The sequence below is a fragment of the Cavia porcellus genome, unplaced genomic scaffold, assembly GCF_034190915.1.
Source record: "Cavia porcellus strain 051 isolate PalLab524CR breed Dunkin Hartley unplaced genomic scaffold, mCavPor4.1 scaffold_5, whole genome shotgun sequence".
In the NCBI taxonomy this organism is placed as follows: Eukaryota; Metazoa; Chordata; class Mammalia; order Rodentia; family Caviidae; genus Cavia; species Cavia porcellus.
In genome coordinates, this window is record NW_026947488.1 from 5125941 (window position 1) to 5267785 (window position 141845).

The following is a 141845-nucleotide window of genomic DNA, read 5'->3' on the forward strand; positions in this document are numbered from 1 at the left end:
CTCAATATTATTTCAACTAAGAGGTCTAAGTCTTTGAGCAGGAGAAGCAGAGTGGGGCTACTCTGGAGAGCGGACTTGCTTGTCCAGGCTTTTCGCTGTGTTATTGTGGTTCATGGGACGTCACTGCCCGATGATGCAGGTGAGCTTGGGTGAAAGCTGTCCGTGTGACTTCGGGTTCCACAGAGGCACTTACGAGTCAACAGATGTCATCCTGATTTGATCTTAATACGAAGCGTTACGCATTCATTATATTTGGTAATACATGCAAGGATTAAGTCAACCGTAAGCATACCACATCATCCCCCGGGCTAGGGATCGTTGCTATGGACTTTTTATTTTAAAAATGGGAAGAAAGCAAGAGTGAAAGAGAGAAAGAAAGAAAGAAAGAAAGAAAGGAAGGAAGAAAAGAAGAGAGAAAGGAAGGAAGGAAGGAAGGGCATTTGTAAGCTGTTCTGTAAAAAGGTTTTGGTGTACGTGTGTACATTATACGTATGTATTTGTTTTAGCACGTGCAGCGATGGAGCCCTGTCTCTGCCCCTTTCCTGCCTACCTTGACCTCTCTCATCACTTGTGTCTACTTCATCACACTATGGTGACTATTTTCTCTTAGCATGAAATATTCTCTCTACCACTGTTTTTTATATTGAGAGAAAACCCACATAAAACTGATCATTTTGAAGTGAACATTTCGTGGGCATCTGAGATGAGCACACACTTCCCAGATAAAGAAAATGGCAAAAATACATGAAAAAATGTTCAACGTCATAGTCATTTGAGAGATGCAAATTAAAACAACACTGAGATTCCATCTCACTCCAGAAAGAATGGCTGTCATCAAGAAAACAACCAATAACAAATGCTGGAGGGGATGTGGGGAGAAAGGAACCCTTCTCCACTGTTGGTGGGAGTGTAGACTGGTGCCACCACTGTGGAAATCAGTGTGCAGATTCCACCAAAAACTAGGATTAGAGGTCCCATGCAACCCAGCTATTCCCCTTCTGGGATCTTCACAAAAGAATTAAAAACATAGCAATGTATGTGTACCCGTGTTTACTGCAGCACAATTTGTAACAGTTAAATCTTGGGAGCAACCCAAATGCCCACCCACCAAGGAATGGATAAAAAGAATGTGTTTTTTTATATAGTGGAGTACTACTCGGCCATAAAAAGATAAGCCTCATACTTTTATAGGTAAATTGATGCAACTGGAGACCACACTCAGAAGGGAAACAGACCAGACCCAAGTGTGTAAATCTCATATTGTCTCACTAGGATAAGAATATGAAAGAGTAAACAAGATCCAAAATGTATAATAGATATTGTGAATAGGGAGGAAACTGTTCAAAAGAAAAGAAAAAACAATGGTGGGAGAAAGGACAGAGAAGGAACAGAAAAGGAGAAAATATATACAAACACAAGACAGTTAAGAGCTACACGGCTGGTTTCTCTTGGTCCACCGAGGGGAAAGCTGTGTGCCTGTAATTTTCTGGACCATGTTTCATGCCTAAATCTCGTATTCTGAACAACTACTATGACTGTAACAATATGCAGTGGCTGTTTACAACTTTTTTCTGTTATTCCTTATTTTTTTGTTTCAAATTCTTTTAAATTTAAAAAATAAAGTGTCCACGTCTGTGTCATTTAATTCATTGGCAATGTGGTATAAGCATCCCTCTGCCTAGCTCAAAAATATTTTCGTCAACCCCAGAAAGAAACTAAGTAAGCAGCCACTTCCCCTGGCAAATATTAGTTGGCTTTCTATGTCTCTGGGTCTACCAGTTCTGGGTGTTTTTAGCATGAACTATGTGGACTTTCGTGCGTGGTTTCTTTCACTTAGCATAATATTGTCAAGGTTTACCCACATTGTGACATGTATCAGGCCATGATTACTGGGTAACATTGCAGAGGATGCTTAATCTCCACTGATTTACCCGTGCCTCTCCTTCTCCGCTGCTGGTGGGTGTAGACGGGGCAACCAGTCTAAAAGTATCAATTACTGAGTTATTTCCATCTTTTGCCTGTTGTAAATTATATTGCCATGCACATTCTCAAGGCCAGTACTCATGTAAGTTCCAACTTTCAATTCTTTAGGGTAGAATTGTTAGGTTGGAGGGTGACTCTATGCTTAACTCTTGAAGACCTGCCTGTTCCCCACAGTTGCTTGGCAATTTCACATTCCCACCAACCATATATAAGGTCTCCAATTTCCCAGCTTTCAGCAACACTTATTTTCTGACTTTTTTTATTATAATCAACCACCTAGTGAGTATTAAATGGCTTCTCACCATGTGAGAACATTCACCTCCACCCCAGCCTCCCAGCCTGGATAGTGTACCAGTTTGTGGGCATGTGGTCTATCTACCTGTCGCTCTGCGATGGACATTTAAATTAATAATGTTTTGGCTTTTACATGCAATGATGTGGTGCACATCCTCAGCGCAATCTTCATGAGAATTCTTCATCTTGTTTTTAGCATGCAGCTAACCTTTTGTACCCAGGGATCTCATAGCCACAGATCCAACCAGCCTCGGATCAAAAATATTTGGATGTAACTGCATCTGAACTGAACAAATACAGATTCTGTTCTTGTCATTATTTCTTAAATGATACGGTATAACAACTATTTATATAACATTTGCATTGTACCAGGTATTACACGTAATTTACAGGTGATTTAAAGTACACAGGAGGACATGCAGAGGTCATAGGTGAATTCTATAGTATTTTATATAAATGATTTGAACATCACAGATTTTAGCATTTATTTGCTGGAGTCCTGGATCCAATCACCTATGAATACCAAGGGATGATGACTCTATCCCTGCAAGTGGATTTGTTGGACCCAAAATAAAATTAAGACTTTGGACATGTATCACCAAATTTCCTCCAAGAAATATGAATCTGATTGACATTTCCTGTCATATTTGACCTCCTTTTTGTAAGTTACACATTCCTTGCAAAACATGTAACAGCTCTAAAGATAAATTGCATGGTGCCTTAAACCCACTGGTAGGAAACTTGTACAGGTATTTGTCCTTTATGCATCTGAATTCTCCCTGTGCCATAGCATAAAACCAACAGTGTGCTTTAAAATTATCTGAGGAGTACACTTCTGTATAATATACAAAAAGCTCTCGCAGCCATTCAACTTATATAGTCAAATAGACACACTGGAGTGTTCAGATTCAGTCATCTGGGTCTTCAATTAAACCTCCACCTTGGTAGCCAGCTCGGGCAATCAGACGCACCTGGAAGGCCCGTTACACTTCTTCAGTAACAGGGTCTGCTCCTCCCTTTGCTGTATGATCATCACGGTGTTGGACTCTTTTAACTTTTCGTTAATGGGTTGACAGTTTGTGTAGATAAATTAACAAAGCCGTAAAAATCACCTCTTTGGTGCCAGTCCAGGTTGCCCTCCATGGACTCTGAAGTAAGACTGTTTGTGGAATTGATGGCCCGTGTCACTGTTTACCAAAGAAGTGTCATTTCTTACACCCTGTAGGTCCAGCATATGATTAATAATTGGAGAAACATATTCTGTGGGCAAGACAAATGCCAATTTTAATTTCCAAGTTCCTTTGTTCTTACTTCTAGGCTATTACACAGCAGCAATCCATAAAAACATAAAACTTATAATAATAATAATAGGTTTTTATTTTTGCAGAGTATGACATCAGTTGATACAACATAGACCCTGTTCTGTAGTACAAGGGCCCATAATGATTTTTCCTTTTATTCACCTCATTTAATTAGTCACAAACCAAAAGGACTCTTTTGTCTGCAGTCAATAGGCTCTTCAAGCTAGAAAATGCTTCCTGTAGAACACTTTGAGTATTTTGTGGTTCTAATGTGTTCTTGACTTAAGTCACTTTCATTAGTTGCTGATGGAGTTCCAAACCTGACTCTGTCTTAACATTTGCACAAATCAATTTTTATTAGTGATGTCTGCCCTGCATGATAAACACACTGTTCCTCCTTCATCTCCCCTTCTTTTCCTTCCTTCCCTCTCCCCCCATCCCAGGACCCTTCCCCTCCGCATAAGGCCTTGCATTTCCTATCACCTGTCTTAATTTCCCTCTTTAAATCACTTATTCTTTGAATTTCTCATATAAAAGAAACTGCAATATTTAGCCTTCTGTGTCTAATTTATCTCGGCCTTACGGTCTGATTTTTCTATAAAGGACTCAAGAGTTATCCGCCTTTCTGGCAATGCCTTATTTTGAAAAAGAAATCACTATGGCAGCCCAAAAAAGTACGCAGAGGTACATAGTCACCTGGACTGCTTAGGGGCATTAAGATAACTGACTCAAAAGCTAAATAATAAAATAAAATAAAATAAAATCTGACTCATGAAAAGGAGGAGGAAGTGGAATGTGTTTACCAGGGGAATTTTCAGCCTATGTATAAAACAGACACTCATGACCATAATGAACAAATAATTTCCTCCCCAGAAAGAAGGCTTTACCTAGTGGAGGGAAACAAAATGATTTCTAATGCATGTTCTCAGTGTACTAACTCGCTTTGGGAGCATCCGTACTTCCTAGAGGCATAACTTGCCTTCATCTCCAAATGAGAACCAAGCAGAACTAAAATTTCATAACTTTCAACTACTGGGATTTGACTAATAACTTTAGTTAATAACTGATTTCTGGTGTGTGTTCTAAAACAGCTTCCTCGTTACTTTGAAATAAAGAACAAATTTCATTCTTTAAATTTTGAACGTGTTGTTCATGTTTTTCTGTGCAGGTTCACTGGTTTTTGTTTTGTTCGTTTGTTTGGGGGGGTCCTAGGGATTAAACCCAAGGCCTTGGACTGAGCTACATCCCCAGCCCCCTCTTGTAGTTTTAAATTTTGAGTTAGAGTCTCACTGAGTCATCAAGCTTTCCAAACTGGGCTCAGGCTTGTGATCCTCCTGCCTCAGCCTTCCAGATGCTAGGACTTTTTTAATATTAAAATGTTCCTAGTATTTTGTGATGCTGATGTGAATCTGTCACTTATATTATGTGACATTTTCCCCATTTCAACTCACACAAACTAGGTAGTTTTTCAGATAAATTTATTGAAAAAAGTTTGTTTTTGAAAATGGTTTGTTCCACCTGCCTTAAAAATCCTTAAGTGACAAAATTAAAATTTCTTTTCCAACCTAGTAAACACTTCTGTTCTTTTCTTCCTTTGCCATTCCTTCTTTTTTCTCCCCTTCCCCTCCTCCTCTTCCCCTTCATCTTTTCGTCTTCCTGTCTCTGTCATCTCTGTCTCTGTCTCTCCTCCCCCTCCTCCCCCTCTCCACATAACACTGTGTAACTTGCTGGAATTCTGCACTGCGTAGTTCCCCCCCCCCCCAGATGCTACTGTAGCCAGGACCTGTGCATAGATAAACCTGCACTCAGCCAATCACATGCTCCTGCCCATGTCTTTCTAATGCTAGGGACAGATTTTAAGAAGATGCACCTAGAGCCTAGTCATTCCAGTGGCAGTGTTCAGGGCTGGCAGTGGCAGATGACACACAGGCAGGTGCCAGGGGAGGACCCACACACACCAGGTATCTGATGCTCTTCCTGCTCCTGCAGTACTGGTCGCCTTTCCAATTTATCAAGTCTTGTCACTGATACTTTGAGCTGTTGATATCTTTCCAATAAATCCCCACTCTCTTAACTTAATCAGAGTGAATTTCTGTTGTTCAGAACCCTTGATTTAGTATATACCTTGGGCTAAACTTAAAATACAAGTATTTAGTTTGTCACTAATGATATCTATTAATGGACAACAAATCCAAAATTTGAATTCATTAGATATTTGTTGAGGGACTGGATAGAGATGTCAAAATTTTTCCCCAGGGGCTCAAGATCTAGTGAAGACACCTGCACATATGATCACAGCCCAAAACCAGTTACCCAGCAGCCAACACCTGAACAGCCAATGGGGCAGGGCCATGAAAAAGGCCCTGAGACCCTCTGCAAGACCTGACGAGGTGGGGCCGGCCAGGTCACTCCAGCTTGGTCAGAAAACGTGCCATGCTCTTGTCTAGGACAGGAAGTCTAAGAAGTCACGGTGAATGCTCAAAAGAAATGCTTTCTTGTGGGCTGGGGATTTAGCTCAGCGGCATGAGCACCTGCCTTGCAAGCAGGCAGTCGTGAGTTCGATCCCTGGTACCGATAAAAATGAAAAAGACCAAAAAAAAAAAAGAAATGCTTTCTTGAAATTACAGACCAGGAATGGCTGATTCCTCCCATCTCACTTGGAATGCCCTAGAAGCTAGCGGGTGACTGCCACACAGGGGACCCCAGCACCCCACCCCACTGCTTGTCTCCCCAGCAGTACCCATCACTCTGCTCCAGGTTTCTCCAGAGCTAGGTGGGAGTCGAGGTACCAAGGCCCATGCCAAGACAAGATTCATTGTACGGGAGCTTTACTGTCCCACAGGTAGACAAAACATGACAAAAACATCACTAGTTTTGCTTTAAAGTACTTAGCTAAAGGGCTGGGCGCGGGCACAGTGATGAGAGCATGGCTTAGAATGTGCAAGACTCTAGCACACCCTGAGCACCAAAACAATAAATAAAGTAAAAATATTTAGCTGATTTATGTAAAAGATCATGGCCAGGAGCCACTGCAGATTTAATATCATCTTGCTTTGAAGTCCTACCATGCTTTTGTTCTTCTGTTTCCACTGGTTCTACTCTGTTGTGTCTTATTGGATTTTTTTTTTGTCTTATTGGATTTTAATATGTGTGATAGTATGAACAAATTTTTAAGGAAAATGAGATATTACAGTAGCCATTGTAATTTTCTGTTATTTGGTTATGAATGTTCAGTAATATTTTAATTCTCGTGAATGGTTTTATACTATTTTGTTATGTTTAATATTGTGTATGAAGGTATGCTCAACTATTTCAAAGAAAAGAGACATTATGGTAGCAATTGTTAATATCTGGTTGTCTTGTTGTGAAGTGCTGTGTTACTGGCGTCGTTCTGTTTTCATTTGCTTTGTTCTGTTCTCTTTAAAAGATCATGGCCAGGATGAGTCTAAGGTTAAGTGGACACAAGCCAATAAGTCCCTTTTTCCAGTAGCATTAACATTCTTTCCAAAGTTCCCAGAATCCCCAAAAGTTCGAGTATTCTTTTGTCATGTTTTATTGGTTGCCTCGGGTTTTACAGGCATAGATGGTTGGTTCTGGATGGTTCCAGAAACCAGCGCGAGAGCCGCTGGAGTGTTGCTAGCTGCCCTGTGCCCCAGGCCAGGACCTCGCATTTCCCTGACCACCTGGAAGCATGGTAAAAACGAAGTGACTCCTCACTGCGAATTCCCTATAGAAAGGAGGGAATAATCTCCCTCCTTACTCCGTATCTCTGGAGTAATCTGCCAATTGTTTTTTTTTTCAAGTTATGAATTTGATTTTATTTGTTGTATGATTTCCGCTTTCTCACCTATAAAATAAAAGGCTTCAAATTTTGAATTTAGGTACTGTCTTAGCTAATTTTTACTCATCGCTGAGACAAAATACCTGATGACCAAAGTTGGGAAAGGAAAGGCTTATTTCTTACAGTTTTTGGAGGTTTCGGTCCATATTCAGTTGGCTCCAGGGGAGGGTAGCATGGCGGGGCTGCAGTTTATGGCAGATGTGAACAGCAAGACCTAATCTACCGATTATTAACCATAAGTTCCATGGACCGAGAGGAGATATTCACTGTTGTCTGTTTAAAATTTTGATTATTTGGCCTCAAGAATTTATTTGCCCAGAAAACTTCACATTTTTAAAAAGTAAATTTTAAATACCTGCCTTAAAGAGATGCCCTTGATTTTAAAGAGCAGGCAAACCCAGACAACAAGGAGATATAAAGAGCAGTGGCCTCAGGGTCACAGAGATCTGTGTCCCAACCCCAGGGGCTCCACTCTGTGGCCCCAACCCCACCCCACTTCACAGACACCACAGCAGATGCTAAGAAGGGTACAGGACCCACCAGGCAATGGAGGGTCCTGGAAGCAGCCAATGCCATCCAACTCCAGACCGTGCAGCGTCCCTCCCCTCTTAGCCGTGGTCCTGGGGTCTGCCTTCATCTTGTGCTCCCATTTGGGGATGAAGGGTAAAGGGACACACTGGCACTGGACCTTGCGCCCCTGATATTTCATATGGTGCCACTAGGAAAAGACAGCCACTAGTGAGAAAGAGGGACAGCAGTCATCCTCTGACCCCTCCAACTTGGTCCTCCACTTCTGCCTAGCTCAGGAGCAGGGCTGCCCGTAGCTCAAGCCAGGACCACGCAGCCTCAATGCTGCCTTCACTCTCAGAGCAGCTCTGTATGGTTGTTCAAGCTGTGCACTCCACCACGTGTAAAGGGATGCCAGTCATACTATGGGACAACTTCCAGGAGAATGTGCAAGTGGCACAGGGACTCTAGGTCCCCCAGACAAGCTCTGGTCCAGCAGAGGAATGGTCCCTGCTGGACAGCGCACAGCTGCACGTACACTCAGGAGTGTGCGCATGCACCTGTCCTGCCCCTACAGCGTTGAGTCCCCCTTCACATCCTCAGTGGACTCTGGACCTGACCCGGCTCCCACTTTGAGGGTAGAGGGAAAAGAGGGGTCAGGGTAAAAAGTGCTGCTCTTTCCTGTCCCGGTCCAGAAAACCTTGCCAACCCCATCGCCTCCCTGGAGTCCGCTTCTCCTGCGCGCAAGAGACAGAGCTCTTCCCATCCCTCTCTTCCTAGGGCAGGTGTCCCTTCCCCGGCCGCTGCACCATCAGAGCAGAGGTGACCCGGGCTCTCTCCACCGCCCAGCCCACCTTCCCAGGTCACCAGCAGGCTGGTCTTACACCCTGTAACACTGCCATCCTCTGCTTACAAACTACCTCCCTCTTTCTCCTTCCCATGGAGGGTAAACGCCCGGAGATAGGATCACTTCATTCTCCACTGGGCACATAGTAGGCTTTCAGGAAGTACTGGGGAGAAAACCAACCAACTGTATCAGAGCATCAGAAAACTAAAAGAATCATAAATCAGCTCTTAGGAGAGCCTTGCTCCTTCCTCGGAGCTTTGTGATGCTTCCATGAACATTTTCTTTTTGTAAAAAAAATAATAACGAACAGGTGCACTTGTCTCCTAGGAAAGGTGTCTGTGATGACCGCAGAGCTGACTAATACAGACGTGGGCAGGGAATAAAAGCCACCCCGCTCGCCGCCCTCACGGAAGTCCATTAGGGCCTCGCTTCACAAAGGAGACAGAACACAAGAGCACTCAGCCTGTCCTCAGGTTCCCCTTTGAAGTTCCGGTGCTAAAGCAAAATGTCCACTCTCTACCCTGGACAAGGAAACGGAACTCTGAAGGATCTGACTGCTCACAAAGCTTTTTAAATTAGTAAGTGGAGTATTCTTGCAAGTTGGTAAGTGCAAATCAGTCTTAATTAGCGAGCATTCTATTTGTTCTGTTCTAATACCCTCTCCGGAAAAGACAACAAGGTGAAAAATCCATTGTGTGATCTCTTCAGCCTCCCTAGGTGCCAGAGGCAATGAAACAAATCCAACCATCCAGGCTTCATTCCCAGACATTCACATTTCTCATGCCCTGTTTTTAAGAAGTGCAGTATTCTTCAGCTATCCAAAATGTCTTGCATGTACTTAGAGAAGAAATGAAGCCATTTCCAAAATTACAGATGAATAAAGAGCCCTCCTTTTTTCATTTCAGCTTGACAATGGAGGCTGCATTTAAAAAGATTTTTAAAATGTAGCCCAGAGCATTCTGTTAAAGTCATGAAAGTAGTTCTCTCGGCTGGTGCAGATGGACTCAGGTCACCGAGTGCATTACCTCAGGATGGGACTGCTTGTTTAAGTGATGGACAGCTGGCCCTTCCTGATGTGCTTTGGTCAGGATAACTCTGAGTGATACATGGTTGGGTCACATTTTGTTATTGTAGGAAGTCTACTTTGAAACTCCCATGTCAGTGTTCTTATGAGTCAGCCAGGTTGGATACTTTATTTCAACAAGTGCTGTGAGTCATGTGAAATTATGTATCATTCATAAGCAGAAAACTTTTTAAATTCTGTTGTATCCCACCTACCTGTGACATTTTGATTCTCTATAGAGTGGGAAAAAAAACAGTATACATTGTAATTTGGTGTCTATTTTTCAGGTAATTGACTTAATAAGTTGAAATGAAATAGCATGCCACCCAGTTTGCATAAGAGATCTAGAATTAAGCAGAAACTTTCTGGGAACAGCAGCAAACGTTCAGCAGGGTAATTTTGAAAGTTGTTTTTCTCCTGGGTAGGAAAAGATTGTTAGGCTAACTGGCAAGTTTTTCCATCTCAGAACCACCTCGGAGTTGTCCAGAACAAAATATAAGACATCTATCCTGAATTTTAAACAAAAGCACCCATCTGGGGCCTCGCATTGGCTGAAATATGCACAATGTGTCAAAAGATGTCTTCATCTTAATGCATTGGTAGCTGCCCATGTGTGTAGTTCCACTTGTAATCAGCTTGCTTTCATCTTTTTAAAAAGACTATATCAAATCAAAAGACATCACAGGAAATACTAATAGTTGCAAATAACTTCTCAGTAAGGTCCTTGAAAAGAATTCTGTTTTTCTTTCAGTAGAATATTTCTGAGCTGATCTTTGGTCAGCCTCTACTTGTTTCTGAGAAGTAGAAGATACATACATTACTTTCATTTAATCGGTAATTACCTGCTGCCTTGTTTGTATTCAATGCCTTGTCTTTCATCACTGTTATTGCCAGTTGGTAAGATTCCTCACGTTCTTCTCGGCGCAGCTGATTAATTGCAGGGCTCTGACCTTGACCCTTTTGCCAACCTTTGGTTAGTTCCCGTTCGGAGAATTCTGTTCCCGAAGCTCATCTGTCCTTACCTTCCCCACCTCCCACCCTCCCAAAGCAGTTTCTGAACCCCTTGTGGTAATTCCACGTGCTCCACAGATTGCTGTGAAATTCAAGTCAAGTCTTGTTTTTCTTCAAGGCATTGACATAAAGCAATGCAGAAGATCAAGTCCTACGTGAGCAAAGAGAAGAAAGGCCTGAAAGTCTCAGGGCAGCCTTTTGGGAAGAAGATACTAAGTGACCGCGGAGAAATGCATCATTTCTCGTTCAGTCAAGGTACGCTTATGCAGCATCGAACAACAGAAACCGCCCAAGGAGGGCCACACGCTGACAAATGGAGAGGCCTCTGTTCTCAGGGAAGAAGGATGGGGGGCCAGGAGGCCAGGAGGCCTCCCCGTGATTAGCTGTGTGACTCCCCGTGCAGTTGGCTTTCAGTCTCTTTCACAGTGACCACGCAAAGCAAGAGCTTGGGAGCTGAGCGGGTAAATGTCAGGGTGAGGTGGGAAGGGACAGTCACGGGACTTAAGGCTTTTGGTCTACGTGACTGGGGGCAAGAGAGCGATGACAGGACAGATCACCTGGGTAAGAAGCCTGAGCACAGTACCGGGGAGGTCTGGAGCTGCTCATTTCATTAACTGACTCTCCCCACCCACGTGGTCCCCAACACCATACCACAGTCTCTGTTCTCTAAGTTCATTCTGAGATACCCCAGCCCCACTCTTCCTCCTGGCTGGGGGGCCCTTTAGTTCTCAGTACATGGAGTGAATTGGAGATTTTCTCAGATGGTAGAAAGGAGTTTATCTAGAAAATCTCCCAAAGACTTCAGAGGGAAACAGAGTGTTCACCAGCACGCAAGGTCCAGAGTCTGGGCCCCAGAGTAAAGCCACAGAAAAGAGCTGGGTGCATTGAGACTGTCTTGGTTTCTGGGGGCTGAGTACATTATACCAAATGCCACCAACAAGGTGGCTGAAAACAACAGAAATGCATCCTCTCTGAGTTCTGGAGCCGGAAGTGTCAAATCAAAGTGTTGGCAAGATTGTGCCTCCTCCAATACCTCGGGGGAGAAACTTTCTTGACTCTTGTAGCTTCTGATGTTTGTCAGGAGTCCCTGATGTTCCTTGGCTGGTGGATGCGTCACTGCAAGCTCTGCCCCCATGGTCACATGGACGCCCCCCCCCCCCCGTGTCTCAGTCTTCACGTGGCATTTCCCTTTTTACAAAGGCACCCGTCATTGGGTGACAGCCCGTCCTAATGCCTTTGTCTTAGCTTGATTTCATTTCCAAAGATCCTATTTCCAAATAAAGTCATATTCCTGGGTACAAAGGATTAGGACTTCAACGTGTCTTTTGGGAGGAGAAGGCCCACGTGTTGTGGGCACGAATCAGTCGTGACAAGTACCTTGGGGGGAAGTGTGCAGTTCAGGATCTGAAGGCTGCCTGGCAGCAGATACCGTCTTGGGGCAGCCAGGACTGGCTGGAAGGAGTCGGGCACTGCCTGCACAGCACTTGGCTTTTTGTTGTTGTTTTGATTTGCATATTTGCTTGCTTGCTTGTTTTTGTGCTGCTAAGTGCTCTACCCTCCAGCCCTGGGCACCAAATTGCAAGAGGTACCCCAAAACTTCAGGCACCAGGGTTAAATAGTATTGCAATGCCATAGGTATTTTCAACTAAAAATTAATGCTAAGAACGATGGACGCAACGTCACCATTATCCTAAAGACAAGCAGTGTTAACTCCTCCTAGCATGGAGCTGTCTATGGTGCCTGGAGGTTGAGGAGTGGTGAGACAATAGCCAGGAGGCAGGTGTCACTCCGCCTGGGCGTGGGGATGAGGGGTGAAACTGCAGAGCCAGAGGGGCACCGAGTCTCTGCATCCGGCCCTGCCTGACAGGAAGACAGGAGCCACGGTCTCCTGTTCTTCTCACGCCAGTTTCAGTATGATTTTGGTCCCTTCAAAGGACTGAGGTACCAGCTTCTGAGTATGAAAGCGATTCCTCCAGGACCTTATGCTCTCCCGAGAAGTCGGACAGCCTGGTGGATGGCTGCGGACCTTCCCTAGCTCTTCTCCGTTTGGTGGTCTCTATTTCATTCTCTTTTCCCAAAGGATGGAATTGCTCCCCCGCCCACAGGGCCTTAGAACGCTTGGAATGGCCCAGAGCAGTTCTCTGAGAATCATTACATCATCAGATGTAGTTCATTTGTTTCTAATGCTTCCTTCATAATCATAAATAAGCAATCTCTTTCAATAAACAAATACATCCTATGGGCTGGCTCTTATAGGAAGCTGACTACTATTGATAAAAATTCAGGTAAAGAATGACTTCTATGTCCAAACCCTCGATAAATACTTCTGGGGACAATCTTCACACTTTCCAGCTGTGTCTTGTCCTTCTGCCAGGCTCTCACCATGGTGAGTTCAATCAGCAATCAGCAGCGAGCGCCAGAAACTGGCACTAGAGATCAGTAAGAGAACATCGAGCGAAAGACAGCCCTGACCTCCGGGCACGGTTTGCCCGGCAGGGAACCTGAGAATTGATCTGCCCACCACGGGGCCACACATGTCCACTGAGACCCACACCAGACTCTCTCCTCTGCCTCCGGCCACCTCCTCCTTCAGGCTGCAGCTGAACTTCGGTCCCTGTGCTCCCCTGAGGCTTCCTGTCTGCTCAGAACACCGCGACACTCACGTATCTTTCTGTCCATTTAGCCTTTGACTAAGTTTTCCTCTAATCTTCACCAGCGGGCTAAACATGAATTCCATAAATTCACTGAGGTCAACGTTTATATCTCATATTTTTGTTTCATTAGCACCAGAACTAGAACTGGGCATCTGGAGGCTTCTCAGTCAATCTTTTGTTTGATTAGAAATCAGAGCTTTGGGGTGTTTTTGTTTTGGTTTTGTGTGTTTGGTAGTCTTTTTTTCTTGTGACTGCCAATCCTCTATAAACTAAATCATTGATGAGAGAATCCCAAAGCTGTACTATCAAAGTGCATCTCATCCCCTCTTCTATCTGGGTTTTCTTATCCTGTTCCAGCTTTTCTTCCACTGGGATGACTTCTATGAGTAATGCAGTCCTGTTTAAACACTTCCGGTAACTACTAGTAAACCACACGTCAGGACCATTTGTTTATTACAATGATGATTTGTTTTCATAGATCACTTTAACTGAGTCCTCCTTTGACAGCATCTTTGACTCCTTCAAAGGTTCTTAAAAAGAGCCAAAACATTTAATAGCTTCATTTTATTATCAGGAATATTAAAATGAAAATCTAAAAGTTTCCCTGAACACAGGAGAAGGTCCCACTGGGCACTTCCTCTGGTGCACGTTTTTGAAAATATTGGTGGAAAGAAAATCACATGTAACCATCCTTGTTTTATCTTTCAAAAGAAAGCCTCTCCTTAAAAATTATAATTTTTGAATAGGAGACTATGAGAAGTTGATTCAAGTAGGTGTTTAACTGACAGCCCCTGATTCATTTGTTATTGAGAAAAATAAGGTGTGTGTCACATGTGAGGATCTGGAGCGCACAGGATTCAGACTCCCTGAGAATTCTGGCCCTGGGACAGACAGGTCCTTCCCGCCGGCCTCTCCACAGGTGGTGGTGGCATTGGTTGAATGAGATCCTCTTAAAAACCCAGTGAAGGGAAAGGACACAAGCGCTTTCAGTGTCGTGTGTGTGTGTGTGTGTGTGTGTGTGTGTGTGTGTGTGTGTCTTGCACTACAGCAGAAGGAGGCAGATCAGACTGAAAGGGTTATTGTCACAAAGGGCCACCAACAAAGGGCTTACACAATGGCTGAGCCAGAAGTCCGAGGCTGGTGTGTCAGCAGGGCAGCTTCCTCCTGAGAACCACAAAGCAGGTCCCGACCAGGCCTCTCTCCTAGCTGCTGGTGCCGGGATGGCAACATTCAGCATTCTTTGATTTGCAGAAGCATCGCTCTGATCTCTGCTTTCACGTGGTATTTTACTTGCTCGTATCTGTATTTGTGTGAATCCAAATTTCTCACTTTTATAAGGATGTAATTAGATCAGGGCCCACCTTAATGACACCACCTTAATGTGACCATCTGCAAAGATCTCATTCCAAACAAGGTCGTAGTCAGAGACACTGAGCCTTAGGACTTCAATATCTTTTGCAGGGCATAGCTGTCTATGAAAACAAGCATTCTTTTATAAAACACCAGATAGTAAGTACGTTAGGCTTTGCAAGGCAGAGGGTCTCCGGCAGATTCTCCTACAAGAGAAACCACCAGACAGTATGTATTCGTGTGGCTCCATTACAATTATTTGTGAAGAGTGAAATAGAAATTTTATATAATTTTCATGTGTCACAAAGCAATAGTCTCTTTTTGGTCTTTTCCTCCCATCGAAGATTCCACATCCATCCTTACCTCACGGGCTATGGGAAGACGGGCACTGGCTGTATTTGGTCTTTGCACCATAATTGCCATGATTTGTCCACCCTGCTCGAGAGTCTCGGAGCAGATTTCTCCCTGGATTTCTGTATATTGGCTCTAAAATACATCAGTAAGAAACCAGGAGCAAGAATCTAATCTGTGTCCATTTTGTGCCCACAAAATAATTCGGAATGAGCCAGTGTGTCCTGGGGCTGCATTTATCCAGAAGGGGCATCAGTCAGGAGAAGCCTCTGACTGCTCTGAAAATTGAAACCCTGGAGACCATGTCGGAAAGCCAGGTCATAAACACCCTGCTCGAATTGGAAGAATGGGCCATCGTGTTTCACCTCAGGTAGCTGCAAATGCTCGGAGAGAGACGCATGATATCTTCCATTTGAAGACTGCTCTCAGACAGCAGCGTCTGGAGCGAACAGGAAATTGAAACAAGTGAAATGGACATCAGAAATCTTTGATGTGAAAAAAAATTGCTTGCCAGTTTGATGTACTGCATTTGAGCCTCCACTGAGAACAATAAAGGGAGAGTTTCATTTCTTCTTTGTTTACCAGGGCGAGAGAAGAGGGCGCCTTCCTGTCTGGGTTGGAAGATATTTTCCTACGTCTATGTCTGAGCTGAGGCTGAGAGGAAACCGAGGTGAAGTCAGGCAACAGCCAGCAGCTGACACCCCCAGCCCAGCCCCGTCGGACCCCGCCACCCAGGGTAATGACCGGGGAGCTGCCGACAGACAAGCCGGTCTGGACACTTAGTAGGGTTTTTAGCAAGCCTGTGTCGGTTGATCCATCTAGAGAGCTTACTGAATATTTCACTTGGATCAATATCTGGCATCACACTGGGACCAAAAATCAATTGCCAGTCTTTGAAACAGCAGTCTTTCGGTAAAAATATCTTGACTCTCAGAGTTTTGATGTTCCCAATCATTTGCCTCTTTATTTGTAGCGGATGTCAGTAATAATTTCAGGAACTCATCAGGATCCTGAACCTGCCTATCTCAGTAACGGAAAGGAAATTACATTGAGCATTTTAACATTTTTAAAATAAAAGACAGAAGTCACACACCCCTTTGGAACTGTTCAACATGGAAATAAAAATGTCTCCTAAGATTATTCTCTTTCTTGGGGAATATAACCAACAGATAGTAAAGAGTCCAGGTTTGAAGGGTGCAGCTACAAAAACCTATCAGTTAGCTTCATTCCTGAATTAGGGGCAAGACACAGGTAGCTGTTTTTACTACCTCCAGCATAAACAGTATGATAAGCCACTTGACATATTCTAATTCATTCAGAAACACTCCGTGCACTCTATCACTTCGTTCATTATTAATCACTATTTTCTTCTACATGCTAATCGTAGGGATTAGATTCTGAAACTTTTGCTTGATAACTCTAGCATCTGGGTAATCTATTCTTTTGTTGACTTTTTGGTCTTCTTGATTATCAGTCATGTTTTTTTTCTTATGATGGATAGTTGTTGCCTGAGTATTTTTTTTTTAATTTTATACCAGACATTGTGGATAATGTATTGCGGAGCTTCTGGAATATATTATCTTCTTCTAAAACATGTTTTTAAAAATTATTTCTGATTAATATTTTATAATCATGAAATGTAACTCTGTCACACAGGCAGGGTGCTTTTTATTTATTCTGAGCCAAACTGACATTTTAAGCAACTTGAAAAGCTGAAAATTTTTCATCTAATACATAGGCTTAGTTGTTCAGAATAACATGAAAAGGATGTACGGTTGTTCTTAAGACTATTTCATTTTTAGACCATTCTAAATCATTGCAACCCCAAATTGCTTCAATCCAATAGCTGCCTATTTTCATAAGTGTGCTCTTTGCTTCTGAATCACTTTAGAAGAAAGGGGGCAACGCCTGTCTTTTCTACAGTGTGACAAAGAAAGTAGCTTACCCCCGTGAAATCATGAGCCTTCGCTTGAAGATACAATTATCTTTCACATCTTGTTATCCCATTATAAATTAACTTAGCGATAATTAGGGAACTGGAGTCAGAACTTCCAGTTATGCAGTCAGATTCTTTAGCTGTCTTGTATCCACGTAATTTTCTTTAAATTCTTTAATGCAACCTGAAGTATTTTATTTTTCATCCTCCTATCACTGAGGAATCCTGGCTTAGGCTTCCTTACGTACTAATGCCAGTCTTCTGTAGATGGAACTGGATTCCATGCAACAATTTGCATTGATACAAATGCTCAGAACTGTAGCACACAGCACAAAGTGACACTGCTAACTGCCCTTCATCTGCAACTCACTTATAACATTAGGTACAGGAGGGAAAGTAACTGATGGAAAAATGTTTGCTTTCTGTATCCCTTTGTGTACGGATGCTTGATCATCGCTGACGCTTTGTTATATGAATGAAATGTACATGAAATGAACCAGGAAAAATCAAAATGTGCTTCAGTAAAACCTCCATTTCCATCTTCACATTTTATGGCCACAGTTTGATAATATACAAAAACTAACAACACCAAGTAAAACTAACCCATTTTATTAATAAACTGCTAGGTTACTTAAGAAAAATAGAATCTCTAACCTCTTGCTATTCTACCATTTCTAAAAATTAGAGCTAATTTTAAAAAGTGTTGTTTTAGAAGACTAAAACTTAAAACTGTACTTTAAAAAGCTATGTATTTAAGTATTGGCCTTGCATGGTTTTTATAAATAGAACATGTTTATCCAGCAGGTAAGTTCTATTTTTACGCTTATTATCACTAGGACGTGAATTCCTAAAATAAAGTAGAATTCCCGTGGGTGATTGTTTTTTATGTTACAGGATTGATTTTTGCACTTAAAACTACAGATGTGCTCGGACTGATTATTTAGTATTTATTAAATGTCAACCATGTGGGGCTGAGGATTTAGCTCAGCGGCATAAGCGCCTGCCTTGAGTTCGATCCCCGGTACCGATAAAAAGGAAAAAGACCAAAAAAAAAAAAAAAAAAAAATGTCAACCATGTGTCCAACTTGGGGTCTGTTCAAAGATTATTTCTGTGATGAACAATCTGTATAGACTCATTCACTAAAGAATTCAACACTTCGCATCTAGAATCCACCAACAAAAACGCCCTTGTGGGGAGGCGAGGGGAGGATATTTGGAGTTGGTATTTTCTAGCGTCCATGAAGAGAAGAAAATTAAATTAATTAAGGCGGGTGCTGACTGAGGCAGCTCAAAGCTGGAAGTCTGGGCTTATCTGAGTAAACAGCCTGGCTCTTCAAGCAAACACGAGGCAGGTGCAGCTCCGGTTTTCTTTGGGATCCACACGGACAGCGTCCACGTGAATGAGCCATGGTCCGCACCCTGGGGTGCACGATCCGCGGTTATTTCCAGAACGGTCCATCCTAGGGCCACACTGGTGACCTTCGCAAGGCCAGCACACCTGCAGCTGGGGAAGGCGCCAGGGCTCTGGGGTCCCTGATCCGCTTGGCTGTAGCTCTTGTGCAGAGCATGGTAAGCTCACCCCACTATTTTGATGACTCCCTAAATACTTGGAGCACACTGGCGTCTATTTTGAGTCACAACTTCTGCTCCCCTCGAGGTTTTTTCTTTGATGCAGCCACGGAACCCGCGTTATCCCCCGCAGGACCATTCCGATTCACAGAGGGGCGTCACTGTGTTAAAGCCTGGCTCCGGGTGGACGTGGGGACTCCTGATCTGCGCGTGTCTCCCCATTATCGCCTCCCCCACCTTCTCCCTCAGATCTTGAGGGGCCACGCCCACGCCCACGCGGGTCCTTGCTGGGTCTCGCACGCAGCCTTGTGCCCTTCTGTGTCTGCAGAGGTCAGATCTGCAGAGCCGACGCAGGAGGCCGCGGAGAAAGAAAACAGAAGCCCGTCAGCAGGCAGTTCTCCAAATAAACCACTGAGGGACGGAGGAGAAAGCTCTGCGATGCTGAGATGCCGCTGGGCCTCGGAGGCTGCGGCTGGCAGTCAGGGAGGCCGGGAGAGGAGCGCGTCCGTGTGTGTTCCATGTGGGAGGCCACCAAGGCCAGCCACGCACAGCACAGGGGCAGGGCAGGTCCTCCTCCTCCGCCGGTTCTTGGACATCTCCTTTGCTTCCAGCGCTGACAGCGGACTCCCCTCCAGTGGGGTTATCTGGGTTGCTTTGCTCATCGTGCTGGAAGGCAGCTAAAGCCACACGCACCACTCTGGCCGCGCAGGCTGGCAGTTTTGCGTGTCTATGCCATCGCTCTAAAGTCATTTTGCTCCATTGGGCCATTTGGGGGTGGGGACGGGGGCTCCTGACCTTGGGAGCCCTGAAAACAGGTCAGCCCGGGAACCCCATCTAGAGACAGACTTTGCTGCTCTGCTGCTGATGCTAACGCCTCGTGGCTGCGCAGGTAACACGGCAGTATCTTCTGAAAAATAATCCCGTCGTAATTGCACCAAATAATCCTCACGGCAGACACCAAAACTGTTTTCCCCACTTCCAACCACACGTTTTAAATGTCCTCTGACCACGCTTGGGTGAAGGTTAAGCAGTTGTGACCATCCCGAGTGGGCATTCAAAATGCTCTTTTTCTTCCAAATAGGAAGGAGACCTAAACGCTGGGGGAGGGGAGGGGAGGGGACGGCAGCCAGGAGGGTGCCAAGGGGCGCTCCGGTGTCTCATGCACGGCCACCCCTCACGATGCCGGTCATCATTCTGGAGCGCAGGTATGTACTAACAGGCCAGTTCTTAAAAGAATTTCAACACAATCACCTGCTTTTCTCTCTGCACAGCAGCATTTCTTTCTGGCTGCTGTTTTTTGGGCGTTTTTTGAGGGTTTTTGGATGGTGGGGTGCTGCTAGCTCAATATTTTCAGATCATTAAAGGGATTTTAAAAGCTCACTCCAGATTCCTCCTGCCATAATAAAAATGTTTGCATTTCACTGTTCTGTCTGAATCTGGACAGATAATTGTAGTGGTGAAATACGTGCTGTTTTTATTCTGGTTTTGTTCCCCGTGTACATTATAGCACATATTTTTCTGTGTCTTTCCTGATCCGCATAATTTTCCATTTTAAACACTGCAAGCTCTTTCCACAGAATGATTACAATACTATTGGCTTAACCACTCTTCATCTACTGGGCATTTAGGTGGCTTTGGATGGTTCATTAAAACAAATTACCCTCCTGTAAACATTTATGCAAGCATTCATCCATCCATCCAAGGGAGGCAATGTTAATTTGAGCCTGTTTTCCTATAGAAAGCACACAAAAAAGGAATACAAATGTGGACCCTGAGTGACCTCTGAATCGCCATGATAACACCAACTAATTACAACGCATTTGTGGTTTGTGGAGGCCCGAGGCATGGCTGGCCTAGGACAAGCCCATCCCTGGCCTCCGTGCTCCAGGTACAAAGTGCATGGCTGGCTAGGTTTGTCTTTCATTCCAGAATGGCCAGCCCCTAGGCCAGGGCTGGTACCTCCTGGATCCCAGAGGTAGCATGAATGAAAGAACTCACACAAATGGACACAGCGTCTGGCTTAGTTATCCCAGGAAGCCTGGAGCCAGGTAGTATTATCCTGCCTTAGGGAAGTGAAAGCTGAAGCCCTTGGACAAAGGAATAATCTACTGTGGAAACGCAGGGCTGTCCAGCCCGCATCCGTGCCACTGCATCTGCCCCTCAGCGAGCTCTCTGAGGTAGGCGTGGTAATCCCAGCCCTGCCAATGAGGAAACCATGCATCAGGGAGAAGTGAAACAATTTCCCCCCAAAGCACCCAGCTTCACAATATTCTACCTAGAATTTATAGCTCAAAATTTCTTGTTCCTAGATTATATAATGCAAGATGTAATGAACAGATACTCTGAAGAAGAAAAGACACTAAGAAACCTAGTGCTAATTCTGTAGAATTATGATATAAAATCTAGTAATACTATTATTCACGATCAGAGTGATGTTAGTCTAGTCTCTTAAATTCAATTTCAGCATATGTAAAGATAAGAACAGCTACTACAAAAAGAATGAGAGACACTATGGTAGTGTCTTAGTTACTTTTTACTCGTCGCTGAGACAAAATACCTGAAGTCCAAAGTTGGGAAAAGAAAGGTTTATTTCTTACAGTTTTTGGAGGTTTCAGTCCACACTCAGTTGGCTCCAAGGCAGGCGGGCATGGCTGAGCCGCAGTTCATGGTGGCTGCAAACAGCCAGCAGGAACCAGCAAAGAGCAAGACACACCTTCTTCCTGCCATCACATCACATCCTGGCTCCACCCCTACGTGGGTGGAGCACTGACACCATCAATCCAAGCAGGAGACAGTGAACCAATCACAGATGCACAATGCAAACTCATGAGGCCTGGGGGACACAGACATAAACCATGACAGGTAGTTATTATTGTCTTCCCCAATGTCAGATCTTGAAGACCTAAAAAGCCTTCATCATCCTGTAATCATTTGATTGGTTCTATAATATGCAGTATGTATTTAATGTGCGTGAAGATGGGGACAACTATTTGGAAGAAACTAGAGACAATTAGATAAACAGTAAAGATCTCCAGTGGACTTGCTTTGAAATCTGTATTTCTTTAAATTTTTTTTAACTGTTTTGTTCTGTTTTGATATGTTTAATCTTACCCTCTTTAAGATAAAAAACAAATGTATAGGACTGATAACCATATTACTAAGTTTTTGTTAGGTCATTGAGCAGAACTGTTGGCAGTGTCACTATTTGAATGTCACTTTACATACTTTAATTTTGTAACCTGAACAACTATTTCTAAGATAACAATATGTAACTTATCAACTGGTGATTTCTTACTGTTTATTTTTCTGTAATTCTGTATTATTTCTACCCTTTTTTATCTCCATGTATTTTTTTTTTTTGTTTCTTTCTCTTTAAATTAAAAAAAAAAGCTTAAAAAAATTTCATGTTCCCTTCCATCTCCTCTGCTTTTCCTCAAACATGAGACTAGGGGATAAAAGGCAAAAATGTCTTTATTATTCTGTTTTTATGTTGCCTACATGTGTTTCTTTTGTTTCTGTTCCACAGAAAATTTCCTCGGCCATACACACCACAGCCTGCTAGGAATTGGTATCTCCTTAAGGGCACATTTTTCTCATGTAAACAGTTTTAATGGTGCCTTGAGTTATGATACTTAGCGTTCATTTTTTGTTTGTTTGTTTCGGATTTTTGAGACAGAGTCTCACTCAACATGTAGTTCAGGATGACCTTGAACTCCCTATGTGGCCCTGGCTGGCCTTGAATTCACAGTGATTCCTGCCTCAGCCTCTTGAGTGCTGGAGATTATAGTTGCTAGGATTATTTCCAAAATTTGAAAAATATTTCCAAAAGATGAGAAGTATAAAATAAAAAGCGGCCTTTATTCTGAGAACACGGAGAGAGATGACCAGAACCCCCACCACTGGCGTCCGGAGATCTTTCCAGCAGACACGTGGCGTGGGGGCATGTAAATAGCCTCAGTTTGGGGTGGAACCTAAGGCGGGCATTAGGGATGTACTGGTAGCCCATTGGTCCTAGGTTTGGCACCATATGTAAATTTCCAGGGGCAGGAAGATGGCGGCACAGGTAACTTCCTAGGGGCAGGGGAGATAGGGGCTTCCTGCTTCCGGTTGTGGCTTTCCTGGCTACAGTGTCCTGTCTGGGCCAAAACCCTTTCAATAGTTATGTGCCACCACACCTGTCTTTCACTTTTCTTTCTTTCTTCTTTGTTTTGGATTGGAGATTGAACTTGTGACCTTCTGTTTGTCACCAGGCAGGCACTGTGCCATTGAGCTATATCCCCAGCAGCCCAGCATTTCTTTAACTAATCTGGAAACCCACAACTTTTCATGTTTATTTTTGGTTTTAAATAAATTGTGCCATCATGACTTTGGTTTTTGTTTATTGCTTCACACATTTTTCATAAATCATTTTTCAATAGTGCTCATTTTCAACTTATAAAAGTCATCTACAATCATCACTATGATACTATCTAGCCATTAAAAAGGATAAATCCGGTCATTGGCAGCAACATGGCTAAAGAATAATACGTCAAGTGAAATCAGCCAGCGCAGAAAATCTAATATTTCATGATCTCATATATGGAATGCAAAAAAAGTTGACCTCATGAAAATTGAGAGTAGAATCAGGTTTACCAGAGGCTGAAGAGAGTATTTTAGACACAGGAATGGAGAAAAGTTGATTAACAGGTGCTAAATTACTGTAAGATCAGAGCAAGAACCTCCGGCATGCACTGCACCAGAGGGGACTCTCCTTAACGACAATGCGCTGTACATTTCAAAATACTGGAAGAAAAGATTTTGGAAGTTTTCATCACAAAGAAATGAAAACACTTCATGAGGCAGTTATGTTTAACCTCATTTACATACTACATGATGTGACATATATGGAAACATCACATGCTACTCCATGTGTCAGAGAGACCATGTGTCACTACAGAAACAGGAAGTCCACCACTAGACACATCCACAACTGTGCTAAGCCAAACAGCTGGACATTTATTTCTTACTTAAACTGACACAACAGTGAACTATCACACTGCATTAATACGTATAATTCTTATGTTTTTATGTATCCATTAAATTCTATTTTAAAAATTAAATACTAAAAAATAATATCTTTTTACTTTTCACAGGTCTTTTTTTGTTTGATTGATCTGGTTTGATTCTTTGAGGTAAAGTCTCACTTTGTAATACAGTCTGTCCTTAAACCCACCATGTAGCCCAGGCTGGTCTTGAGCTCATGGCAATCCTCCTGCCTCAGCTTCCTGAGTGCTGGGATTACAGGCATGTGCCACCATGCTGAGCTTCTGTTTTACTTTTTTAATGGTTAAAAAGAGGTGGTTCTTATATTTCTTCAATCCTCAGAAATTCTGGTTATAATCAAACATTTTAGATTGAATGTACTAATTCATCTGGAGTTCAAGATAGGCTAGAGCATGGATCTAAAGTATATTTCCCAATTTCCTTGCCATGGTAGGGCTACTAAAAAGTCCACGCACACAGGGGCTACAGCACACACAGGGATGACAACACGGTGTGTGAGCCCCTCACCTCCTGCTAGAAATTTATACATCACCTGGATTGCACCCTCTACAGCATATTAAATCACCTCTCCTTTCATTACGTCTTTATGACTCTTTCTCCTAGGTTTAAATTTTACACAACATCTACCTACCTTGGGTTTTTCTATTTGCTGATTTTTTCTTCTGTTGATCCATTTTCCTACTCTTCTTGTGTCATCTATTTTTGTAGATTTATAAACTAATTCTATTTCTGGTATGATAGGTTCAAGTATTTTGGCACCTGAAGATTATACCATTTGGCAGGGGTTCTCAGAAAGAAGATATATTGACTTATAGAAAAGTCATGAAAACAAATGACCAAGCAAGTCAGGCTGGGGTTCCTAACAGGCCCCGGGAGGCTCTGCAGAGGGAGGGTCAGGACCCCAAGGCTCATTCACTCCTGGTGACACCACACTGTGGTTATCAGACAGCCCCTTCTAAAAGTGGCTTTAACCCCACACTGTGGTTATCAGACAGCTTCTTCTAAAAGTGGCTTGCCACATAAACATGAGCACGTTCTGGGTTTCTTGCCTCTCCTTCTGGAATTGGATTCCAAGTTCTTCTCATCTCAAACAAAGAATTGAACAAAAGGAGCAAAAGACAGTGGCAAAGTTTTTTTTTTTTTTTTTTTTGGCAAAGTTTATTTTTAAAATAACGGTGAAGAATGAGGGAGAAACTGGTTCTGCAGAGCAAGCATAGGCAGAAGAAAAGAGGAAAGAGTGGGCTGGGGATTTAGCTCAGTGGCATAGGTGCCTGCCTGGCAAGAGCCAGGTCGTGAGTTTGATCCCGGGTACCAAAAAAAAGAGGAAAAAGCAAGATAAAAGAATGCCCTGGAGAAAACAAGGCTGAGGAAGGCTGAGATAGTATTTGTATCTTTTTATACTGTACAAATCTTGAGGAATCCTCTAGAACTTCTACATGCAGGTCCTGAGAGGTGCTGCTGGGGTCCTACATCTCAAGCTGACCTCAGGTCTACACCATCCTATTGAAAAATCACGTGTGGGGCTTTGGGATCTATTCTGCCCTGTGTTCTGGGATTTTGTAATAACAGGTTATGCCTAATTCCCCAGCCAGCTTGACAGTCTCTAATCTCCTATGGTATTGTCACTGGCTAATGTCCACCTGTTTAATCATTTCTATCATTGTATGGCCATTTGTAAATGAATCCTATAATTATTAACCTTATGTTTCCTTGTTCTGATTAATGTCTTCTAGGAATTTTTAATTTTTTTTGTTTTAAAGAGAATTAAACCAAGCAAAACAACACAGAATAGATCCAATCAAAGCAAAACAGTGTAAGTGATATAGGATTTCAAAATAAGGTAATAGGAAATCAATACTGGCTACCATAATGCCTCTTGTCTTCAAAATAGCTGCCCATACCATCAGACACAGTAAAATCAAACAGAACAGAAGAGAACCAATAAAAACAAAACAATGAATGCATTACAGGACTTCAAAACAAGACACTAGTAAATCCAAAATGGCTACCACGATATATCTTATTATCTTTGAAATAGCTGCCTATGCCATTGGATATAATAAAATCAAATAAGGCAAAACAGAATAAAACCAAACAAAACAATGAAAATGACACAGGACTTCAAAACAAGACAATAGGGAATTGCTGGACATGGTGGCTCATGCCTGTAATCCCAGCACTCGGGAGGCTGAGGCAGGAGGATTGTTGCGAGTTCGAGACCAGCCTCGGCTGCAAAGTGAGCTCAAGGCCAGCCTGAACTGCACAGCGAGACCCTGACTCAAAAAGACAAAAAAAAAAAAAAAAAAGATAATAGGGAATTAACAACGGCTACTGCCGTCCAGAAGGAGATCCCCCATAGATGCTACACTACATATTGCTAACCTCTAAAAAGATGATCAGGCTACTGGCCTTAGGCCTGCAAAGGCAGTGAAACACCAAACACTACAAGCATTAAGTGGTATTTTATTTCAGTAGCTATTATCTCCGCCTGTGTTTCTCCAGGTCAGCTGGTGGCTTACAGGGTAGGAGGGGCACACTGGCCCTTTTGACTCCCAGCCATATACCAGGAGAGGCTGGCACCTGGTTCTCAGAATGGCCTGCAGCTGGTACTGACTGAAAGGAAAAGGTTGGCATGTGGTTGTCCCCCGAGGGGCCCATGAATGGTGCTGACTCACAAGAAGTGGCTGGCTTCTTGTTCTCTTCCCTGAGGCCCATGACTCCCTTCCAGGATTTTTAATTAGATTTGGGGAGGTTAGCACCTTCAGGAAACATTCCTTCTAGAACACAGCCTAGGGCACATGCCATCAAATCTTCCTACGTAACTTTGTGTAGTAACTTTTTCATTTTCTTTTGTCTACCCCTTACTAACTTTTTTTTACCGGGGATCAGACTCACAACCTTGTGCTTGCCAGGCACTTGTGCCACTGAGCTAAAACTCCAGCCCTGTTAACCTTGTTTCTACGGAGATTATACGCTTTCATGTCACAATTAATGAGATGCTAATTTGATACACAGGAGTACTATTGATTTTAACCATCGTTTTTCTGTATCCAGCAACTTTTAGCAGAGTATATTTATACTTTCTATCACCTGAAAATGGGCACTTTGACTTTATGAATCCAACAAATAGTCTTTTTATGTCATAATTTTTAGTTTTATTTATTAAACAAATATCCTACAATAATATTAAATTAATACAGTTTAATTTCATTTTTTTTTTCTTTTGCGGTACCAGGGATTGAACTCATAACCTCATGCTTGCCAGGCAGATATTTATGTCACTGAGCTAAATCCCTGGCCCAATTTCATTCTACTCTTAAAGAACTATGTTTAGGGTTGTTCAGTGTAATGTTTCTTTATTAAAAGAAATTATTAATACACTAAAACTATATTTCTGACCTTTTTACCAAAAAAAGTATATATATATATACTTTGTTGTTTTCTGAACTAGTTAGATATAAAGTTTATCATTAAAGGAATTGGCTCTTGCTTTTCTTTACTGTTTATTTTCTTGCTTTCTAATCTATGTTTTTTATCTTTTCATTTATTTCATAATGTCCTGTTCTTCTTAAAGGGTTTATATTGAATAATTAACTTTCTATTTTTCGTCTTAACAATAAAAACACTTAATGTTTTCATTGACTTTTTCCTCTAAGTAGTTTGATATTATTTTCTTAATTGTTCTTTTTTTAGTTCTTGCTTTTTCCACTGTCCCAGTTGATTTTTAGAAGAATATTTTTAAATATCATTGTAATTTGCAGTTATGTTTGTTTATCCTTAAGGCTTCCAGTTTCAAATGTTGGTTGTATTTTGGTCAGAATGCATCCAAGACAAGCTCTAGTAAAATGCCTTCATTTAATTTTATGTAAATGAGCAAATGATAAGACTAGTAATGTTATTTGAGTAATTCTAAAGAAACAATGTCTCACTTATACAATACAAAATTTGTCTACTTATCTGTTTTGGTCTTAATTAAAAGTATTTTAATGCTATCTTGTAACTGAATATTAGTTTCCGCTTGAAGTTTTTACATTCTTTGCTTTCTGTGTTTTGTTGCTGTGTTATTTGGTGCATATAGATTCAGTAATTATATCCTCAGTATCTACTGTATCTATCTTTGACTAATCATCCATTTATTTTATTTAATATGTTTTAATTTGTAGTAGGTCCTCTTCATTCTTATTATTATTGCTGTTTTTCTATTGAAACCTTTTTTTTGGTACCAGGGATCAAACACAACCTAGCACTTGCCAGGCAGGCGCTTATGCCACTGAGCTAAATCTCCAGCCCCAAAACTTTTTAATTTTAGATTGTTTGTGTGACTCTTAAGATATGCTACCCCTGAAAAGGACGTTTAAAAATCTTTTAGAAACTCTTTTAAGCATCTTTGTCTTTTAATGAGTGTTCCATGTGCTGTTTTCCTTTTTATTTTAGTTTTGTTCTTTTTCCTTTTACAGAAGTTTTAAACTTTTGATTAAATTTGGTATGTTATAGTACTTATTCTCATAGCTAATATTTTGCTTTGTTTTTAAATATGCTTTATAAGTGTTTGAAAGGAATTGAAAGGCAGAAAATCTGTGGTGCCAGCCATCTCATTATTTAAAGTAGCACAACATTAGGCAGTAACATTTAGATACTTCGAAGTTTCCAAACCCTCTCCTCACACAAAGGCAGCTCTTTCCTTGTTCAGGCTGTTCAGGTAGTGCTTCATTGAATTCCATAGCTGCTCATTTTCTCCCATGAAATGATGATTTTCTTTCATATGTTTTGATACTAAGGCTTCTTATTCTGGTAGAATATTTTTATCTATCTTGTTCAATTCTTAAATACATCAGTCAAATTCCTTTGTACCAGAAACACTATATGCACACTTCATTTTATTTCCTCCTCAATGTCTCTACACCACTTCTGTTTTCTGTCCTCTTTAGAATTGCAATAAATGATAGCACTTTATTCATTCTATTTCATGAAGAACTTTGAGAAAATAATGTTCTAAAAGCCAAGCTTTTCCTTTTAACACTTTAAAAACTATCCTTTCTCTATAAGTCATTATTACTCTTGTTCTAATTACAGTATTAGTGTCCACACGGGCTATTGAAATGACACCTCCATTTTGCTCTAAACTTTCCTACCTATTCTGATGGAAAATTTGTCCTCAGTAAATGATAAGCATAATTTAAACTGTTCTCCAGGCAACACCAACTCTCAAAAATGTCATAATTTTTACAATAATCATCAATAGCAATATGAAATCAAGTCTTATTAAAACATAGTTTTATAACTGGTGGCATGTTTGCTTGTGAGAAATAAAAAATGACAGGTGGTAGAGAGTGAGAAGAGGAGACAGATACTAATCAGAATGAAGGGTCATAAGATTAATAAGTAAGTGCTATTCTTTATTGATATTAGAATTTCCAGCATTGGTGCACCCCCTATGGACTGAAACCCAAATGAGACAATATGACTGCTTTAAAATACATATATTTGCTTAGGAAGAGTCTTTTTAAACTTCTTCCTAAGTAACTTTGTTGAATCTTGGTTGTAGTGTAACACCATGACAAAATTACATGGAACTAAAGCCACTCAACATCTGAAGGAAATATCTTTATTATCTAGCAAACATTCACCAACCACCAAGTAGGTACTTACACATTAAGCATCTAATAGGACAAGGGTGACCGGCACAGAGTTGTCACATCTTACATCCATTCCCCTGAGGGGACCAGACCCCTGCACAGCATCCTCACCTCTGCTGGTGCTCCTGCTTGTCCCATGTCACCATGCCAGGCACATTATCATGCCCAGCTGTCTCTCAATATTTACATGCCTCTTACCCACTATGCTCCCCAAAAAGAACATCCTCTGCTCTCTTCCCCATCAAACACCTTCTGTCCCTTCACGAATCAACTTGCAGATCATTTTTTGAGTGCTGAAGGTTTTCCCAACTTTACATTATTACAAATATCTCCTGTGATCTAGATCTTTGTCTGAATTTCTCAGTATACCAAAACAATAGATTACTGAAATGGGAATCACAAGAACAAAGAAGGAAGTTTAAGATTCTTCATAGGTCTCCAGAAAGATTATACCAATTTACACTCAGTAGGACCCTCAAAAGAACCAATTTCATGTCACACGCAAGAACTCTGAATAAGAACTATATTTTGATACTGATACTCCAAAAATGATACACTGCTTTCATTTCTACTTATCAGGTCACCAATGCAATACAGCATTTTTACATTTAGGAATTACTTGCAATTTCTCTACCAATTGTTCATGGTATTTTCATTTTGTAAGGAGTTTTAGTATTTTTAATGGTTTATGAGTTTCTATATATGAAAAAAATTAACTATCGATGCTTCATATCTGTGAAAATGTTTTTATACTTCATTTTTCTTTTAGTTGTCTTTGGTGTTTTCTGCATTTGTGTATTCTTCTAGATGGCAGTTGAATCTGTGTGAATAGACTTCTCATACTTAACTCTTTAGTTATGGTTTGTCTAGCACTTATTTTTGTTCATTTAGTTGGTTGGTTGGCTGGTTGGTTTTGCTTTTGTTGAGGCAGGGTCTCACTGTAGTTTAGGCTGGCCTTGAATTCACAACGTAGCCTAGGCTGGCCTCAAACTCACAGCAATCCTCCTGCCTCAGTCCTCCGAGTGCTAGGATTACAGGCATGTGCCATCATGCCTGGCTACCTTTTCAAAGCTTTCTTGGAAACCTTACCCTTTTTATTCTTCCAAGTGAACATTAAAATCACTCTGTCAGGTTTCCCAAAGTATCCTATGGGAATTTTGTTTGAAATTTCATTAAAGCCATGTAGGGAGACCTGACAACAGCACAACATACAATCCTCTTATCCAGATGCATGCTAAGCCTTCCCTGTATTTAAGTTTTCTGGTATGTTCTTCTGTAAAAATTACATTTCTGTCTATTTAGTTCTATAAGTCTCTTGTCAAGTATTTTTCCCTAGGCTTTTCATGCTTTGAATGGGATTTTTTCTCAATTGTTTATAAGTGATCATTGCTGCTATGAATTAAAGACATTGATTTGGTATCTATCAATGAATTTTGAATAAAATTTAAAAGATATCCTAGGAATTTTTCAAATAAATAACAAGTACCCAAGTATGACTTCAGTAGATATACAACCAGCGCTGTGTGCTGATTGTGTTTAAAATGTAAATGCCTGAATGCGCTTTTGCTGAAGGCCTGGAGGCTATTTGAAGATCTTGATGCCATCTGAAGACATAAAACACCACGGGCATTACTTCCTAATGCAGGCTTCCACTGCGTTCTCAGTGAGTAGATAAGTCAGAGACAAAAAGACTGGAGATGTGGGTTATGATCTTACTTCACTGCAACCCAAAAATTCTGCACATGTGTGTTCTAATAGCCCTGTGCCTCCTCTGCTAGGTGTCCAAAGTGTTAGAAAGAAAAGTGTCTGTGAATCTACAGTCCCATTGTGATATATGTGCCTGAAAGTTCTCAGAATCATTTCATCATTGCTCAATGTAATGCCCGATCCATAAAAGGGCATATTTTCTGGTAGAACTTACACTTCGTTTTGCAGTCCCAGCTCTCAAGGAAACTTCTTGCCTTCCCTTCTTCCCAGTGGCTACAGTGCATGCATTTGCCAGACATTTCTCTGATGAAAAATGGGAGTGGAAGGAGAAGGGCAGGTTTTGGCACATTTTGACATTAAACAAACTTGCAGCACACAAGTTAAGCAACACACAGGGGCTGGCTAGTTATTTTCTAATCAATCATTTGGACATTCCTAATAGAGCCGTGCACTGATTTACTAAAGACATACGGTAAGTGTTTTTTCTCTCAGCCTTAGGCCCAAGAAAACAGCTGTTCTCTCAAATGAAGGCCGTTTGGGCTGTGGGCACATTCTTCCCTCCAGACCTGCTCTAGGCAGCCATCTAGGGCGCAACCTTGCTTCCCTCTGGTCTCCCTGGATATGGCCTTGGGACCTGTGGAGCCATCAGGGACGCTGCTCAGATTCAAGCATCTGCTGATTCTGTGCCTGTACTTTGGGTTTATTCTGCTTTGGAAACTTTCATGTTTTACCTTGCAAGTTCAAAAGCCTGGAAATTGTCCAGTTACAACTTTCCACACTTTTGTTGACCTCCACTGATAAATAAGGGCAGGCTCTGTGGAATTCTAGGGCTCAGCCTGTCTTCTGTTATTAGCTTTATTCACCTAAATGCTTACTGGGTGGCCACTGCGCGCCTGGAACTGTGCTGGAAATGTGTGTATGCGCTGAGGACGTTATCTGTAACTGGATTTTCTCTCCACATACTGTGTCTTATCAGAACTGAGAAGACAAAACCCAGAATCCTTTCAGATCTGTGGATATCTCCAATCTGGTTTGCTTAATAGTCTTGAATCACTTTATATACCATATTGAAAAAAATCTCTTGGCAAATTTCCAACATGGTGTTAGAGCCTCTAAAGACTGCTCTTTCCACAGGTGAAGAAGTGTTCAGAAGAGTAGAAAAGACACACTTTTTGTTTGTTTTGGAGGGCAGAACAAGGACACAGACAGGAATGGATACTTTTCTGTTATCTTTTTCTAAGGGTAGTCCAACAGGAGCCAGTACCTGACCATTGCCAGAAAGGCTGGACACCAAGGGCCTGATTATCATCTTTAGTGCCAATAATCCAGATTCACCTCTCTTTCCCTACACTGAGTGGATGAACTGGAGACAATGGACAAGCCACCTTGTCCATTAGGACAAGGGAATATAGGAGGTCACCTTCCTCTTGGATAAGAACCACCTGCTGTTCCTCCCGGGGCCTCATTCAAGATCCCGTCTGCAAGGCTTTAAGCTCCTCACTGTACTCTACAGCATCAGCCCACTCTGCACTGGGACTCAGCCTCTCAAGGATCAAATCATTTCTTCTGGGAGGTCAGATCAGGCCTCACAAGTTGACTTGCAGCAGACACCTGACTTTCCTTCTACCTTTTTGGGCTTCTTTTTAGGACAGTTCTTAAAATGTACATGAACTATCACACTTCTACAGAATGGGCCTCTCTGGGAAACCATGATAAGGCAAAACATTGACTACCCCAAATTCTCTGAATAGAATCCAGCAAGTATTTATAGTGCCTTCGCTTATGCCCAGAACACTGTAACACACCCACCTTCTTACAGAATTAAAAAGGGTCACCCAGTGTTGTAATCTGGGGTGGTCAGGGGAACAATTAGAATCAGGACACAGAATTTATAATATTATTTTATGATGGTCATCCAGAGTAAAACACAAGAAAGTGCGGGAAATCTGTCCACAACACTAAAGATAAGCCAAGGGTCTGCATCCCACAGCAATGTCCTGCATGAGTCCAGGTGAAAACCTAGGGCCCATAACAATGCCTCCCAAAAGTCCATCTGGAGGTCTAGAGCCCATGAGAAGGACTCACAACAGTCTGTTTTTTGAACCCATGCTGGGAAGGCCCAAAGGTCAGCGGTGGAAGCTAGAAAGTCTATGCCAGCAGGGTAAGGAGCTGGTAGGTTGAGGGTTCTATGCTGGAGCCAAGAACCCACACTCACAACAAAGACCAGGCTGTCCTGACAAACACCACAGCCATCCTCAGCGACACAGAGGTACTGAGCTCCTCTTACGACAAGAACAGTAAAGTACACTCCAGGAAGCCAGCATGATGAGTTTGTCCTGGAGATTAAATGGCACACGTCTTCCTCTCCGGAGCCAGGATGCGATGATGCTCAATGTAAGGACCAGAGCTCCCCCAAAGTGAACTACAGCCGCTCTCACCAATAAGGTCCCCGAGCTCCTCTGATGACAATGATGGAACTCACACTGGGGAACCAAGTTGTGTGCTGTTGTCAAGTCACCCTTTGTTCCCCTTCCATCACCCGGTGACAAATGCTTAAGGCTATGAGTTGAACAAGATAGGCCTGACATCTCTTTGTGTCCACTTTCTAGTTGTAAATCGGGAATAATAGTAAAATAGGATTATTCCCTTCTTCATAAGATGTCATACTGGCAAGCGAGAAAAACAGATATTGTACACTCTAAGCTGCTTTGGAGAAAGACAAGATACTTTATTAATCCCAGAAAGCTTTCCAGGCACTCATGATTGAATGCGTTGGGTCCCAGGGGTTTGAAAGAGGTGACAGTTTGATCCTTTGAAACCTAGGCAACTGATTGCTTTTAGGGAGTAGACTATGATTGTCATTGTTCTCTCCCTGTTGAGGCCACCGGGCACTGAAATGTTACATCTAAAAGGTCATCAAGATAAAGTTGAGCAAGAATAAAGTCACACGGAAAGAGCTGTCTGAATGTCTCCCAGGGCAGGGTGCAGTTGCACACGCACATCTCCGTTGCCAAGGTCCCCTTTAGACAGGGAATTTGGAAGCAACCCCTTTCAAGGTCTAAATCTGTCTCTGGATTGGTCCATTTGCCTCCATCAAAGATAGAGAACTAAACTGCCTGCAGTCAAATGGAGGGAACTGCCAAGCACTGTGACAAGAGCCAGCCTCTGTCCCCTTTTGTAAACCTAATTATCCTTTTCACAAAGAGGATGATTCTTGGCACGTAGATGGTCACCCACTCCCCCTTGATAACATGAAAGATGTGCGGTGACCTGCGCTGTGGGCCATGGCACAGAACAGCACGTCGCTGTCTGGGTGACTTCCAATGAAAAGGTACTTAGAAGAGATCGAAAATTGCTCTGTTCTGTGTTCCTCCAAATGCTGCTTGAACCTCTGGGTCTTCACGTACTTGACAGCTGGCCATGTGTCTTCTCCCAGCTTTCCATCTCCTGATGTTATTACAGAGACCAAACAGTATCAGATAAGTTAATAGGAAACAAAGGGTCGCAAGAATGGCTTAATAATGACATTGTGTGAGGCTGTGAGTGTGTGTGTGTGTGTCTGTGTGCATTTCAGGGTGAAGTCTTTTAGCATAAAAAGAATACAAAATTTATTTTGGTAAGAACTACCTATATTGAAAGACTACTAGTAAAACAAATGAGTTCAACTTTAAGAAATTGCTATTTCTCAGGATGCGGAATTATTGGAATAACTAAAGTCCTCTCAAAAGAGATTTATTTCTCCTTACATCAGTCTACTACTAACTTGCCTAAATAGGTAGGTAAACAAAGCCCATATGGATATAAAGTTCGGGACAGTTACTTGAACTCTTCAATCACTAGAGTAACTAACTTGAACTTGACTCTAGATTGCTAAATCTCATAGTAATATGAGATTCCTACATCAGGGAGGTTCCCTTTGGAGAAATGAGCAATGGACTCCATACGTGGCCAGAGCGTGGTAGGACCCTGAGCTCCCCCACTTTCTCGTCTCTGTTTAGGAACCGGTCAAATTCTCCAGGCAGGGAAGATCAGAGAAGCATCATGAGCTCAGGGCTCAGTTTGAGTTGCACTGGTCACTGCTCTGGCTCACTCTAGGGTCACACAGACCCTGGTTCTCCAATGTGTAGGGGCTACCTGATTTCCAAAGTGAAAAAGTGAGTATCTCAGAGATTTTTCTTAAAATGGCCAGAATCTCCACCTCAACCAGACATACACACACACACACACACACACACACACACACGGCCCACTTCTTATGCCATCTGCCTTGCTGTTTCTCACTTACTTCCTGCATCTTGGTCCTAGCTCACCTTCCCATAGCATCCCATTGCATAGTTCGCGTTTTTAGTGTGAAATTGGTACCAAAAAATCCACTTAAAATCAACACCAAAATTTCATAGTACATAGTGAAAACAAATAGTGGCGCTGAGACTTTAAACTGAAAAATGAGATGCAAATGATGATAGTAAGTTCATCTATACACATACATATATATGCATATAGGTGATATACATACACTATGATATATCTACACATTGGGAGATCTATATATACACAAAAACAGATTAAAATTGTAACTCTATGCAAATTCTTATAATGTAGAGTAAGTGCTAATTTTGTCATAACTTTCTCTACCAGAATAGAAAATAACACTTCACAATATGTTTGACTTTCACAGTCCAGTGGTAGTGATGGATAGATACCCTTGCAGAAATACTCAGAGACTTGATTCATGTTTCCACGGGTCTCTCTCAAGTCCCCTTATTCAATTCAAATCATTTCTTTATGATATTCTTTTTCTATGGGGATTATCTTGCACCAGCTTTCTTTCTCAAGTGCCAGCTACCGTAGGCTTACACAAAGTCATCTGCCGCCAGATTGGTGTCTGATGGAGGAGTTCTTGAACATCTGTCTCATTAACCTGATGAAATTCTGCATCCTTTCCAAGAATCTCAGTCTCACTTTCCAATCACTGGTGATGCACATTTAGTCTTGGCCAGCCAGTGAGAAACCAGTAAACATTCAGGCTTGAGTGATGAGGAGCAGCCACGCACTAAGTTTATAAATATTTACTTCAATAGTGAGACTTTCATATGGTATTGAGCCTTACTTCCTTTTGGGGCCGCATGATAAAAAGAACTCAAAACATGAAAGATAGATAAGGCAGACTCTTCTTGCTCCAACACAGACGTTTTCACTTTGTACTTTAAACTGTAATGTAAACACACACATACTGTTTGTGCTATAATGTGTCATCGTGTAGGCTGTATAAAATTCCATTGATAATCCAGAAGCAGAAGCAGGCTTTGTACTGAGCTCTGGGGAAGGCACTTTAGATAGTGGAGTATTTGCTCAGAACCTAAAAATGTGAGTAAGACTCTTCAGAACAAATAATGCGTAAAGTGCTTTCCGGGGGCAAAGAACACCATGTTCAGAGTTCGAGGGTGTGGAGGTAGGGAGGGAAAGAGACTAACTGATACAGGAAAGGGATTCAGCAGAGTTGGTAAATGCAAGAGCTAAATTTTGAAGCCAGAGAGGTAGACTAAGCTAGGTTTTTCTTAAAACCTGTCACTCATACGCCATACTAGCAATACTGTTGACATCTGAGACCAAGAGAGCAAGATCTTCTTTGTTGCAGGGTGACTGTCACTGTCCTGAGGCCTGTAGGATCCTGAAAAGCCTTCCTGCTATGTCCCACAAGAAAACAACAGCACCTTCACCAGGGTGGCGACAGCTACCCATGTCTGCAGACACTACCCAACAACCTTGAGGGAAACACCCTTCCTCCCTCAGGCTGCTGTAGTGGACAAAGGTGCCCTGGAATAGATGATCAGGCTATTCATGCAATAAATTGATGAAGGAAGCAAAGGTAAACGTACTGAAGAGAAAGGTCACATTCTCTGAGTCAAAAAGAAATACAGAGGACTAAGAGCATATAAGCTGTCTGAAAGAGGACAGGACAGGAATTGCAAGTCCACAGTAATTCCAAGATAAAGGTCATTGCTGAGAGTTTCAGAGGAGAAGCTGGTTTAGAGTTTGAGAGTAGCTAAGTGTCAAAAAAAGCAGCTGAGCTAGGGATGTAGCTCATGGTACAGTATTTGCTTATCATGCACAAAACCCTGAATTCAACCCCCAGTACCACACAGAAAGGAGCTGATAAGTGTGCAAATCCATTTCTGGAGTGTATGAGACACATCCATTTCTGGAGTATATGAAGAGATGTCAGGGAGCTACAGGATTTACTGCTTTAAGAGTTACATATTTAGCACATTATTAGGAGGGGAAAACACATTGGGTTTCTATTGATGGTACAATAGTTATAAAGTTCCATTATGGTATATTTTAAAGAAACTGATTCTCACAATACCATTTCTCCCCTTACTAGATACACACAACAGATACTTCCGACACCAGAGGCATACCGGGTTTCCCCCAGCGCTGGGCAGTTCTCTAAAGGACCTTTCAAGGCTGATACTAAAAAATGGAGTTAAATCCCACAGATTGAAGGGTCAACTTTCAAGAGGCCCCAACTTCATATTCCAGTCTCAAGAGCCAGATTGTAAGCTGGCTTCCACTGACCAGTTGTTAACTGGGATTGTCACCATCCCCTCCTAGAATCTGATGGCCTGCTGGGATGCTTCACAGAACACAGAGAAACAAACTTTTATTATAAATGATACTGATGAACAGCCAGGTCGAAGGAGGGCCCGGGGATCCAGAACATAGAAACTTTGGTCATCGTAAAACTAGGATGCAGCAGGCTCCTGGTATGTGAATATATTGACCAACTCAAAAGCCTGTCAAATCTCCTTGCATATAAATATTCATAGAATTTAATCACTAGCTTTAGCTACCATTTTCTGAAGGGGATATGCAGGGCTAAAAGTTCCATTTTTTTAACTGTTGGGTCTTTCTGATGTCTTGCCCTACCTTGAGGCTAGATCAGCCCCATTTAAATCCCTAATGACCATAAACTCAGATGTAATGAGAAAAAGCTTCTTATAAGAAAAGAAAATCCGGGCAGGGCATTTAGCTCAGCATGCCTGGCATGAGCAAGTTCAATCCCTGGTACGCACAGAGCAGGGTGTGGTGGCTCACACCTACAATCCCAGCACTTGGGAGGCTGAGATGGGAGGATCATTGCTAGTTCGAGACTATCCTGGGCTACAAAGTGAGCTCAAGGCCAGCCTGAACTGCATAGCGAGGCCCCATAAAAGAAAATCCTATAGCATAGGAAATTCCAAGAGTTTCAGGAGCTTTGTAACAGGAACTAGGGACAAAGACAAAACACATTTTTTAAATTATAGAAGTAACTCCTTCTCTTTTGGGGATATGTTCCCAGACCCTTGATAGATGCCTGAAACCAAAGACAGTACTGAATCCTTTATATGTGCATGGCAGTACCTCAACAGCTGATATATTCTAGCAACTGAGAAGCCCACTAACAGGTAGGTAGCATATACAGCACAGATACACTGGACAAAGCAGCCATACAGGTACAAGGCAGAGTAGAGCAGGATGACAAGATTTCCACACACTACTCAGAAATGGTGCACAATTTTAAACTTATGAATTGTTTGTTTCTGGAATTTGCCATTTAATATTTTCAGAGCCAGATTGACTATGAAACTGTGAAAAGAAAAAAATACTCCTAAGTATGCCACACTGCTATTTAAAAAAAAAATCAAGCAATTATAAAACAGGCAATGCAAAAATTGTGCAAACAGTGAACGAGAGGAGTTTGGAAATTAAAAAAAAACTGGAGCACTGCTGGAGTTTGAGCCAACTTTCCCCACCAGGCCTGTCTCTGCAACGTGTGGACCAGATGTCTGGTGACCTGGGAGCAGACACAAACCTCTTGCTGTGGGCCAGATCTCAAGACAGAAGGCAAAACAAACGCAACCACAGCCTTAAGTATAATCCTTAAGGATTGAGTCTGGATCAACTTGAGAAATCAGGAGCTACCATTCCAATCCCTAGGGAAGAGTCACTGCTCTCTAAGAATGCCTGCCTTCTATGTGACTTGCTTCCCCGTTTATTCCCAATTTAATCAATTTTACCAGAGCTAATAATCTTACTGGTTGGCCATAGCTCTGTTCCCACTGTATGCTCATCTGCCTTGTGAGTTCCCAGTTTCCCCAACTTTAGACCTGCCTTACCTCATGATTTTACTTTATAAAAATCCTGAGAAAATACAGAATCTTTGGCAACACACTCGGGACCCCTTGACAGAAGCTTTCTTTCTCTCCATAAATATTTCTGCTCTTAATCTCCATTTAGAATCTCCTAAAATTCATTCTTCGATTTTAGAGAACATGCACTCGTTCTGGACATATTGTAGGTCGGGAGTTTCATTCCCCTATATCACCTGCTGACATGGGGCCCACTAACACTGATGTCTCTCTCCATGTTCCTCTGCACATACTGATCCCTGGTCCCAGTCCTGCAGCCATCTTCTCCTCTGCCGTCAAGGAAGATGCCCCATTCATCCTTTATAGAAGACTGAGCCTGCATTTTACAGTCCTAGGTCTCCTGGCTCTCAACACACAACCCTTCTTTTATGCACCCTCTAGCTATTTCTTGATTGTATTTCAGCTTCCCAGCCAGTTTCATTTGTTTGTTTGCTTGCTTGTTTTTTTTTTTTCCATTCCTGGGGATTAAATTTATAGCTCTGTACATGCTAGGTAAACACTTTACCACTGAGCCACATCCTCAGCCCCCTCAGCCAGTTTTGAAGATTTCTGTAGCGAAAGTCGTATCGGTGTTCTTCCCAGGCACAGGGCTAGGGCAGGATCCCTAACTGGAAGGGTATTGGGATAGGTGTCATTCCTTAGCCACAGACCTAAGAGCCAGTTACAAGTCAAGTTAATGACCTAATAATGATTTCTCTCTTTCTGCAAGAGGCATTGTCAGTAATACAGTGTTTGCGGATCTAAAGAATATTCATCGGCCTCCTCTATATATGGCTGAGTAGTCTCCAGTAAAGAGTGCCCATAAAGGTCTTTTAGGCAAAGAAATGATATCCTTTCCACCATGCAAAAACACAGAAGAAACACTTGGGTCCCCGACGTTCATCCTTCCATATCCTGATCCCCAACATTTCAAATGTAGTAAGTAAAATAACAAACTGACACAGTGTGTGCGTGGGAGGGATAGAATAGATATCATTTAACTTTCAAGACTTTCAAAAACAGAAATCTTGAACTGAGGGGCAGAATAACATTTTCTAAAATAAACAGAATAGGAATGCTGGATGGCAAATAGCCGCATGCGCTCCAGGAATAGCAGGAACAGGCTGTTCTGTGCTGATGGTTCCTGAACCAGTGTTTTTAACACCCAGCAACATTAACTTCGTATCTTAATCAAGGCCGAGGCACTCTCAGCAGCCCTTAAAGCATTACCTCCCAAGAAAACACTCTAAATACCCTAGGATTGAAAAAAAAATCCTAGGTACCACAAATTGCACTTAGCAACTACTCAACCATATTATTTCCTTCCTGTCTAATGTAATTTTTCTGTTTTCTCATATAAAGGATTTTGGCTACTTTAAAAAAATTATCCTCCCTCCTAAATTAACCTGGCTTTTATTTAACAATCAAAGAACGAGAGTGAAGAAGTACTTCTATAACTACCTTGTAAGTAACCAAACAAAGATTTTCCCTCATAACCATTTCCAATGTAAATTGTGCTGCTGGGAGGTACAAGGTTGTGTCTCAGAGGTGCGGAGTAGGAAGGCTGATCCTGACAGCTAAGCCTAGCAGTACACCCAGTGGACAAGCCTCATCGTTGAGTGGGAACACAGGCCATCCCAACAGATCCCTCACTTCTTAGTCATTGTCTAGTTTACGCAACAAATAATTACAGGAATCCCTGAACAAGCCTGGCATCTGCCTCGCCCTCAGAGACTTATAGTCTAAAGTTAAACCACTTAGATGGTTTCATTAATTCATTCCACAAATAATTATTTCACATCCCCCTCCCTTTTTTTTTTTTTTTTTTTTACTTTTGCCATACAGGAAGCACTGAGAATCATCGTCGGGAAAGACAGGCCACATCCTGTATTTAAGAGATTTCTTCCAGGGGGAATTAGACAAATTAACAAGATGATCTCGAGAGACAAGTATTTAAAAAATGCAACAGGATGTTGTGATGGGTGGACGAGAAGTAGGATCAGATGGTGCAGCAGGACCTAGAGACTCAGGGCTACCTTGCTGGGCCGGTAATACGACTCACTAGGTCTCTGTGTCTTGCCCCGCCCTCCCCGCGAGAGCCCCAAGATTGCAGGCAGGTGGAATGGGCCGGGCAAATGGGTCGATTAGCCCATTTGGTTGATTGTCTTCAACCCCACAGCTGCCTGAGCTGAAACAGGAAGAGGGAGCAACTGTCTGGAAGGAATTTTCAAACCCGACGCCACGGAAACTTATTTGCAGGAACTCTATAAAAACCATCCCTCCAAGGCCCGCAGGCCTCCAAATCCGCTCCCATCCCACGCAGCACAGACAACTGCGCCGCGTCGCCCAGCGCCTACGCAAAACAGCGCCTGCGCAGCACGGCGCCGGCCCGCAGGAGCGCGCTACTTAGCTCTGCGTCGGCGCACTGCGCTGCGCTCGCGCAAGGGGCGGGACTTGCCTTAGTGGCAGCGCGCAAGAGGCGGGGCTTGGTTGCGCCGCGCTAGATCCGCGCTAGCCAGGCTGGGATAGGGCGTGGGGCCGCGCGTCGGGACGTCCTCGCGCCGGGCCTTACGGCGCCTGCGCGCTGCGTTGCCGGCCGGGGTGAGGGGCGGGGCCGGAGTACCTCTGTGCCTCATTGTCCCTTATCGCCGCCCGAACATCCAGCAGGTTGCCGGCACCATGAAGATCTGGACTTCGGAGCACGTATTTGAGTAAGTTTGACACGCTCCGGGCCTAAAGTGGCGCGAGACAGAGAAGACCTCTGGGAACTTCCAGACGTCGGGCCTGGCGGGAGAGCCGAGCTTGAGCCGCGGGAGAGTGGAGGAGGCAAGGTCACGACCCCAGGGCCCGGAAGTGGTGGCCCGGGGTCTGGCGGGAGTGGGGGGAGCGGGCGTCGCGCCTGTCGGTGGAAGTCTCCAGGGACCGAGGGGACATCGCACAGCACGAGGCCCTCGACAGTTCTTAGGGCGGCTGCTTCCGGCCTGGCAGAGCCCAACTGGGATGAGGACCCACGGGTCCCAAGAGAGGCGTAGGTTGTCTCAAGAGGCCAGTTGCAGCAGCCCCCTTCTGGGTGAAATTTCTAACCCTAAACTTGAATTTCAGTTGAACTGAGGCCACGAGGGTGCGAACCCTTGATGACAGCTTGTTCACCTAAGAACACAGAACCTTGGTTTTGGAGTCCAAGGCATCGCTCTGGCTCCAAAAAGTTTGTGACCTTGGTTTCCGTTTTTTCTGAAATGGCTGTTGTGTGGGTCCGTGTTCAGTTTCGGTTATCGTGAACTTTTATTGATTTTTGTTTTATTTTGAGACAGGATCTTGCTATGTACTTCAGACTGCCCTTGAACTCACTGTAGCCCAGAGTGGTCCTCCTGCCTCAGCCTTCCCCAGTGCTGGGACTGCAGGTATGCACCAATACATCTGGCAGTTATCACGGGCCTTAGTAACAAGAGTAAACCTTAATCCAGTGGAGCATTGTAAATTATCTTCAGGATCCACAATTTCACGTACAAAAAAAAATCACAAATATAAGCAGCTCTGTTATTTTTGGCCCAAAACAAATAGTCAATAGTCAAGGTTAACTCCAGGACTCTACTGGCTGACTTCCACCAAAGTGTTTTTGGTTTTTGGTTTTTGTGGGGTTTTTTGGCCAGGGTTTTACACGTACTAGGCAAGTGTTCAACCACTGAGGCATACCCCCCAGCCCAGCTTCCACCTATGTGAATGTCACTGTTGGTGATTTATATGTGAGTCCAATTCTAAGCTCTCGGCTGTATTTGGTTCATCTTGCTGTTACCACACTGTCTGAATTATTATAGCTTTGTGGTATATTTCAGCATAGACATTTGAGTTTTAAAAAGTGTTTCAGTGGGCAGTATTAAAGGAAGTTGTCAGCCGAGTGTGGTGGTTCACACCTGTAATCCCAGCACTTGAGACACTGAGGTAGAGGATTGCAGTGAGTTTAAGGCCAGCCTGAATATACATAGGGAGTTCAAAGCCACCTGAACTACAAAGCAAGACCAAGACCGTGTCCAAAAAAAAGTCAACTTTTTTTTTTAGTGAATCAGATCCATCTTAGAGCCTACTGTTTCCTGTCACAAATAAACTATGATTTTTTTTTCTTTTAATGGTGTATGTTTGCAATACATAATAGTTAAAATTGTTCAGGGAAATTGGTATGTGTATATAACATCATTTTCAATTCCTTTACCCCCCCCCAGCCTACTCCTTTTCTCTTCCTTATCTCCCAAAATCCGTTTTTTCCTGAATTCGTTTTCAAAAAGTTTTTGTTTCCTACCATCTTTCCTTTACCTTTTTATTTCTAAATTAGATTTCTCATTAAACGAAACCATGTGATAGTTTCAGTGTCTGACTTATTTCACTTAACGTTGCGTCTCAAGGTCCATCCATTTTTCTGCAAATGATTTGTTCTCATTCTTTATGATTGAGTGTATTTTTATACTTATACACCACACACATACACACACACAGAGTCTGTCACAAAAATGTGTTCACACCTCAACAACAGAAAACGTTGTATAAATATTTTAATAATAAACTTATTGAGACATCAGGAGTTTGACACAAGTTCTCTTTGGCCTCTACAATTACAAGAGGTGCTCAAAAACAGTGGCCATTAGCTTCCAGACATTAGTATAGTGAACGGCTGCTTGGGTGACCTTGGTCAGCATTTATAATTCCTTCTCTAAAGGCCAGCAGCATAGTGGCTTTTCTTTGATATACGACATCCTCTGGGGTCACCCATCTGAGAATAATGCCACCTGTTGAAAAAAAATCATACTATCTTTTCTTTTTTTTGTCTTTTTGAGATAGGGTCTTGCTGTGCAGTTCAGGCTGGCCTTGAGCTCACTTTGTAGCCCAGGCTGATCCTCCCACGTCAGCCACCCGAGTGCTGGGATTACAGGTGTGAGCCACCACGCCCGGCTCCATACTATCTTTTTTTTTTTTTTTTTTTTTTTTTTGTCTTTTTCATTTTTATCGGTACCGGGGATCGAACTCATGACTGCCTGCTAGCAAGGCAGGTGCTTATGCCGCTGAGCTAAATCCCCAGCCCCCATACTATCTTTTCTTAAAGTTTGTATACATTTTTTGGCAGACTATATAGCTCCCACTTTCTTTCTCCCCTTGTCTACCGACGGGCATCAGGATTGTTTCCAGAGTTCAGTTAATGTGAAATGAGCTGCTATAAACGTGGGCAGGCAAAGCACGGATTGTTGTGGTGTGATGCCTTTCACTCCTTTGGGAGCATACCCAGGAGTGGTAGCTGCTCAAATGAAATTTGTATTTTAGTTTTTTCAGAAATGTCCATGCTAATTTGCATGGTGTTGTACTGGCTTCCGTTACCACTAACAGTGTGTAAAGGGTTCATTTTTCCTCCCTCATCCTCCTTCGCCAACTTTTTCCTTAATGATCGCCATTTTGACTGGGGAAAGATGAAATCTCAAAGAGCTTGCATTTCCCTAATGGCTAAAGATGATGAATGTATTTTGTTGTATTTATTGGCTCTTTGTACTTTTTGTGAGAAGTGTCTCTTCACCTCATTTGCTAATTTTTATGGTTGGGTCACTTGTTTTAGAAGGATTAGGTTTCTTTTAGGTTCTTTATATATTCCAGATATTAGTTCTGTATCAGTAGAGTCCCTGGCAAAAAATATTTTCCCGTTCTGTTGATTGTCTTTTCGTTCTGTTTCCTTTGCTGTGTAGAAGCTTTTTAATGTAGTCCCATTTGTTGATCCTTGACATTGTTTCTTGTGTTACTAGATTCTGTTGAAGAAGTCCTGGCCTCTGGTTGTAGCTTCAAGCATCTCCTTTTGGTTGATCTTCCAACAGTTTTAGAGTAGCCAGGCCTCTGATTCCTCCTAGAACTCCCTGCTCTTCCCTGACGCTCGCTCTTCGCCCAGCCTGCCCCCTCCCCTCTCCGGTTCTGCTGCCCCTTCAGCATCGCCCCCCCTTTTCCCTGTCAGTGTAAATGTTCATTGAGGTTCAGTTCTTGACCTTCCTGTCGTGCATTTCATTAGTATTTTTTCCTCTTTTTGTCACAGACCTAGCAGTTTGATGAGGCCTCTTATATCTTCATTCTATAAGATAAACACACGCCAGTGAATGTGCCCATGGGCCGGGAGGCCACCCTCGGTGGGCTTACTGTCCTGTGGTCGGACTACTCAGTTAAAGCCCCGTCTACGGACTGACATGCGGCACTAAGCACAGCCAGTCTTGCACTTGAAGCCCTTGTTGTCAGGTGCCCACCGGACACCTGGGGTGACCACCACACGTCCAGAGACTCATCACACCGAGCTGCTCTGAGGTCAGAGGCATAGTGGCCTCTCACAGATCTTCCCACTGTCGTCATCAGGATGCTCTGAAACAGTGACTGAGGCATCATTCCACATCTTATCTAGCCTTGATTTTCCAGCTCTACTTCCTCGTGAGGCCTGGCATAAAGTTGACATTCATTTGAAGCCAGTCATTCCTTCAATGCCCTGGTGGGTGTGGTGGCACCCACCTGTATTCTGAAGCACTCTGGTAGCTGAGGCAGGAGGATCATTGGAGTTCAAGGCCAACCTGGGCTGCAGAGTGAGTTCAAAGCCAGTCTGAACCACATAGTGAGACTCTGTCTTTAAAAAAAAAGCCCAGTGTGTGCTAGGCACTGTTCTTTGGACTAGCACATACCAGTAAACAACACACATAGTCCTTCTATAGAGGTCACTAAGTCCTCACCTTATCTTATAGGTGAAGAAATTGTGTAGGTTGCCTTCATTCCTCCTTGGTGGTATCTTTTTATGTCTTCTAGTGTTAGGTCTTTTTCCACATAGTTATGTTAATACAATTAAAACTAATAGCTGGAAGACTTAATCATAATATGTATCTTTTGTAATATTTGATCTAATTATGTTTCATAAAGCAGTCTTAGTCCAACCTAAATCAACAGATGTTTTCAAGTTGGCTTAGAAAACAGAGATATCCTAAAATCACAAATAATGCATAACCACCCTGAAGCTATGTGGTTATTTATTTTTTAGAGGGTACAGTGGGAAAGATAAGTACATAGAAGCCAGTTAACCATGGTATACGGATGGCTGGACAGGAAAGAGGTTCATCTGATTTTCATTTTAGATAGTTGCCTTGGTAACAATCAGAGTGCTTGGCCTGTATCATTTCAATTTGTGAAGATGGTTTAGATTTATGAAGCAGTTCCACTTATATATCTGAATTGATTATTCAATAAGACTTGAGATTAAAAACAGAATAAGGTTAATTTATGCAATATTAATGAGAAAATGAAGACATTAAAAATCATGTCACTGATTGTCCAGGGTTCTGAGAAGTTAATGGAGTTGAGGTTTTCTTTCTGTTGACAAGGTGTACTTGTCAATCTGAGTTCTCGGAAAAGTTGAAATAGATTAATGTCTGCCCTTTCACTTCTACAAAAATAAGAAATGATGCCATGTGGTTTCTGTCAGTCATTGTAGTTTGAAAATCATGTCCAGACCTCATCTGTTTCCTGTGGAATGAAGACAAGAAGCCAAGCATAGTGGCTATACCTGTAATTCCAGAAAAGCAGGACCCCAAATTTAAGCCCAGCCTGGGCAATTTAGCAGCTTAGCTAGTCCCTATCTCAAAATTCAGAAAAGGCCAGGTGTCTAACTCAAATCTGAAGGCTGTGAGTTCAGTTCCCAGTACCTCAAAGATGAGAGAAGGGAGGGAGGAAGAACAGATAAACAGTGTAGCAGGGTCAGAATCAGACTGCAGGTGGCTTAAACTGCCTGCAGTGCTAATTGTAGTTAAAAGGGCGTCTTTCGAAAAGTGTGTCTTTTGTATAAGCATCTTATTCATAGACTTGTGAAGAGCAAATATACGTCACACTGTGAATCACTCAAGCGTATGTGCTTTTTCAAGAAAATAAAAACTGCGAGTTCTCAAGTGATGTGGTATTACTACCACTTCAACCCTAGGTGATAAGTAAGTTCTTATTATTAAGACAAATTATTAGAGAATGACATACTAGGAGTACCTTAATGACATTTATTGTATTTAGTGACATTTTGAAACAAAATCACTTCTTTGATTTTGGCTATTCACTGTTATATTAATATAAAGAGAAAATTTTAATAACTAATGATACTTGGTGTCTTTTTGGTTTTTTTGTTGTTGTTGTTGTTTTGTTTTGTTTTGTTTTGTTTTGTTTGCAGTACTGGGGATTGAACTCTCGACTTTGCGTTTGCCAGGCAGGTGCTTATGCCGCTGAGCTAAATCCCCGGCCCTTGATGTCTTTTTGTAACCCCTATAACAATGTACAATGCCTACATTTTTAAGAAAATAACAGTGTCTATAAGTTCTTTCACTGTTTATAAGTTCATAAAACTGTCATCAGACAAAAGAATAATTTGTAAATTTTTTTGCTATTATTTCCAGAAGACCCTAATTTTTAAATACATGTTTATGAATTAGTGTTTCTTCTTAGAAACAATTTACATGTGAAGAGATCATTTAGAAAACTACTCTAGGTAGTTTTTTTTTTAGGCATCGGTTATTCTGTGCATAACCTGTGTTGTAGAAAATACTGAAGTTTGTACACATTAACATGTTGATCAAACTCTCAAAATCATCGAGTCATTATTTCAGAAAGGAATTTTTCCTAGGTAAACTAAGTTTCCATTGTAAAGAATAATTTGATGGCCTATAAAAATCGTTTAATTCATATGCACATTTTTAACAATGTTCGACTTGTGTTGGCAGCCACCCGTGGGAAACTGTTACCACGGCTGCAATGCAGAAATACCCAAACCCTATGAACCCGAGTGTGGTCGGAGTTGATGTGCTGGACAGACACATAGATCCCTCTGGAAAGCTGCATAGCCACAGACTTCTCAGCACGGAGTGGGGACTGCCTTCCATCGTGAAGTCCGTAAGTATTCTGCTTCTCAGAAATGGGGCTACAGTGGAGAAGTTTCTAAACCACATTCTAATTTCAAATAGGTTGTGGGAGCTGATTCCAAATGTCGTTTTGCATCAGTTCAAATTATAATAAATGAGTTACGAGGTTATAATGAATTGGAAGTATTATTACAGTCTTCATTAAGGCACTCGATAAAGCCTTCTGAAAGAAGCCAGCTAATGCTCCAAAGTTGAAAAAGAGTTGTGTTGTTTTTCCTGCCTTTTCCAGCAACTTGAAACCATTAAGACTTAGCATTACTGGTCTGATGGTGACTGCTAGGTGACAGTTGCTATGGACAGTGGTAGGTTGTGTACATCCAGTAAGGAAAATAATTCTCAGATCTGCTGTTGTCACCTTTGTGACATGGTCAGGTGTTCCTTCTTGTGCATTAGAAACATTTCTATTCAGTTATAAAGAGCTGGTTTAATAAGCAAGAAACTACATGCTGATTTATTGTAAGTAAAAAAACTGATGGAATAAGTGAATCCAGGTTTCTATAAAGCTCCACTCAGAAAACTGCACATTTTTCAACAGGAATGCACTGATGACCTCCTTTATACGGACCATGGCCTTAGATAGTGCAAACACAGAAATGAGTTCAGTCAAGAGATGAGCTTGGGAGTCACAGCACACAGAGTGACCCTGGGTGCTAGCATGTGCTCTTCCACGTGTGATAGCTGCTTTTCTTTTTAGTCTCTCTGGAGACAGAGGCTGTGGGGACTTTGCCTTGGACTGCTCTGGGTGATGCTGACAGATGTCTTGAGTTCTTCCTTTCCTAGATGCCAGATTTCTTACTTCTGTATTTCCATTTCATACTTCCTGCTCACACCTAGGTGATTTCAACATCAGAGAGACTTCCCTTTCACCATTGTCTGTTTCCTCGAATTTTTTCAAAACAGATTCTTTTGTTCCACATACTGTGCACATTTATACCTTCAAATACAATATTGATACACTTGGTTAAGAAATCCTTCTTCCCCTGGTTACTAATTCCAAATGTTTTACTTAGATTATTGGTGCAGCAAGAACCAAGACATATGTGCAAGAACATTCTGTCGTTGATCCCGTAGAAAAAATAATGGAGCTTAAATCTACTAATGTAAGTGCGGGCTTTCTTTTGTTTCAATTTTGAACTGTTTGGCTTAGTTTTTTCTCTCATCCAGCTGATACGTGATAGGTATATGTTCTTTGGTGTGAATGTAGAAAGTCATTATTCAGAAGCTGTATTTTCTTTGCTCTGTTCAACTTTTTAAGCCTCCTCACTGTAGTTAACCTGCCTCTTTCTAGGAGCTGTTGCTCAGTAAAGTTGATTTGAGATCATGTGCATAATATTATCATTGTTATTGTTATTATTACTACTACTATTATACTTTCCTTGAATTTATTTTTTAGAAAGGTAGTCATCAAATAGTGAAATTTTAAGCTATATTTGCATAGCAGTATCAGAGTAGTTTATTAGTTGGTTTTATTGTTTTGTATGTTTAAATAGTAAGACTTCAGTTCACGTGTTAATTTGAAAAATGTTTTTGTCTTTATTTCCAAAATGACAAACTTTTCCCCTCATGCTATAGATTTCATTTACAAATATGGTTTCAGTGGATGAGAGACTTATATACAAACCACATCCTCAGGACCCAGAAAAGTGAGTAAAAAGTTAACAAACGTATTTTACGAAGCATTTTTTGTTAGATTTTTTTTTTCTTTTTTAATGATAATTGGGTCATCTGAAAGTGTGGCTGTATTTTGTGCAGAACCGTTCTGACTCAGGAAGCCATCATCTCGGTGAAAGGAGTCAGCCTCAGCAGTTACCTTGAAGGGCTGATGGCGAGCACAATATCTTCAAATGCTAATAAAGTAAGTAGGCTGCTTCCTGATTATTTATTATTGCCAGGGTTCGCTTCCTGGAAGAGCTTGGCTGAATGTGTGTTTGTCCTTGTAAGCTGACTCTCAGCCACTCTGCAGAGCAAAGAAAGCAAGCATTACATGGTTGTTTGCACAGGCTCTGCAGCCCAGCACACCTGAGTTTACATGCATGCTCTAACTCTTAGCCAGCCTCTCAACCGTGGGCAATTAACTGAGCTCTCCTTGCCTCAGTTTCCATCTGTGAAGTTGAGATCACCCTCTTGCTAGGTTGGCGTGAAGTAACACGGAAAGCGTGTGGCCCAGGGCTCTGCACATAGCCAGTGCCTAATGATTTGTGACTGTGTGTTACCGTTTAGAGTGCTGCTTCTTAGTTATTTGTTGCTACCCCCACCATTGGTTCTAGACTTTTCCTCCTAACTGGCACTCCCATAAAATTATTCAGTAACTACACATAGACACACACATATGCTATAAGACATAAAAGGATAAAATTATAAGTTAGGGAAAGAGCTGCTTAATGCATTATTTTGTAGACACACGTTTAATAAAGTCATTCAGCAGTCAGATATATTCGTAGATACTTTCTTTGTGCCAGGCAGAGTGCTAGGCTAGCTGGGGGTACAGCAGGGAGCAAAACAACTGTGGAACGAAGAGGTGACGACATTCACACAGCACATCACTAGGAAATACAGGTGTGAAAGTATTTGAATGTTCACTAATTCTACCAAGTGCCAGATGGGTGGGCAGCAGGGTGGTTGTGAAGGAAGCGGTCTCCAAAAAGAGCATTCCTGCTGGAAGAATTGGGAGCGCAAAGGCCCTGGGACAGGAAACGTGAAATGTGCCTCCTCTGTTCCTCAAGGAACTGCACAGAGCACCAAAAGGGACCAGATCCTGTGCAGCCTGTACATGACTTTAAATGTAGACACTAAAAGTAAAATATGACATAAAGAGAGGTTGACCAGTCATGAAATACATAAGACACCCTGTCATTTAATTATAGATTGATTTGAGAACATCTTTTGCATACAAAATAAAAGTCAGTTTATGGATCAAGCCAGTTGTTCGAGGCACTTGATATTTGGTAAATAATAGAAAAGAGGAAGGACAAAAGTAACCTGTCCTCACAGGACTCAGCCTTGTAATGCTCCCTGTTACTTCCTGCTGTGTCATTTACTTGATACATACCTGTGTTGCCACTCAGTAACAATGACTATCGGATTTTTTTAAGGGCAGAGAAGCAATGGAATGGGTAATACATAAACTAAATGCTGAGATTGAAGAATTGGCAGCTTCAGCAAGAGGAAGCATACGGACACCAATGGCGGCGGCGGCATTTGTAGAGAAATGATAAACAGAGTTGGTACACAGTACCAGTCTCAAAGCCGACGATATATTTATTTGTTATTTTAAAAAAACAACAACTATATTTTAGGTGTTTTTTTTTTTTTTTATATAAACTGGAGTAAGGCTATGTGATTTTCATCCAAACACAAAGATACAGGGTTCTAAATCACAGGGATCATCTGATGTGAGTATGGCTTGAAATGACTAATTGCTAGGGTTCAGTATTTAAGTGAAAATGTAGTTTTTTTAAATACTTGGAAACATTGGTATTGACAGTGCATCCTCTTAAGACAGAGTGTGCAAGCTGTTCAGACACTGGGACTTCCCTGGCTGTGGACCAACCCCAGAAGAAAGCAGAGCCTCCCTTCACATACACAAATTAGCAGTGTGTGTGTGTAAGGAACTCGCTCTACAAGAAGAAACTGTAGAGTTGTAAAAGACACTCATTTGTATAAAATAACTTGCTGGGCTAGAAGCCACAGTGTTACGATTTGGTACTGAAATGGTATTTTTGGAGTGAAAACTACCACTAAAGTAATATGTGACTCCAACAGAAATATTATTTTATTGTATTAAAGAGTACTGTATCAGTTTGCCAAAAGTTTTGTGACTTAGTAAACGTATTACCTTCTTTGGATTTGTACTCTATGACATAGCACGCTGTACTGTGAGCTGGTTATGCTAACTAAAAAATAAAAGTCCTTACCTGAGTTTTGCAGCACTCTTAACACTTAAACAGAAGAGCAGCTGTTCACATCTTTCAGCATTTCACGTTTACTTATAAATTGCCATGTGTCAGAATCATGGTTTTGTAATTGCTAAGGCATGATATGTCAGGTTATTTGAATATAATTACTTTTTGAAGTAATTGTGACCACAAAACATCTTTTTACATGAGAAGCTGTACATCATTTGAAATTAGTCAAATAATGTCTTGGTCTGAAGCATAAATGCCAGGTACTTAATGTTTTAATAACATGGTGTCATGGTGGGCGGTGGGGCACTGGGGGAGAAAATGAAGTTCTTGGTGGGCAGAATGGAGTGGTCCACACTCAGCAAATTGCACTGTAGATTTTATTTATCAGAAATCCTTATTTTGGTTAACAAGGTGGCTGAGAAACAATCCAGTAAATGTATTTTGTTTAGTATTTTGTACTGGGCACTTAATCCCTAAACGGTATCTTTGATACTTGGAAGAGTTGTATACAATTTTTGTTAAAAGGTGGTTAGCTTTTGCTTTTATTTTATAGTGCTTAATACAATCAACTTTTAGTTGGGTTTCCTATGCAGACCAGTTAATACATCCACATTATAGAAACAGTACCAAACTTTTAAAATTAGTATTTTTCTACTTAAAATATTGTGTGGTTTAAGAATTCTTAGGACATTTGTAAATTATGCTAAATTCCGATAAGGTTTCTGATTTTTTTTTTTTTGTAACCAGAAATAGTTTTACAATTGAAGTACTATTTCAGCTTTAAAAAAATACTAAATGTTGAAATGTCTTCATAAAAAAAATACTAAATGTTTTAATATTTGGCAAAAAGTGACTTGTGTAATTTCTGTAAATTATACTTGTTCTAAAGAAAGGTATAATGCCTAATGATACATTATTTTTAAACCAGCGTTTATCATTAATCCCTCACTTGATTTTTTTCATTGACCTAATGATAAATCTATAAATTTTCAGTTTCCAATGTAGTTAACTACATCTATCCAACTACCTGATGATTATTCATGGCTTCCATTAAAATACAAACAAGTTCACAGCAAGTTCATTGAGGATAAACCGGAATAAAGTGTCGATTTACAGCTATTAAGCATCTCATCCTGATATTAAGATGAACTTACTGAACTTAGGAGAATTAAAGTGGCCTTTGCTAATAAAGACTGATTTAACTGTACTGTTTTTCTCGATTATAAATTCTTAGTTTTCCCCTGCGAGCGCGGGCTCCGAAGCGCCAGCCTCGCCGGCCCGCGCGGCACGGCCAGGAGCGCCAGGACGGACGGGCGCCGCCGCCGGCTTTCGCCCGAGTTCCGTGTTTGCTCGGTACTGTAACTGGAAGAGCAGAGCGAACTCCGGGTGCTGCGCAAACCTCCGCTCTCGGGACGCCTTTGTTAATGTGACCCGCACATGAAGGGCCCGGCCCAGTACGCACCCTCGCGCCTCGCTGCGGGCCTCTACCCCGGCGCCCGAAGGGCGCTGGGACGGCCAGAGGGTCGCATGCCGGGGGCCGCGGAGCCAATGGGCGGGCACGCCTGGCCGGCCCGCCGACCCCAGGATTGGCACCCGCGGCCAGGGTCTTGCGCCCCCATTGGCTCTCGGTGGCGGTGGGCTTCCACCGCCGGGAGGCAGGGGCTTGGAGGGCGGGGCAAGGGGCGGTGACTGGCGTGTCCGTAGGCCCCGCCTCTTCCGCTTCTCCGGCCTGACCTTCCTGCCGCTGGGCCTTCTGACAGACCCGACATTGCCGTTTCTCTCGATTCGGTCCGACGCGCCCCCCTCTATCGCGACATCATGGTGGCCTACTGGCGACAGGCTGGACTCAGGTAGGCCCTGGACACACCCGCATGGCCCCGTGTCTGGAGGGCGCCGCGGGGGCGGTGGGCCCCGCGTGGTCGCCTGCTGTCGCCGGCGTCCCGGTGTTCGGCGCCGCCGCCAAGATGGCGTCAGTGTGGCCAAGGCGCGCGGGCCCGGGGCCGCTTCCTGCCCGAGCCCGGGGCCCCAAATAAAGTGCACTGTGACCCGCGTGTACCCGAGGAGGGTCTGCCTCTGGGATTGTGCCTGGTTGCTAGGAAGGCGACACGGAGCCCATAACCCGGGACAGGGCCGCACGCTGTGCGTCCCGGGCCGCTGTGAGCATTCGAGGCCACCCCACGCACGTGGAGCCCTCGTCACGTTGCACGCACGCTCATGTCCAGCGCGTCCCCGTGGGCTCGGGCCAGCGGTGACCGGCGTTGGCCCCGGGGGGCGCAGGGGCGCCCTGCGAGCACCCGAGCGCGGCGCTGCCCCGGCTGGAGGCGGAGCCCCCGGGTGGCCCCCAGGCCCGGCCTTGGGGTTCCCGCCGGTCCCGTCCGAGCCTCGCGGGGCGCGCGCACCCCACCCGCCCGTGCATGTCGCGGGTGGGCAGTCAGGCTGCAGCCGCGCGGCCCGGAGGCCGCCCACCCCGAGTGGGAGCAGGCGGGAGCCACACCTGTGACTCCGGAAGCAGCACCCACCTCCTCTCCTGCCCTGTTTTCAGAAAATGGGGAACGTAATGTGGGGTTTTGTTTTTTTGTTTTTGTTTTGAGGAAAATAAGGATGCAGAGAGTCCATCACCAAACAGGAAGCAGGCTGATATTTGGATAGAGTGGAGAACCAGTTTTATTTAGAAACCTTGATTAGAAAGTATTTTAAATGGCAATCTTGTAAGACACAATCCATTATTCTCAAAAAAGCGTTTAACTTTCCAGAGAAAGAAATGCTATGATTCAGACTTTTTTCTTTTAATTATACATACCTTGCTTTGTAAGAATGGAATAATTAAAGGAAAAATGGAGAAATGAGGGGGATCATTCATGTTATTAACATTTTGGTCTCTTTCATTTGCTGTGGGTATTTTTTTTAATATTCATTTTTAAGTTATACACTGCAGAAAAATGTAGCACCAAGAAGACATTCAGGACCACCTACCCAAGCACTAGCTAATACTTTGCCACATTTCTTTTTAATCTTTTTTCTTTGTATAGATTCTTTTTTGGTATTAGTAACTTTTAAAACTAGTTTTGTAATAACGTACAACCAAATCAAAATTTAAAATACAGAAAAACAAGAACAAAGAAACAGTTGTCTGGTGAGATTTGGGTATAAATGATTAACATTGCATCTTTCATTGTCTTCCAGCTACATTCGATACTCCCAGATCTGTGCTAAGGCAGTGAGGGATGCCCTCAAGACAGAATTCAAAGCAAATGCAGAGAAGACTTCTGGCAGCAGCATAAAAATTGTGAAAGTGAAAAAAGAATAATCAGTAAGTTACTGACTTGTTTAGAAAAATTATGTTTTATGCCTTTTAATTTTGTTTATGGACTAACATGAGTAAGCAGTCATAGAGGGAGACAGAAAAGACAAATATGAGTACTAACTCTTCAAAGTGCATATTGGGATTAAATAAATACAGTTCTACTTGAAGCTGTTTTAGTTCTAAATTCCTTTTTTCTTTTTTTTTTTTTGTTTATTAGTAGATGTTTATAGTACATGATACATTCACTGTAAGAGATTGGTGCATTTTTATAACATAGATTCATTTAGAAAGTTGATTATACAGAAAAGTTGTAACACAGGTTCATTTAGAAAGCTAATTATCACATATCCAGGTTGAAAGCCAGACTAATAGGTCAAAGATCATATAAAAGTTGGAAGATAATTGTATAGAAAAATTGCATTTAAAGTTTTTAGAGCACCATAAAAATCAAACTACTTTTAGCTTTGAGTTCTGTCCATTTTTTTAATCAGTGCATTTCAAAGCTAGTTATTGAGGTAATAATTTAAAGCACACAGGTTATAGAAGTCTCTTGACATGATAAAAGAATGTCCTTTCAGGCCCTGACAACCGGAAGTAACAGGCACATTGATTTTCCTTTCATTTAACAATGCTTAGGTAGAGAGTCATCTTACTTTAATTAAACCTGTTTCATTTGCACAAAATCAAATGATTTGGAGGAGAAACTCCCCACTTTGGTAATTGCTATTAGAATTACATAATAGTTCAGGAGCATGAAAAACTGAAGTTCTTTACATTTTTTATTTCCCCCACATCTGCTAATGTCCTCACAAATCATTACTTCCGGAACATACGGCTGCAGTTACAGGCAAGGATCCTGCTATTTTATCAAGCAAACCCTTGCTATTTTATCTGCAAAACCCTGCAGAGAATCCTGTTTTGCTAAATTTATTTGTGCTTTCAGAATGTTTAGTTCATTTTACTTCTGCAGAGATGTTAGTAATATGAGTTACATCCTCATGCAATAAAGACGGTTCTGTACAAGTTGATAAGTTCAGGCTGTTTGTGCTCCCAACTACAAAAGTGATTTGCTCTCCCAGCAACTCTCTTGATATTATTTCAAAGACAAGGAAAATTATTGGAGATGAGGTGTTTTTCAGATTTAACTTTCTTGTTTTGCTTTTAAAATAAGCTTCAAATTTGCAGTGCACAGAAATGTGATAAATATTAATTCTTTGGCAGCTTGTGGTTTTGAGCAATTTTATACTTATTGGAACTGTCTGCCCTCAGCACTTTTCATTTTGAATTAGTAAATATTTTATTACTAAGCCTAGAGATGTGCTGTTTTGAATTTAGCCCCCTTTTTAGGGGTCCTCTGTCCAGTCTCATCATTCTTGGTTCTGGGACCTGGTTTGATGTTGGATTGTTGTGTTGCAGCTGTGAGCCCACGGAGAGCATTGCTCCGGCTCTCTGCAGTGGTACGGTGCCAGACACTGCATCTGACTCGTGTCTGTGGGGTCAGCCTGCAGACAAAGTATTGGTCCCTCTTATACACTGTGGCAAGGGGCTCCCTTCCCCTGATTAGCATAGGGGGATTTTAGTGTCTTTTAAAGGCAAAATCGGGTGTTTTGGGTTTTTTTTTTTTTTTTTTTTTTTTTTTTTTTTGCAAGGACAGGGACATTTTATTAACCGGGAAAGTACGTCCTCAGCCGAAGCTGTTCCTACTGCCAGCCAAGGCTCTGACACACCCTTGTGAATGCAGCCACAGTTGTTACAGTTCACTATAAGGAAGTTATTTCTTATTCTTGGTGGATGTTTAAAAAAACACAAAGAACCAGCTGGCAACTATTGCATTTTCTTTTTTTCTTCCCAGACCCTGGCTAGAGCTTGAAATGCTACATTTTCACCACGAAGATCTGTGGGTACATGTCATGGCAGATTGAAATGCATGTCGCTTCGTTGGGGGGGAAATACCTATCTTATTCATAAATTAATGATGCTAATAAACTGATGTGTGGTTCACTGTTACTGCTGGCTTTTGTTTTCTGTTGGAACTTTCTGTATAGAAGCTACCTGCAAAACTGCTTGGTGAGAACCCTGTGAGGCAGGGCTCTGCAGAAAGGGGGAAGGAATGTGATATTTAATGATTTAATGACCACGGGGGGTGGGGGGACAGAAAACATTATTTAAATGTTTCAAAATAGAAATTCTGTTTCCTTTGACTTTACTTGATGATCAAAATTAGACACTGTTACTGAGGCTTTGCATTACTGAGTCACATAGAGTAGTTCTGTCCTATTCCACTAGCCTCCTCGTACATCTTCACCTTTAAGTAACACTGATTAGTCAGTAACCTAAATGAGAGTAATTACTAAAAGCACATATTAAAGAACAATTGCTAAATTACAATTTAATAATCATAGCCCTCTCTTTATTATGCAGCTAAAATCTGTAGAGAAGAACTAGTAACATGAGAGCTTATGCACAGAGTGCCTGTCACATTGACTTTTACAGCCAGACCTTGTCCTGGAGCATTTCTCATAGGAAATGAGGCAAAGCTCGTGAACATCTTGCTTACTGAGTTGATAACTAAGTTAAAATCTGAGATGTTTGCAGGTCTGTAGGACAATGACTAGAACAATTCTGTGGTGTTTGAGTAACCATTTAGAATTGCTGGAAGTGTGTTTACTTTTCAAACTTGAAGGCTTTTGACTAAGTAGAATACTGCAAAGTTAATTGCACATTTTAACTTTTCAGAGAATGCAGAAATGACTAGAAACAGGAATTTTCGAACATTTCTACAACCAGTTCTTTGCATGGTACTTAAGCTCACAGTAACTTATCAGGGCTGAAGGATGTCGTGCTCCGCTGTCTGGGGATGACTCCCTGACACTTGATCTACAGGTTTCCGTGAATTCCCAGCACAGCACACAAAGAAGCAGCAGATAGACTCAGTCCGCCAGACGGCGGCAAGTCAGGAGACCCCAGGTCGCCTTGGCATGGCTGTTGTCCTGCTCGCAAGTTAAAGCACCAGAGTTACAGCCACAGTCCTGAGATTAAGGTACCAAACAGTAGCTTCCGGGGAGTAGGAATAAATGATTTCCAAGACTATAGGGATTTTTTAATACCAAAGGCCCTAATAGGCAAAGGATAAATTATGTTTCCAACCAAGTAATTGGAGAGAAGTCATTTATTAGGGGAGCAGATGGGATGGCTGGAGGTGAGATTTGGGGACAGGGCTTGTGGTATGAAAAGGATGAAAGTAACTGAATAAAGACAAAATTTACACCATCCAGCAGAGATTCTTTGAGACTCTCTGACTTAAAAAATAAACCCCAAGCCAGTCCTGTGATGAAATAGACTTCTGCAACTGGCACCCAGGCATGTGCAGGGCAGCTGCACAAATGAGAAGACCCCGGTCACGCCGAGTTTGGGACATTTTGCTAATTAGGGGGATTTTAGTTAAGGGAGCCAGTTAATCTTTCTCCTCATGTAGGGTGTTTGTGTGTGAGGTAAAGGAATCGGACAAACTAAAACTCGGTAATCCTGCTCTCAGTCTCCCAGAGACCACTGTTGCCATAGTAACCATACCACTGAAGGAATAAACTCTTCAAAATCAAGGAGAGACTTCTCGGGGCTTCTAGTCTGTTTTAATCTGTTTGTACCATTCAAAAGAAGGATGGTGAGATGCATTTTGAAATACTTTTAACTAAAGTTAATCGGTCTGGGTAGATTCTGAGAAAAGGAATTTAAAATGAACCGATTCAGCCATTTAAAATTGAATTTCTTTTTACTTTTAATGAGTACTATTGAGCAAACAAAAGTCTTTACAGTAATATAAGTCAGTGTAACTTTTTAGAAATTTTAAATCATATCTTTGCATCTGTGTAATTGCCTTTTTAAATTTGAGAAGGAAAGTGCCAGAGATATGGATACATTCTTAGCTAACCACAGCTTGTCTTTTTAGCACCTAGGGAAGTTAGTGCAACTAAGAGTATATAGATGCAATTTCTTACTAAATCTAGTGCTGTTTAAGATACAAAGTATTTATAACATTACTTTGTGCTTGTTTAACTTGGTTAATAGAAAGTTTCTCTGTGAGACCCACAGCAAGGCCTAATTCTCTCTTGATATGCATGTGTTGGTTCCTCATGAAACGCATTTGAAAAGAGTGAACTTTTTCAAAATAAGCAACTGATCTGTCCACCTGTTACTGTATTGCTGATTACAAAAGCAAATTAGGACATGAGACCCTAGTTGCCTTCAAATAAGGAGCAGTTCTGAAGTGAGGGCCAGAGTATCTTCGGTACTCTGTCCACAGAGCAGGTGCTCATTGGAGACGGCCATCCAGACCCTGGTGCTGCAAGGGGCAGTAGCCCTGCAGAACTAGGTAAATCACCATGAAGAAGTTAGGGATGATTTGATTACCCTCTCGTGTGTCTGGTCCTGTTGTAATGTGAGCAGATTAAAATCCTGTAATAGTTAAAGCTGTGTCATCTTGCAAACATTCATGGCAGCTTGTGCAAATTAATTTGAACTGTCGAAGTGCCCTAATGAGATGATGGCCTCCATCACCGAGAAGGACACTGTGGCCGTTGCTGCCTGATTTCCTGCATTTGAGTGGTCCCTGAGTGCACTGTTCGCTGTCTCAGCACAGAGGCCCCAGGGCACAGGTGGGGATGGGAGGGGATTGAAGGGAACATGATAAGAATGTTTCCAGATCCCCTTTAAAAGCAAAACCAAAGATGATGATTAATGGGTTTCCAGAATCTAATTCTAACAAGAAATGAAAATATTCTGAAAACTGTCAATTCAGAAAGAGTATTTTCCAGTGGATTGGAGCCATTTCGTGTTGTCCGTCTTGTCTGGCTGTTCATTTCTTGGCTGGGATTTCTGTGGAGAGGGCTGTGGCCTTTCGCTCCTCCCTTTTCCCTTTGCAGTTAGTGTGCCCAGTGGTCCCCAAATCTGCACAGTCACCTGCGGGACACTTCCCTCAGGGCTGCAGCTCCCACGTGCTGGGCAGCACCTGGCTTTTCTGGAGGCTGCAGGCCCCCAGGCAGTGTGTGTGAAGAAAAGGAGGTTGACGGGAAGTCACCTGTCGAGCTGATGCTAGAGGTGAATGTCAACTGTGCAGCTCCCTGAAAACCCCTCACACAGGCCGCACCTCGGTAGTACTCAGAAATACAGGCAGGATTGCACGGGAAATCCACTGTGCTGCTACAAAGGGAGATTAGTGGGGTGTGCAGTGCACATCAAAGCTGTGTGGTCAGTACCTGGGCAGAGACCCCGATGCCCTCCCACCCCATCCCCCCAGCAGGGCTGCAGCACAGGGCAGGCTTCAAGCGCTGCAGGAGGGACGGGAGCCTGGAGGGACCCTCACACCCCAGGCTCCTTTTCTCCCACTTCCCTCCCAGCCTCCTCCACGACCTCTCCATTTCCCTCCAGAACGGCTTTGGCGTCTTGAAATTGTTGGTACTCGGACACCAAGTCGTGGATGTTACCTTCAGCTTCCCGGAATTCACTTATGTCCATCCCCTCACTGGTGTACCAGTGCACAAAAGCTCGCCTTTTGAACATGGCTGAGAAGTGCTCGGAAACCCTGTTGAAGAGCTCTTGGATGGCTGTGTTGTTGCCTATGAAGGTGGCTGCCATGTTCAGCCCCCGCGGTGGGATGTCACAGACGGCCACCTTGACGTTGTTCGGGATCCACTCTACAAAGCTGCTGCTGTTCCTCATCTGCACAGACAGCAGCTGTTGGTCCACCTCTTTGGTGGACATCTTGCCCCGGTAGATGCAGGCCACAGTCAGATAGCGGCCACGGCGTGGGTCACAGGCAGCCATGGTATTGCGGGCATCGAACATCTGCTGGGTGAGCTCAGCTACAGTGAGGGCCCGGTACTGCTGGCTGCCCTGGGCTGTGAGCGGGGCGAAGCCGGGCATGAAGAAGTGCAGGCGAGGGAAGGGCACCATGTTCACGGCCAGCTTGCGCAGATCTGCGTTGAGCTGGCCGGGGAATCGCAGCGAGGTGGTGATGCCACTCATGGTGAGGGACACCAGGTGGTTGAGATCGCAGTAGGTGGGCGTGGTCAGCTTCAGGGTGCGGAAACAGATGTCGTAGAGCGCCTCGTTGTCGATGCAGAAGCAGGCGTCCGCGTTCTCGATCAGCTGGTGGATGGACAGCACGGCGTTGTAGGGCTCCACCACCGTGTCGGACACCTTGGGCGAGGGCATGACACTGAAGGAGTTGAGGATGCGGTCCGGGTACTCCTCCCTGATCTTGCTCATGAGTAGCGTGCCCATGCCCGAGCCCGTGCCCCCGCCCAGCGAGTGGACAATCTGGAAGCCCTGCAGGCAGTCGCAGTTCTCGCTCTCGGCCCTCACCACGTCCATGACAGTCTCTATCAGCTCGGCCCCCTCCGTGTAGTGGCCCTTTGCCCAGTTGTTGCCAGCTCCAGAGTTACCTGCGGTGGGAAGGTGAAAGGAAGGAGAGGTGAGGCGAGAAAGGCGCCACTAGGCGGCATCCTGCGCCCTTCAGGGGGAACCTTCTGGAGAGACGCACCGTGCACAAAGCTGTCTGGTTGGAAGAGGGCTCCTAATTTGCTGGATCGGATGCTGTCCATTGTCCCGGGCTCCAGGTCCACCAGCACTGCTCGGGGCACGTACTTCTTACCTGAGCAGAAAAACAGGAAGAAGTCAGCAAACTGTGGTCTTTCTAAAAGTTAATGTTTCATCAAAGTGGGCCCTTGTGATACTGGTCTACACAGAACAGGTATTCTAGCAAGTCCTCCTTGTCTCCTGGACCCCGACAGCAATCACACAGACCTATAAAATGCCTTCCGGAGGAGCTTTTCCCTCGTTGCGCCTGAGTGTGGTTATCGGGCTGTGCCCGTAGGGGCTCCCCGCACAGCCCTACGCCCTGCCTGTCCGCCTGTGCCTTTGCCACTGGGTTTGCGCGAGTCTCACTTCTCTGCCCGACGCCAACCCTACCGTAGGCTTCATTGTAATACACGCTGATTCGCTCCAGCTGCAGGGCGGTGGCCCCGCGGTCGCTCCCGCTGTAGTCGATGCCGTGTTCCTCGCCGATCATCTCCCAGAACTGAAAGTAGGCACAGAGAGGTCGTGCAGAGCGGGTCCCACCGTCCCACCATCCACACCCACAGAGCTAGCAGGCTCGGCCCTTCCCACAGGGCCTGCCTCGCCCTCCCCTGCCGGCATGCTTCTTCCTTGGCACAAAGGACCAGGGAGGGTACAACTCACTTTCTCCCTCCACAAGTGTGAACATAAAGACTGCATTTTCTACCCACCCGAACTCCTGAAGTAAAATGTCAAACACATAAAATATTCAATTAGATCTTTCTCCTATTAAATGCAAGCCATTACACACATTAAAACTGTCATCTTAGAACTTGACATCAGACAGTGTATCTCTAGTTTTGCCTTGTAGTGCTCCAAGCTGGTGAAGTGTAGATCCCATTAAGTGAAAATAAACTGAATTCTTATCTGCTTTTACAATAGTTCCTCGTTTCACTTTGGGGATTTCTTTTCATGAGTTTTTCCAAAAAGCACATAACCAGGACCTCTGCAGGATTTTAAGCAATTTTGATTATCAAGCATACCCATAATTAAAAGTTGTGTGTCGCTGTTGTCTTACAACAGTTTGCAACATACCACCTGCAGTGTTTATTAATGCAACTGTGTGTCGGGCTCCTAATACGGAAGCAGTTACTGAAGTGACCCTTTTGATCGCATATTAAAGTGCAATGAAAATGTATTCACTGGTGTCAAAATCCCAAGTGTATTTTTCCAACCATATCTTACACGGGACACCTCTGCTCTGGCCATGGTCTTGGTAATAAAGCTCTGTTTTATACCAAGATGCCAGCACGGTTCAGCTGTAGAAGAGTAAATAAATTCGACATTGAAATTCAGAGACGCCGCAAATGAAATGTATCTTACAGTTGTTATGTGCCCCAATAAGAAGTCATTCTGGGGCTCAGCTATGAGGCAGCACAGTCCTGGAGCGAAAGTCAGCTCCTATCTCCACCATGCACTTCCTGTCCAGGGAAGTCCACGTTATCTTTCCATGGCAGAGTAGGGAGGGACTTGTCTACGGCCTCCCTGCGTGTTAACTCCGAACATTTGTCACTGTGTTGTGCAAGGGTGACAGCTGCTTTCCAAGCAGTGAGATTCTTTACCCCATAAAGTTACAAGACCTGCCCTGACAGACCTTGCGTTTTCCTGGCAGGACCATTCACAATAGGCAAGAGCGGACACAACGCACACGTCGGCCCTGGTGAAAGGGTGAGCGCCGAATGGTGCCTGCATTCACGGAACACTGCTCAGCCTTAAAACAGGGTCTGGTGTCTGCACCCCAACGTGGTGGAGCCTGGGCGACGTCATGCCACTTGCCCTAAGCCAGTCTCAAAGGGAGGGCCTAGCACCGGTGACCCACTGAGCGGAGAGCTCGCACATTCCTGGAGAGAGCAGGGACCACAGCGGCGGAGTCCAGCTCCGTAAAACGAAAGCCCTGTCAGACTGGATTAAAACACAATGAATGTCCTCAACACTACTCAACTACACAAATCTGGTGCAATATGGAACTCAAGACCTCACACTTGCCAGGCAAGCGCTTATTCCACTGACTAAATCCCCGACCCAATACACTGTGTTTGAACATGTCCTTCCTCAGGGCTGGGGATCTGGCTGAGGGCACAGCGCCTCTTGGCGAGTGCCACGTCGTGAGTAAGACCTTCCTTTTTAAGGCTGCATCGTACCCCACTGCACGACAGACAGATGCGTTTCGGGTACCAGTCACCCGCTGGAAAGGTTCCTTCTTCCTTTGCGCTATTAGGAGGCATATTGCTGGGGAAATAGTGAAGCTCTTCCCCTACAGGTGTGTTAGGCTCTACTTTTAATGCGGTTCATGTTAGCAGAATAGCAAATTTCAGAATTTCAGCAAAGTGAACAGTTTAGGTAGGTGTCACAAGATACTCTGTTCAAGTTAAAACTAGGACCGGAGGTCTTAGGCTCTAGCACCCTTGGGTGCTCACCAACTACATCAGATACTTGGAAGAAAAAGTTAAGCAGGAGGGCACAGGAAAGACAGCTCAGGTACACCTCGAAGGCTGCGCTTTCATTATTTCTGCCACTGCACAAAAACTTTATTTTGGGTTTTCTTCCTGAATTTTTTTACATACTAAATGAAACAATAATTTTTCTTTTCTGTGTAACATAAACATGGGGATGGGAAGAAAAAGACCGTGTTGCCAGGCCCAGAGGCGCGCATCTGTAATCCCAGCACGCGGGAGGCTGAGGCAGGAGGACTGCTTCATGTGTGAGGCCAGCCTGGGCTACAAAGTGAGTTCAAGGCCAACCTGAACTACAGAGCGAAAAGGTATAAAAAACTTCCTGACAACCAAAAAAATCTTTTGAGATAAATTATTATTTTTTAGATATGAAAGATGATAAAGTAAAACAATTGACATGTGTACCAAACACATGGAACCTGTGACAACAGTAACATTAATGAATTGACCTTTTGAATTTTTAATAGTTCCCGTATCTATGTAACTAAAGACCTTGTAATAAACAGTGTAACGTGCGCACCCCTTCCCTGCTGAGCTGGGGTTTCTTTGGCTGCAGTGGCCTGGGGGCCTTGGGAAGCTGGCCCGGGGCTCACAGTCAGGCTTTACCTACCTTGGCTCCTATCTGGTTGCCACACTGGCCAATCTGAATGTGCACGATTTCCCGCATCCTCACTTTCGCTCCAAGGTAAGATCTTTGTGAAACGCTCAGTCTCTGCGGAGGGCACTGTTCTCCAGATGTGAGCTCCTTGTAGGAGTGCCTGCAGGTCCGGGAGCAGCTGCCCAAGCTGCCCTCCTGCAGCCCTAAGGGTGTGTCCTGCCCAGAGTCCAGCCCAGCGCTTCCCTGCCCCTCCTTGTCCCCTTCTAAGGGGGTGCCTTCCTCTCCCAACGACAGAATAGTGCCGCGTCATTTCCTAGTGTGAGCGCAAGACCAGCGGTCAACCTTGCATGGTGGCCAGAGCCAGTAGTGTTCACAGGCCCTGCCATGGTGGCCTCCGGCGCTGGCTCTGGCTGTGACGCCCAAGTGTGATAGTTGAGCCTGGCTCCCCATTCACCTTGTCTCCCCATTCTGAGCGCACATCTCACCTAAACCTATCTCACCTAAACCCATCACGACCTGTCGCCTCAGCCGTGTTTCCGAAGGAGCCCTTTGAAAGCCCCTAGTGGCACCGAGGTGACGGTGAGGAACATGGTGGACAGTTTCTATTTTTAGGTCATAAACTCTAATGTCGATAGAAAAATAATAAGTACATATAATAACAAAATCATGCGAGAAAGTTGCCTTTTTGAACTTTACTTTTGCAAGTTGTGAGGGTGACATCGATTCTTAAGGGCCAAGATGCCACCAATAGGAGAGACCCCCAAACTCCACCGCCTGGCATCCGGGCCTTCCCCACTGGGTGTGAATGTCCCCCCAACCCCTGTTCTAGATGTCGGTCCTCAGAAGTGCAGTGCTATGACATGGCCAGAGAAACTGTCCCAGAGACTTGGACCCCAGCGCAGCGTGACACGGGACCCAGAGCCAGAGCCCTTCAGGTCCTGGCCTTTTGTCCTGCCTGGACCAGGGGCCTTGGCCTCAGCATTGGAGCCAAGCCCTGTGCCCTTGATCTCCACAGGTCAGACTGAGCTCCAGACTGAGCCAGGGTACCCAGCAGTGCACCCTGATCCTCGCACAACCCCGCAGAAGGGAACAGGGCTGCTCTGATGGGTAGTGCTGGGCCTCATCAGCGTTCAGTCCCTGACCTGAGCATGGACTGATAGTCCTGTCCCCAGTGAATTTCTTCACCACAAGTGCAAATCCTTATGTCCAGGAGATACCACACCGTGCCCCCCTTCAGGGTCCTGCTCTTCCCATGCCAGCAGCTTGCCGGGACCATCGCAGCAGCACGATGCATGTGGACAGAGCCCCTGGCAAATGCAGGAAGACCAGCACCAGGGGTCTGCTCAGAGCTGCTTCGAGATCGGCGCTTTCTCGGTGTTTCTGTGGGCTTGGGATTTAGTTCCACGGGAATCTGAATGACCACATGATTCAGAGGCTTCTGCTCTGCACCAAGGGAATGAACAGGAGGAGCTGTGACCTCGGGAGGAAGCAACACACCGGGAGGACCAAGGCGTTGCCGGAAGTGAGCCTGTGCCTGGACCCTGGCCTGCCCCACGCCGGCAGGGTGGGGGCCCTGTTCCCTCCCCCACGTGCAACGATTCCTGTCTTCCAGACCCCCACAGCTCGAAGGCAGCTTCATGGCGACCTTGCCGGAGTCTTTCCCACTCCGCATGCTCAGGACAAGGCCCCGGAGCCCCAGGTGGTCCTGTTTGCTAATCGCTTCTACACATGCCTTATCTCCCCCAGCCCCATCACCTCGGGGTCCCCAAAGTGCCCAGTGCATAACAGGGCCTCAGCAAATGTTTGTTGAGTGCACATCAACAGCTGGGCGAGTTTGAGCAGCGATGGTCAGCAAGTTTTCTTAAAGCCAATAATGTATTTCTTCCAGACCGTGACCTCCCAGTGGTCAGAGGGGGACGTAGTATCCAAGGACTTTCCCCTGCATCCCCTAAGAGGTAGTCTAGGCTGAAAGCAGAAACTGTTCCAAGAACCCTGGTCCGGGGAAACAGCCACAAGTGAGCTATTATAGGATGCCATGGCCACGGTGGCCCCCGCCTCGGAGAAAGCAGCTGAAAGGGACCGGTGTAGCCACACTCTGGCTCGTGGTGGGGACCACTGGCCGGGCTGGAGGGCATTTTTGATCTCCCTGTGCTCATTCCCCGCGGTATGAGCAGGACCCAGTGTGCGGCCCCACCACCTGGCACATTCCTCTTGCCGTCTCAGTTTGCTTAGGGAGGAAGAGGCCAGGTTTCCAGATGGGTGCTTAAAAGGCTTTTCTGTTAATGGGGCAGTTGGCAAAAGCGGGGAAAGTGAGGCCCTGTTTGCTTTGATTCCTGTATCGCCAGCAGTGTTTACTCAGTCTCAGCCGGGTGCTGTGCTTCAAACAGGGGGCTGCGACAGGACCAGGCAGGGCAGAGCCCGGCTGGGGGAGCCCGGTCCCTTCACCAGGGGCCCCGTCTCCTCCCCAGCGCTGACCTTCCAGTGTAAGGTGGGGTAACGGTCTGTCTCCAGGACTGAGCACCAGAGGGTGACCCCGGCGTGCCGTGCGGGGAGGATACTGCAAGGCAGCTCCATAGCACAGAGGGGATAATGGCCGTCTGTGCGGACGGCCCAGCCTTTCCACACCGTGAACAGAGGCTCCTGCTCAGGCTTCAGACCTGTGCGGGCGGAGATGCTGAGTCTCAGTGCCGGGGAAGAGCCCTGGTTGGAAATGTTGTGCATTGGGAAGCAGTCAATCCTGCCTGGCCCTTTTCCTTACTGTGAAGGCACCTGTTCCCCAAGGAGGGACTCTCTGATTCCCAGCGTGGCACAAGCTACTGAAGTGCTGAATAGATCATGCCGCGCCCTCTGACCACAGAAGTGGCCTCTTGTCGGGAAACGGATGAGCGGGGCCCCGGGGGGGGCCTGCGTCACCCCAGTCTGTGCCCCTGCCAGGCTGAAGGTGACCCCGAGTCCTGCACTGTGGCAGATGATGAGAAGTGGCTATCTGTGATGAATGACAAACTTGTCCTCTGCCCCCAGAGGGGCACTGTGGCAAAGGCAGGTGAACAGTGACAGCACTCACGGGCAGAGCTTCACCTGACACTGCCAGGAGGGCAGAGGACAGGGCAAGGCTCATCTCAGCACATGTGGGGGGCGACCCAGAGGCTTCTGCCGAGACCCCGAGACTATTACCCAGGTCCTGCAGCCCCGTCACAGCTCGGGATCCACAAGAAGACTCGGCGGCAGCAAGCCTTTCCTGGATGACACTCGGGTCTATTATGGGACTGGGGCCAAGAAGATAAGAAAAGCCGCGTGTCACCCAGAAGCCCCAATCGGCAGCTTCCAGACTTCCCCCGGGAGCTGTCCCTGGGAGGAAGTCGGATGGGCCCCCTCACGTGGCAAATGAAATGTAATGGGAGAAAACAGAGCACTCGGAGTTCATTGATTTCATCCGCCCCGATCTTCCGCTTCTGAGTACACTGAAGTTCTTGAGTAACTCTGAGAAGATTGTTGAATTACCGTGTTTGCTTGTGATTCAGAAGCAGAACGTTTTCCGAAGGCCTTAGCATGGGAATGACATCTGAGGGCCACTCTGAGTGACTCAGCGGTGTGGGCAGCCCCGTCCTCCAGCTGAGCTCCACTTTCTTGGACTCTGCCTCCTCGTGGCTTCTCTTCCTGGTAGAGAAAGTTCTGGGGGGATGAATAAGTAACCTGAAGAGGAGCGGGGCTGGGAGGACATTGATGCTTCTCAGGAGTCCAGGTTCCCTGAAATGCCTGTGGCACTTGAACCACTGCTGGTCACCCCTGTCCAGCCTGCAGCACCAGCCTGGAGCTGCCTGGGCATCCCTTAGTACCTTGACGACAAGCCTCCTAGGCTGTGCCATCTCTGACTTACACACTCACACTCAACTCACACTCGGACACAACCACGTGGGCCCCGTCTGCTGTGATTCTGCAGGTGACAGATGCGCCAGCCTTGTCGGTGGCCTCTTCCCCATCTCCCAGGTGCACAGCTACTGATAAGTGAGTTCCCTGGCAGGGACAGAGATAAGCACCTGGAGACAAACTCAAACAAAAATACTTCATACCCCATATTTGTCCAGGAACTCTGTTGTGTGAGTCGCTGAAATGCATTTATTTGCCCAACAAAGATTAGCTGAGCACCGTTTCAGGGCATCAGTAGACCTCAACAGAGTGAAAACATGGACTGCCCAACAGGGCTGCGGAGGGGGACAGGAATGCTGGAGCCATCCTACAGTTTGCCAGGACTGCATACCACACCACCACTGCCACCGTTATACAAGTAAGGGTCTCTGTGCCTGCCAGGAGCAGAGACTCTGCTCAGGGGAGAGTCTGCAGACCCCACCCTCCAAGGTGCCAAGCGGCAGCATGGCCCCAGGATCTTTGAGTGCCCACGGTGATCCCCTGTCCACCTTCTGGCATCTCCATGCCTGTCCAATGGTGCTCTTCCCCCACTGCATCAGCGGTCCCCTCCACAGCTTCTCTTGAGCCAGCTGTTCCCAAGCTGCCATTAGGAGCCCTCTGTGCTCTGGAGGTGAGCGGCAGCTGGGGTGAAATCTAGATCTCTGTGGCCTTCACCACCTGACACAGAGGCGGGAAGCCCTGGGACAGCAGAAACCAGGGGCGGGACTCAGGAGGGGAGCCGGGCTGGAGCTGTGGGCCTGCTCATGGGAAGGGGCCCGGGCCCCTGTGACGTGGCAGAAAGCAGCAGCTGACCCTCTGTAGCCTGGTGGCCTGCAGAGACGCCCATGGCACTTCAGGTCTTCCGGAGCCTCCCTCCCCGGGCTTGGGCATCCCTGTTCCCTCTGCGTGTTCTATGCCCATGGCCTCCTCATTCCAGCTGCAGGCTACCGAGGAGAACGGTCCTGGCCAGACTGTCCAGAGGCCCCCAGTCATGAGGGTCACCTGTTTTCCCAGCTCCAAGCACGTTCAACTTCCTGGGCTCCTTTCCAAGTTCCTTCAGTAGAACTTAAGCTCCTCACGCACAGCCAGGGCCCTGTTCAGTTGCTGCATCTCCAGATCTGAAAGCCGAAATCCGGCACCCAGGAGATGCTCCACAATATGTGCCAGGGGCAAACACGCCCACCAGGGGAATGATGGGGCACCCTTAGATGTCATGGGGATCAGGGATGTAGCTCAGCAGCACAGCGCCTGCCTGGCAAGCACGAGGTCATGAGTTCAATTCCCAGTACCAGAAAAAAATAAAAAGATGTCATGGGCAGGCTCCTAGCTCTGGAGGGGACAGTTATGACACAAACCTTGTGGCTGGGCCCCCGAGGGACTGCGTTCATTCCCAGCACGTGCCCACGGCCGGCCACAGTGCACCCAGCCTGGGGCCAGTGGCAAAGTCGCCTGCAGACCTGAGCTCCCTATTGGAAGGCCTTCTTTGTCTGGGCATTCAGGAGTTGGCATGAGCTTCTGCCCATCGATCCTGGAGGGTAAAAAGGAGCTAGGCGGCTGGTGAGGAAACCACCTTGCCCTGCAAAACCAACCAGCCTGTAAGGAACACTGTCAAAACAAACGCCGTATCCAGGATGTGGCTCAGCTCGGGAATGTGGAGGAAAAGGAGATGTCTGCAGCTCGCAGGGTAGAAGCCAGTGGTGCAGCGTGAAGGCTGTTCAGCATCTTTCCCCTCAGGCCGGGAAGGTGGGTCGGCCCTGACCTGACTAAAAAATATGTGTTGTTCTTTGTAAGAACAAGGGGAAAAATCAACTGTATTTTTAGAAATGAATAGGCTTTTGTGTCTGTGGCCTTGGACCATGCAGTTTGCCAAGAGACTTAATGGGCTATCAAAAAAAAAAAATAGGATTAGACTCATCTGTTTTCAGGATTCTCATGCTAAGTACAGCTCTCTCCGATGCTCAGTCTTCCCAACTGTAAAATGGGGTGATGGCATCTACTCCTGCCTCCCCAAGGCTGTGCCAAGGATCAAAGGAAACCACAGAGTCCTCTAAATTGTTGTCGGCTCAGCTCTGCTCCTAAGCACCCCCAGGATCAGAGATGACTCAGTTTCTTCCAAAGAGAAGAACTCGGCAGCTGGCCAGCTTCTCGGACAGAGAACTTTAGAGTGGTTTCCAGGAAGATACCGGCTCCCAAATAAATACCTGCTCACGCCACACATAAAACAGCCACAGAGAGCAGCGCCTTGGCAGGTGGGGCCTCAGAGGCAGGAGGAGGTCTCAGCCCTACCTGAGCCACCTGATTCCCCGCAGATGAGAAGGTGGGTCATGAACCACACAGTGATCTCACTAGCCCCTGAGGGTGTCAGGAGAGGACACACCTTTGCGGTTTCCAGGAGTCCCCAGGCTGCCAGGTGAGGGAGAGAGAAACTCGTCCTCTAGCACCAGATCAGGCAGAGTGGCCAGTTCTACAGGTTCCCCAAACCCGAGCCACTGGGCCGTGGGTCCAGCGACCTGCTCGTTCCACTCCATGCCGACGCAGCTCGAGAGTGGGATTCGGGGCTGGTGGGCTGGTGGGCGACTGTGTGGCCCGAGGCACCCAGGAACCCCTGCACGGGGAGTTCAGCGTCTCCCCGTGCACCTGCAGCCAGCTCTCCAAGCAGCCTGCTAGGTGGACGCAGCCCTCACCCAGAGGCCAGCTGGGAGGCGAGGGCCCCGCTGCCCACCTCGAGGGCTGAAAAGGAGGGCACTGAGGGTCGCGTCACACCACGCTCCCCCCTCGGCTCGAAATCACAGACACGAGGGACAGATCCCCTCTCACGACTGGTCCCTGGCAGTCACTCTGAGCTCTGGCTGGGAAGCCCTGGGGGGCCGCAGCTGGGATGTTTTAAACTTCAATTGCATCGATACACTGTTTTTATTTGTTGCCTTTTTGAGGTGGGGTTTCACTGTGTGCTGCAGGCTGGCCTGAACTCCCAGCGATCCTCCTGCCTTGGCCTCCCCAGTGGGATGACAGGCGTGGGCCGCCATGCCCCACGGCACACCTGTGATACACATAATGATCACATTCATTATAGGAAGTGTGCACCGGTACATGATACATCTGGATTGTGTTCCCCCATTCCGTGCCTCTCTCTTTACCCTCGTTCCCCTCACGTATTAAAGTTTTGTTTCCATTTTTCCTTTATTCTTTTTCCCTTTCTTCCCTTCCCCTTGCTTCTCCCTCATTCCCCTTCCCATTAAGCACACTTTCTTCATACTCCTCAGTATCTCTCATTCACTTCGGCCCTTATTTATTTAGCCTTTCAGCGTCTCACAGGAGAGAAACCTGAGTCTGATTTGGTCTCCAGGTGCATTCATTTACCTAGAAATGTCTCAAGTGTATCCTTTTCACGGCAGAGTAGTATTTCATTGTATATAAAAACCACATCTGTATTCACTCATCTGTTGATGGGCTGTGGGCTGTTTTCAAAATTTGGCTTTTACAAATTGAGCTCCTATAAACATGAGTATGAATACATCACTGTAGAATGATGTTTTTAATGCTTTGGGGGAAGATGCCAAGAAGGGAAATAGCTGGGTCAAATAAAACCTCTCATTTTAGGTTTTTGAGGAAACTTACACTGATTTCCACAGTGGCTACACTCCCACCAGCAGCAGAGAATCATTCCTTTTCCCTCACAGCCCTGCCAGCATTTGTTATTGGTTGATTTCTGAAAATAAACATTCTTTCTGGAGTGAGATGGAATCTCTGTGTTGCTTTAATTTGCATTTCTCAAATGATCAGAGATGTTGAACACTTTTTCACATATTTATTTGCTGTTTTTACTTCATCTGAGAAGTGTGTGTTCATCTCAGGTGCCCATTTTTGGATTGGGTCTTTAAATTTGGAGGGTCTGATTTTTTGAGTTCTTTATATATTCTAGATATTAGTCATTTGTCTGAAGAACCATTGGTGAAATTCTTTTTCTATTCTGTGAGTTGTCTGTTCACTCTGTTGGTAGATTTTTTTTTTTGCTATGCAAAAACTTTAATAAGATGAGATCCCAGTTGTTGGTTTTTTAAAATGATATTTCCTAAAAAAAATAATATTTCCTGTGTGATAGGGATTTTGATCATAAAATCTTAGCCTACACCTGTTTCTCCAAGAGTTTTACCTGTTCTAGCTTCTAGCAGATTTCGTGTTTGGGTTTTAATATTTAGATCTTTGATCCATTTTGATATTAGTACGTGGTAAGAGATACAGGTCTAGTTTTAGTCTCCAGCATGTGGAGAGCCAGTTTTTCTGGCGCCATTTATTGAAGAAGGTTTCTTTCTTCCTGTGAAGGCATCTGGCTCCTTTGTCAAAGGTCAGGTGGCTGTGGGCCTTCCCTGCACCCCCAGGGCTCTGAGAGAAGCTAAGCCTGGGACTTCCAGGCTCAGAAAGCGGGCTGTGGGTGGTCTTTGTGTTCCCTGACCCCCTGCAGTCCAGCCCTCTAATCCATGATTAACAGGGCCCAGGACACAGGGATTGTGCTCCATTCCATCTGGGTGTGGGGCCATGAAACCCTGGGGTCACATGTCCATGTTGCAACCCACGCCTGTCAGGAAACTTTCCTGGGAAGGACACCTGCTCTGAGAGCCCCCAGGCATCCTTAGACCGTCTAGGTCTCCCAGCACCCCAAGAACTGGAAGCTCTTATAACCCAGATGCATTCCCCCACTGTTAGGAATGAGAGCCCTGGACATCACCGCCCGGATGACGAAGGCTAAGTCCAGGGCAAATCCTCTCCCTGGGTCCCCGCTTCCCACACCTGGCAAGTGAGCTGACCTTCAGGTCCCCACAATCTCCCCGCTACTCTGCCTATAGTAAGTTTTCCGCGGTTTCTTTTCCCTTCTTTATTTTTCTCTGTTTCAGGTGGTTCTGGGATTGAACCTCCGGCCTCCAGTATGCTGATCACACGTTCTCTCCCTGGGCCACAAGAAACCAAGGGCGCAGCCCCTCAGTAGACCTGATCTGGGCGACAGCAGAGACCACAGAGCTGGGTATCCTACTCCTGTGAAAGGCAGGGTCCCTGGAGGCGGAGCCGGCAGCTCTTGTTCCCTCCTTGGACCTCTGGAGTGAAGCGCAGGGCTCTGGTAGGAGGGAGGACCCCCACTAGGTGACCTGCACCCCAGGGCCCAGTGCCCCGAGGGACCGTTCCCACTCCCACCATGACTGGCTCAGACTCGAGTGGCTTCCCAGGGGGATAAAAAGTGTCACACACAGAGTTCTGTGTTCACACGTTGCCGCAGTGGCCATTTCTGAGGACAAGGCCAGAAACCTCGAGGCTGTGAAGCCTGTTTGGCCTTTGCCAAACTGACAGGTCGAGTGGCTTCCTCCCAGGCCTGCTGGACAGGCGACAGGCGAGACTCCAGTCGTGCTGGGATTTGTGGTCTGGGAAGCAGCTGGCAGGCTGTTGGTGGCCCCAAGGCGCGGGCAGAGGAGGACCGAGGGCCTGGAGAGAGCAAAGCGAGCCGGGGGACAGCAGGCCGAGCTCGGGCCTGCGCTGAGCCGGGCCTGCGCTGAGCCCGGCCTGCGCCTGCGGGACCCTCCGCTCGCCTTGTCCATCAAGGCGGGGAAGTCACTCCGTGGGCTGCTGATGGTGACGGCGCCCACGCCCACGAGGGGCGCGAGGGAAGAGGAACGCCTCGATTGTGAAATGTGGCCCGCGGACCCCACTTCTGCTTTCGGTTCCGCATCTGCAGTGAAGTTTGGCGGGCGGGATGCTTTTCCGAGCATCCCTAGAAGGTGGAATGCCAACCGGGCTCAGTTTTACGAGCCGAGTGACACCTTCGCGTGGCCGTTGCTTGGCTGGGCCTCTGCTCTCTGGAAGCTGAGGGTCGCTCCAGAGGGGCCCGGGGCCTTGGGGAATGGGGTTCAGCAGGCCAGGTCGGGGTCCCTGCGGATGAAGGCCACCCCCTCCCCCGGGGCTGCCGGGCACCCCAGGCCGCCCTCCTGGGGGCCTGGCCCGCACAGCAAGCCCGAGGAGCGCGCAGCTGTCCACGCGCGGCCGAGGCTCCCGCGCGACCTCCGTGACCCTGCGGTGGGGGCGGGGAGCGGCGGCGGTCACGTGGCGGCGGCGGGGCGGGCGGGGCGGGCGGGGCGGGCGGGGCGGCCCCGCCCCGGGAGGGCCGGCGGGCACTTGAGGGCGCGGTGCGCGCGGGGTCAGCACGACGCGGGACGGCGCGGGACGGGCGAGCGCAGCATGGCGCGGGGCGGGCTGCGGCTGCTGCTGCTGCTGCTCTGCGGGCTGGCGGGCGCGGCGCGGCCCGGCCTCTACTTCCGCCGGGGCCAGAGCTGCTACCGGCCCCTGCGGGGGGACAGGCCGTCGCCGCTGGGGCGCAGGTGGGCGCGAGGCCGTGCGGGAGGGACTGAAGGAAGGCCGAGCGGGCGGCGGCGTGCCCACCTCCCGGGGCCTTTCTCTCTCCCCGGCTGCCCGGCACCGAGTGCACCTGCCTGGACCTTCGAAGGTCACATCCCGAGCCTCCCTCCTGAGGCGGCCGGGCCGGCCCCACCTCTCTGGCCTGCGGCTCTGGCCCCTGAGCCCGGCCTGGCCCTGGAAAGCTGGGCTGGCTCATTTGGGGGTGCCCCATCACTGTCCCATTCTGCGAATGCGGGGTTTGCTGGTGTGAGGGCCCCCGGGCTGACCGAGGCCGCACTCCCACGGCTGGGGGAAGGGAGAGCCACGGCCTGCTGGAGGGTCCCGACTGCCCCACGAATGCCAGCGCTGATTTTGGCGGTGTTTGTCTCCTCCCAGGACGTACCCCCGGCCACATGAATACCTGACACCATCGGATCTTCCCAAGTCCTGGGACTGGCGCAACATGAACGGTGTCAACTATGCCAGTGTCACCAGGAACCAGCACATCCCCCAGTACTGCGGCTCCTGCTGGGCCCACGGCAGCACCAGTGCCATGGCAGGTGGGTGACCTGGCCCAGAGCCTCTGAGAGGTCCCGCTCCGCATCAGTGCCGTGACCGCCCGCTGTGGGCCCAGCAGGCCTATCCCGGCTGGCTCCAGGGCGGCACAGGCTGCCCTCACCCCGGGGGCTGCGATTCTCTGCCAAAGGGTCGCAGCTCAGGCATCCTGAGGGCCTCCTCGTGGCCTCTCCTGACAAGGCCAGCAGGACAGGCAAGGATGGAGCTGAAGGTCCGGGACACGGGGCTCCCTGGTTGCCCCCCCTCAAGTCTTGTGACTGCAGCCATTAGGCTGGAACCAGAAATGCAAAATCACTGAGTTCCCACCCAGTGTGGTGGTGAGGGCAGTCCCAGATTCGGCTGGGCGGGTCCTGGGCGTGGGTGAGGCCTGCAGGATGTGGCTCCTGCCTTATCGTTACTGTGCCCATTCGGACCAGTTTTCTTGTCTGAACCTTGATCTGGTCGGAGTGAGGGCAGGGAGGAGGAGGAACCTGGGGGCCACACCCTCCTCAGGGCTGCTGTGCCCTGGCCTAGGGGAGAAGGCAAAGAAGCCCCGAGGTCCCAGGCTGTCTGCAGCACGTGAGAGGGACCTGCGGTCCCCTTGGCTGCCCCAGGGTTCCCGGATCCTGAATCCCTCCAGAAGAACTTCCGCTGTTGGGGAGAGACGCTGTCTCCTCCCCCGGCTGTTATCTCTCTGGCCAGGCCTGTCCTAGGTGTGGCCTGTGTTTGAAAGGGTAGCAGCTGTACAAGGGCGGCTGGCTGCTGCTTGTGCAGGCTTTGGGGCAGGAAGTCACCTGTTCACCCTCTTCCTTAAACCTCCCGCGGCCCTGATCGTGCTTAGTTAGCAGGGGAGGAAACTGAGGCTCTTCGTGGGCGGGGTAGGGCGACTTGGCGGTGGCAGGGATTCAAGCTCAGAAGCCTGAGGCCTGGCGTCAGGGCAAAGGCTCCTGCCTGGGGCTGACTGCATCCCGGAGCTGGACAGCTGTAGCTGTGGCACTGGCAGAGTCTGTCCTGGAGGCCTGGCTCTGTCCCTCTGGGGAGTGGTGAGGGGCTGGTAAGCCTTACTTCTAACCCTTCAGGAAGGAGCTGGGACCCCTCTGACGGGGTCTGGGGGGCCAGGCCGGCAGGCAGCTGGCAGAGGGTCCAGGCAAAGAGAACATCCAGCCGTGGTGGCGCTGGCGCTGGGGAAGTGAATGGCTCAGCAGGGCTGGGTGCGCATGACAGGAGCATGAGAGGGGTCACCTGGGCCCGTGGAGGGAGCCATGTGGCGAGAGGCCCCTGTGTGGGAGACTGCAGCCCAGGGAGGAGACGGCCACAGCCCAGTGTGCCCTGGCCCCCTTTGACGGGTGCTAGGCCCTGGCCTCCTGTCAGGCCAGCATTTCTGGAGTCAAATCTCTCTCCAGGCACAAGGCAGCTTCTCTCTTTTTCCCCAAAACTCTGACATCTTTGGCAGCAGCCAAGGCCTGTGCTTCCTTTTTCGCTGAGAAGACAGAAGCCACCAGAGGGGACTTTGTGGGGCCTGCCATCTGCCTGCGGGGCAGCAGCAGCGGGGGCGGAGCATTCCCTCTTCCCTGTCCCTAGGGGTCAAGCAGGCAATCCCCCATGGAGGCCACCCTCCTGTCACGGTCGTCATGCCCCACCAACTCAGGAAGTCCTGCCACCTCCACCCAAAAAAGTACCTTGTTCCTACCCAGCCTCGCCAGCCTGCGTCCAGAGTCCCCTGTCCCTGTCCCTCTTCTCCAGGCAGCAGGGGCGGAGGTCATCCCCAGGCCTAAAAACAGGAGAGAAATCTGGACTTACCAGGGACCCCGCAGGCCACTCCCTGCTCACCCTGCTCGTGCTGGCGGGACCCCAGGCCCCAGGCCTCCTCTTTAGGCCCTCGCCGTGCCGGCTGTGGGTGGCATCCCGTTAGGGGTCCTTCGGTGTGCGCCCTGTGCAGCAGAGCTCTGATCTGCTTCCTCCTGCTGTGAACCCCGTGTGCAGCACGTATGAGGAGAGGCCGGAAACCCCAGCTACTCAGGGGCCTGGGGCAGAGGATTGCAAGACTGAGGTCAGCCTGGGCAGCTTAGCAAAACCCTGTCTCAATTACTTAAAAAAAATTTTTTACAAGGATGTAGTGCTTGTTTAACATGTCTGAGGCCCTGAATTCAGCCAGGGTACCAGAAAAAAAGGAAAGAGAAAAATCTGCTGACTGCTAGGAAGGTGCAGGGGGTGGACGTGCTTGGGTTGGAGGCTTGACCATGGAGGAAGCCTGGTACCGTGCCAGCCTGTTTGTCCAGTTGGGGTTCCAGACTGTATTCCCAAGTTGGAGCCTGGTGGAGAGCCGGACCTAAAACCGCCCTGCTGGGCACTGCCACTGGCCATTGCTGCTGGGACCTGGAGGGAGGCAGGCAGTGAGAGGACACGAGGGCCTGCCAGGGCCGGGCGCAGCTGAGATGGCCCACGCAGGTGATGCTTCCAGAAGGCTGGAGCAGCCTGTCTGCTGCCCAGCCCTGGGAGGGGTCGGGGCAGATGAGGCTGGGGAAGTGGTTGGCAGTGATGTGATGGAGGATATTGGGCACTGCCCATGCTTGCGGGGTTCTTCATCTTGTCTCGGGGTGTTACTGCAGTGTAGAGATAGGGACCGTGGAGACAGGGAGCTTGGTCGAGCAGTGTTGCCAGTGGTGTTTGGAAGGGAGATGTGCAGAGGGCGAGGGGCATCTGTCTCCCATCTCAGGTTGGTGCTGGAGGTGGATGGGGGCCCAGGCTCTGTTGGGACACTGGCAGGGCCGCGTGTGTTCCCCCGGCACTGAGAGGGGAGCTGCGGCCTGGAGGGCAGAGGGCAGCTTGGGGGAGCTCCTCCTGGGGAGGGAGGGGAGAGGGGCTTGGGCCAGTGTGCCCTGGGCAGCTGGACACAGAAACTTGAGCTAGGCAGCGGTAAGACGAGGTCTGCTTTTGGAGGTAATGAGAGAGAGAGAGGGGTGCTGCAGGACGCAGGGCTGGGGTGGGTGGCAGGATGTGTTTGGTGACTGTCCCAGAAAGTAGAGAGAAAGGCGGCCCTGGATTGAGTAGGACCGGCGGGCAGCCTGGGTCCCTCTGGGAAGAAGTAGCTTAGTTGGGCTCCGGTGGCTGCCCCTCAGCCAGTGCAGGGTGGCCCTCTGCACCCTTCAGTGTGCTCAGGACCTGGGCCCCCTGACCTCCCCAGCTCCCTGGACAGCACCAGGCCCGCACTTGTCCATTCTGCTCCCGGAGCTGTGGGCCCAGCCCTCCCTGCAGGCGCCCATCTGGCTTGCGCAGCCACCCTGCAGCCCTCCAGGAGGATTTCTTGGGAACCTGAGCTGGCCCTCTCATGGCACTCGTGACGAGGTGGTACAGGCAGAGACCCAGGGCCTGAGAAGGGCCAGCACAGGCCTCTGGAGCACCAGGGCTGAGGGCCACGTGGGGAAAGGCCCACGTTGGGGAAGGCCGTGATCTGGTGGCTGGTGGCAGGAGGGCGGGCAGGTCCCTGTGGCTTGCCATGGGTGCCCCGTCCTTAGGGGAAGTGGTGGTGATGGGGTATGCTGCTGGGTGGCGCTGACCAGGGTGCTGACCACTGCAGATCGCATCAACATCAAGAGGAAGGGCGCCTGGCCCTCCGCCCTGCTGTCAGTGCAGCACGTCATTGACTGTGGCAATGCAGGCAGCTGTGAGGGGGGCGAAGACCTGCTGGTGTGGAAGTATGCCCACGAGCACGGCATCCCTGATGAGACCTGCAACAACTACCAGGCCAAGGACCAAGGTAGGGCCTCCCGCCCTTCCCTTCCTCTTCCCAGGACAGGGTAGCCATGAGCCCTGTGCTTTTTACCCCACGACTGGGGCCCTGGCGAGGGAGGTTGGAGAATACAGGTTCCAGGGAGCGAGCTCGCAGAGACACACAGCCAGCCTTGCCCCGGGCCACCTTGAATGTGGCGAGGCTGGGGCAGAAAGCCGGAGCCCATGGGCCTTGTTGAAACCAACCACTAAGGCTGGCATGGAGAGGTATCAGAAGGGCACTGTCCCCTCCCCAGGCCTCCAGGATCGGGAAAGGCCAGCCCAAATACCCTCTGTAATTGGACCTGGATGTGGCGTGTGGGTATTGACATTTGGCATTTGGTGGCTTTAGGGGCTCTTTCTGGGGTAGAGGTGCACATGGCATTGGGGAGGTGAGGATCCGTTTTCCAAGGGCTGAGAGCAAAGAGCAGGTGAGGGAGCTGGAAGCCAGCAGGTCCACCTGGAGCTCAGCATTGGCCCGGCCCCTGCCCCCGTGGCCTGGGCCAAGCACCTTTTAGGTTGTGACGTTGGAAACGGAAGGAAAGGAAAAGGCCAGACCCAAACCCACGCTTGGCAGCCACTGGACTCAGGTCTCCCTCCCCGCCGGGCAGAGGAGGTTCTGAGGCAGGAGCAGGAAAGCAGGCTGGGAGTTGGCTGCAATGCCGTGTCCGCTGTCGAGGCGGAGGGCACTGGCACTCCCCGTGCTTGTGGGGCTCCCCATCTTGCCTCCGGGGTGTTACTGCAGCCAAGAAGTAACTCCGGAGTGGTTACATCCTTTGTGTGCGTGAGGGAACACCGAGGTCCTGAACCCCAGAGCAGTGATGCTGAGCCTTTTGGAGCTTTCAGTGCTGACAGCCAGCCCGCGGTGGCATGGGTCTCGTGGTGCAGGCAGGGGAGGGAAGGATGGCGGGCTGTCCTGAGGAATCGGGTGGACCCTAGGCCACGTCCTCTCCAGCCGATTCCCAAAATGGCGTTCTCCGGCCAAGGCCAGGCGCCTCTAACCCACCCAGCCTGACAGGTGGATGGAGGGAGCTATCCGAAGCCTGTCTGCGGTAAACACGCTCTGCCTGGTGTTTTCGTGTTAGCAAGTGTAGCCAGGGCCACCATTTTTCAGCTGCGCTAGGCGCTGGGCCTTGGGTGTCTAAGGGACAAATTAAACCAAAAATGCAACCCTCGGGGACTTTACTGTCTGGGGGAAGACCTGGGAAGATGGGTAACATAGTGTCACTGCACAGCAGCAGGAGACACGCCGGGTGGCAGGCTGCTCGGGGAGAGGAAGAACGCTCCCGGCCAGGAGAGCGCAGCCGTCCTGTTGGGCAGCACCGAGGCTGCCTCCTTCCCGGTTTCCTTCCTCTTTTCCTCCCTTCTTTCCTTTTTACCTCTCAAACAAAAATAACAAGAGCGTACATAGTTTTTTTAACCAAATATATTGGCCTATTTATTCACTAGCCAGCAATAGAATCATCTTAAAATTTTTTCCAAAGATTATTTTTTATTTTAAAGAGAATAAAACTAAACAGACAAAATAAAACCAATCAGAACAGGACAACAAAAGTGATACAGGACTTCAAAACAAGAGAATAGGAAATAAACAATGGCTACCACGGTATATCTTTGAAATAGCTACCCATGCCATCAGATATAATGAAATCAAGCAAAGTGAAATAAAACCAAACTATGAAAACAATACAAAATAATAGGGCATTAACAGTGGCTGCCACCTTCAGAAGGAAATCCCCCCAGATGCTGTGCTGCATGTTGTTACTCTCCAGATAGATGCCAGGCCACTGGCCTTAGGCCTGCCGGTCAGTCCACCCTGAACACTACCAGCACGGTTCTGTGCTGCTCTTCTGACTCCAGCACGCTCCTCTCGGCCTGCTTCTCCACACCAGTGGTTGCTTACAGCGGGGGTGGAGGTGGGGAGCGCGGCATCCCCCAGCCCACGCAGCGGCTGGCTCACTGGAAGGGCTTGGCTGCTTCTTTCTGCTCCCAGCGGCCCAGGACTGTGCCTCACTGGAAGTTAGGGTTAGTCACAGTCTGTTCAGCTATCGAGTACTGTGGGAACTGCGTGGTGCCTACTGTGTGCTGGTTACTGTGTGCTTGCTTTTTCCCCTCAGCCTGGGGACAGCTTTCCCAGACTCCTCTGCAGCTGGCAGACGTTACCTAGTGGTTTCTGTTGCCAGGTGATGAGTGGCAGGCTGAGATGGAGAAGTGGGGGAGCTGAGTGCACGTTTCTTTGCGAGGAGGTTAGCAAGTGGTGTCTCACGCCTGCTTCCTGCTCATCCCCAGAGTGTGACAAATTCAACCAGTGTGGGACCTGCACCGAATTCAAAGAGTGCCACACCATCCAGAACTACACCCTCTGGAGAGTCGGCGACTACGGCTCTGTCTCCGGGAGGGAGAAGATGATGGCGGAGATCTACAAAAACGGCCCCATCAGGTGAGGACCCGCCCTGCGGCGGAGGGGCCTCCAGGTGGAGGCATGTGTGCAGGCGTGGGGACCTGTGTGTCGTCTTCACCTGCTGTACCTTCACTGTAAGCACTTCCGTTTTCTCCGAAGTAAGCAACCCTAAGGTGGTTCCTGGCTGTCCGGACACAGGGGCAGCTGAGGCCGCGGCCTCGGCAGGAAGACACTGAGTATGGGCGCCAGTGCCCATGGGTGCACTGTCACATCGGGAATTCTGCTTGTTCACAGCTGCGGCATAATGGCGACAGAAAAGATGGCTAACTACACCGGAGGCATCTATGCAGAGTACCATGAGGATGCCTTCATCAACCACATCATTTCCGTGGTCGGGTGGGATGTGAGCAGCGACGGCACCGAGTACTGGATCGTCCGGAATTCGTGGGGTGAACCCTGGGTGAGACACTCTCACACACAGCGGGGGGAGGGACTGGGGCCCGATCCCCCACCGCATGTGTCCTAGGGTGACAGGCAGCGCCAGCCAGCAGCTCCTCCTGCAGCCGCTACTGGGACCGCTGGGCAAGCAGAGCTCCCTCAGCCCCACCATGCCCGGGCAGAGTGGCCGCAGGGGCATCAGGCCTCTTCCCCGCCTCCTCCCGGGGCTCTGGCGCAGCCTGAGTCACAGTGACTTTTCAGGAACACTACTTTGAGCTGGGTCAGAAATCACCTAGCATGGAGCCTTTATCAGTGTAAGACACAGAAGCGCATCATCCCCAGTGGGGGAAAGGTGGCAGCCTTGAAAGCGCTCAGCTTTAAATGCCTGGAGATGTCGGTGTTAACGGGGGTCGGGCAAGGGTCCGCAGGCAGGTTTTGTTACGTTAGTTAGCCTTGGGACAGAGGGCTCTGGGGTTAAATATTCACCCACTGCAGAGGGTATTTACACACAGGGTCACGGGAGGGTGATGGGCAGGGTGCAGGGTGGCCAGACACATCCTGCAGCTGGCTGAAGGGCAGAGGCCAAAAGCAGGGCTGGGGGGGGCAGGCTCTGGGCAGAGGAGCTGAGGGGACTTTCCTTCTCCAGGGCGAGCGAGGCTGGATGCGGATAGTGACCAGCACCTACAAGGGCGGCAAGGGTGCCAGTTACAACCTCGCCATCGAGGAGAGCTGTGCCTTTGGGGACCCCATCGTGTAGGGGTGAGGTCAGGAACCCTGGGCCACACGACCGGGCTGATCAGCCGGACGAGAGCGACTGTCAACACTGGACACCGTCACTGCACTGAGCACCCAGAGTCAGCTTTCTGGCTGAAGCGCCCCGCACCCCTCACAGTCCGCTGCTTAGCCCTGCTCGGCCACTGCCCCGCCCCCGGTGAGGAGCGGACCCGAGCCAGGGCACGCGGGCCTGCACGGTCTGCTGTCTCCCCCGTCTCTCCCGGTACCAACCACGGTCTGTAAGACGGCACTAACGAGGTACAGTGCCTGAGCTGGAACCCCACTCTTATGCCCCACAGAATCAGTGCTGCCCATGGCATGAATAAAGTATCTGGCTTCACCCAACACCAGAGCCTGCCTGTGCCTTACTCATACTGAGACCAGAACATCGGAACCATGCCTTCCAGCCCGCAGAAAGGCTTTTTAAAAATTTATTTTGTGTTCTTAGCAAATTTAAACACACACACACTCTCTCTTTCACACAGTCTACCAAAAAAAAAAAAAAAAAGTCAGCCAACCAGTTTGGTTCTTCTGAGGAAACTTCAGTCTACCTTGAAAACACTCCCCAAGTGTCTCCTGAGCTCCTACCATCCCTGGCCTGACTGACAGTGGGTCACCCCGAGAAGAACAGGAACCCAGTTCCTGTGCTGAGGGACTTCAACACTGCACACAGGACTGAGGAACAGAACTGGGCTGACAGCAAAGAGAAGGGACTGTCCTTACCAGCAGGTCCGCACTCGCACTGCTAACATTTCCCTCTTTTAAAAAATCACACACACCCCTCGCCCCAGCACACCCCATGTCCGACCGAGACGCTGACTGAGCTGCTTCAAACGGCATCGCCCGCAAGGGTCCTGTAGCCAGGCTCCAGAAGGTTCTGCTTCAGCTCGGCGATGTTCTGATTCAGTTCACCATGATGAAGTTAGACTTGCAGTGAGCTGCAGTGAGAGGCACAGTCACAGGGCTGTGAGAGAGCCACTGTCATGGCAGAGCTGCCACAGGAGGGGAGGCGAACACAGCGCCGCCGCCAGGGGACGTCCACACAGGCCTTACCAATAAACTCGGTCACCGGGTCATGTTCGCCCTCTGTTTTGATGGTGCCTGCAATGCTATCGTTTTCCAAGATGGGGAGGAAGAGCTGCACGAAGTCAGAGGTGTACGGAGGAGCGATGACATCCAGCACCTAGGAGGGGAGAGCGGGGTCACCCTGCCTGCAGCCGCCGTGCAGCACCACAGCGACGGGTGAGAGGACAGTCGGTCTGGAGCAGCCCCCCGCCCCCGGGCTTTCTGTGCAACACTGGTCTCGGGCACTAAGGCCGCAGGGCAGTTCCTGCAGGGCGGAGGCACTCGGCACAACTGCTATCTGTCATCGCCCTCTCCATGGTTTATCAAAAGCACAGTTCCGAGAGTTAGGCACAACGTGAACTAAGCTAAGTCAAAAGGGCACGACTAGTGTAAAGAGCATGAAACACGAAACCAACGGTGCATTGCTGACCTCAGTGACAAAATAGCGAATGAGTGAAATGTCAGTGTCCAGCTTCTCCAGACACTTTCGGATGTAACTGACAACAGGAAGTACATAACCTCGACTCAGCAGGTGAACCATCCTGTCCAGCAGGGTCTTCTTTAACTCAAGCTGCGGAAGAGGGGGCAGAGGAGCCGGTCAGAATGGGGTGCTCCCCCAGTCCCCCAAGCCCTGGGGTGCTGCTCACCTGCTCCATTACATCCAGCTGGGAGTGCTCAGTCTCAAAGAGCTTAACAAGCAGCTGTAGGACCTGGGGGTGCAGGAGCTGGTGGCAGGTGCTGATCTACAAACAGGCCAAAGGGAACCTTACTGAGGAGCGCGGTCAGGTTTCGGAGCTCCCTCTCAGAACCCAGAGAGCCACTGTCAGGGCACTGCTGAGGCGGACAGCCTTGAACGCTGAACCATGCTCATCCTTTCCGTAACATTTAGCAGACACCAAGAAATCGACACAATCAATAAAAACTTTGCTTAGCTAGAAACAGTTCAAGAAAGTTTTGGGAAGAGTATCTACCACTTTCGCCAAAAAGATGCAGGGAAATTCAGATGTGCCCAGCACGAGATGGCCCCGTACCTCATCTAGCAGCGCCAGGTGCACTGGAGTGTGGTCGGTCTGCAGCTGGAAGTACCTGGGTTCCGACACGGTCCAGTCCACCCACTTCAGCACACCCATTGCTACCACTGGGAACCTGGAGGTGGGTGATCAGGGAGAATGACTCCTTTAGCAGGAGCAGGAAAAAGGTGCTGAAACGCTGTGAGCACCAGGGTTACAAGTTTAAGGACAAACCGAGAATGCCCACCAACTGACCCTTTAGTGTGTGCTCTCAGAGGACATGGCGTGATGGGCGCAGCAAAGCAGATTCCATTCCCAGTTCACTCGCACTCGAATCACTTTACTAATTTAAACAGGGGACCGTTTGTGTGCAGCACTCTGGCTGGGGTGGGCCTAGGCTCAAGGTCACCTTTACTTAGCAAGCGTCCCCTTGGTCCCCCAGCACCAGGAAACGGGAAGACTAAACTGCTTACAGGATGCAGTATTTCCTCCAGGACACCATCTACACAACTGGCACAATCATCACACCATCCCCACATAAGCAGTATTTCACTGCTGTAACTTTTACTGCAGATGAACCCTCTCTTAAAGGCAAACTTTGTAATTCTGGGTGGTTTTCCTCTTACTAAGTCTCACCTGTGAAGATTTACTGAACAGATTTATACCAGTGAACAGCTGAAATCACTCACGCTGTGAGCCTGTCTAAAGTCCTCCAAACACATTTAAAAAACAAAGAAAGAAATGGAAGGCCCAAGTATCCCAGAAGCGTCGGTCGGTTACATGAGCTTTTACTGAGAAAGCCTGGCCAGTGCCCCGAGGGTCCGGCCTGGGGACCGGCTGCAGGGCTCACCTAATACACTGGTAAAGTGTGCTCAGTTCCGCCACAAGTTCGGAGGCGCCTTTGTTCTCATTACAGCACAAATTGTGAACCGTCTCCACGGCTTTCGAAGTTGACTTCAGCTCATCTTTGTTGATGCTCACCCGCTTGTTCTGGAAACACACGCACAAGGTGGTGAACCCCGAGACACCGCCGCCCTGCTGCCAGGTGTCCTGACATCAGCTGCTTCCCTCTGCAGGGCCGCTTCCCTGGCTCTGAGGTCAGAGGTCAAATTAACTGTCAAACTGCAAAGTCACACAGGGCAGGAAAACTGAAACCCAGGGAGACCAGTGTTTGGCTTAGGAAATCAGTTTCACTTCTTTGGTAACGTTTCACATTATGGTTTGCAAAGTATCAAAAAGTCTATGCAGAGTTTCTTGTGACGTTTAGCGCTTTTGCTATCTTATGCACAAACAGAAGAAAACAGTCCTAACTCTAGACGAGCTAGGGAGTTCTTGTAACCACAATTCCCCAGTAATACCACAGCAGAGGATACTGGCTCCTGGAGGCCAGAGCTGACAGTACCTTCTTCCAGGTCTCAACCACACTTGCTGCATAAGCCAAGATGTGGATGTACTTGTGTTTGTGGTCCTGGTTGATCCGGGCGCCTGGCTTGAAGAGTGACTGCATGAACAGGTCCAGGAAGGCGGGAACTCGGATCTGGGAAGCACACACCAGAAGGGGGCTGACAGGAGAGCGGACACACACGCTCACATCACCCTGCAGGACTCTGGGAAGCGGGGGCGCCACCGTGCCCGAAGGCTGAATGTGATGGGCAAGGCCAGAATACGACAGAAACATTTCCATTTCAACCTGGTTTTGCATTTGCTGCCTCAAGAGAATTAGGGAAAGGCACAGACTTTCCAGAGCAACCCTGCCAATCAGCACTGGGGTGTCCCACCTTACAAAAACGAAAGGCCACTCACCAGTTCAACGGGAGGGGGGTCCATGCTTGTGAACATCTTGAACAGGACTGTGATGTCTGCGGGGTTCAGAGCACCTTTGGAGAGCATGGCCCCAAGGGCCTGGCAGGCACGGGGGTAGGAGGCGGCTGTGCCCAGGGCCAGTGTGATCTGACTGGCATCGTGGCCTCTTGATGGAAAAACCACACAGCTTGTCACTAACAGGCCAGTGTACACTTTTATGTTTTTCTTGTTTTCCTTTCTACCTACTTAATGCTTTCAACTGCTGAGATCTTTTTCATATTTCTGTCCTTCACTGGTTTACTGACCCCATAACCCAAGAAAACAACATTTAGAGTGAACTGGGGAAAATTATTACAATACAGCTTACAGATGGGAAAGGGAAATCGTACACTTTTTAAAAAATCTTAGACTCTGTTAGTAGAAGGAAATGAAAGTTAGTAAGAGACAATGCTCTACAAGACACAGACGGTAGTGTAACACCCAGGTCAGTGAGTCGCTCTTCTAACACTCTTGTTATTTGCTATTGATGACCCTAACATATGAAACAAAAGTTACACACCCAGGGAACTGAAGAATACTCAAGTACTTTACAAAACAGTCATCAAACAAGAGTCTGAAAGTCAAGTTCCCCAGAATTACAAACCACCCTGACTTCTAGCTCTCCAGGATACACATTTACCTAGGCGTCAGAGGGAAGGGACTAGAAGCCTGGCTGTGACTAGGGGCACAGGGCTGAGTGGGGGAGTCGGGAAGTAGAGCATGGCCTCACTTCTCCTGGGCGTAGCGCTGCACCTCCTGTGCGACCCTGCGGACTGCGGAGCCGCCCTGCTCCTCCTGCGCCAGCACCGACATCACAGCCTGGGCGAACAGGTACGTGTGCTCCCCGTGGCACACCATCTTCTGCAACGGGACAGCGAGACAGAGCTGAGGGCCCACGCACAGCACAGAGGACAGCTCTCGGGCAGGGAAATTACTTCTGGGGCGGGGCAGGGCAGGGGCAGGAAGCAGCTTTTCATGCTTGAAACTCAAAACCCCAACCAGCCTCTTCATCCAAGAGTCACAGAGTAAAGAACTTACAGCAAACTCGGGAAGATTTTTTTCAAGATTTTCTTCTCCTCCATCCAAAATTGTGGCTAGAGAGGTTCGAAGCACTCTGGAGAACACTTCCAGCTGCTGACATGCCGTGGACACGCTGGTGATCTCCCCTTGGTACCCTGCATCAGAAATCAGCTGCCACACAAAACAAAGATGGAGCATAAGGACCAAGTGACCCCGCCTTTCAGAGCAGGTGGCTGGTCAGTGTCTGTGCTGAGCAGAACACACACACACTGCTCTCGGGTCCCCAACCTCTGCGGTGCCTCCTGCTTTGCCAGCATCTAGGCCACGACCCAAGGTCACTGCCTGTATAGGGTCTCTGTGTAAAAGCAAGCAGGAGCAGGCATGCTTATAGCTCCTCAGCACACATGCACATTCTAAATATGTCCCCGTTAACCCTTAAATCAAAGCCGGGTAGAGTGGTGCAAGCCTGTAGCCCCAGTGCTTGAGAGGCCAGCCGGAACTACACAGGGAGGCCCGGGCTCAGGAGAGCCGGGGGAGGGAGGGCCTGAACCTGAAGGCGGACTCAGTGCTTCCCTAAAAACACATACATTAAGTCCTCTGCTTCCCTTTTTTTTTTGTCTTTTTCCTTTTTATCGGTACCAGGGATTGAACTCACGACTGCCTGCTTGCAAGGCAGGCGTTATGCCGCTAAGCTAAATCCCCAGTCCCAATGCTTCCCTTTCTTAGAGCAAGGATTATTGAAGTGAAATGACTTCACCAAAAAAGCTCACATGATTTGCCAAAGGAAACAGGCAACCAAATAACTGCAGAATGTTCGCACACATTTTTGTTTTCTCTGACTCCGAATTCCTCCTACCTTAACAGTGAAGTTAAGCATTAAACAGTCCGGATGAGCTTCAGCCAGTTTGTAAAAGAGATCTCTCCAAGTGGTGTGTGCGATCATCTGCTCAAGCCAGGCTGGAGTCTGCAAACACACACACAGCAAGGTAAGAGGCCTGGCTGCAGCCTGAGAGAAGACCGCATCGTACAAACAATCACAGGACACTCCAGCTGGACAGCCCGCAGGAAGCAGACCCAGGGCTGCTCACGCCAGTTAGCCGAGTGGCAGGAGAGTCCCCAGACCCCAACCCCAGGTTCTGCAAGCTCCACTTCAGTGTGAGAGGACGTGGAAGCGTGTGTACAGGGAGGGGTACTGTCTCACACACACAATTAACTGATAGTCAGCTGCACTCCTTTGGCAAGAGAAAAGGCAATTTAAAGTGCATAGGCAGCCACGAAGATGTGCGTCTAGGCCAGTGGCGGCAAACATTTTAGAGCTTTCAATGAGAACAGCCCGCTGTACCGTGCGTGCGTGCGTGCCACAGGTTCCCACTACTACTCTGGGGCTCCTAAGGGTGCCTGACGGATGGGGCATTGAGCTCAGAACCCACCCAAGGCCAGGCTCCCTGCAGCTGCTCCCAGCCACTCCCCAAGCACAGTGGAGTTTCTGAGGCAGCCCTGTCCTAGGAGACACAGGCTTCTGTAACAGGCGCCACGGCTCAGACAGCTCGTGGGCCTGGAGAATACCCTGAAAGCTGACGTGCCTGACTCTCTTCCCTTCTGTCCTCCTGGCCTTCCCAGGCTCCAGCTTTTCCTCACGGGGTCCGCTCCATCCTCCCTACATGTCTAACGCGGTTTCAGTGTGTTTTCCGGAGGACCCCATGTCTCTCCTCTCCCAGAGCTTCACGCAGGGTCTGTATGAGTCACGTGGTAAGGGCTGCACTGGCGCTGGTCTCAGCAGTGGGAGCCTCCTATGTGCAGGCACCTCACTCTGCATGGCAGCAGAGAAGGGGCTCCACAACCCAGCACCCAGCTCTTAGTACTTCCACGACATGCCTGCACCACTGCACACACGGGGCCAGCAGACAGCCCTGGGATGTGCTACTAAGGACGATATTCCTCACCTCTCCTTCTTCAGTAAAAATAGAATCTGCTTTGCGAGGGTCAAAATGTTTGATCAATAAACTCTTCAGGTGATTTTCCACAGTCTCCTGAACCTGCACTGGCTCAACACCTGAAAGAAAGCGAAAGCGCTGCGTCAGCCGGCGGAGCCTTCTGAGGCCGTCCGCTTCTGCAGAGAAAGGCACCGGCCTAAGGCACCTGGAGCCCAACAGCACAGCACTGCCCCTGGCCGCCTCTGAAACAGTTAAGACTGAGACCTTCTAAAACAGTTATTCCGAACTGGACACGGTGGCACACACCTGCAACTCCAGCCTGAGCAACTCAGTGAGACCATGTCTCAAAATTAAAAATAATGCCTGTGATCCCAGCTAGAGGGTCATCATGAGTTTGAAGCCAGCCTGGGCCACAAAGTAAGTTCCAGTCTAGCGCTACAAAGTTAGACTTTGTCTCCAAAGAAAAGTAAATAAAAATAAGTAAGTAAACAAGGGCTTAGAATGTTGCTCAGGAGGAAAGCCTAGGGTTAAACCCAGCATTGAAAAAAAAAGACAGCATTCAGTGATAAGACAGCAGAGTGGACACACAGGACGTCCACCTGGAAAGGCCAGCAACATCTTCAAAGCCTCACCAAGGACAGAGACAGACACAGACAGGTAGGAAGGTGGAAAACACACAAGGGAGAGATGCAGCCAAGACTCACTTGGATCTACGCTGTGACAGCAATCAACTCGTTTCTGGACAGCCCTCCCTCCAGTGATGTCATCTGTCCCCCGTCCAGGGGGTTTACAGTAAGGCTCCACTTTGACCATATTAGCCAAAGCTGGTCTTAAATTATCCATCATTTACTGCTTGCTGTAACAGGCCTCTTGAAAATGACACACTCAACACACACTGTCTAATTCTGTAATTCTACAACACGGCAGGGAAAGCAGCTCAATGAGATTCATAGTTGCAGCCTATCTGTAAACCTCAATTACTGAATCAAATGTAAGAGTCAAGTAGATAAAAACAGCTAAAGAAGTTCAGCTCTTACTCAGACAAATCTTAAAAATCAGGAATGCCGAAAAGTGTTAGAATGAGCCAAAGGTCCGTTAGGAGGGAGCTGGGGGAAGATCAGGACAAGCCACGCCCAGCACCTGTCTGAATGAGCCACTCGGCCAGCAGGTTCACCGTCTGGGCCACAGCAGTGTAGTTCTCGGACAGGAGCTGGATGACGTTCTCCGGAGAGCCTCCCGCCTGGAAATACCTGGGAAAAGCGGGAGAGCAGTCACCGGGGGCAGGCCAGAGGAGCTGGGTGGACGGAAAAGAAGGGTTTTTAAATGAGGGGCAACTCCAGGGAGGTTATCGTCCGGGTCCTTTTACAAAACCCTCTTAACTATGCCCTCACATACCTCTTCAAAGTGTTGAAGATGGAGGGCTCCATGATATAGTCCCGCGTGGAAAACTTATGCAGGCATTCCTGCTGCACCTCTGCATCATCCTCTCCTTCTCCGGAATCATCTTCCTGTGGCTGGGAAAGGCCAGGGGCCAGGGCAACACAAATGTCCTGCAGTCTTTCCCTAAATCTATAATGCTGTCCATTTTGAAAACTTTTCGCCACATACTTTTTTTTGAGACAGCATCTCACTGTATAGTCCAGGCTGGCCTTGAACTCACTATGTAGCCCAGGCTGGCCTCCAACTCTCCTGATCCTCCTGCCTCAGCCTCGTGAGTGCTGGGATGGCAGGTGAATGCTGCTATGCCTGGTTACAATTTCATTTCACTTCCATGACAATCGCATGAAAACTGGCTAGAGAAGGGGTGAGTAGCTATGAGAATGGGGTTCAGAATCACACCATGCGGGATGTATGACCACCGTGGTGAACTGCACTGAAGTCACACACACCACCTGGTCTGAGTGGCCATGTCCTCTTCTGTTGGCTATCGTGAGGATTCCATTAGCTAACTTTTGGAAGGGCCAAGCATGATACCAAGACTCTGGATTGAAGTTCAATAGATATTGGCTACTATTACTGCTGTCACTGTTATTATGTCATGCTTACTATTTCATGTCTTCCCACCAAGACGAACACAGGGATTCTCGAAAGTCTGAGGTGTCAATTTACGGTTAGAAACCAAAACTGCTAACTTGCTTTGCATCAGGAGGCCGGCCTGATTCTAGTCTCAGCGCTAGGTGGGAGCAACCTCAGGCAGGCGGCTCACCTCCTGACAGTCAAAGGAGCCCCACGTCTGCCCAGCCCTAATGCTGTCATCATAACTAAAAGCAGATGCTTTTTTAGTACCTACTCTATACCGAGGCTGTACAGTTACCCAGGGAACCTAAGAAAATTATTATAAGAGATGGCTTTTCCACGACTCAGCAGACACCAACTTCTGCACAACGAACAGAATAGGAAAAGAACTGTGCCAGGACCAGCAAACTGTGACCAAATCTGGCCCGCTTCCAATGTTTGTAAATAAAGTTTTATTGAAATACACTCACACCTATTTCATCATGTATTGCCTATGATGGCTCACTCCCTAAAACTGTGAAGTTAATTACTTATGACAGAGCCTTACAAAGCCTAGGATATTTACCATCTGGCCCTTTACAAATGTTTGCCCACCACCAGTCTGAAATAACAACCTGAAAGCAATGCTGTGGAGGCAGACAGAGGCTGATGGCTTTGCCAAAGACTGAGGAAGTCCTTTCTGGGACTGTACTGGTGAGAGAAACCTTGAGGAAGGCCAGGCTCCACCCTGAGACTCATTTTCGTTTGTCTGCACGCTGGGGCTTCTAGCGCAGCCTCCCATTTCCTGCTACTACGTCCTCTGCTGCACTGTCCATCTACCTGCTCGCACATCTAGTGTGGCCTGGACCTCTCTCTTGAGCGCCAGACTCATGATGCAGTAGCCTACTCTCATTTCTACTGAGCACCCCACTAGGAGGTCAACACTCCTGAGGTCCAAAACTGGTTCTGGCCTTCACTGACAACAGATCTTCCCATAAGCCACGTTCTGGTAAAGGGCCCTTCCACCGTTACACACACTCTCTGAAATCATCCTCAATTTCTCCTCCTTCACCCTACTGTTACCTCCAGGTACAAAGATCCAACAACTCCATCTCCCACACACCTGTACTTTCCTCTTCCTTATTCTTGTCACGCGTGCAGAGGCAACACTCCCTGTGTGCCTCAGCCTCAGTCCTTCCTTGCAATCATCTTTCACGCTGGATGCTACAGTGACCTTCATAAGCCACAATGTGCAGTTTCCTGTCTCCCTCAGGAACAATATCCAAGCATTAGCAAGCCCTTGCCCTTCCCACTTGTCCACCTGCCGGGTTCACATCTTACACTCCCCATGTGCAACTGTAGCCAGACTACTCTATTACACATCAGCAATTCTGGACTTAAAGACATGCTGCCTCCCTGTACATCTTCTTGCCTCTCTAAACCATGTAAAATGCATCAAGTGAATGCAATGTGGGTCACCAGCTATCTTCCCAAATCCAGCTAATGCCTAAAGTTTCCCTCTTCCAAGCAGTCACAGTTGGAAAGAACACAAGATGAACACGTGGCCCACTTTGAGAAGAGTATATCCAACTTTCATCAGTATATGCCCAGTATGATCCAGTAGACCAAACCCGGGTCGTGATTAACGTTCTCCAAACAGAGGACTTCCCAACCAGCCATCAGTGAGGTCTAGACCTTAGTTCTGCTTCTCCCAACTGCATAAACTGAGGCAAGTAACTCAGGTGCTCTGTCTACAAAATGACACCATAGGATTAGATGGCCCTGAGGGATGCCCTAGTTCTAAGCTTTATGACTCAAATCCTCGGTGTGACCAACAGGATAATTCATACCTTTACATTTCGCTCACCTGAGCCTCCATGGCAGTCAGCAGTTTAGTGAAATAACGACATGAAACAAGAAATAGGTTTGGATTCACATTTCTTAGTAGTTTTGTGACCCTGGGCAGGTCACTTGGTCATTTCGTCTAACTTCATTCACTTACAAGAAGAGTAAATCCAACCCAAAACCCCGAGCATGGAATGAGAAAGTTCTTGACAACACCCAGCCCAGAGTTCCAGTTAACTAAATCTGACTCTATCCCTTCCACTAAGTCTCCAAGGCAGTGGATAGCACGCCCTGCTCAAACTCAACTGATCAGCAGCTCTTCGAGGCCCTTGGGAATCTGGTCCCTCGAACTCTGCTCCACTAACCAACTAACCACTCAGGACTTCTTTCAGTTCCACAAACTCGCATCTTCAGTGCCCTGTCTCAGCACCACTCTCCTCGAGAAAGTGAATTCCATTTAATCTTTGATTCTTTCAAAACAAAATCTTGGTTCCTGTTATAAAAGCACATTCTCAGAATCCCCCTCACAAAATCCAAAGGCAGTCTGCCCGAGATGAGCCTGGGCAGCTGTAAGGCAACGATGCACCTCAGGTAGATCTCCGACTTCCCAATCATCTTCAGAGAAAAGAATGCAGCCCCGGGGTTCCACCCCAAACCTGACGGTCAAGGCTCTAAGATCCTTTTTGTCATCTAGTCGAAGGCAAGATGCAATTAGCTCAAACTGCTGAGAAGAATTTGGTTTACCCAACAGCAGAACACATGGAAGAAAAAAGTTCTACTTCCCCGCCCCCGGAAGCTGGTTTGAAGTCTGTCGTTTCACTTTGTTTACAACTGTGCGGCTCCGGGCCCTCTACCCCGCCTTGGAGTTTCTCGGGACAGCCTCGCTCGTGCGCGTCCGAGTCCTCAGTCTCCAGGCTATCAGAGACAACCGGCGTGGGGAGACTGAGGCTCGGCAGCGGGGGCAGCGTGGAGTGGGCGGGGAGGCCAGAGCGGCAGGGAAGAACTCGGCTTACGCCCCCCCAACGCCCCAGCCAGGTCCTCTAGGGGCCCCGCGAGGGCGGGGCTGGCCCCGGGGCGGCACCAAAGGTGTCCGGTCAGAGGGCGCCCGGTGTCCCCTCTCACCTGGCCGCCGTCCGCCTCCTCGCTCCACTCGGCGGTATTCCCAAAGTAGTCTTCAGCCATCATAGCACCCCGCGCGGGACCCGCCATGCTTCGCGAGTTCTCGCAACGCATGCGCCGAGCGGGTATGGGCGGGAGGACGCATGCGCAATCCTACAGCAGGGAGGGCGTGTGGGTAGCAGAGAAGGCGGGGCTTGGTGAAGGGGCGGGGCCGCGGCCCTGCTACACTGGGACACTCAGAAGGAGCAGAGGTAACGCCCCCAGTGGATCCCTGGCTGGGTGGGCCCTGGGGGTCCCGGCTCGGCCCAGAAGACTCCCTTTTGCCAGGCAGCCTTGGTCCTGCATTGCTGCGGATTCCGGTACTGTGAATACCTGATGGTTGGGCCCGAGTGGATCAGGGTCAGTGTCTAGTGCCCAAGAAAGTGGCCTTAAGTTTCTTTTATTGTTGGCAGAAGTACTAAATGCAGGGTAAAATAGAATTGTGAATGTATATTTTAGTGGCAAAAGGACCCAAAGGCAGAAAGGCCCAGAGCCCACAGAAGTCATAGCTGGGCCCTGGAAAAGGACCTACCCTGAGGTCCCTGCTGAGGGCAACTGAGGCAGGGGTGTGTTTGCTTTATTTTGTTGAGGAGGGTGGGGGCGGTCCTGGACATCAAACCCATCGCCTTCGCATGTCTCAGCCTTTTTATATCTTTAAAATTTTGAGACAGCGTCTCATGAAGTCACTCATGGCTCAGGTTGGGCTCGAACTTGCGCTCCTCCTGCCTGAGAGTGCTTTTATGCTTGCAGCCCGTCCTCGCAGAGGTACTTTCTTAGGGTGGTCAGAGGGTGTCTCTAGAAAGTGACTTTTGAGATACGATGCAGGAGTCAAGCAAGGTAGGACTCAGGAGAATGCATTGGCATAAAGTGGAGATACCAGGCAGTAATGTGACGTGTGTTACCACGACGGGAAGCCACCAGGTTAACAGCTCCTCGGCTAAGGAGCCACTGGTTGAGGTGGGCAGGACAGGCGGAGTCAGACTTGGGAACCAGCTCTGGCTCTGTGCTTGCTCATACCTGTTTGGGAAGTACGCCAGATTGAAACAAGGTAACTCTTAAGCTACATCCCGAAACTTTTTCACTTTTGAAAGTTTTATTGATACATGTTTGCAGTAATACTGATTCCATTAATTGCAAGGAGTTGGTATGTGTACATAAGACATCTGAATTCTTTTTACATACCCTTTACCTCTCTCCACCTGACCACATTTTTTTCCTTACACTCTCTCCCATGCCAACTCTTTTTTCCTATTATCTGTCTTTTATTTTGCTCTTTATTTATGTATTAGGTTTCTTGTATAAGAGGAAACATGCCATATTTAAACTTGGTTATCTGATTTATTTCACTTTACACTGTGGTCTCAAGGTGCATCCATTTTTCCTATAAATGAATTGTTTGTCCTTCTTTATGGCACAGTAGTACTCCGTTGCATATAAATACCACTTTTTATCTATTCATCTGTTGATGGACGTATGAGCCAGTTCTGAGATTTAGCTGTTGTGCATGACACTGCTATAAACATGGCTATGCATGTGTTACTGTAACATAATGTCTTTAATACTTTCAGGAAGATAGGTAGGAAGGGGAATACCTGGGTTGAATGGAATTTATTTTTTTATCTTTATTTTTGTTTTTTAGAATCTCTGTACCGATTTCCATAGTGGTTGACTATTTTACATTCCCAGCAACAATGTAGAATGGTCCCCTCATCCAGTCTCACCAGCATTTGGTGTTACCTAATTTCTTGATGATAGCCATTCTTTCGGTGTTGTTTTAATTTGCATTTCTCTAATTTCCAGAGATGGTGAATATTTTTTCATACACTTACTGGGCATTTGTATTTCTTCCAGAAGTATTTGTTTATTTCAGTTGCGCATGTTTTGCTCGGGTCTTTGGCGGGAGTCTAATTGTTTGAATTCTTTACATATTCTAGATACTAGTCCTCTGTCAAAGGAATAGATGGCATAAATTTCTTCCGTTCCATAGCTTGTCTCTTCCATTGGTTGTTTCCTTGCTCAGAAACTTTTTAATTTAATACGATCCCATTCTGACATTTGATATTCTCTTATGCAATTGGGACTGTATTACAAAGTCCTTGCCTCCTCCTGTGTCTTCATGTTTTACCTATTTTATCTTCCAGCAGGTTAAATGTTTTTAATATTTAGATATTTGATCCATTTTTATTTCAGTTTAGTACATAATGAGAGATACATGTCAAAATTCCATTTTACACATTTGGATAGCTAGTTTTCCCAGCACCATTTGTTAAAGAGGCTATCTTTTCTGTAGTGTAGTTTTTTTTTTTTTTTTTTTTTTGGCCCCTTTATCAATGATCAAGAAGCTAAATGTGCTTGGAGTTGTTTCTTCATCCTCTGTTCTGTTCCATTAATTCACGTATCTTTCTTTTTGTAGTACCATACTGTTTTTACCACTGTAGCTTTGTGGTAAAACTCGAAGTCTGAAATCGTCATGCCTCTCTTGTTGCCCAGGATTACTTTTTTGCTCTTCTGGGTCTCTTCTGGTTCCATATGAATTTTACAATTGTTTTTACTTATTCTGTGAGGAATACTGGTGACGTTTTGATTGGGATTACATTAAATCTGTTTATCAGTTTTCCAACTATGGTCATTTTGACTATATTGGTTCTGTTTTCTAAGGAACAGAGGATATCTTTCCATTTTCTGATGTGATCTCCTTTTCTTTTTGATCTCCTTTTTCAGAGTACTGTAGTTGTAATTGTATGGAATACTTTCATTTCTTTGGCTAGGTTAACTTTTCGATATTTCATTTTTCTTGATGTTTAACTTTTCGATATTTCATTTTTCTTGATGTTTGTAAAAGGGATTGTTTCTCTAATTTCTTTGTTGGTGTGTTTATTATTGGTGTGCAGGAAAACTATTGATTTTTGTGTGTTGACTTTGTATCTTGCTACATGCTGAGTTTGGTTATTAATTCTAGGAGTCGGTTGGTGGGAGTTTTGGGATCTTCTGTTAGAGTATTATGTCACCTGCAAGTAATGATAATTTGTTATCTTCCTTTTTATCCATGTCCCTTTTCTTTCTTTCTCTTGCCTGATTGTTCTAATGTTTTAAGAACTATATTAAGCAGTAGTAGTTACTGCAGATTGTCTTGTACAGAAAGTGCTTACTGGACCTCTTCACAGTCCAGTGGAGTTTACAATTGTAGTCCCAAGGTACAGTAATTGGAATTCCAATAAATTAATTCCAACCTATGACTTCTAGTGCAACCTATGGTGAGAATAAAGACACTAAGGCATATCTGTAGTTGTGGGGCATCAAGGGGGTCCTAAATCCTGTCACAACAGTTGCTATTGCTAACTGGAACAAAGGCATTGACCCAGGGTCCAACCTGGGTTTTATTAGTTTGTGAAGAGGGAAGTGACTGACAGAAAGGTGGCTAAGTATGTGAGTGCTACGAGCTGGGCTAGATAGGAGGCCTGATAGGACCTCTGTAATATGCAGAGAGACAGACAGACAGAGTAATCTGCATATCATAGATTAATTATCTCATGTTTAGAAGTCCTTGCTTCCATTCTGATGTGTAATCATCATGCCCTAAGCTGTCACAGAGTCTGGAGCCTCAGTGTCAGCCGACAGCGTGGAGTCACTTGACCTAACTCACACGTACTTCTTGGGAGCTATAAGCTGGGCATCCCTGATCTGTCACATCACTTTAAAGACAACACCATCAGCCCCTGGCTAGACCCATTTGTAGTGCTTAAAACCAACTGAGGGGATGAAGAAATATCCTGGCCCGCTCTGTGCATATCAGTGCACAGAAGTAGGACCAAATGTTCTTCTTTCAAGGAGAGCTGTCCAGCCGTCCTCCAGTCTTGTCTTCTTCCTGATTTTAGAGGGAAAACTTTCAGCTTCTTTCTATTTAATATGTTTGCAGGGCTGGGGATTTAGCTCATTAGTGCCTGCCTTGCAAGAGTGCAGTCGTGAGTTCGATCCCCGGTACCAAAAAAAAAAAGTTTTCCATTGGTTTGTCATAAATGGCTTTTATCAGGTTATTTATTTTCTTCAGGATTTTTATCTTGAATGGATCTTGGAGTTTGTCAAGGCCTTTTATGGTCAGTTGAGAAAATCAGGTGATTTTTTGTTCTGGTTCCTGTTTATGTCATGTGTTACACTTATTGATTTGCATATGTTGAACTATCCCTGCACCCCAGGGTGAGTCATACTTGGTCATGATGTACGATCTTTTGGATAATTTGTTGCATCCCATTTGCCATATCTTGCTGAGGATCTTTGTGTCAATGTTCATTAAAGAGATTGCCTGCCCTGTAGTTCTCTTTTCTGTTTCAGTTCTTTTCTGGTTTTGGAATTAGGGTAATATTTACTTTCAGGACTGACTTTGGGAATTATTCTTTCCCTTTTGATTTCATTAAAGAGCTTGAGGAGCATTGGCATTAGATCTTCCCTAAAGTTTTTGAAGAGTGAAGACATCAGGACATGGTCTTTTCTTAGTTGGTAGTTTTTATTATTACCTCTTCAATCTCATTACCAAATATTGGATTATTCAGGGTTTTTACTTCTTTTTGGTTCAGCTTTGGTACATGGTTCATAAGTATTGAGGAGTCTATCCATTGCTTATGAATGTTTCATTTTATGAGAATACACATTCTCAAACTAGTTGCTCCAATAATCTCCCATAATTCAATAATCTTCTGGATTTCAACAGAGTTCCTTGTGATTTTTGCCTTTTCCATTTCTGATTAGATTGACTTGGGTCTTTGTAAAAATGACTAAGGGTTTATGTAGTTTGGAATTCTTTCAAAGAACCAGCTTTTCAATTCAGTGATTATTTGTATTTTTTTAGTTTCAATTTGATTAATTTCCACCCTGATCTTGATAATTTTCTTCCTTGTACTAGTTTTGGATTAGATTGCTCTTGTTTTTCTAGGACCATGAGGGTATCGTTAGGGTATTGATTTGGGTTTGCCCTGTTTTTCTGATGTGGGCATTTACAGGTATAAACTTCCCTCTTCTAACTGCTTTTTTGTGTCCGATAGATTCCAGTGTGTTATCCTGGCATTATTTGATTCTAGGAACTGTCTAATTTATTCCATGAGTTCTTTGCAATCCATTGATGATTTAAGAGAGTATTTATTTTTATTTGCATAATTTCATTGGTTCATTTTACCATTGATTTCTTGTGCTATGATCATTGTGTTATGATCTGATAGTATACATGGGATAATTTTGATTTTTTTTTTTTTGCATTTACTTAACATGTTTTAAGGGCTAGCATGTGTGGTTTGTTTTGGAAAAAAATCCCACATGATGCTGAGAATAATTTATATTTTGATGTTGCTGGACAGAATAATCTGTAGATATCTATTTAGTGCATTTTTAAAAAGTTTTGGTTCAACTCTGATTATTGTTTTTTGTCTAGTTGATTTATTTTGTTTGTGACAGTGGGTATTTACATCTCCATTATAATTGTGGTGGTGTTTATCTGACTTTTTTATGTCTTATTTTATGATGTTGAGTATACTGGTGTTTGGTGCCTACATGTTTATAATTGTCATCTCTTCCTATTGAATTGTTGCATTAACCAATATGTAATGCCCTTCTTTGATGTTCTGATCAACGTTAGCTTGAAATCTACTTGGTCTGAAATTAGGATAGCTAGTCCTGCCTTTTTTCCAGGTTCTCACTGCATGGAATTTATTTTCTATCCTTTGATTTTTAATCGTTGCATTTCTTTTCGAATTAAAAATATGTCTTATATACTGCACACTGTTCAGTTTTGCTTCCTGATCCATTCTGCTAATCTGTGTCTTTTGATTGGGGAATTTAGACTATTCACATTGAGAGTTACAATTGAAAGTTATTGATGTATCCTATCACTGCATTGTTTTGCTTCCCATGATTATTTCACCTTTTTTTCTGCCTTATTTTTAATTTTTGAGACAGGATCTTACTAAGGTGCTCAAGCTGGCCTCAAACTAGAGATCCTTCTGCTTCAGCCACCTGCCTTGCTGGTTTTACAGGCATACATCACCATGTGGGGCTGCTTTAATACCTTCCTGCACTAAATCCAAGTAGTCCTTGCTTGTTAAAAACCTACTCCCTACCACGTTAATTTGGGCATTCTAGACAGGACTTTTTAAAAAGAACAGTTCAACAATATTAGGAGGTGAGACCTATAGATACACTTAATCTTTGTGACTCATAGACTAAGTAATAGTTATTTTGATGAAAATAAAATATTTGGATTTTTAGCTCATGGTTTCCTTTGAGGATGAGACAGCGCAGAGCTGGATTTTCTAGGCTGTTTCCCGTAGCTCGGGAGGATCTGAGGGGAGGGAGCCAGCAGGTGAGGGTGTAAGTTGAGAGGCCTTAGCTCACCAAGAGCTCGCTGCTGAGAAGGGGCAGCAGCTGCTTCTGCGGGACTGGGGCAAAGGCCAGAGGAGGAGGCAGGCTTGCAGGAGGGGAGGAGAGCAAGGAGCAGAGACTGAGTAGATCTTTCTGAGTTGTGCAGCCCCTGTGAGTAGGGACAGTCCACCACTGAGACAGGGAGCCTGGCGGGAGGGCAGATTTGTGCCAGGGGAAATAACGAGAGCACAGCTGGGACTTGTGGAGTTGGAGGTGCGGCAGAACCATGTGAAGATGTCTTGCAGGAGGTCGGAGGTGGAAGTTTGCCTTCTGGATTCCATGGGTTCAGTTTGAGCTTTGATTCGCAAGATTAAAGCATATTAAATTCATGAGGGTGCCTGCTGTGGACTTGTTTCAGGGTGCATTTTCATTTGCTTTCTGAAAATGTTGGAAAGAATAGGTGGCTGTTAAACTCCTACTACTTCTCTTAGACTTTTCTTAAACAGTACCTGAAATGAAAAGAGACCAATTAATATATGTACAACTAATTGTGCCTACAGAATCAAGAATTACTTAACTTACCACTTCCTCAACCAAAAGGTTACTTATTATGAAGGGATTAATGAACAACCCATAATGAAAGCTTTAAGGCCAGTGTGTAAGTCACAGTGATTTAGAATAATTGGAGCTGTCGGTCTTGCCTCCTGAGATATTATTGACCTGTTGTTTTGGAAAAGTCTTGTCCAGGATGTCCACATTAATGTAGTGGGAGGTAGGTGGAGAGCAAAGCTGAACACCTCATGGCAGCCTGAGGTAAAGATAGAGGTATATAACCAGCGAGAAGGGGGCTGGGAACAATGAACAGACCCCAGGGTCAGGACCCCAATTTCTATTCCCTTCAATTACACCCTACCTCCTATTTGTATCACCTCCCAATAATGTTATCAAATTATAATCTCATTAGTGGGTTTATCCAACAATGAAGTCAAAGCCTTCACTGTCCACTCACTTTCCAAAAGCCCATCTGCTGAAACCCAGGTGCCTTGGAGGGTGCATTTTTTTTTTTTGAGAGGGTGAATTTTAGATCTAAAACATAATATTGCTCAACCAGGGATGTAATATATGTAGTGGTAATGGCAAACAAAAAGAAAAGAAAAGCTGTCTTTAGGGATAGGAGAAGTGCAGGGATTTCAAAGAAAGGTTAAGAAGAGCCTTTCCAGCCCGGCATGGTGGCTAATGCCTGCAATACTAGCTGAGGCAGGAGGATGGCAAGTTTGAGCCCAGCCTGGGCCATGTAATGACTTAGCAACACCATCTCAAAATAAAAAACGGTGTGAAAACCCTGGGTTCAGTCCCAGTAGCTGATTGTATGTATGCCCTTGCACATAACATACGCACATACACACACGGACACACATGCCTTTCTAGGGAAATCATGTCTATGTGAAGACTTAAGACTTGAAATTGGAAGACAAAGAATAAGTCATAATGAAGCAGATGAAAGCTGACAGTAAAAGAAAATTACTGTAGTATGGATATCACTTCATCCCTGTGCTGCCATGTTTGTGCGTGTTAAGCACACTTCTGGTCTCACAGTTTCTGGCACAAACTTGACACTGGTTTCCCTCTGGTTTCCTCTTACCTCGTCAGCTGTCCCTTCTCAGCTGCTCTTTTTGTTGTCCCTCTGCCTCTTTAGATATTGTGGTTCCTAGCACTTAGACACTGACCTGTTCTCTACTTCCTTTCTCTTCCTATGGGACTCATTACGCCCACATCTTTCAAGCCATCGGTATCCTGCAAACTCTCAGCTTTGTGTCTGTAGCCCTCATGTCTTCTCAGGTGTCCAAACTTGAGTATCAAAAATGAATTGATTGCCTCTTTACCTCGTTGTTAGGGTTCCAGTGGGCATCTGACAGCTCCACGAACACCCTTCCTTGATCCTTCTGTTCTCTTCCCTCTGAGACACTCGTGGGACCCTCAGCACCATGGTTACCAGTGTCAGACATCTGGAAATCATCCTCCACTTCTGTTCGTGTGCACTGTTACCCAGCGCAAAGGCACATCTGTTCCACTTGGAAGGTATTTCAAATCTGTCCAGTTGTCTCCATCTTTGCTGCCACCATCTTCCTCTAACTTCCTGTTGGCTCTCAGCTGGGCACCTGAGATGGTTCAGACCAGTCTGACTCATTGACCCTTCCTCTGTGACAGTCCATTCTCCAAAGAATAGCAGGCTGGTTTACAAAGTATGTCCATGAGGTCTTTGTTTCTCTCCTCTTAAAGGTGTTTCATTGAACACCCCTTGAACGTGAGATGCTGAACTTAGCAGTTTACTTCTTATAAACGAAATGAAGCAGAAACTTGGGAAGACTACATGGACTGGGTCATAAGAAAGACCTCAGGTCTCTATTTGGCCATGCTCTTTCTCGAATCACTCACTTTGTAGCAGAGAAGATACCAAGTTTTGAGTAGCCATATGGAGAGACCACTTCCTATAGCAGCTAAATAAATGAGCAAAGGTGGACTTTCCCCGCCCCGTGCCACTGCCACTGGCCTCTTGTGTCTGCTTCCTAGGAGATCCTGAGTCAGAACCATCCAGCTAAGCTGACTCAAAATTTCTGGCCAACAGAAGAACTATCCCGTAACATGTTGTTCTAAGCATACAGATTTGGGGTAATTTCTTATGCATCAATAATTATTTATTGTGAGTATCCAAAGCACTTATTTAAAACACAAATAAGATCCTGGCCCTCCTTTGCTTGATGTGTCTCAGTGGCTTCCTATGTCAGCTGGAAAAAAACAAATCATTTGCTTTTGTTTGACATGATGACAGATCACAGCCAACATATTATGCCCCCCAAATGCAGCTGTAATGCTGTATAAAACTGACAAAAATAACTATTTCAGGCCTCTGGAAACAGAACAAAAGTATCTCACAGACTGAGAAGTTTATTAGCCAAGATTACTAAGATTTAAGTAAGAACAACATGAGTCTGTGACATTTTTGCCTGTGTGTGCTCCTATTTTTGAAGACAAAAAGGGACATGTGATTGATAAATGACTTTTCAACCAAAACAATGGAGGCTAAAGACAGGGGAGGGACATATTTAGCTGTTAGAAAGTAAACTGTCAACCAAAAACTATGTATCCCGCAAATATGTAAAAAATTGAAGTGAAATTAATACACTGCCAGATAAACAAAGACTGAGAGGACTTGCTTTAAAAAAAATACTAAAGGAAGTCCATTAAGCTGAAAGTAACAGTAAACAGTGACTTCAGTTCACAAGAAGAAATTGAAGACCAGAAATGATAAACATACAAGTCATTATACAAGTCAACTATTTTTTTGTTGTTTTTAAGTACATATCTGATATGTGCGGTATAAGCAGGAATTATAACATTGTATTTATAGTAGCAAAAGGATAAGGAGGAAAATGAGATATATTAAAGCATGGATTCTCTATTTTACTGAAATTGTTATTTATTTATAATTTGAACATTTATACTTCATTTATTATGTTATTTACTGGAATTAAATTATTACTCTGAAACAGATTTGCTAAGTTAATGTGTGTATTATAATCTCTAGAGCAATCACTAATGAAAAACTCAAAAGATAGCAAACAACAGCTAAAGTGGTTTGTGGAAACACATGTAACATAAAGTAGAACAAAGAAGACATGAGACAAATCGAAAACAAATATCAAGGTGGAAACGCAAATCCAACCATGTCAGGAACTTTATTCAATGAAAATGGACTGCGCAGGACCAGAGAACATGGCGGACAGACAACAGCAACTACCAGAGGCTCTCTGAAAGGTTCGGCTCAGAGGCCAGAAATAATGCGGACTAGGGAGACACGAATCAGTAGAGATATGCTCTGCTGACTCAGGAACGAACTGGGCTGAGAGAATCCAACTTGGAATACAGTCCTGGCGCTAAAATAGGAACAGAAAAATCTCGGTGTGGAGGCTCGACTCCGCGCCATCGGAAACCGGTTTGGATTTCCCGCCGTGCGGCGGCCGGCTATCTCCACAGCGGCTCAGCAAGGAGAGACGCGCCGAGCTCTGGGAGCGCCGAGCTCTGGGAACGGGAGAACGGAGTCGAAAAAAAAAGGACGGACAGAGGTGTACACGAAAACTGACTGGTGGCGAGGTGAGTGAGAATCTGACCCCCCACCACAGTTTGACTCTAGCGGAGATCTCTCTGGGCGCCATTCCCCTCTCGGACGGGATTGGAGAAAAGTGCCTGACCTGAGTGACGCTGCTGGCGGACCCTCTAGGCTAGACTAGCCTAACCCAGATCCCAGAGCCGAACGATGGCCCGGAGGAGCGACTGACTTCCGCGTAGGCTGCCTCCTCCGACTCCCTGGTGCGCAGCGGTGGGCGGGAACAACTAGTCAGCGCAATTTGATCAGGCTGTGGCCGACAGGCAGGGAAGCCGGGCCTCCTTTGTAAGATTGCATTTTATAAGGAACAAAAAATATGGGGAAGGGAAGCAACAAAAAAAGCTCCTTGGCCCCCAATCCTGAGAAACAGGCAATAATGGACGCCGCACCAGTATATATTAAGCACCATATTGAGAGCCTCATAGACCAATTCAGGAATGAAGTTATCAATGATCTGAAGCTAGAAGTATGCAGAATAGTTAGAGAAATGCTAAACACCACCCAGGAAAAAACAGATGGTGGAATGGAAGAACAGAAAAAGAGGGGAGAATTGCTTGATGGAGAAAACAGAGAAAGCATTGAGTATGTGAAGCAGGTTCAAAGGGACTATCAAGAAATTAATAAGTCTATACAAGACTGGCATAACAGCTTGAAAGAAACTAAGGACAGACTATCTGAACTGGAGGGCAGACTTGAAATATGGGAGAATGAAATGAAAAACTTCTTAAAAATAACAAAGAAACAAACAGCAATAATACAAAGACAAGAAGATGATAAGAGGAGCCACAACTTAAGGATTAAAAACATAGAAGAAGAAGTAGGGACACAAACAAGTGAATTACAAAAGCTACTCACAGAAATAATCCAGGAGAATTTTCCTAATTTAGCAAAAGGTAAAGATACTCAGCTGTATGAGGCATACAGGACCCCAGCTACCTACAACCCTAACAGAGAAACACCCAGGCATATAATAATAAAAATCCCAGAAATTCAATACAAGAACAGAATATTAAAAGCTGTAAGAGACAAGAAACAGATCACTTACAAAGGAACACCCATCAGAATTACAGCAGATTTCTCTTCACAAACCATCAAATCACGAAGAGCATGGGGGGAAATAATTCAAGCTTTGAAAGATAATAATCTCCAGCCAAGATTGAGATATCCTGCACAACTGTCCCTGGAAATTGATGGAAAAACGAGGTGCTTCCAGGATAAAGAGGAACTGGGGGAATTTGCAACCACCAATTCAACTCTACAGAAAGTATTGCAGGATATTCTAAAAAAAGAAAAATACAAAGAACCCAGAAATAGTGGCAGGGAGGCCACAACGAATGGAGCAGAGAACAAAATGAAGAAGACAAACTGACAGCTACTGACAGAAAAAGAGCTCAACAGAAATGAGACAGAGAAGATTGGATGATAGGAACAGCTATTTTTGAGAAAATGACATCTTAATAGGTAATGCTGATTCAGTACCATCTTGTTTTGAAGTCTCATCTAGCTTTTGTTCTTCTGTCTCCAATGGTCTAACCAGGTTGTATCTTATTGGATTTTGTTATGTACGTTAGTATAAGCAAAAACCTTTTAAAGACAAGGAGATTATACAGAGACCATTGTTCATTTTCTGTTAATTCCAAATACTCTATAATGCTGTCATTCTCTTAAATGGTTTTACATTGTTTTGATATACTTAATGCTACAGTATATGAAGTTGTACTCAAGGACTTCAGGGAGGGAGTCAATATGGTAACTATTTTTAAGTCGGAAATATCTGGTGGTGAAACACTATTCTGCTTAAAAGGTTATGTTTTGATCTGCCCTGTTTCGCTGTTATGCCCTCTTTTTCTTTTTCTCAATCTCCACTCCATTATATACTTTTTTATTGTTATCCATTTAATTAAAGGGAAAAATATAGCAGGATATAATATAGTAACCCACTTTGACTTTCTATTTTCTCGATTTGAAGCCCTGTATTACTCTCACCATCTTGTTTTTGACTGAGGTTCCTCTATTCTGTTTTGCTGAATAGTATCAGGTTCGAAAGTTTAGGCATCAGCTGAGAAGATAATGAGATTCATTATAACGCCCATTCTCGTTGACTTCTATCTACTTTTGAAGACCTACAATATCTCCAATGTTTTGGTTTTGTCGGTTTTATCCTTTACGGTTTTGTTCAATAGTATTACAACTAATGATATAGGCAATTCTATTAGAAATAGCGGGAGGCATTAGGGTAACCATTGTTGATCACCTTGTATTATGTTTTTATATTATCTATTATATCCACCCTTTTGACTTGACCGATTCTGTTCTGTTATGTCACATTTGGTTTTACTCTCTTCCAAAAAAGCAATAAGAACAGTGGGAGCAATGAAACCCAAAATGTGTAATAGTCACTGTACAAAAGAGAGGAAAAGAAAATGCTCTAAACTATATAACTGCATGTATATTTAAATGTATAAGACAGAAAATGATATCACAGAGTTCTAATGGATCATTGAACAGAACTGTTTGCAGTATCATTGCTGGAATGTCCACTCTACAAACTTTAATTCTGTGACTTGAACAATTATTTCTAAGATGGCAATATGTAATCTATTAACTAGTGATTTCCTACTGCGCATTTTTTTCTTCTGTAAATCTGTATAACTTGTACCCTTCACTGTTTTTTTTTCTTTTCTTTTCTCCTTAAATAAAAATTTAAAAAAAAAAAAAAAAAAAAAAAAAAAAAAAAAAAAAGAAAATGGACTGCGCAGCCCAAAAGACAGAGATAGACTGAAAAAGAAAAAAAACAAAAACAGAACTCAACAATCTGCTGTCTGTAATGAACATACTATAGGTTCAGAGACACTAATAGATTGAAAGCAAAACACTGGAGAAAAGATACACAGGTAAATAGTAACTGTAAGAGTTGGAGTTTCTGTATCAGTGTGAGTCAAAACGGAGTTTAAGACTTTAGGGATAGAAAAGGATGATAAATGAATCATATACATAGTAGCTATAGTAACTGTAAGTACATATGTATCTGTCAAGCTCTATTGATTAACTCAAACTATGTGAAGCAAAAATGTATCAAATTGAAAGTACTATGGGCAACTCAGTAATAATACTTAGATATTTCAATACCTTACTCTCAACAATTGATAAACAACTAATATCAAAATACAGCAGTGGTGGGATGGTAAAATGATACAACCTCCATGGCAGCTCCTCCAGAAAATTTAAAACAACTACTATGTGATGCAGCTAGGGAATATATCCAGAAGAGGTGGAGCAAGGTTTTCATGTCTGTAGCAGCACTGTCCACAGTACCCAAGAGGAGAGGCACCCAGATGTCTACCAGTGGGTGGACTGAAAAATAAAACATGCTGTATGCTTGCAAGGGAGTATTATTCAGCCTTAAAAAGGAAGAAAATTCTGGCACCTGCTACATGAACAGGAACCTTGACAAAATTATGCTAAGCGAAAGGAGTCAGTCCTGAAAACAAATACTGTATCATTCTACATAAACAGGGTATAATTTTTGAATTGAATTAATGGAAAGAGAGAGTAGCATGGTGGTTACCAAGGACCCAGAAAGCGGAGGAGAGGCAACCTGTTGTTTAATGGTTTTGCAAGATGGAAATGTTCTGCAGATCTGTATCATAACAATGTAAAAATATTTAATGCCACTGAAAACGTCAAAATGATGAACAGGGTAAATTTTATTTTATGTGTTTTTTACCACATTAAAAAAATCAGTAGAGGCTTGATTAACATTATCAGTCAACTGGACTGAACATTTGTAGAAAACCACCCAAAAAACTAAAAATATATGAATATATTTTCAGAAGCATATAGGACTAGGATTGATTACAAGAGGAATCACAAAGAAAGACTCAACTTTAAAGAGTGAAATCATATAAAATACATTCTCTGGTCATATTTGAATGGAGATCTACAACAGAAACCTCGCAAAACTTCAAATATAAATTAAATCACATACTTCTAAGTAACCTATAAATCAAACGACAAGAGAAGTTAAAAATATTGTAAACAAAATTAAAGCAAAAGCACAATAGGAAGTGTGCAGGGCGTAGCCATGGTAGTGCTCGGAAGGGAAGTCACAGCTGAAATGCCTGTGTTTGTGCTGGGAGAAAGCACAAATCAAAAACTGAGGCTACCACTTCAAGAAAATTGAGAAAGAACACAGAAAACCCAGGGACATGAGAAGGATCAAAAGCCATGACAGTGGAATTTGTCCCAGGAATTTGAAGTTAGTTTAACATCCCAAAGTAAATTAACATTATACTGAAATACAGGACACACCTTGGTGTAGGGTCCTTTCGGAGGACGCTTTCCATGCCTATGAAGACTGACAAAGGTGAATTAGTGAAGGCAGGCTGAGCCCTTGGAGTATGGACTGGCGTTGGCAACTCAAGTCTACTGAATAGAATAAATAGAGATCATGACATGTGACTTTGGAGACGAGGCCGTGGCGGGCACCGTGGCTTCCCTCGTTGCTCTCTTAGGCCCCTGCTCCGGGGAAAGCCAGCTACCCTTGAAGCCCACACGGGAAGCAACTGCAGCCTCCTGCCGGCAGCCTTGTAAGTGGGCCTTGCAAGTGGATCCTCCAGCCCTGGTCAAGCTTTCGTTTGAGTTGGCGCTCAAATGTCTCTGTCCCTATACTCCTTTCTAGTTGGACTTTCCTGCTGTTTGGAGAGTGTGCAGAGGTGAGGATAGGAAAGACAAAGCCCGCAGTGGGGAGTAACCCTTCACTCCACCCTTCCCATGCCCAGGCAGACCAAGGAGGGAGCTGAAAGCAGGGAATTCTGTGAATTGTTGTGAGCAAGATGAAATTTCCTGAGTGCCAGAACAAGGGGGAACATGGGCCAGGTTTGGGGGCTGCTGGGCCTGTGCTGCAGTTTCCCTGCTCCGGCTGGACTGGGACATACACTGTTGTCACTGTCACATGTGTCACTGTACTGGTCTTTTGCACCCCGCCTCGCTGGGATCTACCCTGGGTGTATGGTGCAGTCTATCATGAGGCCCAGCCAAGGCCTTCTTCATTTCTCGTGCTATTTCTGACCTCTGGCTTGTCTTGGTAACATTGCTGTGTTGCTGTATCAAGTTTGTCAAAGTTCAGTTCGGGAGATTCTCACTTTAAGCTTTGCTTTAATTTTGCAGTGCTGGGAATTGAATCCAGGGCCTTGGTGGATGGAGGCCGGGCATGTAAGTGACCTGCCACTGAGCTACACTCCTAGCCCCTGTTATTTTGGACATTTTCAAACATACAGAAAAGTAAGAGTAAAAAAGCTTCATTAATTATCAGTTCAACCAAGCTTGGCTCATATCCATTGAGTACTAGGAATTCCACATTCATGACTATTTTGATGTAAATTTCTGTCATCACATATCTTTATCTTAAAATATGTCAAATAGCTATTGTAACACACTATCCATGGTACGTTATAAATGACACATAACCATTATATATATTGCTTGTGATACAATATCTAAAATAATAATTTCTTACTGTGATCAAATATCAGCATTTCATTTCTCCCACTTTCTTCAATATTTATCTATTCGGTGTTCTTTTGACTGGAAATTTCTGTTGCTCTTTCTTCCACCCTCTCTAATATACGACTGAGCCCTCCTGATAAAATTTGAATTTCAGTGGTTGTAGTTTAGAGCTCTAAGATGCCCCTTCCACCAAAAGTTTCTGTGTCCCTACTGTGATTGCACATCTGTTTATCCATTGGTGTCATTTTTCCTTTAGTTATTTGTGCATCTTTCTAACGTCTGTTGGAAGTCTTTTTCTGCTAAATCCAATATCTGGTTTCAGTGATACTCATTTTTTGCTGACTGTCTTGTTTTCTCTTTTGTTTCTGATGGTGGGCAGGGGGCATATCTGATAATTTTTGATGGAATATTGGAATCCAGGAATTATACAGTATCCAGTGTGGAGTCTGAATTCTGTATTTTCTGAGGACCCTTGCCTTGTTGTTGCAGTAGGCAATTAGGTTGCCCTGATTCCCTCTAGAAAGTTTTCCTCCGCTGCGTGTGCAGCACCTGATATCTGCATTCCATTTCTAACTTTCTCACTGCTGCCTTTTCAGCTCAGTCCCTGGGGGTCTTCCTGGAGCCATCTTAATTTGGTCATCAGCAAAGCACCTTTCTGATGCTTCTTGATTCTGCAGGTTTCTACCTGATTTCCAGCAACTCTGCAGGCTTCAGGATCTGTGCGTGGTATTTCGTTCTTACATGGCTTAGTGTTTTGTCTCCCAACATGTGCCTAGTTGGGGAATGCACTTAGAAGAAAAAAAAAAAAAAAGACAGAAAGCAAACTCACAAATCTCACCTTCTGCAACTCTGTCAAGAGCAAGTTTTTGCTTCGGTCTCTACTTCGTGTCCCACCAGGACCTTGAGGTCTCCCTTGCATGTGCATGGCTTATTTGTCCGCCAGGGAATTGGGCAGGGGATGTTCAGAACTTGGGTCTTCCTCCTGTAATCTTCACTCACAGAATTTCCTATTAAAATTTCCGTCTGCTTTTCCCTGCTTGGTACTGACCCTGACTGATGATATCTGGAGTTGGAAAGACTGTGGTTTCGTTGTGGATTTCGGCGGCTGGGAGCTGTGCACTCGGGACAGGAGTGGCTCAGGCCGCATAGCTGCAGGTGTACATGGTTTGCTTCTCCCCATTGTGTTTTATATTAAATCCTCCTCCAGTTTTTGTTTGATTCTGCACATTTTCAGTACCTTTAAGTAATGTTTTTAAACAGTTTTATCCAATTTCTGTATGCATTATGTGTGGGAGAGCTTTTGTGACTGCTTTGCCCCTCTGTCTTTACCTCATTCCGTCTTGGCACGTATCCATCCATCCGCCTCCCTCAGTGGATTCTTACGGCTGACAAAAAGTCATATTCTAATTCCAACAGATCTTTCACATTTTAGTTTTTTCCATCCTTCCTTATTGGTAGACCTTTTACATATATTCATTGGTTTCTCCTCTATGAAAGATATTTCTCCTTTATTTGTTTATAACAGTGAGGCATTGTTGTAGTTATTACCAATTTTAGTAATCTAATCTGCACATATTTTGGCAAGTGGGAGCCCCTTCAAGCTGATTCCTGTTTCCTTCAGTCATTTTTCCAACTTCTTTGAGCTTGTCTTTTTTTTTTTTTTTTTTTTTTTTTTGGTACCAGGGCTCGAACTCACGACCTTACACTTGCCAGACAGGCACTTAGGCTTCTGAGCTAAATTCCCAGCCCCGTTTTTGATTTTTGAGACAGGACCTCACTATGTAGTTCAGACTGCCTGGACTCACTATATAGCCCAAACTGGCCTCAAACTTGCAGAAATCCTCCAGCCTCAGCTTCCCAAGTGGAGCTTGTCTGTATAGTTGAACAGCATGATCCAGGCTCCCTATACTGGTTCAGTGTCATTTTCCCAAGGAGCCCTGGTTTCTTTTCAGTGTGAGGGGGTTGAGAATAGCATATGAAAACTAAGAAATGGTCACTAGTGTGGCTTATTGATGCTGGGCTCTTCCAACCTCTAAACTTGCACATATAATTATAAATTGCATAGAATATATAAAATATTGTACATATATGTATGTTTCCATACATACAGATATAAGTGTGCATATATATTATCTCTCATGGCATATTTTAGTGTGTTCTTTCTGTTGCATTTTCTTTATATTAGTATGTTGATGTAGATTGCTGATCACATTCAGATTAGATTTTTTAGAAAGTTGAACGACATTAACAGCTATTTCTCTGTCTCTTTTTTTCTTTGGCTGTTAGCAGCCCTCCATCATCACTGTTAGGTACACTCATGCCTCAGGCTATGGCACATTCAAGCAGCCACAGATACTCAGGCAGGGAAGGCCCCATGAGCTGGCCACCACCAGGACCCACCAGGGTACCAGCTCAGAGAGCGAAGCCCTTTGTGCTCCTGGGCCAGCTCACCTGTCCACCACATGTCACCGAGTGCTCCCAGGCAGTGTCCAGGGGACCAGGAGAATGACCCCAACTCCCTGTCTTACTTCCAGAACCACAAAATTGGGAGATACAGTAAAACAACTGTTGCTTTGAGCCATTAAATTTTTTTAAGTGTTTAAAGTGTTGGTAGCTGGTCACACAGAAGGAGATAACCAGAGTGCATTTTAATTATATAATTTTGCTTCATTTATTTATTATAATCCTTCTTTTTTTTCCAAATCCATTTTATTTCAAGTAGAAAAAGAAGGAAGAAGAAAAAATAACAAACTAAAACAGAATTTCAAAACATCAATCAGGGCAACAGTGGTCCATACATTGTGCATTGTCATCCTGAAATCACCCAGAGCACAAGATATCTGCATTCAATTGTCTGTAAAATAGCATAAATCTTTTTCTTCAGGGAACTCAAAGAAATCAGTAGTATAACTATCTTAACTAATATATGTATATGAGATACATATATATATATATCTCATACACATACACATATGTCGTTTCTTTCAGCTTCTTACACTAATAAGACAATACGATGTTTACACATATGAGTATGTTCTCAAATTGCATCCATTCACCCTTAAGTCTCCAATGTATCCTTCTTTATGGTTGAATAGTACTCCATTGTCTAAAAATACCACATCTTAATCCATTCCTCAGTCAATGGGTATGTAGTTTGTTTTCAAGATCTGACTATTACAAATGGTGCTGCTGTTTTTAATAATCTTGGAAAGATCCCAGAAGTAGAATAACTGGGTTACACGGGACCGCTACTTCTAATTTTTGGAAGAATCTCTACACTGATTTCCACAGAGGTTGCGCCAGTCTGATTTCCCACAAACAGTGGTGAGGGGTTCCTTTTTCCCACAGCCCCACCTGTGTAAGTTATTGCTTGATTTCTTGACATTAGCCACTGTCTCTGGGGTGAGATAGAAATTCAGCATTGTGGGGCTGGTGGTTTAGCTCAGCGGCATAAGCACCTGCCTTGCAAGCAGGTGGTCGTGAGTTCAATCCCCAGTACCAATAAAAATGAAAAAGACAAAAAAAAAAAAAAAGAAAGAAAGAAATTGAGCATTGTTTTCGTTTGCATTTCTCGAATGACCAGTGACGTTGAATATTTTTTCACATATTTATTTACTGTTCGTATTTCTTCATGTGAGAAATGTGGTATTAATCTCAGATGCCCATTTTTGGATAGGACCTTTTAATCCGGGAGGACTGTTTTTTGTTTTTTGTTTTTTTTTTTTTTAGTTCTTTATATGTTCTCAATAGTAATCCTTTGAGGAAGAGCTGGCAAATATTTGCTCCCACATGGTGGGTTGTCTCTTCACTCTTGCTGTGCAAACCTTTTCAGTAGGTAGAGATCTCAGTTGTTGATTCTTTGTGATGGTTCCTGTGCAATCTGGGTTTTGTTCATAAAGTCTTTGCCTACACCAGTATCTTCAAGAATTTTACATATTCTATTTTTCAGCAGATTTATTTGTGTATTTATTTATTTATTTTTTGGTATTGGGGATCTAACTCATGACTTCACACTTGCCAGGCAAATGTTTGTGCCACTGAGCTAAATCCCCAGCCCTCTTCCTCCTGTGAACTTTATAATTTTCACCCTTGTATGAGCTGCTGGTTTAGCCTGTTTTAATATTAAGATATTTGATCCATTCCAGTTTTAGCTTGGTACATGGTAAAAAATATGGACCCAGTTTTAATCTTCGGCATGTGAAGAACTGTTTTTCCAGCACTATTTATTTATTTATTTATTTATTTATTTATTGTATCAGGGATTGAACTCACAACTGTGCGCTTGCAAGGCAGGAGCTTATGCTGCTGAGCTAAATCCCCAGCCCCTGCATTTCATTTTTTGGGATTGTATTGTGTAAGATTTCTCTCTTGGTGAGTTTGTTATTCATATACAGGAAGGCTATTGATTTTTGAGTGTTGACTTTGTAACCAGCTATGTTACTGAATTTGCTTATTAAATCTAGTAGTCTTTTGGTAGAGTTTTTGGAGTCTCCTAAGTAGAGTATTGTGTCATCTACAAATAACAATAGTTTAATTTCTTCCTTTCCTATCTTTATTCCTTTTATTTCTTTCTCTTTCTAATTGCTCTGGCTAAAGTTTCCAGGACTGTGTTGAATAAGAGTGGAGACAGCAGACATCCTTGTCTTGTTCTTGACTTTAGAGTGAAAGCTTTCAGTTTTTGTCCACTTAATGTGATGTTAACTATTGATTTGTCATAAATGGTTTTATCAGATTGAGATAAAGACCATTGATTCTAATTTTCTATCATGAGTGGGTGCTGGGCTTTTTCAAAAGCTTTTTCTGCATCTATTGAGATTATCATGTAATTTTTGTCCTTGGCTCTGTTAATATGGTCTGTTACATTTATGGATTTACATATGTTGAACCATCCCTGCATCCCTGGGATGAATCCCACTTGATCATGGAATACAATCTTGATGATTTGCTGCAGTCTCTTTGCCAGTATCTTATTGAAGATTTTTGCATCTATTTTCATTAGAGAAATTGGTCTGTAATTCTCTTTCTTAGTTGGGTACTTCTTTGGTTTGGATGTCAGGGTAATGCTTGCTTCCAGGAGTGAGTTTGGGCGTGCTATTTCCCTTTCAATTTCATTAGAGTTTGAGAAGTAGTGTTAGGTCTTCTCTAAATTTCTTGTAGAATTCAGCAGTGAATCTGTCAGGGCTTGGGCTTTTCTTTCTTGATACTTTTTCTTTTCTTTTTTTTTTTTTTTATCGGTACTGGGGATTGAACTCATGACTGCCTGCTTGCAAGGCAGGTACTTACGTCGCTGAGCTAAATCCCTAGCCCCTCTTGATACATTTTTAATTACATCTTGGATTTCATTTATTGATACTGGGTTATTTAGGATTTTTATGTCTTCTTGATTCAGCTTTTGTAATTCATATGTATTTAGGAATCTGTCCATTTCTTCTGATTTTCATCTTATTAGAATACAAGTTTTCAAAGAAGGTATAGATGATTTTCTGGATTTCTGCAGCATCTGTTGTGATTTCACCCTTTTAATTCCTAATTCTGGGGATTTGAATCTTTTTTTCCTTTTTTGATAAGATTGGATAAAGGTTTGCCAATATCTTTGAAAGAACCAACTCTTCAATTCATGGATTCTTTATTGTTTTTAGTCTCTATGTGTTAATTTCTGTTGTGATCTTTGTAATTCCCACCCTTGTATGAGCCTGTTCATCTTCTTCTAGAAGTTTGAGGTTCAACATTAAGTTATTTATATGTACTTGCTGTTTTTCTGATATAGATATTTGCTGTTATAAATTTTCCTTTTAAGACTGTTTTCATTGTGTCCCACAAGTTCCAATATGTTGTACTGTCATTCTCATTCAACTGTAAAAGCTGTCTAATTTCTTACTTTCATCTATTAAGATGAAACAATCACTGATTGTTCAGTAGGATACTATTTAATTTCCATGTGTTTATGAAGTTCTTATGGTGTCCTTTTGCATGAGTCTCCAATTTCTTTGCACTGTGATCTGACAGTATACATGGGATAATCTCAGTTCCTTTGCATTTACTTAAGCCTGCTGAATGAGTCAGTATATGATGTATTTTGGAGAATGTTCCACGTGAAGTTGAGAAGAATGTGTATTCTGATGTTGTGGGGTGGGACTCTCTATAGTGATCTACTAAGTTCATTTGTTCAAAAGTTTGATTTAGTTCTAACATTTCAATGTTGAGTTTTTGTCTAGTTGATCTGTCTTTTTGTGTCAGTGGGATATCAAGTTCTCCCAAAACAATTGTATTAGGGCTTATTTGATTTTCATGTCTGTTAGTAATTGTTTTATATAGCTGGGTGCACTGGTATTTGCTGCATATATATTTATGGTTCTTATCTCATCCTTTTGGATTGTTCCTTTTACAAGGGTATAATTACCTTCTTTATCTCTCTTAACTAGTTATGGCTTGAAATTCACTTTTTCTGCAAACAGAATAGCTATCCCTGCTTCTTTCTGGGTTCCTGTTACATGGAATATTGTTTTCCAACCTTTGACTTTCAGTCTGTGAATTTCTCTTTGAATTAAATCTATTTCTTGTATGCAGCATATTGTAGGATCTTGCTTCTTGATCCAGTCTGGCAGTCTGTGTCTCTTGACTGGTGAGTTAAGAACATCAACATTGATCTATAACTGATATGTACTGACTTATCCTTGTCATGTTATTTTCCTGTTGTTGGCTGCCTACTTTTTTCCCTCCCCTCTAGTTGATTGCTTTTCCTGGTAGATTCCTTCTGTTGAGTTTCATAGAGCTGTGTCCTTATTATCTCTTTCTAGAATGTCCTTCAGAACATTTTGGAGTGCTGGTTTGGTGGTCATAAATTTCTTTCGGTATGCTTTGTCATGGAAGTATCTTACTTTTCCATCAGTTTTGAAAGATAGTTTGCAGGGTACATCAATCTGGGTTGAATGTTGTTTCCTTTGGAATTTAGAGTATTTCATTCTGAGTTCTTGAGAGTTTGTGCTAAGAAGTCAGCTATAAATCTGATGGGCCTTCCTTTATAGATGATTTTTCTTTTCTCTAACAGCTTTTAGGATTCTGATTTTGTGTTGAGTTTCTGGAATCTTGACTACAATATGCCTGGCTGTAAATTTTTTTGATCATTGCTTATGGAGTCCTGTGTGCCTCGCTTACTTGTGTGTCAAGTTCTTTTTCTCTACCAGGAAAGTTTTCAGTCATGACATCTGTGGACATATTTTTAATGTCATTTGTGATGTGTCCCATTTGTTTATTGACTCCAATTAATCTTTTTTTTTTCTTGGTCTTTTTTGAGGCAGGGTTTCACTATATGGTTCAGGCTGGCCTCAAGTATACTTTGTAACCTGGGCTGGCCTCAAACTCTTGGTGATCCTCCTGCCTCAGCCTCCCAAGTGCTAGGATTACAGGCATGTGCCACTGTGTCTGGTGACTCCAGTTAATTTTAAATTATTCTTCTTTGTCTCATCTAGCAGCTACTTGATTATTTTCTCATGGTCCCGTTCTAGTTTTGAGAAATCTTTCTTTTCCTGGCTGCTAACTGCAACCCTGTCTTCAGTATCTGAGATCCTGTCCTCAAATTGGCCTAATATGCTTTGAATACATTCAGTAGAGTTTTTAATTCTTCAGGAGTTCTACTTGTAACTGCTCTATAGATTCCATTTCTTTCCTATGCAGATCTTCCATAATTTTCTTAAGCTCATCTATTTTTTGTCTGTGCCTGCTCTAATGTCAATAAGTGTGGTGTGTATTTTGGTAAGCTCTGTAGTTATCTGAGATACAGAAATAAGCAGAAATAGATTTAATTTTTTCCAGAGCCTCATTCAATTGCTTTGTTGACTCCATTTCAGAGAGACCTGCTGGGGGGCCATTTGGATTGCCCCACCTCATTGCCCCCTGGATTTGCCTTTGGTGAACTGGATGTCTGGGGCTGCATTTTGCTTAGTGTCTTCCCATTTTATTTTCTCTCTTTTTAAAATATAATTCCTGGGTTGATGCTTGTAAGTTGTCTATGGTGGCTTACTTTATTGGTAATGTTTAGGACCCTTGGATGATGATTACTTCTCTGAGGTATCTTCCAGATGTAGCTAGCTTTTGAGTTTTGAGTCTGTTAGACTATATTACCCCTTCAGTTTGTTGGAAATGAGAAGTTGTTGCTTGTTTGGCCCAGTCCCTGGTTCTTTGGCACTGCGCCACCATATTTTCTGTGACCCTTAGTTAATCTCAGTCATGGATTATTAGGGCCAACAGCTGTTTAAAACAATCATATCAATTTTGGCTATAGTGGTACCAATAGCGTCAAACAGCCTAGAAAACAGAGCTAACCCTTAATTTGCAACTTTTAACCATATGAACCGGATTTGTGATTGTATAACAAAATGTAAGATAAACTAAATAATTCTATGCAATATGTATAAGTCCATAATGCATTAATTTTGTCCTCAAAGGTTCACATTTAAATGGACCAAGGAGAAAATAGAGAAAGGAGATTAGAAGTAAGGTTGAAGGACAAAGGGGGATCACACCAACCTGGGGAAACTGGTGGAGAAGACTGAAGGAAAAGAGAGCTGGAAGAGGTAAGAGGAAGAACAGGACAGATCCACAGCCACACAAAATAGATGAGCTTAAGAAAGTGGTTAGGAGCCACTTTCACACTCACATAAAAACAATGAAGGAGAAAAAGAAAAGAAAAGAAAGAAAGACAGAGTCTACTCCCAGCATTCTCTCTGGTTTCACTGGTAGATAGCCTGTGGAGACGGCCCCGAATCTTAGCGACTCAGCAATGCAGCAGTTGCTTTATGGCGGAGTAGTGGATAATCTCAGCAGGCCTGCATTGAGACCAGACTCACTGGGCTTGCCGCAATCCAAGCAATTTCCACAGGTTTAGGCCTAGCTGGGAGCTGGTAGAGGAAGCCAGCAGCTGTTCTGAGTTCAAGGTTTATCCGGCCCATCTTCACAATGGCTCCTGGCCAATTTCTGTCTTCCAGCAGAAGGACCGAGTCCTCTGCACTCACTGCCAGCCAGTGCAGTCCTCCACGTCCTCCCGCTTCCCTCACTGCTGTGTGTCTCTCTGCAGAGGCCTCCCGGATCCCCAGGCATCACCGTCACCATCACCTGTGTCCCCAGGTTCAACTGCTCCTCTCATGCAGTGAGCCCCTTCTCAGGGCAAAGGCACTGCTGGCTCCCACCTTCTTCAATACGTCTATAAAGACTTACCACATACGTTGTTACTTTAAAGCTCCTTTATCTTACTGTTTAAAATCAATCAGTCTTGGAATGTATCTTGGTGATAAAGTGTTTACCTTGCAACTCTAGGGCCCTGGGTTTGATCCCAGCACACAAAAAGTTTTTAAAAATGGGCTGGGGGTTTAGCTCAGTGGCATAAGAGACTGCCTGGCAATTGCGAGGTCATGAGCTTGATATCCAGTACAAAAAAGTAAATAAATAAATAAATTTTTAAAAATATTAAAACATAATTATATACAGTAAAATCAACCTCTAATGATACAGTTCTATGAATTTTTTTTTTTTTTTGGTACTGGGGATCGAACTCAGGACCTTGCACATGCTAGACAGGCTCTTATGCCACTGAGCTAAATCCCTGGCCCACAGTTCTATGAATTTTGACAAATGCACAATCATCTAACTACCCTACAATAAAGATATAGAATGTTTCCATCTCTCCCAAATAATTCCTCTTCATTCCTCGATAGTCAGCTGACCTCCCTGGCCCCCTCCCCCCAGTGAAGATTGATCTAGATTGTCCACATGATTTTACCTTTTCCCAGTCATAGAATGAAATTATATAGTAAGTAGACATTGTTTATCTGGTTTCTTTTGCTCTGAATAATTCATTTGAAATTCAAAGGTATTTCTGGGTCTATCAGTAGGTTATATCTGGTTAGTGAATATAATTCCATCATTTGGATAGATCATAGTTTATTTATTCACTAAGTTAGAGACATGTAGGTTGTTTTTAGGTTTTTTAAATGATTATGAATAAAGCTGTTATAAACACTAATATACAGATGTTGATGTAAGTTTGAGATTTCATTCCTCTTGGATAAATATCTAAAATTGAACTTCTTGGATCTTACAGCAAATATGTTTCACTATTTTCTGACATGAACCCATCATTTTGCATTGCTACCAGCAGTGCAGGACGGGTGTGGCTGCTCTGTGTTCTTGTCCTTGGTACTGTGTTTCTTGTCATCTGAGTTGTGTTTGTTGTTTTGGGTATTGCTGTAGCACTGATCTGCATTTTCCTGATGAGTAATGGTGGTGAACATCTTTTCATGTGTGTATTCACTGTTTATTTTTTGTAGTCAAATGACTGTTCACATATTTTGTCCATTTTTGTATTAGGATGTTTATTATTAAATTTAAAGTCTTAAAACTATGAATGCCAATCCTTTACCATATATGTGTTTTGCAAATATTTTCTCTAAATCTGCAGTTTCCACTGTTCCTTTGCCATCACAGTGACTTTCAAAGAGAAAAGCAGTTTTGATGAAGTCCAAAATATCACCTTTTCTTTGATGGATTGTTTTTGGCATCACATCTTAGAAATCTCTGCCCCACTCAGGTCATAAAATTACATTTTCCCATGATATCTTGTAGGAGTTCTGTAGTTCAGGGTCTTACGTTTGAATAGATGGTGAGTTTTTGATGATGGTGTAAGATGTGGATCATTTTGTATTTCTTCAGGCTGATGTCCAATTCATCATTCATTCATTCATCATTGAGGCAACAATCACATTTCTTCACTGAATTGTCTTTGTATATGAAAAAAGTAAATTGGTCTTATGGGTGTGGATCTTTTTTTATTGATTACATGTCCATCCTTTCATCAATAGTACATTATATTGATTATTAGGCTTGAAAGTAACACTTGAACTGGGCATAGTGGTGAATCCCAGCACTTGGGAGGCTGAGGCAAAAGAATCGTTTGCAAGTTTGAGACCAGCCTGAGCTACAAAGTGAGCCCAAGGCCAGCTTGAGCTGCATAGTGAGACTCTGTCTCAAGAAGACAAAAGGAAAAAAAAAAAAAACCCAGAAATTAACACTTGAAATCAAGTCTTCCAACTTTGTTGTTTTTTTAGATTGTTTTGGACTTCTTGTTCTTTTCGCTTTGCATATAAATTTTGGAATCAGATTATTGATTGCTACAAAATTCTTTCTAGGATTTTAATTGGAATTGCATCAAGTCTCTAGGTCAGTCTTTCTCTTCCAGCACTGGGCACTGAACCAAGTTCATGCTAAGCAAGTGCCCTGCCATCTACTGTGGACCCTGAACTGATAGGTCAGTGTTGATGGAATTCATATCTTAATAATATTGTCTTCCAATCAGTGACTACAGAATATGTATCCATTTACTTCAGTCATATTTTTTCATCATTAGTGCATCATTGTTTTCAGTGTTCCTGTAAATGGTACTTTAAATGGTACTTTTTCCATTTTCCAGTCACTTGTTGCTAGTGTATAGAAATTCAGTTAGTTGCACTTACCTTGCATCTTGTGACTTTGCTCAGTGCATTTACTGTACTGGTCCTACCAACTTGCAAAAATACTCTTTAGTATTTTCCTCATCATATTGTCTCTGAATCAAGAGTTTTGTTTTTCACCAAACAACATTATATATACATATATATGCTATTTTTCATTACCAGTTATAATGCTGACCATAATTTATTGTTTTTGCTCTATTCCACTGCTAAGGTCTCTCGTACGATGTTGAGCGCATGTGCTCAGTAGAAAGTGTAAACATCTTCGCGGTGTTCCTTTTTTTGCAGTGCTAGCAGTTGGAACTAGGACTTCTCATGCCGATTGTACACGCTAGTGCCAAGCCACATGTCCAGCCCTTTTGCATTGTTCTTAGAAGACACTTTTCAGTCTTTTACCACATAATATGATTTTTTTCTTGGGGGCTCAGCAGCATAAGCACCTGCCTTGCAAGTGTGTGATTGTGAGTTCGATCCCTGGTACTGATAAAAAAAAGAAAAAGAAAAGATCTTTTCTTATTTCATAATTTCATAATTACCTTTATCAGTTTGAGAGTTTCCTTTCCATTCCTATTTTGTGGAAAGTTTTTGTAATGAATCAAAGTTGAATTTTTTAAAAATTACCTTTTTTATTCTTCTGTTGAAATATTCACCAGGGATATAGCTCAGCAGCACAAGCACCTGCCTGGCAAACACAAGGTCCTGAGTTCAATTCCTGGCACCATAAGAAAAGAAATATTCATCCACCTCACTGTCCCTGGTTAACTGAATTACACCAATTGATTTTTGAATGTTGAACCAATTTTTCACTCTAAAAATAATTTTCCAAATTTTGTCACATTTTCTTCTTCAGTGTACTGCTGGGTTCAGGTTGTCAGTACTTGGCTGAGCATTTTTGTGTCTGTGTTCAGGATGGGTAAGGATTTGAAGGATTTTTTCTTACATCTTTATTCTGGTTTGTATATTTGGGTTGGCCTCATAAAAATAGGTTGGAAAATACTTTGTTCTCTTCAATTTTCTAGAAGAATTTGTAAAAAATTATATGATTTTTTTCCCTAAATGTTTTGTAGAACTTCACTACTGAAGCCATCTGGGCCTGAAGTTTTTTTGTTGGAAGGTTTTCATTTGACAAATTCAGTTTCTTAGAGAGGTATGTATGTGATTAGATTACCTTTTTCCTCCTTACTATGCCTTGGAAATTTGTGTATTCTTTTTTTTTTCTTTTTTTTCATGTCAGATGGGTAATGTGCCAAAGTCATAACAAGGTTGAAAGGAGGCACATATCATGCATAGAGCATGAACACCCAATCATCACGCTTATGAACCTAAGCATCGATTTGTGTATTCTGATATATCTAATGTGTCAATTTATAGTCAATATTTTGCTTAAGATACTTTCTTATACTTGTAGCATTAATTTATAGTATAAATTTATAGTATAGTATAACTATATATAGTATATAGTATAGTGTAACTATATATAGTATATAGTTTATACTATATAGTATAAACTATAAATTGTAGTATAAAGTTTAAAATTTATAGTATAAAATTTTTCATTCTTTATTTATTTATTTATTTATTTATTTATTTATTTATTTATTTTTGGTCTTTTTCATTTTTATCGGTACCAGGGATCGAACTCACGACTGCCTGCTTGCAAGGCAGGTGCTTATGCTGCTGAGCTAAATCCCCAGCCCCAAATTTTTCATTCTTGATATTAGTAATCTGTGTTTTTCTTTATCGGCTAAGCTAGGAATTTTTACATTTTGTCAGTCTTTCAAAAAAACTAATTTTAGATTTGATGGATTTTCTTTACTTTTTAAAAATTTTAATTTCATTGATTTCTGTTCTTTATTATTTGCTTCTATTTATTTTTAAATCTATGATTTCTTAAGGTGATAGTTGAGATAATTAATTTGATACCTTTCTAATATGCATATTTAATGTCATCAGTTTTCCTCTAAGCATTGCTTTTAATTGAATCCTACAACTTGATAAATTGTGTGTTTATTTCAATTTAAATCAAAATATTTTAATTGCTCTTTTGTCTTTCCTTTGACCTATGGGCTATTAGGAATGTGCTAATTTCTAAGTAGTCCAGGATATCCTAAATATCCTCTTATTGCATTCTAGTTTAATTCTTTCATGATCATAAAACATACAAGGCATGATCAAAACTAAGGTGAGTAGTGAAACTGTTAAACATTACTACAGTAACTGCTAACCCCTCAGAACCCTCCTCATGCTTCTCACACACTTACCCCATCGTTTTGCCCCTTTCTGAAGCAGCTCCGGAAGTCCTCTTTCACGAATGCCTTTGTGGTGCTGCTTGGACTGGCTCAGTGTCCTAAACCAATTCAAGACGTCCACCTTTTCTGGTCATTCTGACTAGGGGAAGAACCAGAAGTCATATGGTGCCAGATCTGCTGACTGAGTTGGACAACGACATACTATCATGTTTTGTTTTGTATGGAAAAAAGTAAAACAAAATTTCATAAAAAAAATAACAGAGAATAATAATAGTTAATACATTACATGTTGTTTTTTTTAAAGTAGTTGCTCAGAGTACAAGATATGGGCATAAAAATTTTTCTAGGCAATATTACCATCATGTTTTTTTCCATTGAATGGCACTTGCCAGTAGTGTTCACCATATTTTTTATTCTATCTTAAAAAGATTTTCATGAAAGGAGGCTTCTAGAACTGTTTCAGAAAATAGCAACAACTAATGGTATGAGTATGTTCAAAGTGGCTGTTGTGATTTGTTTAAATGTCCCTCCAAAGCCTCATGCAGTCATGCTGGCAACTGAGACTACCATTTTTGATGGGCTCATTGCCTACACTGGAACTGGCAGTGTGATGCGGCACCGACTCAGGGGCAGGGAGCCAGCATGCAACAGAAGGGAGGGAAAGAGGTTTGCTTTCCTCTTTGCCCTTTTTCGCTGCTGTCGCTTCTGGCTGCCATGAATGGCTGCAGTTCAGCCATGCCACCCTGCATTAGAACCAGCTGAATGTGGACTGAAACCTCCGAAACTGTAAGATAAATAAACTTGTCTTTGCTTCACTTTGGGTGTCAGGTATTTTGTCTCAACAATGACAGAAAAGTAACCAAGACAGAAGGAAGTTGGTATTTTGAAAGGAATTAATGGCAATGTGTCTTGTGCTATAATACATTTGAAAAATGTAAACATGCACCATTTATTTTGTTTGGCCCCTTTTACTGTATGTGATTGCAATTGTTTTGATTTTGTTGGGGTCTGCTTTATTTCCTAGAATATAATTTTACTTGGTGTATGTCTCGCATGCACTTGAAAAAATGCATACTTTGTTTTTGTTGTGTGTTTTATAATTACTACTTATGTTTGACATAGAAAAGCCTTTAAAAAGATACCCTTAAAGCAGCTGTTACTTCTCACCTTCCTGTGAAAGACTGGGCCAAGTAGCATACCAGTTAGCTATCTGGGTTCATGTCCATTGGGACCAAAGTTATGCCCACAGTGAGAGAGGACTTTATGGAAAGACTTCAAAGAAGAAAAACAAAGAAAAATCTTAAAATCTTACAGTCTCTCTCTCTCCCCACCCCCCCCATGGGGAAAAATGCTTTTACTCAATGAAAAGCATATGCCAACTTCTAGATACTATGTTGATTTTCTCCAGTAAGTCAGTATGAGAGTTGTATTGGAATCCACAGAGAAATCGCTTGATTCTGTTGGTTTCTGATTTCCACAGAAATCCTCTGTAGTGGCTGAAGAATGGATTCAACAAGGATGCCATGGGAATCTCCAAGCATATTTGATTGTTCACAGTGATCTGTTTTCCTTCGAGAGGTAATCCTGCTTTGATGGCTACTTTAGAGGGAAAGGGAAGTTCCGGTGTGCTCCTCTGGGTCCTGATGTCTACAGTGGCACTTCACTCCTGCCTGAGCCAGTGGAGGGGTTGTGCCTGACCCCAGTGACCTTACACCTGAGCAGAAAGTAGACAGTCTTGCCATTCGTGGCCTCGATCATAATTCCATCTCTGAATCTTTGTAGACCTCACTCTGAAGGGCAGACCATGACAACTGGTTCAAGATTCCAATAATTAGCAGTCACTTGGATCCAGTACCCAACAGACTAAAAACTTGGGTATGTTCTTTATGTGGGGCACATTTGGAGGGCAGTAGGAAGAAGACCAGCACTGTGTCTGTCTGTCTGTGTGGATCTCAAGGCTACCTAGCATCTGTTTTATGTACAGACTCAGAATTAGTGAAGTAATCGCGCACAGGGAACTAGATAAAAAGTCCAAACTTTGTTGTGCCTTGATTTTCTTAAGGTAAAACTAATTCTGTTAGGCCTTGATTTGTGTTTTATTTATTTTTTTTTTTTTGGACTTTTTCATTTTTATCGGTACCAAGGATCGAACTCACGACTGCCTGCTTGCAAGGCAGGCGCTTATGCCGCTGAGCTAAATCCCCAGCCCTTGTGTTTTATTTTTTTCTATTATTTTATGGTCACCTACAAAAGGTGACCTGTCACTTTAATTCTGGAGAACCATCTGATTAACTCCCCACAGCTAAAGACCTCCAGGCATTGAACTATTTTGTGAGACCTAGTGACTGTGCCTGCATTGTTGGCTATCATGATAACTAGGCTGCTTTGCTTCTGGCAGATAACAGAGGCCACCTGAACCAGCCTGGGCTCCTCACATCAGTGAGATCAGTGAAGCCTCTTTCACCCGCATCCCTGGTATAGGAGAACAGCCAATGAAAGCTCACCAGAAAGACTACTATCTCCCACCAATCCAGTTCTCAAGGTCCAGGTAAATGGAGAGCCTTTCAGGACTGGAGGGAGACCCATTAAGTGGGTAGGGGTTCCAGTGCAGCATTCCTGTCTCCTGGAGTGTTTGAATTCTTTCCTCTGTCTTATGCCAAAGTGTTTCTGGCTTTTCCATGTCATTTTGCACAGAGCAGCATTCAGATCATGGGTCAAAACAGCAGACAGCTAAAGCAGCTGCCCACACCTCCTGAAAGCACCTACCCGAATCAACAGCTTCACCCCAACGGGAAAGCAGCTCTGTCTCTGTGCTCAAGTCCATCACACAAACACCCTTGAGATCTGTGCCCATGCACACCACCAATTCCTGCTGCTTTTCCCAGATGAAATTCTTCGTTCGCCCACACTAACAATGGCTGTCGTTCCCGGGATTTGTGGAATTTGGATTCCGGTTACCAGCCGAGCACAGATCGGGGTAGGAGGGCATGAGAGAAGGGTTCACTTCCCTGAAGGGGAGGGCCTCTGCCTGAGGGAGGAGAAGCACACAAGAAGAGTTTCACAGCGGTAGGGCCCGGGGAAGGGGTCCTCAGGATGTTTGCGTTCTGGTTCCAACGCATCAGGCTTGCTTTGTGTCTTAGCCACAGCTCTGACCTCTTGTTAAAGCAGACATGATTTCCACAGACCACCTGAACCGGGCCAGCCTGGGCTCCTGGCGTCGCCAGTGGATCAGCTGTAGGCTCAGCTTCAGATGGGACTGGTTATCAGCAATCTTAGATCTGCTGATTACCAGTTACAGAGTTTTTTAAAACCAAGTTCCAGGGATGCTTTGAAATTGTGTTGTCTTCCTTGAGGCAGATATTTTGAAGTTGAGGCCATGAAATGTTTGGTTGTCAGTAAGGTACGGGTAACAGAAGGAAGCATTTCTTCATTGTTTCTGTGTTTTTCATCTCATTGTTTCTGTGTTTCTCATCCCCTTTTGATAGGCCTCTGGATATGGTTAAGGGAAAAAGCCAAGACTTATAAAAATAGTGTGCCACTTTTCAAAATTGTGGTGTAGTTTGCATATTATAATTTTTTTTTATCTTTTTGAGATACAGTCTCACTGTGCAGTTCAGGCTGGCCTTGAACTCACTTTGTAGCCCAGGTTGGCCTCAAACTCACAGTGATCCTCCTGCCTCAGTCATCCAAGCGGTGAGATTACAGGCATGTTACTGCCATGCCCAGCTACATGTCACACATATTTAAAGCACACAGTTCAGTGGTTTCACTGTGCTCGCAAGGTCATATAACATCTCCATCTCTAGTTTTGGAACATCGCATCCCTCACAAAGAAATCCCCTCAGCAGTCACTTGCTATTATACCCTTCTCCGCTAATCTGCTTCCTGTCTCTGTAGCTTTGCCCATTCTGGGCATTTTGTATAAATGAAATTATACAATGTGTGTCCTTTTGTATTCAGCTTTGTCCACCTAGTGTAATGTTTTCAGGAATCTTCCATATTGTGAAGAAAAGTGTTACTCACTTTTACAGTTGACTAGTATTTGATTGCATGTTTATGCCACATTTTATGTACCCATTCACCAGTGAATGGGCATTTGAGTGGTTTCCACTTTTTAGGTAATGGAAACGTTAGTGTGTAGGGCTTTGTGTATTTTTGTTTTCCTTCCCCCAGTGGTGTAAGTGGTGGTGATGTTCTGGGTCGTGGGGTAGGTGGCTATACCATTTTGCATTCCCCCAGCATACCCTTGGCAACTTTTGTTATGTCTACCTTTGATTACGGCTGTGCTAGTGATATGAAGCAGTATATGCTGCCTTTCGGGTAAACACAAAGAGGAAAGAGGAAGTGTCTGTGTGTAATTCCATACGTGCATGTAGCATGAGTCTGAAAACTTAAGAGGAGCAACTGCTGGCACTGGGTTCCTCCAGTAGTTGCTGGTGAGCACAGAAAGATGCTGTGCTGTCTGCCCTGCTCTGGTTATTACATTTTAGACCACGTACCAGTGTTACATTTATGAATAAATTCATAGCAGCTTAAAATAAAAAGTACACTTGTTGATTTATAAACAGGGTCAGCTAACTATAGCCTGTAGACCAAATCTGGCCTGCCACCTTTCTTTATTGCTCCTGAGCTAAGGATAGTTTAAACATTTTTAAATGATTAAAAAATATTTTGTAGTATATGAATTATATATATATATATGTATATATATATATGAAATTCAGATTTCTGTAACCAGAAGTAAACCTTGATTGGAAATCAGCCATCCGCACTGGTTTACATGCATTCTGTAGCAGCTTTGTGCTGAGTACAACAGCAAAGGGAAGAATTACAGCAGGGACTGCAGGTGGCACAGTTATTACTTTAAACTGCCACTTGGCACCATGAAAATCACAGCTGCTCAGGTATGATTTGACAGCGTTTTTAGTGCCACAAAAGTTATCATGTTGCAACTTTTAAAAAAAGAGTATAAAAAAAAGAGAGGAAAAAAAATCATGAGTCTGTGTCCTTTATGTCAAAATAAGGGAAGACAGAAGTGGACTTTAAATATTGCACAGATGAGGTATAATGAGTGCGAATTGTTTCATTACAGATTATGTGATGAACAAAACACTGTTCTTATAATGTAATGTCATAATAGGTACACTAAGAAAATAGAAAATACACCCACACTGCACATCTTATCATAGCAGACTTTCTCACGAAAACTAAAGATGACATCGACTCTCCTACCAGAATAGGTTATAAAGGTGGTTCACTGGACCCCAAAAGAAAGCTGCTTATAAGTGAGCTGGTGAGGGGATAACTGATAGCAACAGCTGGATGAATGTATGCAGAGCACCCATGTGTTTATGAATGGCAGCCTCACCTGGAGAGCAGCGACCTGATAGCTCAGGATATAGGAAGTCACAGCTGTAGTTCATCAGAAACACAAGCCAGGTGCTGATGTCCCGTGGCTCACTGGAGAAGTCAGTCCTGACTTTGAAGTGGAGGCTGAGAGCTGGGCGCGGTGAGCATGCCTATAATCCCAGCTACTCGGCAGCTGAGGTGAGGTGGATGGAAAGTTTGAGGGGAAAGTTGAGGCCAGCCCGAGCAACATTGCACGATCCTGTCAAGAAAGAGAGAGTGTGAGAGTGTGAGGCAGGAGGCTGGCATGGAGCTCAGGTAGGGCATTTGCACGGGGGAGATCTGGGTTCAGTCTGTAATACTGCACCCCACAAAAGAGTCCAGGATAAAGAATTGGCCTCTATTAAAAGTCTGCATGGGACGACAACAGGTGAGAGTATCTTCAAGGAAATTGAAACCAGGTGGAGTGGTACATATCTGTAGTTGTAGTGTTCAGGCTGCTGAGACAGGACGATTGATTGAACCCAGGAGATCAACCCCAGCCTGGGCACTACAGTGAAAGTCCATCTAAAAATGGAACAAAACAAACCACACCAAAAAGTCATTGATTCAGTAAATTCTGATTGAAGTCCAATAACATGTCACCACCAGTATACATAAAGTACAGACAGAGGTAAAATAAGGTTTGCTGGGCTAATGTTCAAAACTTGTAGAAACACATAGGACTTAAAGGACATGGTAATTCATTGTATTATGTTTTAATTTTTAATTTTGTTAGTATAGATTTGTAGTTCATATAGTTTACAGTCACCTTGGGGAATGCTTACTTGTATATACCACAGCTTATTTCTCTTTGTATTTTAATTCCCTGCCCTCCAACTTCCTTCAATTCCCCTGTCCCTATTTTCTTTCTTTGCTTTGCTTTCTTTCTTTCTTTCTTTTTTCTGTACTGGGGATTGAACTCATGACCTCGTGCTTGCCCGGCAGGTGCTTACGCCACTGAGCTAAATCCCAGGCCCCCAATTTCCTTCTTGTTGCTATTATTAATCTCAGCTCATGTTATGGTATACACTGTTTACATCCACTGAGATTACTAAGTTCCTGCACATGACACATCTTTAGTCTACTCATGTTCCCTCTTCCTCCTGCTCACCCTTTGTGCTTTTTCCCTGGGACCACTTCCCTGTTGCAGGAGATCCATCTCCTTGTTCCCTTTTATCTATCCTTTTTTTTTTTTTTTGTACCAGGAATTGAACTCAGGACCTTGCACTTTCCAGGCAGGCACTGTGCCACTGAGCTCTATGCCTGGCCCAGTCTATCCTTATTATTCTGTTTCTACTTTACCTCGCTCAAATGAGAGTTACCATAGGGTATTGAAGCCTGTGTGTCTCGTTTGTTTCACTCAACATTGTATTTTCCAGGGCCATCATTACCCTACAAATGTCTCAAATCTGTTATTCTTCGTAATAGAGTAGTGTTCCATTCTATGTTGATATTTTCTTTATCCAGTCATCTGTTGATGGATATGTAGGCTATTTCTGGGATTTAGGTATTGCGAGTTGTGCTGCTATAAACGTTGTTGTGCATCTGTCACATAATCTGATATCATAAATTCTTTGGATAAGACACCTAGCAGGGGGATGGCTAGGTCACATGGAATTTCTAAGTTCAGTTCTTGGAGAAATCTCCATGCTGATTTTCATCATGTTTGACTAGTTTGTATTCCCACCAACAATGAAGGAGGGTTCTTTTTTCTCCAGAGCCAAGTCGGCATTTGTTATTATTGTTTGATTTGTTAATAATTGCCATTCTTTCTGGAGTAAGATGGAATCTTAGAGTCATTTTATTTTGCGTTTATCTAATGGCCAGAGATGTTGAGTATTTTTTCATATATTTGTTGACAATTTGTATTGGTCTGTCTGTGAAGTGTCTGATTGTCTCTCTTGCCCATTTCTTGATGGGGCCTTTAATTTTAGATGGTTTAATTTTTTTGAGTTCTTTGTGTATTCTATATATTAGTCCAGGGATACCTGGAAAATTTGTTTTTTCATTCTGAAGACTGTCACTTTACTCTGCTGATTGAATCTTTTACTGTACCAAAGATTTTTAGTCTGATATAATTCTATTTGTTGATTCTTGCTGTTATTTTTTGTGCTGTTATTTTTGAGGTTGTTTAGAAAACTCTCTCATGCACCTATGTCAAATATTTAATAATTTTATCTTCTGGTAGGATTAATGGTTTCATTTTAGTGTTTAGACTTTTGATCCATTTTAATTTTCATCTAGTATATGGTGAGAAATGTGTGCCTCATTTCAGTCTCCTGCACACAGATAGCCAGCATCACTTAAGAATAGGCTGTCCTCCTCCAACAGATGGTCCCTCTGTCAAAGACCAAATAGCTGGCTGTGTCTGGGTGAGTTTCCCACCCTGTGTCTGTCCTGATGACCCATGTATTGCTTTACAGTATAACGAGTTCAGGCATTGCTTTGCCTCCTGCTTTGCTCTTGTTGCCTAAAATTATTTTTGCTATTTTGGACCTCTTCTGGTTCCACATGAATTTTAGAATTGTTTTCTCTAGATCTGTGAAGTATGCTGTTTGTATTTTGATTGGGACTGTATTGAATCCGTTTAACAGTTTTGGGAGTATGGTCATTTTGAAAATACTGACTCTGCCTATCGGGCATTTGCATTTTCTGATGTCCTTTTCACTCTTCTTTTTCAGAGTCTGGTAGTTTTCTTTGTAGGTCTTTTACCTCCTTGGTTAGGTTAATTGCTAGGTTAGGTTAATTTATTTTTCTTGAAGCTAATATGAGTGGTATTATTTTCTTAATTTCCTTTCACTCATTCATTATTGGTATACACAAATGGTAATGATTTTTGTGTGTTCATCTTGTATCCTGCTACACTGCTGAAGTTCATTATTAATTCTAAGAGTTTTTTGGTGGGGTTCTTTGTGTCTTCTATTTAGAGTATCATGTGATTTGTAAATAATGATAATTTGAGCTCTTCCTTTCCTACATATCCTTTTCTTTCTTTCTCTTGCCCTAATTACTCTGGCTAATATTTTAAATATATGTTAAATAGAGGAGGTGACAGTGGACATCTTTATCTTGTTCCCCATTTAGGTGGAATCCTTTTAGTTTTTCCCCTTTGAGTATGATGCTGGCTATTGGTTTGTTATAGACAGGCTTTATTGTATGGTCTTGCATACCTGTTTTCGTCAGGGTTTTTTATCATGAGGTAGTGTTGAATTTTGTTAAAAGCCTTTTCTACATCTGTTGATGTGATCATATGGTTTTTGAGCTTCTGTTTTGTGATGTATTATAATTATTATTTTTATTAATTTTTTTGAGACAGGGTCTTACTATGCAATTCAGGCTAGACTTGAGCTCACTTTGTAGCCCAGGCTGGTCTCAAACTCACAACAATCCTTCTGCCTCAGCCTTCTGAGTACTGGGATTACAGGTGTACACTTCCATGCCTCACTGTATTATAATTATTGTCTTGCACGTGTTGAACCATCCTTGCAGCTCTGGGATGAACCTACATGATGTGTGATCTTCTTGGTAATGTGCTGCATTCTGTTTGTTAATATCTTGTTGAGAATTTTTGCATCTGTGCTCATTAAGTAGATTGGCCTATAGTTTTGTTGTGTGTGTGTGTGTGTGTGTGTGTGTGTGTGTGTGTGTGTGTGTGTGTTTGAGACAGGTTCCCACTATATAATTCAGACTGTCCTTGAAACTCATTATGTCACTATGTAGGCCAGGCTGGCCTCACAGTCAGGGCTGTCCTCCTGCCTCAGCCTCCTGACTGCTGGAATTTTAGGCATGCACCACCACCATGCCTAGCTTAGTTTTCTTTTTTAAGTTGGATCTTTATCCAGTTTCGGGATCAGGGTGATATTGGCTTCCATAAATGAATTTGGGAAAACCTCATCCCTTTCAATTTCTTTGAAGAACTTGAGGAGTATTGGTGATAGTAAATCTTTAAAGGTTTTGTGGAATTCAGCAGTGAATCCAACAGGTCCTGGGCTTTATTTATTTGGTAGATTCTTTATTACTGGGACAATTTCATTGCTTATTATTGGATTATTAAACAGACTTAAACCTTCTTGGATTAGTTTGGTTGTTTTTAGTGTCTAGGAACCTGTCCATTTCCTCAAAATTTGCTAATTTGTTGAAATATAATTCTTGAAGTAGTTATTCTCTTCTGGATCTTCAGTGACTGTTGACATCACCTTTTTATTTCTAATTGCAATGATGTCTTTTTTTTCTTTTGGTAAGTCTGGTGAGGGGCTTACATATTTTACTTATTCTTTCAAAGAATCAACTCTTTTTTTTAGATTTTATTTAAGGAGAAAAAGAAAAAGCAGAAAAAGGGTACAAGTTATACAGAATTTCAGAAAAAATAAACAGTAGGAAATCACTAGTTAATAGATTACATATTGTTATCTTAGAAATAGTTGTTCAAGTTATAAAATTAAAGCATATAAAGTGGACTTTCAAACAGTGAGACTGCAAACACTTTTGTTCAATGATCCAACAAAACTCAGTAATATCTATCTTATACACTTAAATATATATGCAGTTATATTCTTTAGAGCACTATCTTGTCTTTTCTTTTGTACAATGACAATTACACATTTTGGGTTTCATTTATAATAAGAACTCCCACAGTTCTTATTACTTTGTTTATTTTTTTTTTTTTTTGAAGAGAGTAAAACCAAATGTGACATAACAGAACAGAGTCAGTCACATCAAAAGGATGGACATAATAGATAATGTAAAAAACAAAAATACAAAGTGATCAACAATGGTTACCATACTGCCTCTTGCTATCTTAAAAAGAATTGCCTATATTGTCAATTATAATAAAATTGAGCAAAACAGTAAAGAATAAAACCAAAACATTGGAGACATTACAGGACTTTAAAAGAAGATAATAGTCAACCAGAATGGGCGTCATAATGAATCTTATTGTTTTCACAGTTTCAACTCTTTAATTTGTTGGGGTTCTTTTTTACTTTCTTTAAGTCTCAATTTCATTGATTTCAACTTTCCTTAATTTCAGTTTGAGGCTGGTTTGTTGTTTCTCAGTATTTTAAGATTTCTTACAAGGTTGTCCTTTTGAGCTTGAGTGCAAAGAATTTTCCTTGTAGAACTGCTTATGTAGTGTCCCAGAGGTTTTGATGAATTGCGCCATCGTTGTCATGAATTCCCAGTAATTTTTTTATTTGTTCTGTGACCCATTGGTTGTTTAGAAGTATGCTGTTAGTTTTCTAAAATTCCTTTTCCAAAATTTCTTGTGGTCTTTTCTAAAATTTCTTGTCAATCTGTTTCCATTGCACAGTGCTCTGACAGTATTATTTCTATTTTTTAATATTTACTTAAGCAGGATCTGTGGACTGGTGTGTGATCTGTTTTGGAAAAAAAGTACCACGTGCTGCTGAAAAGAACATACACTCTGCTGTAGCGGGTGGAATATTTGGTGTATCTCCATTGAGTCCATGTGTCTATTCAAGAGTGTGGTTCAAGCTCTGAAATTCCTTTATTGACTTTTTGTTTGGTTGATCTCTTTGTGAAAGTGAGATGTTAAAATCCCCTACTATGATTATATTAATGTTTATTTGATCACTTAATTTCAGCACCTTTTGTTTTATGAAGATAAGTGCTCTAGTATTTCCTCTTGTTGGACTGTTCCCCTAACTAGTAGGTAGTGATCATGTCTCTTCTGATCAGTTTTAGCTTGAAGTTTACCACATCTGGTATCCGAACAGCTACAGCTACCCATGCTTGTTTTCAGGCCCCTGGAACATGAAATGGCGTTTTCCATTTTCCATCCATTGATTTTTAGTCTATGAATATCATTTTGTATTAGGTAAATTTCTTGAACAAAATAGATTGTTGGACTCTGTTCTTTGATCCAGCCTGTCAGTCTGTGTCTTTTCACTGGAGAATTGAGGCTGTTAACATGGAAACATATTACTGAGGTATGTAGTTATGTACTGTCATTGCTACCTTTATCTGTTGGTGAATCCTTTGTTTTTCTTTTCCTGATGGGTTTTTGGTTGCTGTTTATTCACTGACTTCACTAGTTTCCTGTTTTCAGCTAGTTCTGATTCATTGTTCTTGTCTAGAATAGTAAGTATTTTTTCTAGAACTGGCATTTGGAAGGCATTTATATACCTTCCGAATTTGTCTTTTTCATGGAAATACCTTATTTCTCCATCTATTTTGAAGGATGTCTTTGTTGGGTAAATTAATCTGGATTAGAAGTTATTTGTTCTGGGGCTGGGGATTTAGCTCAGCGGCATAAGCACCTGCCTTGCAAACAGGTGGTCATGAGTTCGATCCCTAGTACTGATAAAAAAAGAAAAACACACACACAAAAAAAAAAAAAATTAAAAAAAAAAAGAAGGTATTTGTTTTGGATATGGTGGTGCATGCCTATTATCCCAGCACTGGGGAGGCTGAGGCGAGAGGGTCATTGCAAGTTTAAGACCAGCCTGGGCTACAAAGTGAGTTCAAGACCAGCCTGAACTGCATAGTGAAACCCTGCCTCAAAAGGGCAGAAAAAGAAGCAGTAGCAGCAACAGCAACTGTTTGTTCTTAGGGCTTAAATTACTTTACTCCAAACTCTTCTGGCCTCTAGAATTTGTATTGAGAAGTTTGCTATAATTCTAATTGGTTTACATTTATATGGGTTGTTGGTTTTTCTTTGGCTGCTTTTAAAATTCTAGTTTTATTTTTGCTGGATATCTGGTAATTTTTGTATTTTTTAATTTAATTTTAAAGAGGGCAAGACTAAACATAACAAAGCAGATCCGAAGAAAATAATGTAGTGACACAGATTTCAAAGCAAGACAACAGGAAATTTACAGTGGCTGGGGATTTAGCTCAGCGGCATAAGCGCCTGCCTTGCAAGCAGGCAGTCGTGAGTTCGATCCCTGGTACCGATAAAAACGAAAAAGAGAAAAAAAAAAAAAAAAAAAAAGGAAATTTACAGTGGCTACCACAGTGTCTCTTGTTTTCTTCTAAATAGTTGTGTTCACACACAATGAATTCATACAAAACAAAATAGTATAAAACTGATCAGGACAGAGTAATGAAGGCATTACAGGCCTTAAAAACCAGACAGTAGGGAAATCAGCAATTGGCTGCCCTGATGTCTCTTATTCTCTTCAAAATAGCTGTCCATACTTTCATGTATTGTTGAAATTAAACAATACAAAACAGACTAAAACCATCCTGAGCAAAGAATAAAAGCATTGCTGGATTTCACAACATGACAATATGGAATCAGCACTGGGTACCTTAGTGTCTCTTTTTCTTCAAAGTAGCTGTTAATTTCATTGTGCATTATATAATTGATTCTCATAAACTGTTTAGGAGACGTTCTATACATGTATGAGCCTCTACATGTATACCTATCCTTTCTGTATTAGAGGGAAAAACAAAACATTACTAAAAATAAATAAATAAATAACAATAGCAAAGAGCCCAAAACACTGATAAGGCCTTCAAAACAAAGTGATAAGAACATAACTAAGGTTGTTATTTTACATAGTGATCTTCAATATCTGATAATTTAATAAGCATATGATTTGGTGAGCTTCTTTTTTCATCGTAATTGTTTGATATACTGTGTCATTTATTTTTGTTTGCTTATATTTTAAACTCTTTTCTTATATTTGGGAAACTTTCTTCTGTGATTTCTGAAACATCAGTGAATTCATCTGTGCTCCGCACCATCTACTAGTTTCTCTTCAGCTCCAGTTGGCCTTAGATTGGTCTTCTGCCTATTATTTGGTAGCTACTGGAGGATCTTCTCTTATTTTCTTTTTTTTTTTCTTTCTTTTTTTGTATCCGGGATTGAACTCACAACCGTGTACTTGTCAGGCAGGTGCTTATGCTGCTGAGCTAAACCTGACCCTGTTCTTGTACTTTCTTTGGGCATCTTTGAGCTCTTTATCACAATTCACTATGGTATCCTGTTCTGTATCAGACGCTCTGTCTTTACATCAGTCGTTTCTGCAGTGTATGATTCTGTACAGTTTTTTTTTTCACTTCAGGTATTTCTATCTGGCATCTTTTCAAGGATTCTATATCCTTGTTAAATCTGTCATTAAAGTTTTGAACCATCTTGAGTTGTTCATCCAGTTTTTTACCTGTTTCCCCAACTTCATCATGGGTATTGAGTGAAATTGCTGTGACCTTTTCGTTCATTTCCTCTTTGAACTTATCTGTTTTCTTTATCTTTTCTTTATCTTTATCTGTTTCATAGATTCCTATTACCTGGTATTTGTTTTCTTCTCCATTTGTGACCCATTGCTGTGCCGTGGAAGAGCTGAGGGGTAGAGATCTGCTGTTTAAAAATTATATATGGCCCCTCTTTTCCCCACCTTTTTTTTTGGTGGGGGTGATAGTTGGGGGGTACTAGAGTTTGTGGCTAATATGGAAATTTTTAGTAGGATGTTTCCTCCCAGTGAATAATTTTCAGCTTTGTGTGTTCAGTGCTAGTATTTAGCCCTTTCAGTATTTAAAGTGATTTTGACTCTGTTGCTATGTTTTGCAGAGTTACTTCTGTTTATAACAGAGTCCACAGATCCGATAGTCCTGGCAGCTACGTGCCCCCGATTGTTTGTTCTCTATACATGTCATTTGTGATTGCTGTGCCCCAAGGTGGGCAGGGTGGGGTGGGGAGAAGGGAGGTGACTGGGTGAGTGTTAGACACTACAGGGGCGAGTGGAGGGGGAGTGGTGGCGGATGAGAAGAGAAGTTCGATGCGGGGTCTGATTTTAGTGGAGTCCTTTTAGTTGACGGAAGGGTTAGCAGTGAGAGTGTCCAGAGGACATGATGTGGGGCAAGGGTGAGGTAGGGACAGAGGGGTGACTGTGTGACTGAGGGAAGCTGCAGGGCTGTCAGAACCTGCTGATGTGAGGGTGCTTTGCCAAGTAAGGCAGGGAAGAGACAAAGGCCTAGGACGGAGGCTCGAGGAGTAATGCAGGAGAGAGAGGAGCTACGGCAGGGAGGAGGAGCTTCATGTTTGGAAAAGAAATATATCAGTGTCATTGTCGCGGGGGTTTGAGGTGAAGAAACTAGACAGGGAGTGGGGGTAAGGGAGAGAACCTAGACACCTCTGAACCGGAACCAATGAAAGAACAAACACACAAAAGTAACAACCTAGTAAACACAGGAAACCATAAAAGAACCTTGCACTACCCCACATTACTAAATAAACCAAGAAACATACAAAAACTTAAACCGGGAGGATATCCAGTAGAAACACAGATTAAATATTCCTACGAGACGTTGCTGGCACCCGAACAGCCCCTCTGCTCCCTGTGCCACAGCACTGAAGCTAACTCAGATCAGGACTTCGTCCTGCCAGGTCACAGGCTTTCCCACAGAATGGGATCCAGTCCAAGACCCTGGTTAGATACCCCAGTTGCCCCTCACTGCGGGGTGACGATGGATTCAGCAGCCAGGCTCACTTACTGGCACTGATCTGTCCACTGTGTCAGAATTATTCCCGTGCAGTGAAATCAGCTGCAGCAGTAACAGACCAATGGCTTGCGGTCTGTCAGGGCCATTTGAAAGGTAGCCACTGTGAGATCCTGATTTGGGTATCCCTTTAACCCAGAGAAGAAATCCGCGGTTATACTGCAAGCATCGTAACCCAAGAGTTGACCCATGGTTAATGCATGCTAAATGCAATGGCTGTGTCTTCCCTAATGGTGAAAAACAGGAATTCAACAGGGATTTTATAGAAGCTGTTACTGAAAGATCAGGGGGTTGGGGCTGGGTGATGCCGGGAGTGGAAAGACAAGAGAAAAAAGAAAAAAACTTTTATTTATTTTTAAAGTCTCTCTTTGTGGTATGGGAAGGAGGAAATAGGAAGGGGCAAAGGATCCTCCTGATGGAGAAGGTGCGGTGACAAGAGAGGCTGCGGTGATGGAGGGGCTGTGTTATTTCTTTAGAAGAGAATAATGGAGAAAATTGGATACTAAATTGGTAGTAAGAATGGGGATGGGGAAAGATTCCATGACTGATATTCGAGGACAGTTAAAAGGAGATACAGGTTAAAGAGGGGAGAGGAAAGAGAAATTGAGGATGTGTAGGACACTGGAAAAAGCTGTCAGGCAAAGAGGTACAGACAAGGCGAGGACGGGTGCGAAAGGCCAAGAGAGGATTCCCTTCCGTGAGTAAACTGCATGGGAGGAAAGCCAGCCCGTGGGACACAGGCTCAGGGCCCCGGCAGGGCCACGATAGAAAGAAGGGAATACAAGTGTGGGGAGGAAAACAACAAAGAACATCATCATCATCATCATCATCATCGAATAGTTAAGTGGAAGTTTTCTGTTGTTTGGACTGTGTGGCTCTGCCGGCACAGACCTCGCTGGCCCTGGGAGCCGGGCAGGCAGGCGCTGTGTGGCTTCCAGGCCGAGAGCTCGGACCTGCCCTCAGCAGAGCCCCGAGGCTGCGCTTCCCCATATCCGCCCTGGGAACCGGCAGCCAAAGAGCTGCTCAGACCCAAAGTTTGCTCAGGGCCACTCAGCCTTCCCCGCGGCGGCGGCCCTCTGGCTGCTGCCCGGGGCTGGCCTGTGCCTCGCCCGCCTGGATGTGGAGGCCGCCTGGAAGCGGTGGCCAGTGGCTGCGGGTCCCTGGTTCCCCGGGCGAGCTTTACTGTGCCTGCCAGCGGGGCTCTCTGCGACTGGCCAGGTCGGGTCCCTCCTGGGTGGGGCCGGCCTGGCCCTTCTGCATCCCAACCCTGAGCCTTCTCCTCCGTCCTTCCGTTCTCTCGTGGTCCCGGTGACTCTGCCCACTTGGATGCTCTCCAGGCTCCAGCACTTCGTCCTGCCGAAGCTGGGTCGGTGGCTCTCAGTGTCCACTGCTGGCGACTCTGCTTCCTCACTTCTGTCACTGTATCTGTAGGTAGTCCTTTGAGGAGTACACTGGAGGGTACAAGTATGCATTAGCCAAGAGCTACTGTATCAGTGAGCCTTGCCTCACAGGCTTAACCATGAGTTCCCTGAGTTTTTGTCAGAACTCAAAAGATAAATACCTGGATTTGTCCCACCCCACGGAAAGGCAAAGCCTTGTCAACACTTTGAAGTTTTATTATGGTGCTTTGAACTCAGCCTCAGAATTTAAGCTTTTCTGAACAAAAAGAACCTTTTACCCACTCTCGTAAAATAGTGACTGACTTTGGGAATTAGTGCTTATGTGGTATTGAAAGTGTTTCTAAATGCACTCTAGTGAATAGCAAAAGGCAAAATGGTTCGTGCACAATTATATTGTGGTAAAGTCATTTTTACTTTACTAATATTGAGTGGCAAGTCATATTAAGCTGCTTTATATACTTCCTGTGATGTCAAAAGTTGAAACCAAAGGCAGATCTCTAGCCAGGCATAGCAGTGCATATGTGTAATTCAGCTGCTTGAGAAGCTGAGGCAGAAGGATCAACTTTTTGGTCAGCTGGGTAACTTAGACTCTCAAAATTTAAAAATAGCTCAATGGAACACCACCACTGGGCTCAATCTGAATAGGAAGAG

General features: G+C 44.5%; 5 protein-coding genes and 1 non-coding gene across 9 annotated transcripts; 3 read left to right on the forward strand and 3 right to left on the reverse strand.

Annotated features, from left to right (window-relative positions):
• Positions 1–41809: 41809 nt before the first annotated feature.
• Prelid3b (PRELI domain containing 3B) lies at positions 41810–53327 on the forward strand. 2 transcript variants are annotated; one of them, XM_063248105.1, is made up of 7 exons: positions 41826–41975; positions 42576–42665; positions 48018–48186; positions 49226–49315; positions 49788–49858; positions 49968–50070; positions 51308–53327. In XM_063248105.1, exons 3-7 carry the CDS (start codon positions 48049–48051, stop codon positions 51425–51427), a joined length of 522 nt encoding a protein of 173 aa, XP_063104175.1. In that variant the 5' UTR covers positions 41826–41975; positions 42576–42665; positions 48018–48048; the 3' UTR covers positions 51428–53327. The 2 variants fall into 2 exon arrangements, with proteins under 2 accessions (XP_003462084.1, XP_063104175.1); XM_003462036.5 differs by lacking the exon at positions 42576–42665 and having other exon boundaries at positions 41810–41975.
• A 449-nt stretch (positions 53328–53776) lies between these two features.
• Positions 53777–57431, forward strand: Atp5f1e (ATP synthase F1 subunit epsilon). The gene is made up of 3 exons (XM_003462035.5): positions 53777–53970; positions 55304–55430; positions 57277–57431. The coding sequence occupies exons 1-2, from the start codon at positions 53939–53941 to the stop codon at positions 55425–55427; spliced, it is 156 nt and encodes a 51-aa protein (XP_003462083.1). The 5' UTR covers positions 53777–53938; the 3' UTR covers positions 55428–55430; positions 57277–57431.
• A 1743-nt stretch (positions 57432–59174) lies between these two features.
• On the reverse strand, positions 59175–65330 carry Tubb1 (tubulin beta 1 class VI). Of its 2 annotated transcripts, XM_063248104.1 has the most exons (5): positions 65100–65330; positions 62391–62499; positions 61963–62073; positions 61785–61864; positions 59175–61619 (listed from the first exon to the last, which is right to left on the reverse strand). In XM_063248104.1, exons 1-5 carry the CDS (start codon positions 65154–65156, stop codon positions 60780–60782), a joined length of 1197 nt encoding a protein of 398 aa, XP_063104174.1. In that variant the 5' UTR covers positions 65157–65330; the 3' UTR covers positions 59175–60779. The 2 variants fall into 2 exon arrangements, with proteins under 2 accessions (XP_063104174.1, XP_003462093.1); XM_003462045.4 differs by having other exon boundaries at positions 59175–61864; positions 65100–65328.
• A 9850-nt stretch (positions 65331–75180) lies between these two features.
• Positions 75181–83652, forward strand: Ctsz (cathepsin Z). Its single transcript, XM_003462034.5, has 6 exons — positions 75181–75355; positions 75768–75931; positions 79504–79683; positions 81984–82134; positions 82390–82555; positions 83180–83652. The coding sequence occupies exons 1-6, from the start codon at positions 75216–75218 to the stop codon at positions 83288–83290; spliced, it is 912 nt and encodes a 303-aa protein (XP_003462082.2). The 5' UTR covers positions 75181–75215; the 3' UTR covers positions 83291–83652.
• A 52-nt stretch (positions 83653–83704) lies between these two features.
• Nelfcd (negative elongation factor complex member C/D) lies at positions 83705–95291 on the reverse strand. Of its 2 annotated transcripts, none has more exons than XR_010047271.1 (15): positions 95141–95291; positions 91574–91692; positions 91319–91428; positions 90188–90297; positions 89101–89208; positions 88263–88415; positions 87955–88085; positions 87186–87351; positions 86785–86919; positions 86233–86372; positions 85404–85518; positions 85020–85115; positions 84892–84943; positions 84361–84490; positions 83705–84245 (listed from the first exon to the last, which is right to left on the reverse strand). XR_010047271.1 is itself a non-coding variant. In XM_003462033.5 (15 exons), exons 1-15 carry the CDS (start codon positions 95249–95251, stop codon positions 84211–84213), a joined length of 1800 nt encoding a protein of 599 aa, XP_003462081.2. In that variant the 5' UTR covers positions 95252–95291; the 3' UTR covers positions 83705–84210. The 2 variants fall into 2 exon arrangements, 1 of the variants encoding a protein (XP_003462081.2); XM_003462033.5 differs by having other exon boundaries at positions 84803–84943.
• A 28632-nt stretch (positions 95292–123923) lies between these two features.
• Positions 123924–124025, reverse strand: LOC111758619 (small nucleolar RNA U13). Its single transcript, XR_002792809.1, has one exon. It is a non-coding gene; the product is annotated as a small nucleolar RNA U13 (small nucleolar RNA).
• Positions 124026–141845: the final 17820 nt, after the last annotated feature.

What these genes read in the sequence shown, in the direction of transcription:
- Prelid3b (XM_003462036.5), top strand. Translation starts at nt 41,944, where the DNA reads ATGAAGATCTGGACTTCGGAGCACGTATTTGA. An exon ending in ACTTCGGAGCACGTATTTGA is followed by an intron (nt 41,976 to 48,017) that starts GTAAGTTTGACA and finishes TTGTGTTGGCAG; the next exon opens with CCACCCGTGGGAAACTGTTA. An exon ending in CATCCTCAGGACCCAGAAAA is followed by an intron (nt 49,859 to 49,967) that starts GTGAGTAAAAAG and finishes TATTTTGTGCAG; the next exon opens with AACCGTTCTGACTCAGGAAG.
- Atp5f1e (XM_003462035.5), top strand. Translation starts at nt 53,939, where the DNA reads ATGGTGGCCTACTGGCGACAGGCTGGACTCAG. An exon ending in TGGCGACAGGCTGGACTCAG is followed by an intron (nt 53,971 to 55,303) that starts GTAGGCCCTGGA and finishes ATTGTCTTCCAG; the next exon opens with CTACATTCGATACTCCCAGA.
- Tubb1 (XM_003462045.4), bottom strand. Translation starts at nt 65,156, where the DNA reads ATGCGGGAAATCGTGCACATTCAGATTGGCCAGTGTGGCAACCAGATA. An exon ending in GCAACCAGATAGGAGCCAAG is followed by an intron (nt 62,500 to 65,099) that starts GTAGGTAAAGCC and finishes GCCTACTTTCAG; the next exon opens with TTCTGGGAGATGATCGGCGA. An exon ending in ACCAGACAGCTTTGTGCACG is followed by an intron (nt 61,865 to 61,962) that starts GTGCGTCTCTCC and finishes TTCCCACCGCAG; the next exon opens with GTAACTCTGGAGCTGGCAAC.
- Ctsz (XM_003462034.5), top strand. Translation starts at nt 75,216, where the DNA reads ATGGCGCGGGGCGGGCTGCGGCTGCTGCTGCTGCTGCTCTGCGGGCTG. An exon ending in CTACCAGGCCAAGGACCAAG is followed by an intron (nt 79,684 to 81,983) that starts GTAGGGCCTCCC and finishes GCTCATCCCCAG; the next exon opens with AGTGTGACAAATTCAACCAG. An exon ending in TACAAAAACGGCCCCATCAG is followed by an intron (nt 82,135 to 82,389) that starts GTGAGGACCCGC and finishes GCTTGTTCACAG; the next exon opens with CTGCGGCATAATGGCGACAG.
- Nelfcd (XM_003462033.5), bottom strand. Translation starts at nt 95,251, where the DNA reads ATGCGTTGCGAGAACTCGCGAAGCATGGCGGGTCCCGCGCGGGGTGCT. An exon ending in ATCTTCAACACTTTGAAGAG is followed by an intron (nt 91,429 to 91,573) that starts GTATGTGAGGGC and finishes CGCTTTTCCCAG; the next exon opens with GTATTTCCAGGCGGGAGGCT. An exon ending in AAAATCTTCCCGAGTTTGCT is followed by an intron (nt 88,086 to 88,262) that starts GTAAGTTCTTTA and finishes GTCCCGTTGCAG; the next exon opens with AAGATGGTGTGCCACGGGGA.